Source organism: Cheilinus undulatus, linkage group 8 (genome assembly GCF_018320785.1).
Source record: "Cheilinus undulatus linkage group 8, ASM1832078v1, whole genome shotgun sequence".
NCBI classification, from domain to species: domain Eukaryota; kingdom Metazoa; phylum Chordata; class Actinopteri; order Labriformes; family Labridae; genus Cheilinus; species Cheilinus undulatus.
In genome coordinates, this window is record NC_054872.1 from 51938919 (window position 1) to 52067514 (window position 128596).

The 128596-nt window shown below is 40.0% G+C and overlaps 4 protein-coding genes across 8 annotated transcripts; 3 read left to right on the forward strand and 1 right to left on the reverse strand.

Annotated features, from left to right (window-relative positions):
- Nucleotides 1-2026: 2026 nt before the first annotated feature.
- Nucleotides 2027-70715, forward strand: LOC121513427 (DENN domain-containing protein 4B-like). Of its 3 annotated transcripts, XM_041793180.1 has the most exons (30): nucleotides 16030-16742; nucleotides 16954-16999; nucleotides 39536-39892; nucleotides 46237-46492; nucleotides 47094-47163; nucleotides 47310-47479; nucleotides 47980-48221; nucleotides 48381-48447; nucleotides 51363-51421; nucleotides 51689-51833; nucleotides 52212-52387; nucleotides 52551-52651; nucleotides 53080-53295; nucleotides 53400-53545; nucleotides 55192-55325; nucleotides 55410-55524; nucleotides 58583-58789; nucleotides 59395-59523; nucleotides 59791-59935; nucleotides 61607-61762; nucleotides 62160-62388; nucleotides 62777-63065; nucleotides 63368-63472; nucleotides 63557-63732; nucleotides 63909-64065; nucleotides 64145-64384; nucleotides 66229-66325; nucleotides 66718-66883; nucleotides 66969-67027; nucleotides 68859-70715. In XM_041793180.1, exons 1-30 carry the CDS (start codon nucleotides 16724-16726, stop codon nucleotides 69002-69004), a joined length of 4620 nt encoding a protein of 1539 aa, XP_041649114.1. In that variant the 5' UTR covers nucleotides 16030-16723; the 3' UTR covers nucleotides 69005-70715. The 3 variants fall into 3 exon arrangements, with proteins under 3 accessions (XP_041649115.1, XP_041649114.1, XP_041649117.1); XM_041793181.1 differs by lacking the exons at nucleotides 16030-16742; nucleotides 16954-16999 and adding an exon at nucleotides 2027-2138; XM_041793183.1 differs by lacking the exons at nucleotides 16030-16742; nucleotides 16954-16999 and adding an exon at nucleotides 29568-29585.
- Nucleotides 70716-75453: 4738 nt separating this feature from the next.
- kiaa0319 (KIAA0319 ortholog) lies at nucleotides 75454-94345 on the forward strand. Its single transcript, XM_041793134.1, has 16 exons — nucleotides 75454-75565; nucleotides 78074-78134; nucleotides 78250-78926; nucleotides 83827-83965; nucleotides 84287-84379; nucleotides 84653-84805; nucleotides 86309-86456; nucleotides 86534-86682; nucleotides 86766-86917; nucleotides 88233-88371; nucleotides 89076-89235; nucleotides 89829-89965; nucleotides 92450-92572; nucleotides 92687-92777; nucleotides 93304-93395; nucleotides 93618-94345. Exons 2-16 carry the CDS (start codon nucleotides 78086-78088, stop codon nucleotides 93767-93769), a joined length of 2454 nt encoding a protein of 817 aa, XP_041649068.1. The 5' UTR covers nucleotides 75454-75565; nucleotides 78074-78085; the 3' UTR covers nucleotides 93770-94345.
- An 85-nt stretch (nucleotides 94346-94430) lies between these two features.
- aldh5a1 (aldehyde dehydrogenase 5 family, member A1 (succinate-semialdehyde dehydrogenase)) lies at nucleotides 94431-112992 on the reverse strand. 3 transcript variants are annotated; one of them, XM_041793136.1, is made up of 11 exons: nucleotides 112568-112992; nucleotides 105785-105868; nucleotides 103277-103447; nucleotides 102984-103100; nucleotides 102758-102901; nucleotides 102482-102625; nucleotides 101243-101401; nucleotides 100744-100907; nucleotides 98705-98763; nucleotides 98308-98549; nucleotides 94431-96569 (listed from the first exon to the last, which is right to left on the reverse strand). In XM_041793136.1, exons 1-10 carry the CDS (start codon nucleotides 112862-112864, stop codon nucleotides 98338-98340), a joined length of 1551 nt encoding a protein of 516 aa, XP_041649070.1. In that variant the 5' UTR covers nucleotides 112865-112992; the 3' UTR covers nucleotides 94431-96569; nucleotides 98308-98337. The 3 variants fall into 3 exon arrangements, with proteins under 3 accessions (XP_041649070.1, XP_041649071.1, XP_041649069.1); XM_041793137.1 differs by lacking the exon at nucleotides 94431-96569 and having other exon boundaries at nucleotides 97190-98549; nucleotides 112568-112819; nucleotides 112906-112992; XM_041793135.1 differs by lacking the exon at nucleotides 94431-96569 and having other exon boundaries at nucleotides 97190-98549.
- Nucleotides 112993-115784: 2792 nt separating this feature from the next.
- On the forward strand, nucleotides 115785-127705 carry aste1a (asteroid homolog 1a). Its single transcript, XM_041794403.1, has 6 exons — nucleotides 115785-115958; nucleotides 120003-120826; nucleotides 120973-121269; nucleotides 123948-124152; nucleotides 124373-124517; nucleotides 124602-127705. Exons 1-6 carry the CDS (start codon nucleotides 115832-115834, stop codon nucleotides 124993-124995), a joined length of 1992 nt encoding a protein of 663 aa, XP_041650337.1. The 5' UTR covers nucleotides 115785-115831; the 3' UTR covers nucleotides 124996-127705.
- The last annotated feature ends 891 nt before the right edge of the window (nucleotides 127706-128596 follow it).

Sequence of the window (128596 nt, forward strand, 5' to 3'; positions counted from 1 at the left end):
TGACGTAATAACGCCGGAAATACTGATGCGACGGCTTCAAAATAAAGTAAAAAAAAATATGGTCACGTCATGGTTTCTACATTAGACACACTTTCAAGAATTAAGAACAATGATTAGCTGTAGCATCGTGTTATATTCAGTGGTAAATATAATTATTTAAAGTAATTGTCATCTTAAACTAAAGTAAGTATATTTATTTGTTCTTGTTTATTCTTTTTTCTATTTTTATGTTCTTTTTTGCATGCTTATGCTTATATCATTCCACTTTATATTTCAGAGATTGAGATTGTTGGTTGGATAAAATTCTTTCTCCTTCAAAAATCAATAAATCAATCAAACAATCAATGAAAGAAATGATCAGTCGGTGAGACAAGCAACAAATGTTGAGTCTTTTTTACAAAAATGCATTTCAATATATTTTTGAAACAAAATTTCCCCATTTGTGAGTAACATTTTTACTATGGCTAAATTAAATTTACTTGCAATATTTGGCAGCACTGGACTATACCATTTGGACATATTTAAGGGTGGAGAGGTATTAAAATTTATTCTATTTAATGCGGATTTCATTTAGTCCAGTGTTACTCAACCAAAGAGCCAAATTGTTGAAAATTGCATTTACAAGAGCCACAATCTAAGTGGTGAAAAGTGGCGATTAAGATAGGTTAAAGGTAAAAATGGGCTAGAAGCAGCAAACACTGAGAGAAAAAGTGGCAAAAATGGGAAGAAAAGTGGCATAAAAGGGCAGAAAGTGCCAAAAACGGGTGGGAAGTGACCAAAAAATGGGTTGACAGTGGCAAAAATGGTCCCAACATGACAAAACTTGGCAAAAAAAAATGAGTAAAAGGTGACTTAAATGGGCAAAAATCAGAAAAAAATGTGTGGGGAAAAATGGGCAAAAAGTGGCATTTAATTGCAAAAGGCAAGAAGAAGATAGGCAAGAAGTGGCAAAAAAAAGGCAAAAAGGGGAAAAAATTAGCGAAAAAATCTGGATAAAAGTGTCAAAAATGGGTGAGAAGTGACACAAAGAAGTGGCAAAAATGGTCTAGAAGCAGCAAACACTGGGAGGGAAATGGCAAGAAAGGGCAGAAAGTGGCAAAAACATGGCAAAAAAATGAGTGAAAAGTGACTAAACTGGGCAAATATCAGAAAAAAAGTGGGGAAAATGGGCAGAAAGCAGCAAACACTGAGAGAAAAAGTGGAAAATATGGGAAGAAAAAGGGGCATAAAAGGGCAGAAGGTGGCAAAAATGGGTAGGGTGACCAAAAAATGGGTTAACAGTGGCTAAAATGGTCCCAAAGTGGCAAAAAAAGAGTGAAAAGTGACTTAAATGGCCAAAACGCATCAAAGAGTGGCAAAACAGGAAATAAGTGGCATTTGCGCGTTCAGGATCACTGCTTCAGTCACTTTTGATTTAATAATGTCTCTAATTACTAAGAAAAAATCTATCAAAATACACTGCATGCTTCCCCAGGCCCCCTCCCTACTGTTGGCCCGGGTAATCAGTACCCTCTCCCCCCTGTGCTACACCCCTGTGCTCAATAATATAGCAGACTAACTAAACAAACCATCCTGACACTTCTTCCAGGCTTTTGTATAACTGGTGCTCTATTTCTAAAGCTGCCTTCCCTTGTCTATCATTTTGGTAAGGGAAATTGCCTGGTGAAAAAAGTCATATCGAAAAGTACCAGTTTGGTGTATATTTTCATTCTTTTTTTAACTTCTTGTACGGTACTTAGGTTTGGTAATCATTATTCACACATTTATAATAGGCCAAATATACTTGGTTAAAAAAGAAGTTTTGATCAGAATACAAGAGAAAAATAAATATATAGGAATGAAATAAAGTAGAAAACAATTTGAAATAAAATATTAGATTATAATCGTTAGAAGAATTTTTTTATTATTTTTGTAAATGTGCTTCGTTGTTACTCTTCATCTTAACGCAAATCGTTCTTTTGCTTCGACGTTCTTTTATTTTGAAGGTTGTAGCCGGAAGCAGTAGGAGTTGTAGTTTTAAACTTGACGCGCTGCCGCGGTTCCATAGAGCGACAGCAAACATGGACGTCACATGTGAGAGAATGACCTAAACATGATCCTTCCAGCTCTGTGTGGGAAAAACCAACAGCGACAACAAGGTAGGAACAAAACAGCGCACTCGAATATCGAGTTTATTCACGTTACGCGGACACACGGTGACGTTAACGTCTGAAATTAGCCGTCTGGTCAGCTAGCTAACGCGGGGAGCTAGCAGACGTTATAAGACATATCGTTTAACGGGAACCTCCGTGCGCCCATTATCGGACACGCCTCCCAGCGGAGCGGTTCTCCGTTCTCTCTCGGATATATTTTGCCGTCAAAGAGCAGCGTTAAATCCTTAGAGTCAGGCATAAATTTCTTTTTTTAAACTCGAGTACTAGCGGTGTTTCTGACTACACTTTGCTCTGTAAGGCAGAGTAAAATGAATTTCTTCCTCGTTGTTTTTAACAAAAAACGTACATGAAACGCGAACAGGCTGTCCCGGATGTTGAATCAAAATCAGTTTTTGGATTCTATAACAAAAATCCGGAAACAAACATGCAGAAGACACGAAGTACTAAGAGGGTCCAGGCGGGTCTGCGTCCGATAATGGAACCACATGGCTTCAGGCTCCGGGGGTTTAAATTGCGCTGCAGCTGCAGGCGACCATCGTCCGTCTGTCACAGCGTGGAAGGACGCAAAGCGCAGGAATACTCCTAGACATTCACAGTTTTAATTCAAAGCTGGATTTGATTTGATTTCATTACAGGAAGAAAGACGGTAAAGCTTTGAGCTTTGTCCGATAATGGAAACACGCTAGTGAAAGGGGGTTTGGGTTTAAATCTCCAGCAGCTGCTCGGGCCTGTTAGTGAAGCTCCATCCGTCAGCTCTGAAGGATTCCTGCAGACTGTGGAGGTTAACAGGAGGCTCTGGGTCTGTTTATTTACTCTGCTGTCTCCTGTTGTCTGCTGAGGGACCAGAATGTTTCACTTTGTTCTAATTCTAGTAAAAAAAAACTAATTATATCCATGCTTGTTTTGACGCTGTGGCAACTAGAATACAAGTCCTAGCGATCTGATATGGCTTTAACTATTATTTTCAGTTACCTAAAGTTGCTAAAGTGCACTGACATTTGTTTTTTTTCAATGCATGATAGTTCCTCTGATGTCTTGCCTTCACTTTGAAGGCTCAAAGGGGTACAGAGGATCCCCCCTCTTCTGTCTTTGGAGGTAATAACAGAGACATTACAGAGAAACAGGATCAGTGGGACCAGCAGGGAAGCACACCAGCTGTGCTGTGCTCTCTCATGCTTCCACAACCCCGTAATGCGATGTGAAACAGTCACTAGTACTACAGTGCTGCAGAACTGTTGCACTGTTGCAGAGCTCTGTGCTGCATCATGCTGCATCGCTCATGTCTGTCAGGACAAAATGCACAGGATGGTGCAGTAGAAATCAGATGAGGTTCACAGAACCTCGCTCTAGTAGGGTGTGGCTCGGACACGCCGTTAGACACCAGGATGGAGTAATGTCTATTTTTCAAGCAAAGTCCTGCACGCTGTCTAAACCAGGGGTTCTAAACCTTTTCAGGCCCCAAAAATAAAGGTGCCAGAGACCGGGGACCCCCACTGTACCTGAAGATGGCTGAACACAGCCAGGAACATTCAGGAATAGTCATGTTCAGACTCATTCTTGTGTGGTAGAAAGACTTCTGAAAATGGGTTCAAATCCCTTTTGTTAAAAACAGAACTAAAATGGGTTAAAATGGCTAGAATAGGTTAATAATGGCAAAAAAAAATGTAGAAAACATGGTGAAATTGGATTTTAAAAGTAGCAGAAATTGGTTAGAAGTGGCAAAAGTTTTATAAAATAGGGGCAATAATAGGTGTAATAGGTGTAAAGTGGCAAGACTTGGTTTAGAAGTGGCAAAAACAGGCAGAAAAAAGTGTTGGAAAGGGTTTGAAATGGGAAAAAAATGGGTGTTAAGTAGCTAAAATGTGTTAAAATTGGTGGGAAAAAGTCATAAAAATGGGTTAAAATTTAGCAAAATTGGTGTGAAATGGCAACAGTGTCATTTAAAAAACATTCATAGTTTTTTGGGGCATGTTGCAACCCCCTCTCAGTGTCTCACGACCCCCATGGGGGTCCCGACCCCAGTGTTGAGAACCGCGGGGTTAGAAAATGGCAAAAATTGGTTAAAGTGGCAAAACGTGGTAAAGTTGGTGAAATGGGATTTAAAAGTGGAAAAATGGTTTGAACTGGCAAAAATAGGTTACCTGGGACAGAAAAATATGCAAAATTTGGCAGAAATGGGTCAAACTGGCAAAAATAGCCATCACAGATAGTGAAAAGTGGTTAAAATGGGCGTTGAATGTGGTAAAAAGGGGCTAATAGTGCTAATATTAGGTCAACAGAAGCAACGATAGGCAAAAAATAGACAATAAAGTGTAAACAGTGTGTTAAAGTTGGTGGGAAAAAGGGAGAAAAACTGGTTAAAATCAGCCTAAACTGATGTCAAGTGGCAAAAAAGTTTCCAAATTGTGCAAAACTTGATGAAAGTTGTCAATGATAGTAGCAAAACTGGGTAGACAAAGTGGTTAAAAAGGGGCACAAATAGATATTTTCAATATAAAAGTTTAAAAAGCTCTTCAGCTTTAAATGAGGGAACAGTTATTCAGGATGCTAGCACCAAAGCTTCTGATAACCCGCTTTGTTTTTTATTTAACTCAGTTCATGCTCATATTTCATTAAATGGCTTAAATATACAGTTCGATATGATTAAAAAAATATTCTCTATTTTTGAAGGCATCTGGTGACCCCCTCTCAGTGTCTCACGACCTCCACGGGGGTCCCGACCCCAACGTTGAGAACCCCTGGTCCAAACTGCCAGTGTCACTACAAGCAGCATTTCAGTACTGAAACACTGGCTTCGTGTTTAGACGATGTGTGGTCATTTGTCGTTGGTTTTTGATGGGTTCATTCCCTTCTAACACATCCGTCTCAAATAAAAGATGATTTTCTATAAAGCTGAGTTAGCTACTGACGCGGAAATGCTGCCTTCCAGGTATTCTTGGAATTTCCAAGATGGCAGTTGGATATGTCGTCTGAATGTGGCGTGAACTTGGAATTCCTTCAGTACCCCGTCACCAGCCTGAACACAGAGAGCAGGATAAGACACGGGGAGGAAGTTGGCATGTTTTTGGATCATTTAGATCAGCGATACTCAACATGTGGCTCATTTGTGAATATTTATGGCTCTTTTATGGCTTCATTTTAAACATTGTTCCCCCAGAAAACCTTAAAAAGGGAAACTTTTTGCTATTTTCTCAATTTTTGCTGCTTTTCACCCATTTAAGCTACCTTTGCCATTAAACACCCCTTTTTTCTTGTTTTTCTGGCCATTTTGCAACTTCTTTTGAAGAAGAAGAAGAACTTTATTTATTGTCCCCAGTAAGGGCGATTCAGTGTGCAAAGTTTGCCACTTTTGTCCAATTTTTGCCACTTTTATCCAATTTTTGCCCTTTTTCACAATTTTTGTTGCCACTTTTTACCCATTTAAGCTACCTTTTGCCATTAAAAACCATTTTTTTTTCCCTATTTTTGCAACTTTTTTTTGCCCCTTTTTCCATTTGTTGCCACTTTTTGTCCAAACAAGCTACCTTTTGCCATTAAATACTACTGGTTTCCTTTTGTGCTAAATTTTTGCCCCTTTCTTTTTGCCACTTTTTTTCCCATTTTTGCATTTTTTCCCATTTTTTTGCCACTTTTTGCCCATTTTAGCTACCTTTTGCCATTGAATACCACTTGTTTCCTATTTTTTTTGCCACTCTTGACTGAATTTTGCCCATTTTAGTCACTTTTCACTCATTTTTTTGCCACATTCTTTTTTTTTTTAAGGTTTATTTTGGGCATTTTTGTGCCTTTATTTGACAGAGGAGGACAGTGGATAGAGTTGGAAACAGGGATGAGAGTGGGGGAGAGACATGCGGTAAAGGGCCTCAGGCCGGATTCGAACCCGGGCCGTCCACGTACATGGGGCGCGCCTTAACCACTTGGCCACCTGCGCCCCTTTTTGCCACATTTTTGACCATTTTTTGCCACCTGTAACTCTTTTTTCTTGCCCCTTCTTACTCAATTTTGCTACTTTCTGACATTCTTTTCACTTATCTCCCCATTTTCACCTCTTTTCACCTGTTTTTGCTGCTTTTTGACCATCTTTAACCACCTGTAACATATTTTTATTGCTACTTCAAGCTGTTTTTGACACTTTTCACCACTTAGATTGTGGCTCTTGCAAAGGTATTTTTCAACAGTTTGTCTCTTTGTTTGAGTAACGCTGATTTAAACCCAGAAGTGTTCTGTATTGGGTGTCTTGGACTTCTCTAGTTGTTCCTGCAGAATCAAAACAATATCATTTTGATTTTTCCCGAGAATCCTGTTAAAAGTTGGAGATCTGAAACCGACCCTATCATGATGTGAGTCGTGTTCCTGTTTGATTTTATTTAGATAGAAAAACTCAGCTATAGTTGGTTCCAGCTGGAGTCACAAGCAGAGATCTTCCAACTGCATTTTTCATCCCAAACTTACAAACAGCGACTTCTCGACGAGTGTGACGGTCAAACTGAGCGGTCTGATGATAAACTGTCTGGTTTCTGCATGTGTTAAAGGCCTGTGTGTGTGTTTCTGTGTCAGTGTGTTAAACTGACTGTAAAAATCAGTTTTCAGCCTCGTAGTTGTGCCGGATCAGCTGTTACTGATGGACCAGAGCACTTATGTAATCCTTCTTTTATCCCTGGGGAAGATTTCTAACGATGCTCTCTGCAAAAATAGACCATGTAGTAAATGTGCTGCACTTTAATTTTGTTAAAGATAATCGAGGCTGAGATTGTTGGGCCGTTTTTTGTTCAGTTTTCTCTGAAATGTTTCATTTTTTGTTTGGATAGCGATGTTTAATTTCCATGTTTAGCAGCAGTTGATTTTAAGGTGACATGCATGATGATATACAAGCTCAGATTTTAAAGCTGGGACTACAGGATTCAAAGCTGCTGAGCTATGCACGCAAGTGAAACTACTTTTTCTCTGTTTAGGTCTAAAAACTGTCTTCAAAAGTCTGAAAGTGTGCATCAGCCCTTTTATAAGAGAAGAGGAAAAAACCAAACATTCATTTACAGCAGAGCGTCGGTATTTGAGAGATTTGTTGGTCTTAAAGAAAACTACTGCTCTGTTTCCTTAACAACATGAATTAAAACCCTCCAGTCACTCTGCAGATCCTGATTCATGAACCCTGATGTTGGATACTGGTTGTGGTAAACGTTATTGATCATTGATGTGGGATGTCGCCATCTTCCCAGCAGTTTCCAGCTTTACCAGCCGTGAGGTCGGCAGCCGCGGTGTGTTGCCTCTATGAATTGTGGGATATGAGCGTGCAGTTTATTTTCCTCTGGGGGCTTTTAAACTGCAGGAGGAGTCAACTGCCTCACTTGCAGCGTTTAACGCATCAGACATCATGGAGAATATTTAAACAACAGCTGAACCTCTGTTCTCTCACAGCTGGATGGAGGATGCTCTTCATGCGTTGCTGCATGGATCGTCTTTATGGTGATTTTACCGCCAGCTTCGTGAGCGTGGGACTGCTCAGTTTTCCTACTTTAACAGAAACATTTCCTAAATCATTCTCATCTTCTGCTGATCATCTTTGATTCAACTTCCGCCCAGGCAGGAGACGTTTTTCTGTTCTGTTCTGTGGAAATAGTGATTTATGGCTATTTATGTCTTAATTTGAAATATTACTCCCCAAGAAAACCTTTAAAAAAAGAAACTTTTCTGCCCTTTTTCACCATTTTTTCCACTTTTTGCTTATTTTGTCACTTTTTTGCAACTTTTTACCTTTTTTCCACTTTTATCCAATTTTTGCTCTTTTTCACCCTTTTTCTCCCCTTTCCAACCATTTAAGCTAGCTTTTTTCATTAAATACCACTTTCTTCCTTGTTTTTGCCCATTTTAGCCACTTACTTTTGCCACTCTTATCCCATTTTTGCCCTTTGTCACCAATTTCTCTTCACTTTTCACCCATTTCATCTACCTTATGCCACTAAATTCCACTAAATTTTCCTATTTTTTTGCCCATTTTTGCCACTCTAGACTGATTTTGCCCATTTTAGTCACTTTTCACTCATTTTTTAGCCACTTCTTTGCCACTTTTGAACCATTTTTTGCCAGCTGTAACTAATTTTTTTGTCACTTCAAACTCATTTTTGCTACTTTCTGACCCTTTTTCCACTTTTCTTCCCTATTTTCACCCCTTTTCACCCAATATGTTACTTTTTGACAATTTTTGTCACCTTTAACTTATTTTTATTGCTACTTCAAGCTGTTTTTGCCACTTTTCACCTCTTAGATTGTGGCTCTAGCAAAGGTATTTTTCAATAATTTGGCTCTTTGGTTTAGCAGGGTTGAGTAACACTGATCTAGAGGTACAGTCAGGGGGGAAGAGAGTTTCCAGTCTGGGGAGTTCCATCCCTGCTGTTCGCAGATGATGTGGTTCTTTTGGCTTCCTTAGCTAGGACCTCCAGCAGGCGCTGGGACCTCCAGCAGGCGCTGGGACCTCCAGCAGGCGCTGGACCTCCAGCAGGCGCTGGGACCTCCAGCAGGCGCTGGGACGGTTTGCAGCTGAGTGCAAAGTGGCTGTGACTTACTTTTACGTGCGTTCTGGCCTGTTATAAAAATGCAAACAGGTTTTAAGTCACTGAAAATGCACTTTTAGGAAAAGTCCTTACAGCTTGAGCTCTGAAATTTAGGCTGTGATTGCTACCAGCAAAAAAAGTGCCATTAATAAACCCAGACCATTACAGACAACAAAAGAACTATTCGCATGGGATTAGTATTACCTGTGGACCTCTGATAATTTGTGAATTACCCCCTGATGTCAGTGTTTGTTGTGGTTATTTCACAGGGAGTAAGGGAAGTCTGTATTATAATCAAATTTACTGACATTTCTGCAGGAAAACATGGAGGTTCTGCAAGACAGTAAATGTTTATTTTTCCAATCCTTTACTAAACTACAGTGTTTTGCACATTGCATGTGGCAGGTGATGTTTCCTCCATGTAGCCTATCTTGCACAAACCAAAGTTTACCATTGATAACATGGGCTGAAGTGTTTTTTTGTGTTCTCCCATAAAGCTTCAAGGTCACGTCTGTCACCGGTAGGTACGTGCAGCTGATCAGACGGAGAAAAGAGGATGAAAGGAGCAATTTAAAGTCCAACCCGTTAATGTATGAGAGGGAGAGGTCTCGTAAACGCACGGACGGTATGGCTTACGATCAGGCACAGGTGAAGTGAAGCTGTAGAAGGCAGAGCACCTCTTCGTGTGGAGAGCAGAGGTGCACACATGCACTTGGAAAGTAGAGTTTAAATCAAACAAAATAAAGTCACTTTTTTCAATCAGAAAAAGCCAGACAAACTGCAAAAAACACAAATACCACCCTAAATTACAGAGATGCTGATTCGCACAGGATTAGTATCACCTGTGGACCTCTGTGTGTGCTGAAATATGGTCGGGAATTCACCCTGGAAGTTTTATTCTGCAGAGTACAGATATGGATCAGTTTACACATTACCAGAGGTCCTATAGGTAAAACTAATCCTGTGTGAATAGGGCTAAAGACTAGCTAATCCAGTGTAACTCAACCCTACTCAACCAAAGAGCCAAATTGTTGAAAAATACCTTTGCAAGAGCCACAATCTAAGAGGTGAAAAGTGGCAAAAACCACTTGTATAAATAAATTTGGATTTGGATTTGAAGTAGCAATAAAAATAAGTTAAAAGTGACAAAAATGGTCAAAAAGCAACAAAAATGGGTGAAAAGGGGAAAAATGGGGGCAAAAACTAGGAAAAAGGGTCAGGAAGTGGCAAAAATGGGTGAGAAGTGACAAAAAAAGTAGTCACAGGTGGCATAGAATGGTGCCAAAGTGGCAAAAACGTAGCAAAAAAAATGAGTGAAAAGTAACTAAAAAGGACAAAAAGCAGACAAGAATGGCAAAAATGGGCAAAAAATAGGAAACAAGTGATATTTAATGGAAAAAGGTAGCTTAAATGGGTGAAAAGGGATGACATAGGGCAAAAATGGGATAAGAGTGGCAAAAAGAAGTGGCAAAAACTGGCACAAAAAGAGGAAAGCAAAAAGTGAAAAACAAGTGGTATTTAGTGGTAAAATGTTGCTTAAATGAGCTAAAAGTGGCAAAAAAAAAATGGTGAAAAAGGGCAAAAATGGTATAAAATTGCCAAAAAGAAGTGGCTAAAATGGGTAAAAATGAGGAAGAAAGTGGTACTTAATGACAAAGGGCAGCCTAAATGATTTGAAATGGGGAGAAAAAATGATGAAAAAGGGCAAAAATGGGGTAGAAGTGTCAAAAATAGGGAAAAAAAATGGTGTTTAATGGCAAAGTGTAGCTTAAATGAATGAAAAGTGGCAAAAAAATGGTGAAAAAGGGCCAAATGTGGCTCCAGAGCCACATGTTGAGTATCACTGAGCTAATATCATACTTTACCCTGTCGATAATATTATGTGATGTTTATTTAAACCGCAGTACTTCTGCTGAAGTTAAGCGTTGCTGTGGTCAGAATGCCCTGGTTATTTGGGGATTGTTGTTCCTCTTCCTTTGTGATGATGCTGAAATATTTCCCTGATTCATTCGTGTGTGATGGACTGACTCAGGGAATAAAAGACGGCGTTTTCTCAGCCTGTAGATCATGAACATGTAAACTCTGTGTGTGCACACAGCAGATCCCTCAGATAGCAGGCGGACGTGTCGCCTCTTGTAAAGAATTTGTCGCTGCAGAGTGAGACTGTGATATCTGAGGATACTTCAGGGTCTGTAGGGAAATCTGAGCACTGAGGCAGGCAGAGAAACTGTTTGGCTTTAGTGTGATTCTCTTTAGAACAGGCCTTCTCCTCCAGAGGACTTGTTGAAACCACTGCAATAACCTCGACCAGGGTTTGGATAGTGTGAAAACATACAATTTTGATCCTTGAGTTAAGTGTGTGGATATTTGAAAATCATGCCCCATCCTTAGTTATGAATGTTTAAATACAAGGCTTGCTCTGTTATTTTTAAAAAAAATCCTATTTTTTAACTTTTATGGAAGTCTAAAGTTGAATTTTTTGTTTAATTTTTTTACACTGAATTTTTTTTCAATGTTGAATTTTTAAAAACGTAATATTTTTGAGACTTTGAATTTTTTTTTACACTGAATTTATTTTCGCATTGGATAAAAATTCAGTGGCAAAAAAAAATGGTGCTAATTTGATGGTTTTTCAAATTCAAAATCCAATTTTGGTGCTAAAAAAATTCAGTTTTAGAAATTCAAATTCAAACTCAGATGGCACTGATTTACTTCCATGACTTTTAAATAAGTGAAGAATCTGAATATGTGAGTAAATTTAGTCTGATTCTTGTGTTTTAAAATCTAGAAAAAAAACAAGTTTCCTCCTTCAGCTCTTCCTTGAATCATACAGAATCAGTACCAGATGGTTGTTTCCAGGGTCTCGGGGTCTGCAGCATGTCCCAGCATGCACTGGGACGGAGGCCTCACAGACAAACATGTTTCCAGTCCCATTCGTCTGCATGTCTGCGTTCAGTGAGAGGAAACAGCGACTGTAAAATCAACGTTTAAATCTACAGACTCGCTCCTCAACATTCCTGCTGCGATGCTTTCACTGACACAGATTTTTAGAGGATTACGCAACGTCAACGAGCAGCAGCGTGATCCATAGGACACGCGGGGGCGGGGGCGAGGGGTGTCCTCTGCTCTCTGAGGACCACAACACACCCTGTACACATTTCTCCTGTTTTATGTCATGAATATTTTCTGCAGGGCGTTCACAGTCAGACTCAGTTTCCTCTGCTTTCTTCTCTAAAGATGAAATGTTCTGTTTTAAAGGTTTATATTTAGCTTTGTTATACTGCAGTCATTTAAATCAGGCTGCTTTGAATTTGAGAGTCTTTGCCACCGTTGGATAGTTTTGCCTCCTCGTTAACAAAGGTCAAAGTTCACCGTCTCATTCATGGATGTCAACAATGCGCCACCATCTCCACCTCACAGAGCAAGCTAACAGGAAAATCTAGAAAATCTTTTTCTAAGACACTCCAAGCACAGTGGTGAGAGTACAATCACAGTTCCAAAAAAGCTGGGACACTGTGTGAATAAAACAGAGGTCAATGACTGAGACATTTTACCATTTCAGGAAAAATAAAAGCTCATTCTGAATTTAAGGCAGCAACACATCTCAATAAAGCAGAGACAGGGCCAGGTTTACCATTGTGTAGCATCCCCTCTTCTTTCCTGCAGTTTTGGGAGAGGAATGTTGTCCCATTCTTGTCTGATGTATGATTCTAGCTGGGTTTTCTTTGCTGGAATTTTCCTTTCCTGATGCTCCAAATGTTTTCTATCGGTGAAAGGTCTGGACTGCAAGCAGACCAGCTCAGGACCTAGACTCTTCTCCTGTGAAGCCATGCTGTTGTGATGGATGCAGCTGTATTTAATTCAGCCCCAAATGGCGCTAGTTTGGTGATAAAAACAGACTGTTCCTTTGGATTTTTGTTAAAATTGTTTGCAGGAAGTAAAAATCAATATAAAGTCAAATTTAGCAGTTTTATTTTGAAAAGGACTTTACTCAATCTTTTGCTAATAAATCAAAAATGTATAAATCATGAAATACTTGGTATTTTACAGCGTGTAGACAGTTCTGAAATGTTTTCTGTTATGTTTACTATTGATGATTATAAAATAATTATTTTCCTCATTGAGGGTGAAGCAAACCTACACAAAACTCACCAATTCTGCATGCAGTAAATGGTGAAAACCCTGCAGTCTAGTCCTTTTGTCCATTCAGGCTCACAGCTGTGATTACATTAGTCCGTTATCTGAGCTGATGAACGCTGGACCAGTTTCTGACAAGTTCATAACATGAAAGCGTCTTTAGACCTTATTCAATAAACTCTCCTGTGTGATCATGGGGGGATAAAGCTTGTCTGGAGGCAGGAACATTTTAACTCTGTGTTGTCGGTGTTTTGAACTGTTAGGCTGAGATAAGGCTCCGTTGTTGTGGAGAAGTGGATCACATCTGTCCTGTGCTGGGCCATCTTCTCTCTCACATGTACGACTCTGGCAGGGAGTTTTCAGCAAAATGCTCGCGCCCAGGCAAATCTTGTATTCTGGGTTAAGTGTCTTTTCAACAACACTGGACTCATGTCTTTAGTGACGTGTTGTGTTACTGCCGCCATTATCTCGGAGTCATCTTGTGGCGTATTTTAACAAATACCACGTGAGTTAGACCTCATCCTTTTCAAAGTTGAACGGCTGCTCAATGCTGCAGATCCAGCGTTTTCTCGTTGTCCGTCTCAAAAGGCAGCCAACTAGCCTAAAGCCTGGCTCGCCATGCTGCTCTGTTTACCTTTCTCTCCCATGCTTCTATCGCCGCTGATACAAAAACGTGCATGTGCAGGACTTTTCTGGATGGGCGGGGGAGAGGGAGAGCTCTCTGCTGTGAGAGATGCGTTCAGGGACAATGGGAGAAGTGAAACTCCAGCAAGAAATGCACACTGACGGCTCAAAATTTCCACAGAATTTATACTCGGATATTTGCGATATAGTCATTTTATACATCGTGGGTGGCAAAAGCCGGGATACATCAAGTATACTCGATGTATCGCCCAGCCCTACATGTGGTATGTGGTTTAGCATGTGCTGAAATAGTCAAGGCCTTCCCTGACAGAGACGTTGTCTGGATGGGAGCATATGTTGCTCTAAAAGTTCTCTCTACTTTTCAGCATTGATAGTTCCTTTTCAGATGTTAGAGCTGCCCACGCCATAGGCACTAATGCAACCCCATACCATCAGAGATGCAGGCTTTAGACCTGAGCCAGGAGAACAAGCTGGATGCTCCCTCTCCTCTTTAGTCCACAGGACATGGCGTCTGTGCTTTCCTCTGACCACAGAACAGTTTTCCATGTTTCCTCAGTCCATGTTAAATGAGCTTTGGTCCAGAGAAGACGGCGGTGTTTCTGGATCCTGTTCACATATGGCTTCTTCTCTCCATGATCCAGTTTAACTGTCATTGGTGGATGGCACGGCCAACTGTGTTGACAGACGATGATTTCTGGAATGTTCCTGAGCCCATGCAGTGATTTCACTACAGAATCATGCCTGTTTTTAATGCAGTGGCCCCTGAGGGCCCATTCAGCCTTGTCCCTTGCTCCCAGAGATTTCTCCACATTCTCTGAATCTGTTGATGATATTATGGACTGTAGATGGAGGGAGATTCAAAGATTGGTGAACCTCTGCCCATCTTTACTGCTGAGAGACACTACCTCTCTAAAATGCTCCTTTTATACCCAGTCATGTGACTGACCTGTTGCCAATTAACCTCATTAGTTGCAGCTGCTTTTCACTAGTACCACTTACTTTTCCAGCCTTTTGTTGCCCTGTCCCTACTTTTTTGAGATGTGTTACTGCCATTAAATTCAAAATGAGTCAATGTTCTTCATCAACTGTTAAAATGTCAAAGAAATTTTTGGTTTATGAGATTTGACAATCATTGACTCCTGTTTGTATTTACATTTTAAACAGCGCCCCAATTTTTCTGAAATGAGGGAAGCCTTACCGAAAAACTAGATCGAACTTTGACTTTGAAATTCATCCTGGAAGTGCAGCTCATACCTCACAGTCCCTCACTCATAACATGCAGATTTAACAGTTTCTGCAGATGGCCCCTAGTGGGCACGCAGGAAACTGCAGCTTTTTTGCATTTCTGCTTCATTTTTCAACATTGGAGGTTTCTGCCTGATTTTAACAGAAGCTGCTGAAAGGGAACAGGAGAGAAGACTTTCTAAACTGAACTAATACACTGGCTAATGTTTTAGTACAGAAGCCAGCGTGTTTGTGTTTAAAAATCTCATTTTTTCAGTATTTTTTTCCTGAGTTAGAAACTTCAAAAAGAGAACATAAACCCTCAGTTTGGATCCTCTGACCCTTGACCCATCCTGCCAGATTCCCGAGCTGTTGTTGATAAAACATTGTTGACGTCGACCTCATCACCTTGTCATCCTCACCGCGGATGATCTCATCTGCGAATTACCGTGAAAGTGAAAGCTGTGTGTGTCAGTAGCCCTCGGCCATGTTGGCGAGCAGCCGGCCTCCCCGCTCAGTCGCCATCTGTGTCAGAGAAAAGCTTGGCGTCTTCCTCCTGCTCTGCTGAAACACTCTCAAACAAAATGTCTTTTATTTTTACAACATAATCTGGAAGCTAAACTGCTTTTACAGCACACAAATACGGTCGTCTTTACAGAAATGTTGTGTCAGTTTGTTCTCAGTTGCACAAAAAAGACAGTTAAAAACATGAAACAGTCGAAAACTGATGCAGTTATAAAGCTACTGCTTTAAGATGGAGTTTAGATACAAATAAGGACCCTGCTGCTCTGATATGTTTATCCCTGCTAACGGTTAAACCTACTATCCCAACAAATTAAATGATTATATGTGACTATTGGTGCATAATATCCCAGAACACAAACAGGGCTCAGAATAGACTTGAATCCAGTCCAAACTGTCTGATCCAATGGCCCAGTATGAAAGACTAGAACCAGCATCTTTACTTGCAGCCAGCATGGTGAGCATTTGTGCAGAAACCAAGTGTCTGTGCAGGAAAAGGGATTCATCACTGAGAGGGAGAGAAAAGGTCCTGAACATGGCTGCATTTTAAAACTATCTCATGCAACATTATAACCGCCTACAGTTTGCTGAAACATCTTAGAATTGTGAACTAAATCAACTAAATACCATATTCTTTATATAGTTTCTTCTACATGACCATTCTAACGTGAAGTAATGCTCGGTCCGCCCTGCCGTCTTCTCTAATGTTCTATTGACGGTTTAATTCTCCACAAAGCTAAAGCTGATCGCCTTGTAGCTGACGTGACTCTAACGTCTGAGGCCTTTACCGTCTCCTCCCTCATGTTCCTGTGAATAATGTGTATTAAAGGTCTCTCTCAGAGTACACTTCCTGACCGTCACTCATCGTTTTCATCCTCTCTGCTCTCCGTCTCTCTGCATCAACCTCAGACTGACTGCTGAGCCTGCAAACACCATGCAGACACCATGCCCCGCATGCTGATGCAAACTCACTCTCTGAGATCCAGCTTTAGAACAGGATTAGATCTCTCTGCATTCACATGCATGCATCAGTCTTTGTGCATAACTCATCATTGGTTATGTTCTTTATATAGACGATATCTTTAAACATAAACTGTTGACTGTATTTACTCTGTTTGATCAGCATTATGGTGATGAAAATGTGATGTGCAACAAGAACAGAACCTGCATTTATTGATGGAATCTTTCCTCCATTCCTGATATAGTTATGATCACTAAGAATAGGTTGCCTTGTCTCTAATTATCTCTTATCCTGCAGGTTTCACCAGGGATTACTGCATTGAAATATTATTGTTATTAATTGCTATCAAATGTGCTGCATTTCAGTTTAATTTAGCTACAGTGCTGATGAGCTGTATGTCAACCCTGTGACTGAAGGGCGACCAGTCCAGGGACCAGTCCAGGGTGTACCCAGTGACAGCTGGGATTGGCCTCAGCACCTGTGATCTATAATGGGATAAGCTGCATAAATAATGACTGGATGGAATACGTCTTATGATACTTAGCAACAGAAGTATAAATACTGGATTATTTCTCACTTTTAAATATCAAAAAATTTAGGGCAAACTCCTGCACATTGTCTAATTTGCATTAAACAGCAACATGTTTCAGTATTAACATTGCAAGTGTTTTGGTGGCATTTAGGCAGTCTGCTGGAGTTTACAAACAATTTTTGACATTTCTCTCCTGTTGTTCCTTATTTTCCACATACTCCGTCTGCCCAGTGATCCACACGCAACATGCACAGCAGAGCACATTGCTCCCCCTTTAGTAAGTCTTTGCAATTACACCACATGCACTGGGAGGTAGGGATGTTCTAAGCATCTTTTTCCTCATTCGGTTAGACCACTGTTACTCAACCCTGCTCAACCAAAGAGCCAAATTGTCGAAAATCCTTTTGCGAGAGCCACAATCTAAGTGGTGAAGGGTGGCAAAAGTGGTCAAATAGCGGCAAAAATGGGTGAAGAGGGTCAAAATAGGCATAAAATGGTTGAAAACGGGATGAAAGTAGGCAAAAATTGGGAGAAGAAAGGGAAAAGTGTCAAAAATGAGTTACAGTTTGCATAAAATGGTCAAAAGTGGCAAAAACGTTGCACAAAATGATTGAAAAGTGACTAAAAAGGGCCAAAAATCAGCAAAGAGTGGCAAACTGTCAAAAAGTTAGCATTTAGTGGCAAAAGCAAAAGGCAGCCAAAGTGGGCAAAAGTGGCCAAAAAAAGAAATGGCCAGATCGGGGCAAAAATTGCAAAAAGCAAAAATCAGGATAAAAGTGGCAAAAATGGGCAGAAAAGTCATTAAAAAAAGGGCAGAAAGTGGCAAACCTGGGTGAGAAGTGACAAAAAAATGAGTTTTAGGTGGGAAAAATGGGTAAAAAGCAGCAAAAATAACCAAATAGGAGCAAAAAATAGCAAAAACTGGGTGAGAGTGGCAAAGAGAAGTGGCAAAATGAGCTTAAAGCAGAAAAAAAATGATTAAAAAAGGGGAAAAAGGGGCAAAAATGCAAATAAGGGCAATGGAAATATGCAGACTAAAAATAAAGGTTGACAGTTAAAGCATGCTGTCTAAGTGTGGAAACAAACTGATTAATGTGACACGCAATGGATAATTTCTGAGGTCAAAGTTTCCCTTTTTTAAGGTTTTCTGGGGAAATAATTTTTAACAACAAAACACAGAAGAGCCAGGCGTTGAGTATCACTGGGTTAGACACTCATTTAAATTCCATTTAACCGACTAGTCTGAAGAGAAGAAAATACTTAGAAAACAGTTAAATTCCCCACAGGAACATTGTGTTAGCGGGTGTAATGTTAGCCTGATGTACTGTGTAGAGCGTAGCTAACATTAGCAGCTAGCTCCGTCATCCTTCATTCCTAAGTAGTTATACGTGAGTTCAACCCTCGACACCATACATACCTCTTTATTTTATTTATTATTTTAAAAACCTGTCATACCACGCTGTTCCTGCTACACGCTAACTGCTAAGCTTCTCATGTTTACATATTGGGCTAACTCCCCACATGACATCATGAGGGGAAAATCTGAGAACGGCTTGTTTCAGCACACATTCTCTGAAAGGTGGAGAAAGAGAGAGGAGGAGGGAATGGATTTTTCTGGTATTTGAGGGGATTGTGGACAGGCCAGGGGCATAAATTTTTGTTAGAAAAGCCAGAAAAAGTGATTTTTGCATAATATGTCCCCTTTAATATGCATTATAGACCTGGATTTCCAACCCAGTTTATAAAAAAATTACAGGTAATTAGTTTAACTGACTTGTAAATCTAACACCAGCTAATTCAGTAGCTGAATTTAACCATTTAAACGCGGTTGTCTGTTGTTTGGCTGCTGCCAAAATCAATCCATGTAGAGCAGACCTGCCCAAACAGGAGGAGGAGCGTGGAAACATCCAGTCAGTCTCCAAATATGACACATAACATGGATAAAACATGGAGTCCTGATAGTAAAACTTCACTATATTAACATTATACGTTTCATCTTGTAGGTCATTGGGGGGTCAGTAGGTCACTATTGTTGAGAAAAAGCAGTAATGTCATGGAATAATGGATAAACAATCCACTGTTGACATACACCTCCTGCATAAACACGTGGCTCCTTCTTGATCTCTGCCCTTTTGTCTTAAGCTGATCAGGTCTGTGGGTGCTAAAGACACGCTTCCAGTGTGAGAGGCCTCTCGTCTTTGCTGCTGTGGAGTAGAGGTGGGCTGTAAACAGGTATTAAAACCTTCACCGGTAAAATTTTTGCCAGGGAATGGATTTCTGCAACACCGTCATCACCGGTTTTAATGCCTACGTTGTTCTGTGATGCATGCGCGAGGGATATCTGCTCCCACAGCTGGCGGAGAGAGTGATTTGTGACAGACAGCTCAGATTGAGTCCAGTCAATAGCACGTTTAGCGCTAGTATTACGTGTAGCCAGGTAACTAACGAATGTCACCCGCTCTTGCTGTTGAAAATAAGCACAGTTAGCAGGCAAACGTGTTTTTCCTCTCAAAGTTTGATGACTGTACCACAACAAAGTCAGTGTGCCTGGGACTTTAACACAAGCTAAGTGCTGCTTTGGCTGGTCTCAGTTTGCCGACAGCCCAGCGCTGCAGTAATGCATCTTACAACGGCTTAAACAACCGTTTAAAAGTCTATTTTAACTTTTGACTTTCTTTTCTAAGTCCACAGTAAGTCAAAGATCCAGGCTGCGATGCTAAATGAGGTCAGAAAAGCTGCTGTAAACTGCAAAAATTCTCCAGTATGGGAGCCAAAGCTAAGCTAACTCAAAGGTAAACACAATACTTCAGTCAAGCCCTTCACAATAAAAGTCCGCGGCTGTTATTGTTCTGAAGCGCTTTTATTGTGAAAGCCTTCACCAGGAAACGTGTTCAAGTCATTAGCAGCTCAACTTACCTCATCAGGTTAGAGATGAAATGTGAAACTTGGGGTGCAGTTAGACAGAAGTAAACCTAGAGAGACTTAAAAAAACAAAAACAATAACAAAAAGCATGTTTTCTGTGGTCCTATGCTTAGAGAGAAATTGAGTATGCCATCAAAAGCTTGTTTTACGGGGAGACTGGGGTTAATAACACTTGAATTTGGATTGAAAAACATTTTCTCCTATTAATTTTGTAATACCGTGATATAAAACTGTTACCGTCAAAGGCAAGAAAAATACTGTGATATAATTTTTAGGCTATATCACCCAGGCCTACTGTGGAGCATGGTGCAGTCGGAGTATGTGGAAATTAAGGGTAACTTTCACTAAAACATTTAAAATCAAAACTTTGTTAGCAGGGCTGTCAAGCACGTAAAATCTTTAAAGGTGTTTAATCCCCCAATTTATTTAAAATTCCACTCTTTTGTGTTTAAAATTGTTGATTGCATTATCTTCTATTTTGCTACTGGGTAACTGACTTCCTGTTTGGATACAGACCTGCTTTTATTTTCAAGGAAAATAGGAAACTTTGGTAGGCCGAAGATAGTGACGTGAACTTAACCACAGAAAAAGGAGGCTGTTAAGGATTAAACAGGAAAAAGACTGACAGTAAAAAGGTAAATATTTGATAACCCATGGTTCAGATGTGTTCTGACTCATCCTCTGAGCTGTCTGTGACTTTTTAAAGTGAAATGAGACATGAAGGAGCAGTAGAACTGATTTTACATCACTGTTGCTGCAGGGAGACGCTGACGTGACTTAAACTAAGCGTGCTGAAAGGAAGAATGAGGTATGAGATTAAAAAAAAAAAAATGCACAAATTTTGACCGTACTTAATTGCAATTCATGCTTTGAAGCCTACAGTCCTAGTTGCTGGTGCTTCGGTGCAGTTTAGACAGTGTGCAGGAGTTCGCCTGCAGTTTCTGACCCATTCCTTCCTCTCCTCGGTTCCTGTCTTAAGAAACAGATGCAGTTTTCTGTAGTTTTGGTATTCATGACATTATCAATCAGTAAAATAACTTTAATTTGTTTAACAGTTTTTATTTTCTTGCAGAAACAGCAGTGAAACGGTGCATACGAAGGCAGCTCCCAGCATTAAAAACTCTGGATTAGAACATGTTAAAGTCTGGTTAGATGTCAGGTGTTGGATCTATAAATGTCCCAGTGTTGGCCTGTTCATCTGCCTCTCTCGGCGTGTTGTCGTCTGTTTATTTCTCTGGTTGTTGTTGACATCATGCACGTTGCATCATCATGTATCTGTCTGTATTTTGGAGACGCTCTCCGTGTCCTCCCAGTCCTCCTGATGTTCATAAAGTGAGCCGGCGCTCTGTGGACGCTCTAAATTTAGACTCCAGATATTTAAATCTCCTTCAGGAGTCTGCAGCCGCCTCAGCTGCTCCTCTTTCAGCTCCTCTTTCTGTGTCTGTGTGGAATAATCCAGCTCTGTCCTCTGCCCGCTCGCTGCTCTGTGATAATTACTGTTTACTGCTCACACAGACCCAGCGGCTCGTCCACACGTTTGGGTTTCCACGATTCACAAACCGTCCCAGAGGTCTGAGGATGTTTTAAATAGCGAGACTTGAGTTTAGGAAAACCCCACAGCCTTTAGATATGGAAGAATAATCACCAGCAAACATGCTGCATTACTCTGCTATTTGTTTATTAGTGATAGTTTTTTTCCAAGGGTTATTACCATACTATATTCCACCAGTGCAACATCAATACTTTAATTGTAATTGTTAAAATTAAACATTAAATAAAAGGGAATGCATGGTGTGGAATTCCCCGGAGACAGTTATTGTCTTCATGCAACATGCAACAGCTCGCTGCGTTTCCTGCAGACATTTAACGCCTCGCCAAACACACATGTGGTGAGAGGAATCGAAAGTAAAAGATGTTAGCCTGGAGGAGGGTTTGTTCATACATTCCAGAGGTTTATTTTTCCCCTCAATTAGAGAATGATCAAATCAGCTAGGTTTATGATAACTCACCTGAGGTTTCCAGGAACAGCTGCAGCGTTAGGTTAGCCTGCTTATGAATGCATGGTATAAAAGCATGATTAATGCTGAAGGTTAACTCTCAGGGCCTTCCTTTCCTGGCTTTTCTCACACCTAATTTATCTGCCCTCCTGCTGACGTTTGCACAGGTTGACTGGCTCAGTAGGTAGAGTCTGTAGTCTCTCAGCTCAGCCGTAGTTTCAACTGACCCCCACACATGCCGACATCTAATGGCAGTCTAACCATTTTGTTTCTATGCTATGCGGTGTGCAGCGAGATGACGATCTCAGCTGTCTGATCCGAGCTGTCTCAGCGTGAATCAGGAAGTCGGAGGATGCTGCCTTTAAATCAGTTTATCAAGTCGCAGACAGCTGTTTTCAGAACGCTGCAAGCAGAGAAACAGGAAAATGGGGAAGAGAAATCTCATTTAAAAATAAGGAGGTACCAGTTTGGTTCAGTGCTTCACCAGTTGTTGGATTGGTTCCTGATCCTGGTGCAATTTGGTCCACGTCTTCCCTGCACACTCTTTAGCTGTCGTATCCAAAGAAAGGCAATAACTACAAAAATAATCTTTAAAAAGGCTTTAAAGGCCAAAAAAAAATTTGTTTAAAGTGGAACATTATGAAAAAACTGTTGTGGATAAAAAAAAATCTCAAAGAACTAGGGACAGGACAACAAAAGGCTGGAAAAGTAAGTGGTACTAATGAAAAACAGCTGGAGGAGCATTTTCAACTAATTAGGTCAATTAGCAATAGGTCAGTCACATGACTGGGTGTAAAAGGAGCATTTTAGAGAGGCAGAGTCTCTTAGAAGTAAAGATGGGAAGAGGTTCACCAATCTGAATCTAGAGAATCTGGAGAAATCTCTGAGAACAAGGGACAAGGCTGAATGGGCCCTCAGGGGCCACTGCATTAAAAAAAGGCATGATTCTGTAGTGAAATCACTGCATGGGCTCAGGAACATTCCAGAAATCATCGTCTGTCAACATAGTTGGACGTGCCATCCACCAATGACAGTTAAAGCTGGATCATGGAGAGAAGAAGCCATATGTGAACAGGATCCAGAAACACCGCCGTCTTCTCTGGACCAAACATGGACTTAACATGGACTGAGGAAACATGGAAAACTAACCCTAGTTCTAAAGCCTGCATCTCTGATGGTATGGGGTTGCATTAGTGCCTATGGCATGGGCAGCTCTAACATCTGGAAAGGAACTATCAATGCTAAAAAAAAGAAGAGAGAGCTTTTAGAGCAGCATTACTCAACCCTGTTCAACCAAAGAGCCAAATTGTTGAAAAATACCTTTGCAAGAGCCACAATCTAAGTGGTGAAAAATGGCAAAAACAGCTTGAAGTAACAATAAAAATAAGTTAAAGGTGGCAACAATGGTCAAAAAGCAACAAAAATGGGTGAAAAAGGGTCAGAAAGTAGCAAAAATGGGCAAGAAGTGACAATAAAGGAGTGAAAAGTTACTAAACTGGGCAAAAAGCAGTCAGGAGTGGCAAAAATGGGCAAAAAATAGGAAACAAGTGGTATTTAGCAAAAGTTGGCTGAAATGGATGAAAATTGGTGGAAATATGGTGGAAAGGGGCAAAAATGGGATAAAAGTGGCAAAAAGAAGTGGTAAAATTGGGAAAAAAGTAGGGAAAAAGTGGTATTTAATGGCAAAAGATAGCTTAAATAGATAAAAGGTGGAAAAAATGGTGAAAAAGAGCCACATTTTGAGTAACACTGTTTTAGAGCAACATATGCTCCCATCCAGGCAGCGTCTCTGTCAGGGAAGGCCTTGACTATTTCACCAAGACCATGCTAAACCACATACCACATCCATCACAACAGCATGGCTTCACAGGACGAGAGTCCGGGTCCTGAACTGGTCTGCCTGCAGTCCAGACCTTTCACCAACAGAAAACAAAGACGAGGAGATGCTACACCATGGCAAACATGTCCCTGTCCCTACTTTTTTGAGATGTGTTGCTGCCATCAGATTCAAAATGAGCTAATATTTTTCATCATTGACTCCTGTTTGTGTTTACATTCATGCAGCGACCCAGCTTTTTTGGAATTGGGTTTTATGCTCAGTCTCTATTGGTCAGCCACAGAGCAGAAGTTCGCACCTGAAATTAAAGATGTTGCAGAGCTGTTGTGTTGAGTCACATGACTTCATTCTGCTGCTCTGCCAACTTCTCTGCAGTGTAACGTGGTCATGTGACTCTCCTGGCAGTGACATCACTGATAATGTGCTCATTGAACGTGTTGAGACGATGTCAGTCAGAGACAAAGAGCCGTTGTGATCTCTCTGTACCAGCTCACACACAGCTCTGACACACTGATAACACACTCACACACATGCACACTCAGATAAACACACACTCTTCAGTGTCTCTGTGGTGGAGATGTCACCTCAGAAAAAAACCCTCTCTTCAAACCGCCGTCCTCTTCAGCGGCGTCTCTCTTCACTCGCTGACAAGCTGAAAATATGAACGCTCTTTTCTTCTTCTCCCTCCCAGCTCTGCTCACTTCCTGTGGCAGCCTTTCAAAATAACTGTCAAACCCAGACCTGGAGGCTCTGACAGCTGCAGCGCCGAGGCGGCGAGAGACAAGAGCAACAACACAAGAAGGGCCGTTTTTTGGAGAGGATGACGTGAAATAACAGAGGCGTCAGTGTGGAGGATTTAGAGAGCGATACTATCAGAATCAAGGACAAAAAAGCTCTCAAAACCATGATGTAAATAAATGACTTTAAAGCCTGACAAGAAATACAAAGCCTAGTTCCAGAAAAGCTGGGACGTTGTGTAAAATGTGAATAGGACAGAACACGGTGATTTGCAAATCCATTCACACCTTTTTCTGCGTAATACGGCACAAAGAGATAGACCTATTCAATGCTCAAAGTTAGCTAATGTATTGTTTGAGGAAATATGTACACATTCTAAATTTGTTGACTGCAAATTGTTCCAGAAAAGTTGGTACAGGAGCCTGTTTGTCAGTATTTTAAATCCTGGCTTTTGGTGATGTTACTGCTGCTTTAATCTTGTGGCACAATACTGTGTTTGTTCGACAGCTTCCTTTTGCCAGCTGTTTCTCCTAGTCCGTGTCTAAACACAGCTAACTCACCTTGGTGGCCTGTTTACTTCCTTCACTCTCCCATGCTTCTCTCTCCTCTGCTGATAGGAAAACACACATGCGTGGAGGAGAGTTTTCCAGATAGGCCCAGAGTGTGTGGTATGCCATGAAGGAGGTGTTAGGAGACGGTGGGAGAAGCAAAACTTCAGAGAGAATTGCACGCTAACGGCTTAAAACTTCCTCATAATTTCTACTTGATGATCACTATAAAGTCCTCTGGTCCATCTTACATGGCAAAAGCTGCAATACATCGAGTGTACTCCATAAATCGCCCCCAGCATAAAACCTGTACCTCAGTATCAATGGTGTCTTCACAGATGTGAAAGTTACTCATGCCATTGTCGCTGGTACACCCACACACCATCATAGATGCTGAATTGTGAACTTTAATAACAGTCAATCTACTTTAGGTCAGTCCAGCTCAGGTGAGCTTAAAGGGATACTTCAAAATTTTGGCAAATTTGCCCATTGCCATAATTCCTGTAGTCTTAGTAATAGGTTCGTTACCTTCAGTTGTCGGTGCAAGCTTTTTTTAGATCGCAGCTGCCGAGAGGGGACCTGCTGTGCCAACTCAATGTAAGCAGACGGTATTCCGGCTTTCCTTCATCAAACTCATCAAATACACAATCCAACAACTCCAAAACGCTCTCGTGGACAAGTTGTGACCTGCACATTCACCATGCTATGAAATAATCATGGAACATTACGAGACGGAGATGTTTAAAAGCTAAATGCAAAGTCGAAACTACACTCCAGACATGGCTGCTGCACTGTGTCACTCCGCCCAGTGGTTCACTCAAGAAATAGTTCCAGTATTTGCTTCATGTTTTGTAATGTTACATAATTATATGTTATTATTTCCTTTTGCAGTTAAATTCCACTTAATTCTCATTTTTCCACCTTTTTTTCAGATTTTTGCCAAGTTTAGTCACTTTTTACTAGTTTTTTGCCACCTGTAACTCATTTTTTTGCCATTTCTCTCCCATTTTTGCTATTTTCTTCCCTTTTTGCCACTTTACCCCCAGAGTTTGCCCCTTTTTGCCAATTTTTGCCACTTCTTGCCCATTCAAGATGCCTTTTGCAATTTAACACCACTTTTTTTTACCCATTTTCCAACCTTTTTTCAGATTTTTGCCAATTTGTGACATTTTTTTGCCACCTTCATCTTATTTTTGGTCACTTCCCACCCATTTTTGCCATTTTTCTCCTAGCATTTGCTACTTTTTGACCACTTTTGCCACCTTTAACTTATTTTAATTGCCACTTTTCACCACTTAGATTGTGACTATTGCAAGTTTATTTTTCAACAGTTTGGCTCTTTGGTTGAGCAGGGTTAAGTTACACTGCTCTTGATGATATTTCGGACTGTAGGTGGTCAAAGTTCCTTGCTGTGACATATCAAGGAAAGGTGTTCCTAGCTGTTTGAATATTGCCCATGCAGTCTTTTACAAGGTGGAGTATGTTAGACACATTTATGATATAAAATATAATACTGCTGCTGGGAGATGGCTAGTGTTGGAAGCATGACAAGAGCCAGGACTGACACCCAGCTGTATCGATATTCCACAGAAGCACCATGAAAGTAGGACTTCTGTACTGATACAGCGTCTTAGGATCTGGGGATGAACCCCACCCCAGTGACAGCTGTTTAATGGAAATCATGACAGTGTGTTGGGTTAGTAATGAGCTTTAAGGAGGTTATGTTTTGGTGGTTAAATGCTGCATCAACTGAAGAGTAATCTTGACCTTTTTGACAACAAGCTTTCAAAATCTTGAGGGAATTTCTTCCTTCTTGCTCACATTTTTCAGAGACATTTTTGGGAGATTTTTGCACTTTGACCTTCCTAAATTCTAAGGTCTCACAGATCTGATCCCCCCTTTAGGGCAGTGTTTCTAAAGGGTCAAAAGAACAGATCTTGTAGATAAAAATGCAGCTCTAGACTGTGCTTTTGTCTGAATTCATCCCTGCAGATGTGCTGGTTTTCATGCAGGCTGGTCAGAAGCTTTGGTTAGTTTTAATTAGGCTGCACCTGAACGTCTGCTGCCTCGTTTCCTTATTTAACTATGCGATGCAGTCACCCATGACCTTTATTGTATATGTATTATAGTGTTATTTTTTGAAGAAAGGTTCCAGCTGTGAAGGAACTTCTAATTCTCAGAGAAACCAAGCTGTGAGGCCGCAGAGATAGAAACTGAAACTTTAAAAAGCAGACATGCTTGAAGGGAAGCCGCAGCTTAAACCGGATGAGCTGCAGGTTTGAGCAGCTGTGCGCAGAATTAATAAATTCATTTGACAAAGTTTTGAAAGACTTCCTCTGTCAGGCCTCTTTCACTTCCTCTTTGTTTTAACAAAGGAACTACTTCAGTGCTTCTGCTCTTCTTTAGGTTCTATTTGAATAAAAAACTACCTGAAACCTCATGCAATTTCCCCCAGCAACACCCCAGTATATTTAAAAAGCTCTTATATGGAAATACACTGAGCACCGTGAGCATAGAGAGATGTTTCAGAGTTTAGCGAAATGAAAACACTCCTAAAAAGGACAAAAAACTTAAGTAGGAGTTAAAAGAGAGGCGTCATGACATCTTTAAAAAGTCTGTCTTATTATAACACTTCTGCAGATTTACATTTTTCAAATATTGTCAACATATTTGTGCAGTTGAGACATCCTAGTCTTGCCACTTCCTCCCACTTAACCACACCTTGTCAAGGCCTTTGCACAATTTATACCCCTTTCTCACTGGCTGAAAAAAACATTTAAACATGCCAACAGTCACTCCTGTCAGCAGTGGGAAAGGCTCTGATCGGCATTCAGACCTGCGTCGACTGACCCTGCAGTGGAAACGGGTTTTTATTGGCTCGCCTCCGATCAGCTCCAGCGGGAGCAACACACCCGGGTGAACGCGGGATGACTTTGGCGTAACGTGCCTACATCATAATATCGTGCATGTAACTTGGGGAAACAAAAGGATGCCGGCAGCTGAGGGACGAGCATTGTTGTTTTTTGACTCAGCGTGTGTTGCCATCTCAGCAACAAATTCCATCCGCCTTCGTATCATCAGCGCTCGAATGTCGTTCAGTCTGCACTGAGTTTGTATAAATTTTGAAAGAGGGACAAAAGTACAAAGTACCGAAAACAGTTGACCACCGTGTCCATGGCTTTCATGCCCCTTTCCGTTGTTTACCTAGCTGTGTGTCTGTGTGCTGATGATGATGTCATCAACGTGATGACATCAGCTTGATGCACCAGAGGAAAAAACAAACAGCCACGCAGCTCGTCTGCTGGCGATCAGATCCGGGTCTGCTGGCAATGGAAAAGGAGTCACTTGCCGATTGTTAGCAGGTTTAACCCCCCCCCCCCCACATTCACCCACCTCTCCACATGTTGCCAACATATTTGTGCAATATAAACATCCCAGCTCCGTGTCTGTTCCACTCACTTTTTCAAGTATTGTGAATTAATTCATGCAATTTTAGCGCCTCTTGCTCCAAAGTTTCTAAATGTTGCCAGTATTTCTCTGACTGTGCCACTTCTAATAACTTTTCCAAATGTTGTAAATGTATTTGTGCAATTTTGACCCATGCACTGGTTACCAGTTCCCACCCCTTTTCCAAATGTTATCAATGCACCTGTGCAGTATAATCTCCCCTGGGTCTCTGACATTTCCACCCACTTTTCCACATTTTGTGAACATGTTTTTGCCCCTGCAGTTTAGAAACTCTTTACTCCTTGTAACTTCTGGCCACTTTTACAGATGATGCATATTTTTACATATTGGTGCAATTTTGACACCCTTAGTTTCTTTCCACTTCTTCATATCTTGTCAACTAGGGCTGAGTAATTAATCGCATATTAGATTAAATTACAATTTGGCATGCTGCAATTTTCAGTGTCCAAACAACCAGTTTGATACAATCTTTTTATGCTTTACACATTATTCAAACATTCAAGTGCCTTTTTAATTTTAAAATTTTTTTTGACAAAAATCCTACTTTCCTTGCTCAGGTATTTATTTTTCTTCATCAAAATGAGAATAATATGAGAAATTATCATCCCTTCAATATTGCAATTGATATCAAATTGGCTATACGAGCCCGTACGGGACGATACTCACTTCCTCTTGGGTGAGAGCCATAACATTAATCAAAAGCCTGATAATTATTGTCATTATTAAGGCAGTGTTGGGTGTGTAGGGTGTCTAAGTTGTCATATCAGACAGGTTTCAGTGCGGTATAATGTTTACTAGAATAATATCAAAGATTAGCTAATATTCTGGTTCTGTGATCATCGTTTGTTTTGCATATTTCCATTCATCAGTAAAATATCAAGGTGTCATTTTTGGTCATTGTCGATCATCTCTAATTGTGGTTGAAGTGGTTTTAATTTTTTGGTTTTGTGTCCTTGATCACGTGAGTTTCAGGGCCTGATTGCAGCAGACCTGACTGATGTGTCACCACATTTCCTCCACTAAAAGCTGCACTTGAACTCACCACAAAGATAAGAGTGAAGAGACAGACGACGGGCAGATGAACAAGTTTACTCTGAAGGAAAGAAGTCTTCCTAAACAAGCCTCAGAGGCTCTGAATTCAAAAGTGAAACTAAAAAAACCCACAAAGAGTCTGACGTTACATCATGGCGGTTATCAGTGACGGCACAGCTCAGCGTCACATTTGAATTTCCCTTTCATTAAGAACCATGTTGTCTGACATGCTGTAGTAAGTCAGTAATAGTTATAATAGGTTTGAATTGTCAGACACATTAAGGTCTATCTGTGAGAAGAAGAAGGAGGAATCATCTCAGGTCTGTCTCTGAATACTCTCATACCAGCGTCTCTGTAATCAGTCATCTTTCAGTGTTGGATTATAGGTGTTTTTAGTCTTTTCGGGGGAATTTTTGCATCTCTTTGTTGTATGGAACAGTACATTTATTAGATAAACTGTTAGCCTGTTAACACTCCTGCCTCCTCTTCCTCAGCCTCACACGTAAGCAGGACACAGGGCGCTATCTAAGTTAATACATGAGGAATTCAAGGCTGTAGACGCTAGATTTGTCCATGGAAAGTTGAGTATTCTCAGCAGATATCTTAGTCAAAACAAGACCGAGCATTTCTGTGTTTACTTGAGCAAATCCCAGCTGGCATTGGGAGAGAGAAGTAGGGTACACCCTGGACTCGGCCAATCACAGGGCTGACATATAGAGAGAAACCAGGCATGCTCACACTCACACCTACGGGCAATTTAGAGTCACCAGTTAACCTAATGAGCAGTTTTTGGCGGTGGGAGGAAGACAAGGAACACGCAAACTTCACACAGAAAGGCCCTGACCAGGAACCGAACCAGGAACCTTCTTGCTGTGAGGCTAGCCTCTTAGCTCACGGCTAATTCACTCCCATTTATTTAGCACACCTAGCAGTTGGTATTGTGATGCTAATTCTCCAATTTTTTTGTCTACTTAGGTTTCATGTTCGAAAAAATCCACAGCCTAAGCTGAAGCGTAAAGGCTGAAGCGTGCTGGACGGCTTATTTCTCCATCCTGATGAGCATCTCCTGATGTTTTTGTCAAATCAAAGCCAGTAGTTGCAGAAAATAAACATTAAGAATAGAATTTTCTGCATAGAGAGGCATCTTCCTGTGCTTTTTAGACTGAAATATCAGTGGAAAATTAAATCATGCATGGACAATAGTGTTTGGTTTTTAGAGGGTTTTCTGTCCCTGTATGAATGGTCCTTTAATTCAGAGGAAGGCTGCTAAATAGAGAAGTACAGCATGTATTTTTGTGCTGTAGTTAACTCTATCAGTGAGGAAATCTGGTGCATTTCTGTGGACTTTCCATTATGTATTTAAAGCTGAGTGTGTGTGAGCTTTCCATTGTTGCTCCACTGAAAAGGGAAGTGATTGTGATGAAATCAGCTAGAATTTCTGTTGTTACTTTTAGTATGAGTGGACCCCTCCCTCTGCCTCAGACCAACGCTGTCACAGAAGCATTAGCAGCTAACGTTCACCGGCATAAATCAAGCTGATTGATACTCAGAGTGGAGGATCTGATGGTAACGTCCAGCATCTATAGAGTCTGTTCACTCTGTGAGGCTGTTTACTGTTAGAGGAGCTGAAACTTAACAGTGGAGGAAAAATTGCTTCATCAGACTTTTTCTGTCACATCAGCTGTCCTAGAAGAACAGCCGGGCGTTGATCTTTGACCTTCTTATTTTCAAACTTCACATGAAACTGAACTTTTATGCCATTTCATCCACTTTGAGTCACTTTGGACGGCAGCATCAGGAACAGAAACTTTATAAAGACATCTCACTGAGAAAACACGTGTATGCACAGTCTGGTACAGTAGGGGGGTAAGCCTGGGACTGCTTTACTGATGCACTGAGAAGAAGAAAGAATTAACATTTCTGTCCTGCTGCTATGGATGTTTTTGTTGTTTTAGACTCATTAACAGCCCTCCTCCTACTTCCACATCTACTCAGAGCATGAAATAGACTGTGCTGCTTGGATATGACGGTGTTTTAAAGACAGGAGGTTTGCCTTTATGACTCTTTATGTGTTCATTACTTGGTTTCATTCTCCTGACCCCTTATGAATCAATATAGGGAGTCTGAGAGGTCTATTTACTGCTTGATTCACATCAAACCGATAAGAATGGTGTAAATATGATGATGAATAGTAGATTAGACCCGTGGTTCTCAACATGGGGGTCGGGATGCCCTTTGGGGTTGCAAGACACTGAGAGGGGGTCAACAGATGCCTCTAAAAAAAACTAAGAATATTTTTAAAATTACACTGTATCAACTTTACACCAAATGTTAACAAATTTTCATCACATTTTAACACCAATTTTGCCAATTTAGCACATTTTTTGCCACTTAAAACACATTTTTGTCCATTTTAAACCCTTTCCATCACTTTTTACTTCCGCCAAGGAGGTTATGTGATTGGGTGGGTTTGTTCGTTGGTTAGTTAGTTTGTTTGTTAGTTTGTTAGTTTGTTAGCAATATAACTCAAAAGTTATAGACAGATTTTGATGAAATTTTTAGGAAATGTCAGAAATGGCATAAGAAAGGACTGATTAGATTTTGGGACTGATCCGGATCACCATCTGGATCCAGGAATTTTTCTAAGGATTCCGTACTATTGGGAGATAGGGCTAATGGTGGAGGTCTGCACTGTTACCACTTTACACCAGGAGATGGCGGACATGAGTAACTTCAATCCCAGCAGCATTTTTGGGTGTGTTTCTATTCAAAGATTTGGAGTTTATAGAGTTTGAAAGACGCACGCCCGGTCAAGGAGCCGAGTCAGAGCATAACAGAGAGAAAGACAGCGAATTATAGCAAGAATACTCACAATGCTGGGAGGAAGAGAGGAATATTCACCCTCTGACATGACTTCCAATCGTCTGGTGAGACCATGGGTGAGACTGTCAGTGCATCTGTTGGCACCATCAGGCAATGCTTCCACCATGACAGTTAGTGATGCATGATAAGTATATTTTTGAACCGATTACCGATAACCAATAATTTCCTACTCCTGATGGCCGATAACTGATAATAACTGATTTTTTTTTTCAATTGTTGATTTAACAAAAGAAGTTTATTTGATGTATTTATGCACATCTGGGGGTAAGCAGGGGTTAATATGTAGTGAGCAAAGATATTTATAACTAATTTGAACTAATATCACTCGTGTTTTTCAAAAAACAGAACTATTCTGACTTTATAACTGTTATCATAGTTCACTTTTTTAGTTAAACATTTGTGTACACAACTGACAGGTTTTCCCCCCATAAAACCAAATGATAACAGGCTGTTATGCTTAACAAATGGAGATATTTTATTATATATATATATATATATATATATATATCTCCTTGGTCTGTGGCACCTTTATTTCAGGGGTCCCGGTCTCTCCCACCTTTATTTTGGGGGTCCCCGGTCTCTGGCACCTTTGTTTTGGGGTCGTTGAGAACCCTTGGATTAGACTGAGCTTCAAACGTGCTGAGTTGTGTCTGTGGTGCAGAGATGATGTTGTGTTTTATCAGTGTGTCACCAGGAAGTCATCGACGAACAGGAAGCAGGCTGCCCGTCTTCTTCCTGTTTGCCATCAGACCTCTGATCTCCTTCTCTGTTTCCACTTCCTCCTCTTTGTCCTTTTTATCATTTTCTCTCACTTTCACCTTCTGGCGACCGTCCTCCCTCTGGATGAAATATCTCCTGTTTAAAGGAAGAGAGGGAAATTAAAAGTTTGACAAGAAAAAGTCCTCTTTTTAAAAGTTATCAACACCGGGAATATTCCTCGATGACTAATTTCACTTTAAAGACTGTTCAGATGAAGGAGCCTATGCAAAGTTAAGAAAACAATCAGGAAACAGTCAAAATTGGGCAAAAGTCCTAAAGTATGTGCTTTCAGTGGTCTTATTTTACTGCTGCTGATCCGTCTGATTCAGTCCCCCTTCACTGTTCTCAGTTCTTCTGCTACAGCCTGATGATTCAGTCAGAAATTCATTTTTATTCTCATTAATCTACACTCAGTACCCCATCAGGACAAGGGGAAACAGCATTTTGGAAATTTTTGCATATTTAAAGTGACATTTTTTTAGAATAGTTTGCAAAAATAATCCTACTCTCTTCATTTGTGCACATTTTTCTTATTTAGCATGAGAATGACAGAAAATGTATCACTCCTTCAACACAACAATTCATATTCAATTTGCAATATGGGTCAAAATCATCGCAATTAGATATTTTTTCAAAATTCTTTAATCTAATCCTGTCCTGGTTGTAGTAAAGAATGATTTATAGATTGTGTTTCTTGGAAAATACATAAGATGAGGAACTTAGGGAGTAATTTCATATTAAATTGGAATATTGGGGGAACTGCAATTCGATTATTTTCCCAAATGGTTCAGCCCTAGTCCCTAATCCACTCCTGTGTAGTCCTGACTCTGGTCTTAGGGTCATTGTCATGATAGAAGGTGAACCTTCGGTCCAGTCTGAGGTCCTGTAGAACCAGTTTTCATTGAGGATATCTCTGCGGTTGCTCTGTTCAGCTTTCCCTCAACCCTGACCAGTCTGCCAGTCCCTAGTGCTGAGAAACACCCCCACAGCATGATGCTGCCACCACCATGATTCACTGTTGGGATTGCATTGGACAGGTAATGAGTGGTGCTTGGTTTCCTCCAGATGCTCCTTCAGGTGCTTTTTCGCAAATTCCGAGTGGGATTCCCACTGAGGAGAAGCTTCCGTCTCTAAGTCACTAATAAGCAAACTGTGGTCCAGATCTGGACACAAGTGCTGTCTTATGTGGACTTGTGCATACCCCAGAGTCACTTATAAGCAAACCGTGGTCCAGATCTGGACCCAAGTGCTGTCTTATGTGGACTTGTGCATACCCCAGAGTCACTTATAAGCAAACTGTGGTCTGGATCTGGACCCAAGTACTGTCTTATGTGGACTTGTGCGTACCCCAGAGTCACTTATAAGCAAACCATGGTCCAGATCTGGACACAAGTGCTGTCTTATGTGGACTTGTGCGTACCCCAGAGTCACTTATAAGCAAACCATGGTCCAGATCTGGACACAAGTGCTGTCTTATGTGGACTTGTGCATACCTGTAATATTCTGACAAGCGCTTCTATCACCACCTGTGTATTTACGGTGATTTATCTTGACCAGGTTCTCTTGTCTTAATGGTAGCGATGTGTGACACTATTCAGCCAATTTCAGCTCAGATTTAAACTTTAAAGTTCACAGTTTTATTTAATTTTTCTAAAATCAGACCTTTTTATTTGAATCAAGTCATTTTCATGAGCTGTCAGGTTACCTAAAGCTGATTTTAACTGCAAGGTAAAAATATCTTTAATCAGTATTTTCATTATGATTATATGATCACCTCCTGTTCATGAACTATTGTTGTTTTCAGTGTCTTTAATGAACTACTCACTTATTTTGTGGAACCAGACCTCTGAGACCTTTAATTGCTGACCTCTGGTCTAACCACTCTGCCTTAAAGTCCAAAAAGCCCCTTTTTTATTATTTATTCATTTTTATTAAGAACAGAGCCGGAACATTCCTCATCAAAACTTGGCCACAAGACTTCCTGTTCCTTTTTTTTTTTTTTTTTTCAGAAAAACAAAACAAAAAAGGATGTATACAACATAATAATAATAATAATAATAGTAATGATAAATAAATAAATAATAAATAATCAGATCCAAGTCGTCAACCCTATTTTTGAAACCCTTTTTCACATATAGCACACCAAATAAAGATATATATTAAAAAATAAAATATAATAATGATAATAAAAATATAAAAAATAAATATGTACAAAAAAAAATTTAATTCAGAAAGCCCTTTTTTTAAAACCTTTTCAATACTTGTATCATTGAAATAATAAAGATTGTATAATTTTTAGACATGTGGTAAAGAGAAATATGAAAGTATTAAAATTTAGAGGTCATATTTTGTGCAGGATGGCCTCAGATTTTGTGATTTTTGCATCCTCTCCTCTCTACCCTTCTCTCTCTCTCTCTTTCTCTCTATCTCTCTATCTCTCTCTCTCTTGCTCTTGCTCTCGCTCTCTCTCTCTCTCTCTCTCTCTCTCTCTTTCTCTCTCTCTCTCTCTCTCCCTCTCCCTCTCGCTCGCTCTCTCTCTCTCTCTCTCTCTCCCTCTCTCTCTCCCTCTCCCTCTCCCTCTCCCTCTCCCTCTCCCTCTCTCTCTCTCTCTCTGGTCGTGTTTCCCCCTCGGCCTCGGTGTTTGAGGATGGAGGGTGAGAGAGGGCAAGGGACACTCACGCTTACATAAGAGCGCTTTCAGCATCTCCCAGCATCCTATTTTTGTAACACACGCTGCAAACACAACTCGGCTCACTCACACCGCGGCGTCCTCTCAGAGTTTAATCACATATTGATTTTTGTAAATAGACTCCACCACGACCGCTCTATCCCCATGTGACTTTATTCATCCCTCTGTGGTTTCTCCCTCACAATACGATTTTTTTAAGCAGCGAAATCAGCAGGAACACGACTTTTGAGGAAGCTTAATTTAGAGAGAACATTTCCAAACTGGACAACAAGAAATGCAGGATTTTGAAATAGAACAGGTATTTGAAGCTCTAAATGCAGTGGCAAAAACCATAAAGGAGTGTCGAACTAAAACAGAAAAACGTGATGTTTCTGCTTTTCTCTTTCGCTGACAAGATTCCGAGCTCTGACTCATCCGTCCCACCCTCTGGGGTCTCTGCATGTGTGGATCTTTCTGGAACCATCAGTATGTCTCCTCTCCTTTATCTGCATGAAACCGGCTATTATGACAAGAAGATTAGGGAATGTAACGCCATGTTCTGTGCGTTAAAATGTATAAGATGCTCTGTTAATACCTGTTTCAGTGACTGACAGGCATGTTGATGCAGCATCAGCAGTATTACATCTGTTATAGTGGAGCGTTAGCTGAGCTGCAGGGCAAAGCTTTCAGTATTTGTCCCAGCCCTCACCTGTCATCATGAGCTCTGGGACTTCAAAGTCCCACAAAAGACACCAGTGGTTGAAATGAACCCCCCACAGGATATCTAGGCTCAGCTATAGAGGTGAGATGAGCAGTTCAGACATCTGGGGGGATCTCAGGTGATCTGCAGGTGCATCTATAAAAATATGCGCATCAATAATATCATGTAAAAGTTTTTTTTTTTTTTCCGTGCGATTTACTTCAGAAAGTTAAATTTTCACATATTCAAGATTCACCTCATGCAAAGTGACATATTTATTTTTCTTTATCTTGATAATTACAGTTTCCAGCTCATTAAAATAATTTTTAAAAATCCACTATCTCAAAATATGACGATATTGAGAAAAAGTTAGAGATGCATGATATTATCTGTCTGGTATCAATTTCAGCAGATATCAAAATTTCTACCGATATTTACATCAGATATTTTGCCTGTTTATTTCAGGATATACTGACTGTAAATTTTGTCCATATATACAAACAAATTCATGGAGTTTTAGGCTGAACCAACTAGGGCTGGGCAATTAATCCAAAATTAGTTAAAATCCCAATATGGCCTGCTGCAGTTTTCAAAGTGCAGTATTTCCTTGACCTAAAATTTGTGTCCAAATACCAGTTTTAAACTTTTTTTTTTTTTTTTTTGCAACAGAGATGTTGAGCATGACGTATGCAGTCAGACAGGTACCGTTTTTTAAAATAGTCTACAAAAAGACCTACTTTCTTCATTTTTTAAAACTTTTTTCTTAATAAATATGAGAATGACAAAAACCCTTCAATGCAATAATTCATATCCAATTTGCAATACAAGTCAAAATCATCAGAATTTGACACTTTTAAAGAATTGTTCAGTCCTTGTTTGGGAATAAAAGAGAGTTAAAGAATAATCGCATTTCAAATCGCAATATTGGGGTAAAAAAATCGCAATTGTATTATTTTCCAAAATCGTTCAGCCCTAGAACTAACAGACCTGTCAGTTGAGATGTTTCATTATTTATCCACATTCTTTAAACTTTAAAGTTGGTTTCTGTGGTCATCCTCAAACCTTGAAGTGTGTCCTAAAGGACTGAAATTCATTTCTTTTTCTAAAAATATGGCACTTGATTGACTGCATATGCATATGTAATGCATAATATCTCTGCTGCAAAAAAGGGTTTTAAACTGGTATATTGACACGAATTTCAGGTTAAAGAAATTTTGCACCTTCTGTGATTTGAAAGTTGCAGCAGGCCATGTTGCGATTTAATCTAATTTGTGAGGAATTGCCCAGCCCTATTTTTAGCTAGAGCTAATTTGCAATGCCCGTCCCTAGCTGAGCTTTTCCCAAATGCACACAAAACAAATGCAACATTACAAAGACAAAATGCAGAATAATAAAATACATCATCACACAATGGCAGAGAGTTAGAAAGGAAGTGCACGATCACCCATGACTACTAGACTGCCTATGGAAAAACAGCACAGTAATCTGGGAACCTTGATGGTGCTGTTTTCATGAGAATCGAAGACAAAGTTGATGTTGAAACTGAATAAACTGCCCTGCACTAGTGCACACACCTACTCCGTAAATACTTTCAGAGATGATGCTGCTGCTGGGTCGGTCTGTTTCTCAGCTGCAGGCTAAAACATCTCCTGGACCGGCTCCAAAACTTTCTGATGCTGTTTGATATTTTAAACCTGTGTGTTGTGAAAGTTGCTTCAAGTCAGACAAGTTTTCAGAAAAGGCAAAGGGTATTTTCCCTTTGTCATAAACAGTGTTCAAGGACAGTGTTGCTCTGCTTCACTTGGTGATGCATGTGTTGCTTACTTTCACTTTTATTCTGAGTAAAACCAAATAATCATGCAGCAGGTTAGCCTCCTGTCTCCATCAGCCTGTGTCTGATATTACAGGTTGTGCAGGTATTTGTTTGTTGAGTCTCATTTGTTTAAGGCAGAAGTTTCTAACAAACAGGCCCAGTTACCAGAATCAGTTAGTTGGGATTTCTGCAGGATTTCGCTCCTTTTATTTCTATCTAAATGCCATGTAGGATGTGCAGATTTTACTTTCTGTGAGCAGTATGAAAATCAGTCTGTAACCCAGTGTTAGCCCTGCTCAACCAAAGAGACAAACTGTTGAAAAACAACTTTTGCAAGAGCCGCAATCTAAGTGGTGAAAAGTGGCAAAAATGGGAAAGAAGTGACAAAAAAATAAGCTACAGGTGGCAAAAACGTGGCAAAAAATTAATGAAAAGTGACTAAAATGGGCAAAAAACAGTCTAGAGTGGCAAAAAAATGGGATAAAAGTGGCGAAAAAAGGGAAAAAGTGTCAAAATGAAGTTGCAAAAAGGGGCAAAAAAGGGGTGTTTAATGGCAAATGATAGCTTAAATGGGTGAAAAGTGGCAAAAAAAATGATAAAGGGCAAAAATGGGATAAAAATGGCAACAAGGGGAAAAAGTTTCAAAAAGAAAGTGCAAAATGGCCAAAAAAATAAGAAAAATGGGTGTTTCATGGCAGTTGATAGCTTATTTGGATAAAAAGTGGCAAAATGGGGAAAAAGTGGCAAAAGGAAGTTGCAAAATAGCCAAAAAATAAGAAAAAATGGGTGTTTAATGGCAAATGAAAGCTTATTTTGACAAAAAGTGGCAAAAAAGGGCAAAAATGGGATGAAAGTGGCAAAAAAAGCGAACAAGTGTCAAAAGAAGTTGCAAAATGGCCAAAACCATAAGAAAAAAATGGATGTTTATTATCAATTGAAAGCTTAAATGGGATAAAGGTGGCAAAAAAATGGTTAAAAAAAAACAAAGGGGGCAAAAATTGGAAAAGGGGGAAAAAGGGTGTCTATGGCAAAAGGTAGCTTAAATGGGTGAAAAGTGGCAAAAAAAATAGTGAAAATGGAAGTTTCCCCTTTAATGTTTTGTGGGGGAATAATATTTAAAATGAAGACATAAAAGATCCACATGTGGCTGTAGAGCCACACGTTGAGTATCACTGCTGTAACCTTTAAAGTCCCTCATCCTTTGGCCCACATTTTGATCCTCTTTCTTCTCCTTCATTGTTTTAAATGAGCCAAAGTTGTTGCATTGCTGCCTTCTGCTGGATTTGAAATAAACTTTTCTTACTACTTCATCTTAGAAAATAAAAAAACAAATACTGGCATCCTTCCCTGTTCCTCATCCATCCCCATCCGTACTTCTCTGTGTATTTATTTACATGTGACCTTTAGAGAATTAACCCCACCTCTCTCTCTGTTTTTTTCCCTGCAGTGGAGGGCAGACAGGCGGCATGACAGAGGAGAAATGTCCCCAGCTGGTGGACTACTTTGTAGTGGCAGGTCTGGACCCTGCTGGGCCCTGGAGGCCCCTGGACGAGGATGGAAAGACCTCCACCACCTCCTCTTCGTCCTCCTCCTCCTCGTCATCGTCTGGCCGGGCGGTGGAGTCGGTGACAGACCTGGCGGTGATTGCCCGGGGCCTCGGAGAGGAGGTGCCGGAGGGCTTCACCTGCATCGAGAGGACGCTGGGCGGGCACTCGGCCGAGCTGAGCGCCGGACTCATCAACAACCCTCACCTGTATCTGTGCTACCGCCGAGGACGGGACAAGCCGCCCATACTGGACCTGGGGTGAGAAGGACTGTTCACTCTCACAGCTGCTGCTCATTTTCATTGCTGCTTTGCATGCTGGGAGCAGGAAGTCTGCACACGAAGAAAGGTGTTTACAAAAGAGAGAAGGCCTGATGTAGCTTTTCAGGTCCATCCACTTACTAGAAGTTTGCTTTTTAAGAGTGGTGTTTGCAGAATCAGGTGTAAATTGATCCACATAAGCAGTAAAATGTGCATCATCACATTTAATTTGCTGATAATGTTTTGTTTTTTGTTGAAGTTTGTTACCGGTCCCAGGTCTGTTTGTTTAGAGAGGAGCAGATGTTTCTGGATAATCTGGCTGCTATTGAAAGATTTTTTGAATGACCACCAGAGAATCTGCACCTAAAAAGGCTGAACACTTTGTTCACCCAAAATTAGCTCAATTTGAATAGCTGATTTTTATTATAAACCCCCTTTTTTGTTGATTTACACTTTTGATAATCAAGGCCATAATGAAGTAAGTTCTATTACCTGGTCTGTTTTTCCCCTGTAGTCCTCTATGACATAGGTTATCAGAAAAGCTTTTTACAGCCTATTTTTTTTTAGCTTTGGTGCAAGTGTGCACATCAGATAGGTCTCAATTTATTACAGTAAATATAAAGAGTTTTTTTTTTCACTCAGTATATGTATATAATGAATGAAGCCACAGCATTTTCATGCAGTCAGATTCAACTGAGGTTAGTGACACTATGTGGATTTGTTGCAGATTAAGTAGAGAAAAATGCTTGATTTAAAGGTCACTATTATGCAAAGAACACTTTTTCAGGCTTTTCTAGCAGAAATATGTGCCCCTGTCCTGTCCACAATCCCCCCAAGAACCAGAAAAATCCCCCTCCCACCCCCTCTCTTTCTCCACCTTTCAGAAAATGTGTGCTGAAACAAGCCGTTCTCAGATTTTCCCCTCATGATGTCATGTGGCGAGTTAGCCCCGCCCCCAGGTCTGGTTGGTGCTCCCCGCTTAGAAGAAAGTTCGCCCTCCTCTCCTGATCCTCTTCGCACCTGAGGTTTAGGAGAGCCACATCCTTTTCCTGAGAGGGGCGGAGTCAGACATTTAAAGCCGCAGACACAGAAACAGCTCGTTCTGAGCAGGGCTAAAACAGAGGGGTTTACAGACATGGAGAAATCAATACTGGAGTGTTTTTTCAGCAACAAACTTCACAGACATGTTTCAGGGACCTCTGAGACCAAAATAAACCTGTCTTAAAGGGGGTAAAATATGTCCCCTTTAAGAAGGATTCATAAGAAACGTGTGTAATAGCTTGTGTAATAATGCAAATGTGCTTTAAATACTAGAAAGCCCATCCAGCAATGCATTATAAGGTTTTTATCTTTAACTCTAATAAAATAACTCAAACAAGAAAAGGTTAAAAAAAAAAAAAAAAAAAAAAAAAAGTTTTAGTAAACTGAGCCTTGGCGTAAAAATGAGGCTTTGCTAGTGTCACAGCATTCTGGGTTTAGGTCGAACCTGAGGGCCTAACAGGGTCAACATTTAACCAGAAACTGTCAACCTCATTTTTACCAGTTATAAAATATGAAGAAAAAAACAGCACTGATGATAAATGATTTGGAAATTCAAAAAAAATTAAAAATGATAAGTTTAAAGGCTCAAATCTGAGATAAAAATTCCAATTTATTAGTTCAAAAGATCAGAACACGATATTAAAAACAGAAACGTATTGTTTTTAAAGAGCAAATATATGAGGAGAAAGTTGAAATAAAATGTTTGAAAGGTATGAGATCAAATTTGAAATCATGAGTTTAAAAGTCAAAATATGTCTTATAATTGTAAATTGTGAGTCTGATAGGTCAAAATATGGGACTAAAAAGCCAAAAATTAGGAGTTGAAGATGTAAAAATCTGTGCTAGAATTAAAAATCATGACTAAAAAAGTAAAAAACTTGACTTATAATTTTAAATTGTGAGTCTGATAGGTCAAAATATTGGACTAAAAAGCCAAAAATTAGGAGTTGAAGATGTAAAAATATGAGCTAGAATTCAAAATGATGACTGAAAATTTAAAAATATGACTTATAATTTAAAATTGGGAGTCTAAAAGTTCAAAATATGATATAAATGTAAACATAATTAATTCAAAATGTCAAAATATGAGAAAAAAATTGAAATCTTGAGTTTAAAAGTCAAATGGGATTAAAAGCCAACGTAAGGAGTTGAAAAGGTCAAAATATGACTTGAAATTTAAAATTGTGAATCTAAAAGATAAAAATGTGATATACAAAGTCCAAATTATGAGTTGAAAAGGTCAAAGAATGAAATGAAAAGGCAACATCATTAGTTTGAGATGCAAAACTGAAAATATGAAATAATAACACAAATTGATTTTTGTCCCCACATTCTTGACTTTTATGAAATCTTTCTTACTCTTTACTTTTTCAGAGTTCTTTGGTTTAACAAGAATATTTAACATAATCAAGTTGAAATATACACATTTTTTTACTGGAGGAAATCTGGTGGGCCAGTTAGAATACAGATATGATATGATCTTGTGGACCGGACATAGTCGATCCACGGGCCGGATTTGGCCCCTGGGCCTTGAGTTTGACACCCCTGCTGTATAGACTGATATGTCCTTATTGGTTTCTCCAGGCATGGCAAGTCACATTTTTGATACGCTTGTTCTTTGCAGGAGTTAGAAATGGATTCTTGTCTTAAACAATATTTAACTATTTTTAAAGAAAAAAGGTAAAATCCTGCAGAGTCTCTTTGGTCTGCAGTCTCAGCTCTGAGTCTGTGTGGATAGGTCTCAATCAGGCTCAACATCTGGACTCTGGAATTTTACTCCATTCTTCTTTGATAAACTGCTCAAGCTCTGTCAGGATGTACAGGGATCAGGTTTGAACAGCCCTTTTCAGGTCCAGCTATAAACTCTTTATTGGATTAAGGCCTGGGCTTTGACTCAGTCACTCCCAAACATTCTCCTTGGTGTCTTTAAACCATTTCTGTGTAGCTTTCTCTGGATGCTTCGGCTCATTGTCTGACTGGAAAATTAATCTCCAGCCAAGCAGTAGTCATCCTCCAGGATTTTTTCTATCTTGTGCAACATTCATTTTCCCCTCTACCTTCACAAGCCTTCCAGGGCTGGCTGCTGAGAAGCATCACCACAGCATGATGTTGCCACCACCGTGCTCCACAGTGGAGATGGTGTGTTTGTGGTGATGTCCGTGTTTGGCGTCTTGACCATGGAGTCTCCCACATGTCTTTTGGTGAACTCTAGTCCAGATTGAATCTGAGTTTTCTTCAACAGTGTCTTTCTCTTTGCCACTCTCGCCAGCAGTTGTTGTCTGCAGAGTCTCTCCCGTCTCAGCTGCTGAAGCTTGGAACTCCTTCAGAGTAGTCATAGGTGTCTTGGTGGCCTCTCTCACTAGTCTCCTTCTTGCACGCCCACTCAGCCCACGCCCACAATCTGATCTAGGCAGATTTACACATGTGACATATTCCTTCATTTATTCAGGATGGATTTAACTGAACTCTGGGGGATGTTCAGACTTGGAAATGTTTTTGTCTCCATCCTCTGAATTATACATTTCAATAACCTTTTCTCTGAGTTGCTTGGAGTGTTCTTTTGTCTTTCTGGTGCAATGGTAGCCAGGAATACTGGTGAACCAGTGACTCTAAAGTTTAAAATCCCCCTATGTTGATACTTATTTTAAAGGAATGCTCCCATTATCTAAGTAGATATCAACATTAAGGAAGCTGGAACCACTGAAACAAATTTTTGGATGTTTTTAAAAGTTAAGATTCAGTTGCATGGGTACAAATGCGTCTTTAACAGAGCTGGCTGTGCAGATCTGCAGAGGAGTGAACTCAGACAGCAGAGGCTCAGTGTCTGACATTCAGCCTTTAACTTGGCCGATGTGACGATGATGTGATGCTCCGAGAATAATCCTCCTCCCTCTGTCTCCACCCTCGCCGTCTGCTGCAGAAATTAAAGCAGAAATAGGAGTTTGAAACGTTACCAATAGTTGAGATTTTTGAACGTGAATATAAAGACTGAACATCTCCGGCCTGCTGCCTGTCGCTCATGTGGAGTGTATTAAAGCTTTAATCTTATATAATACAGAGGATTATGTAACGCTGTCAGTGGTGGGCAGACTGTGTCGTGTTTTGGACTCTCATCACACATATTTCTCTTCTTTTGTCTCTTTATATTCACACGTTTAATTACTCTGGATTACGCTCCGGTTAGCCGATAATGAGGCAAATCCTCTTAGAGCAGCAGACATCAGATTACATCCTTTTTTTCTGTCGTTTTAGGAGAGTCGCTGACAGGAGGAGAGCAGGTAGAGAGGCACACAATGGGTTTCCTGAGGGCAGTTTAACAAGACCGGAGTCTAAATGTCTGATTGGGTTCGTCATAGTTCATCCTTCAGGGTCAGGAGAGAGAGGGAGATGTGCGGAAGGAGTCCGGAAAAACCTGCAGCACCGAAACAGCAAAAACCCAGCAGAGGTTTGATAGTGATGTCATTTAAACTGCAAACAGGACAAAGAGTTTGGCCCAGAGAGCTCCACAGTTTCTGTTATAACAGTCTCATTACTGTGGGTGTCAAACATGAGAGTTTTGCCTGTTTTCTACACTTTTACAAGCCCAATTCCAAAAAAGTTGGGACACCGACTCATCTTATAAACCCATATTTATTCACAACAGAACATAAACAGCATATCAGATGTTAAACTAAGACATTTGACCATTTTATGAAAAAAAAATGCTCATTTTGAATTTGATGGCAGCAACACATCTCAGAAGAGTAGGGGCAGGGAAACAAAAGGCTGGAAAAGTAAGTGGTAGTATCGAAAAAACAGGTGGAGGGGCATTTTGCAAATAATTAGCCTAATTATCAACAGGTGAGTCACATGACTGGGTATGAAAGGAGCATTTTAGAGAGGCAGAGTCTCTCAGAAGTAAAGATGGGCAGAGGTTCACCAATCTGTGAAAAGCAGAGTCTAAAGTTTATGGAACAATTTCAGAAAGACTTTGAGTCTCCCTCCATCTATAGTCCATAATATCATCAACAGATTCAGAGAATCTGGAGAAATCTCTGAGAGAAGGGACAAGGCTGAAGGGGCCCTCAGGGGCCACTGCATCAAAAACAGGCATGATTCTGTACTGAAATCACTGCATGGGCTCAGGAACATTCCAGAAATCATCGTCTGTCAACACAGTTGGCCGTGCCATCCACCAATGACAGTTGGACAGCTGGATCATGGAGAGAAGAAGCCATATGTGAACAGGATCCAGAAACACCATGGTCCGTCTTCTCTGGACCAAAGCTCATTTAACATGGACTGAGGAAACATGGACAACTGTTCTGTGGTCAGAGGAAACCACAGACGCCATGTCCTGTGGACTAAAGAGGAGAGTATTCAGTTTGTTCTCCTGGTTCAGTTCTAAAGCCTACATCTCTGATGGTATGGAACCACATCCATCACAACAGCATGGCTTCACAGGGGAAGAGTCCAGGTCCTGAACTGGTCTTCCTGTGGTCCAGAACTTTAACCGATAGAAAACAGAAGACCCAGGACTGTTGAGTAGCTAGAATCATACATCAGACAAGAGAGGGGAAGCTACACACTTGTAAACATGGTCCTGTTCCTACTTTTTTGAGATGTGTTGCTGCCATCAAATTCAAAATGCGCTAATATTTTTCCAGAAATGGTAAAATGTCTCAGTTTCAACGTCTGATATGTTATTTATGTCCTATTGTGAATAAATCTGGGTTTATGAGATTTGACAGTCATTGACTTCTGTTTTCTTTACATTTTACACAGCATTCAAACTTTTTTGGAATTGTGGTAGAATTTAATGTTATTTCACATAACTACAGAGACCATAAAGTGTCTTCAGTTGTGGAATAAACTTTGTATGACAGCGATTATTGGAAGGTAGATGTGGAGTTAAAGAATGACGTAAAAGGCCGACAAAGCAGCTAATGAGAGTATTTTCCTTTTTTCCTCTTTATTTTTAAAGTTTACTTTTTGGCTTTTTATGCTTTTTTCAGAGGAGAGGGTTAGAGTCAGAAATGCGGTCAGTTAGAGAAGGAGGGTAATGAGACTGTCACAGGCCAGATCTGAACCTCAAGGACAACATCCTCTGCCTGTCTGGTCCAAGGATATGACCACTGAGCCTCTGCCAGCTTGGCTCCTCCCTCCCTCTCTCACTTTCTCTGGGGCAAATACTTCACCTGACAGTGATTTTTGTCTTTATTCCTGTATTTCTCTCAGCTTTATTCTGTGTAATAACAGTAAGATAAACCAGATTTTCCTTCAGGATCAGTACAGCATTGATAATCATGATTCTGTCCCTGCAGGGTTCTGTATGAGGGGAAGGAGCAGCTGAAGCAGGGATGGTACGTCATCGAGACGACGCCGTACAGCCGCTCGGCCAGCCTCAGCTCGGGCGGCGCTCCCACGGCTCACCGGGTGTTTCTGACGTACCGGAGGGCTCTGGACTCTCAGGGCCTCCACACGCTGGGCGTCACTGACATTGCCCTGCTGCTGCCGAGTAAAGGAGAGGTGGCACCTCACACCTTCTGCAGGGTGGACAAGAACCTCAACACAGGGATGGTGAGGACACAGGGGTGTTTGATTTTAGTCGTGGGTTTTCCTGAACAATGAAACGGAGAGAATCTGGGGCATTTTAGATCATTTATCCCAGCACTTACATTTAACAGATCAAAATCTGGAGCATCCTTTAAGCTCAGTCTGTTCTTGCAAAATTAGTTAACCTAAGATGATTGTTTTATAAACCACATTCTGCAGCTTTTCCTGTTTATTTTTGCATTAAATGTCTTTGTGTGTAATAAAAGGAGTCAAGCAGGATTTTAAATCAACAACAATGAGTAAACAAGATTTTATCTTAGAGAACAGAGACATAAAAACATGAAAGCTTCTTTAAAATTCAAACATTTTGCCAAAGGAGTGCATTTGAATATCGACAAGTGAGTTTTCATAATTGTGCCAGTTTTTTTTTTTTAAGTGTAAAGATGTAGAGATTTCTGTTAGAGAGAACATGACAAGATTCCTTTCTTCATCTCCGTTCTTTCTTTGCAGTTATATAACTTTGTTCTTCTAAGGAAACAAACCTATACAGTATGGTATTATCTTTATTATTGGCAGGATCTGCAGATCAGGTCCTAACAGTTGTTGTGTGTTTGTTTTTCTGCAGTGGGGTCCAGCTCTGTATGTTTGCTACAAGAGAGCCGTGGCTAAAGCGAACGCTCTCGTATACAAGGCCGGTGAGTGTCCCTTATTCTCCTGCAAACACTCAAATATATCTGAACCCGATGAGAAGGACAAAAATATAGAGATATACTATAAATGTATGCATAGATAGATAAATTATACAATCAAGATTAATCAGACGGTGCGTTTCATGCTGCAGGTCTGCTGAGTCGGTACCCAGAGGAGGACCTGGAGGCGTTTCCTCTGCCAGAGTCGGTGCCGGTCTTCTGTCTGCCGATGGGCGTCACCGTGGAGAGCTGGCCTCTGAACGCAAAATACCAACTGCCCGTCTTCTCCACCTTCGTCCTCACCTCTGCCTCAGGGGATAAGGTAGGAGAACATAAACACAGATGTCTTCTTCAGTAAAGAGAGAGAATTCATTTGCCTTATATCATAATTAGTGTGGTACAGAATTACAAAACGACATCATGGGAATTACTGTCCAGACAGTTAAATGTTAAAAGCATTTCTAAATGTTTCATGCTTCTTTAAAAAACAGGAGCTCTTTTCATCCTCTGAGCTGCAGTAGATGTTAAAGTAGGAAGAGAGTCTTTACTGGCATCTCAGAAATAATCAAAACAGCCAAAGTTGCAGGATGGACTCCACTGTCTGGAAAAATGTCAATGCAAGTGCACGCCATAGACGTCCTGTTTGATATGCACACAGCTACATGCATACTGCCACCTGCTGCAGCACTGAATGGGACAAGGCTGTCTGTTATATATTTTGTGTCAGCAGTGATGCAAAACAGCTAAAAAAAAGCTAGAACAGGATGTTTCACGTTTGAGTCAAAGGTAAAACTTCTCTGGTTGTGAATTCTCTCCCTGCAGGTTTACGGAGCAGCCATCCAGTTCTACGAGTCGTTCCCTCGGGAGCTGCTGTCGGAGCGGCAGAGCGTGAGGCTCGGCCTGCTCAGTGTGGTCGACCGGCGGCCAATCACAAACCGAAGCCTGCAGGTGAAGAAGAGCATCTGCGTCCTCTCCCACTGGCCTTTCTTCACCGTCTTTCAAAAGTTCCTCACCTTCGTCTACAGATACTCCATCTCTGGACCCCACGTCCTGCCGCTTGAAAAGTCAGTGCAGCGCTTTTACCCTCCGTCTGTCATTTAAGGGCTTTATTTCAGAGCTGAAGGTGTCTGATGGTTTTATCACCAGACTTCTTTATTTGCATGTTTTTGAACCTTCATGGACAGTTTTTTGATTCTGTATTTGTTTGGTGTTTCTCTCTGCAGACACATCTCCAGCTTCATGCACAATGTCCCTTTCCCCTCCCCGCAGCGACCTCGCATCCTTGTCCAGGTAAAACCAGACTTAAACCAGCAGAAGGTGATACCTGATGTTGGTCAGATCATCATATATAGCTTAGGAATTGGGTAGGAGGCTAATTAGGAGGAAAAGGAGTACTTTAGCTTATATGTAATGTTACAACCAGGTGTTCAACCTGTAGGTGCATTTGGCTTCTGAAGTTTCCAGGTCTTGTTTGCATGGAGCAAAAAAGTCAGTGCTAATTACAGGATCCCAGCGGTAGTGCAGGGGTGTACATCATCCACTTCTGCACAGGAGCTTGGAGGTTTGAACCCTGGTCATTTTTGCCCAATCAGAAACAATCATTTTATTAATCAATAGGAAGTGAATCCATTGACATAATTCTTCCAGTGGTAAATAAATGATTGATGATCCTAAGAGTTCAAATGTGATTTCACTGAGCTGCATGCAGGCAGATTTTATCACCACAGATTGGGGAGGAGTTAAGCAGGAAATTTATGTTTCTGCAAGTTAATGTCACAGCACTGCTTTCAAAATATGTTGGCATGAAGTGTAAAATTTGCAGGTAACTTTCGGAATGATTGCATATATTAACAAAACAAGTATTACATTTTGAAAGGTATGTGTCTTTTTTTGAAAACATCAAAAAAAGACACGTCTTTTTTTGACTTTGTGCATTCTCAACTGAATGCATGCTTACAAGGAGGAATGTGTGTGTGTTATTCACATTTTGAATGGAATCACAACATTTTATGGTAAATCTAAAAATTCCTGATATTTTATGCATTCTGGACATCATTTAGGTCTGATAAAACAAGATTTTACTCACCTACCAAGGGTTTAAAACAACCCTTCTTTATGCTCTGAAGTCTCCTGGCCTTCACTTCCATGTTTTTGATGCACAGCTGTTAACCTCCTCAGTTTAAAAGTCCTGCGCTGTTTTTTTGTGGTAAACTTAATTTGCTGTGGGATCCTTTTCTCGGCCCTGTTGCTTTTAGTTGTTTTAACGTTGGTATAACTCCGTGAAATTTGGTATTAAAAAGTCTGCAGTGGCTCTGAATGCATAGAAATGTGTGCAGCACTAAAATACATCAGAAAATAGATGTCTTACCATCAGATCACTCTCAAATTCAGAAATTTTAATCAAATATCAAACCAATTTTACAAATGGAAACATTCCAGCTAAACTATCAGCCATGACATTTAACATTTGATAGATTTATTTTAATGGAAAGCAGACTTGAAACCTTCAACTCCCTGAGAAGTGGTTTGTCTCATCTGTAGATTTGAATAAAAGGAAAGATAGACTTCTGGTGTTTGACACCCTGTTTAAACCCTTAGAGCTCACACAGCGTGGATCCAGAACTCCTTATATGGACATCCTGGGGGCGTGTGTTTATAGGTCACATTTTAAGGCTTTGCAAAATGCATTTTTTTGTCGTCTTATGTGTTACTGAGTCAACACATTGTCGTACACGGCATGAAGCGACACGTGTTATTTGAAGTAAAATAACTTTTGAGCCATAAATTGTGGGCACTTACTTGTTTTTCCTCTGAAAGCTCTCTATTGTGCTGTTCTAATGACGTGTTTGCAGCTCTTACAGAACGTTTTCTAGCAAGCCTGGAACTTGTCTAACTTTCTGGGGCTTTTATAGATTAACCCCTTAAAGCCTGTTGTATCATATTTGATACATACTTTTATGATACCTCTATGTAATCAATATGATCACTAAAGTACTAAAAAAACATTCTGTATACAATCTGATGAATGATAAAAATGCCCTCAAGTGGATTATCAGTTACCAAAAACACCTAATGTATCAATTCAGATACAAGAAATATATATATATGTCAAATGTTATGGAAATTTGTTTTTTTTTTAATTATTATTATTATTTCGGTAGAAAATGAAATATACATTTCAGTTCCAAAAAATGGAGAACTTTCTGGCTATAATTTGTGTTTTCAGGCTTTAATGGGTTAAATCCACAGCAGTAACCCCAATATTGGACATCTTTTAACCATTTACAATTCATTTTTCTGTCGTTCCTGCAGTTAGGCGGTTAACCCACCGCCAGATTGTCTGTTTATATCCCAGAATGCATTGCAACTGGGCTGTGACAACCAATGGCAGGCTGATCCGTTGTCACATCACACTTTGCTGAACAGCGCATGTGCAGACTGGAGAAGAGAGCCTGAATAACTCATAATAGAGAGAAAATGACATAGAGAGGCCGAGTACAGAGTTTCTTTACTTAAAATAAAGATGAGAATTTCTAAAAGCACAAGGACTTTTTTTGTGAAAATGTGAATATTTTGATAACTTTTCATCACAGAATGATTATTTTTTAATTGGTTGATCCCAAAGAGATGATAGAACAAGTGTGCAAACAAACCCTATGCCATTAATGTTAACTGTTTTAATTTCCCATTAGTTTTTTCTTTTGTCTTTATAGTACCAATTTTTTTTTTTAATTCAAGTGGTCTTGCTGCAGCACACATGTTCTTAAAAACCAGGTTGTCCTGAAGAGAAGAGTGTTAGAGTGTGACTGTGCACCACAGGATTGATGTTTTACAGGCTTTTAAAACCAAAAGTCCAGGAGAGACTCAGGTTAAGTAATAGCTGTGAGCTCTGAGGATGAAGTGATAAATTTGTTACAAGATTTGGAGCAAGTAAACATGAAAGTTTTGGAGGTGGAGGCCAGGGTGAGTGAACTGGAAGATGAAAAACACCAGAAAACATCAGCAGCAGCTGCATCGCAGAAACAGGAGATCAGGTAGACTGTTTAGAAAATAAATCTAAGTCTCAAGTCTGGACTTGGTAAGTAAAATGGTGTCATAACTGAATGAGAGCAAGTAGTAAATTTCCTCTGAATCATTAGAAGGTTAAAAAACAGACCCTAACCTTGTACCTTTATTCTGAATAACACTGTGTCTTTATCCTGCAGCTCTCTCCGTACGATAACCTGCTGCTCTGCCAGCCCGTCTCCTCTCCACTCCCACTCAGGTCAGTTCATGTCTGCTGCAAACAACAGAACATGTCTGATCATATTTTGGCTCCAAGTGAGTCACTATGAAAACAATCAACCCCTAAAGGAAGCACATCATGTTTCAGCTGTTAAACATTCATATTCCCTTAAATATTAAAAAGAGTGCTGCAGACCATTTTGATTTACAGAACTGGATGATAGCAGTTTTTTCTGTACATGTGTTGAATTTTAGCCTCCCTATGTTCAGCCTGTGTAATGTGTGTGTTTGTGTGTTTGTGTGACAGTGGTGCAAGCTTCCTGAAGCTGCTGCAGAACCTCGGTCCAGAGAACGCCTGCACGCTGCTGCTTGCCGTCCTCACCGAACACAAACTGCTGCTGCACTCGCTCCGCCCCGACGTCCTCACCTCCGTCAGCGAAGCCCTCGTCTCTGTAAGATATAAAACATCCAGACAGCATCATGGTTAAAACCATGGTTAACTAAATTAGACAGTTTGCAGGATGACTCTATGGATGATTAATGAGCCTCTCATCTAGATGTGTCTGCCTTTAAAGATGGCGTTTATTTAAACTGATTTTATTTTCTTCTAATGTAAATTTTCAGCTATAAAGGACTTAAACTGAGGAAAATGTAGTGCAGCTAAAAGTACATGCTTTATCTAAAATAAAGGGGATAATATGTGTCTAAATGTTAAGTTTAAAGCAATGTAAGATGGAAACTCTCCACAGAACCTCAGGAAAATATTCCTGACCAGAGACCTTCACGTGCTAAGCCCCCAGTATAATCACGCCTTGTCTGTGTGTCTACAGATGAGCTTCCCGCTGCGCTGGCTCTGCCCCTACATCCCTCTGTGTCCGCTGCAGATGGCCGACGTGCTGCTGGCACCGATGCCGTTCATTGTTGGCGTCCACTCCAGCTACTTTGACCTCTACGACCCTCCCACCGACGTGGTGTGTGTCGACCTGGACACAAACACCATCTTTCAGTGAGTCAAGCACTACAGTACGCGTCCTGCTCTTCTCTTCTCCTGACCGGCTTCAGCAAGAGTTTGATTTATTTATGAAGAGAAGGAAAGACTTTAAAAACAAGTATGACCTTAAAACAACTTACATCTGTTTGTTCTGAGTGTTTTTTGTTTAATTTTTCAGGTCGGAGGACAAGAAGCCTCTGTCTTGGAGATCTTTACCCAGGAAGCAGGGGAAGATGCTTTTCAACACGCTCACCAACCTCCACAAGACCCTCGAAAAGAGTGAGGCAGCTGATATGAGCTATTAAGTCTTAAAAATTTCCCCCCTTATTCTGGCATTTAGCAAATATAAACAATTTAGACGATCTTAACTGAGCTAAAACAGGAGAAGAAATGTAGGATGTGCTGAGGGGTTGTGAGTTTGTCAGAGGGTGTTTATGTATATGTAGACATTGTTATGGAATAGCTGCATTAACTGGCTGTGTTATTATGTTTTATCGTTTTTATTTATATAGTTTTATTCTTCATTTAACCACAGTGTAGAGTCCATGACACATTTCCCTCCTGGGCATAAAGTTGATCTTATCTTACCCGATATAAATCTTTGATTCTTGGTCAACACCACTTTTCTCTTTGCAGAGCATGTTATGAGATGATTCAGATCAATAGGCCTCATCTATATTCTTCCATTTTCCTGCTTGTTGCTGCAGTTTGCACTCCAGGCCAGGAGGAGGCAACGTTGGAGTTCCTACTGACCGACTACGATCAGATCTACCGGAGTCAGAAACAGCTGGAGCTGGAGATCCAGGAAGCGTTTCTCCGCTTCATGAGCTGCCTGCTGAAAGGCTACAGAGCTTTTCTACTGCCCATCACACAGGCTCCATCAGACACCACCACAGACTGCAGCTCTCTCTTCAACCTGCTGGGTGAGCACCACTGAGGGTTTTACTCTACAAACGTATTTATTCACATGCTTTCTGCTGTGATTTAGGGTAAAGGAGGTTGCCTTAATGGCACACTCTTCCTGCAGGTTTCCTAAAGTCTCGGGATCGAACGCAGCAGAAGTTTTACAGCCAGCTGACGAGGACTCAGATGTTCACCCAGTTCATCGAGGAGTGTTCCTTCGTCAGCGACCGCCACGCCTGCCTCGAGTTCTTCGACGAGTGCGTCCAGAAGGTAAAGAAATACAGCTGACAGTAACTATCAGATCTTTCATTCATGCAGTTTTCTACAACTTAAATCTTTTAGATATGATGTAGCTTAAAATAAGAGTTTAGGTAAGTAGCATCCATGGAAAAACATGCAGTTAGCTCCACTTCATCTGCTCTGTGTGTATTTGAAATGAGATGTTTGAATAATGATGAAGACTTTTTATTTAATGAAACTTCCTAAGAAATGTTTTCTTCCTGCGACGGCATATTTAAGACACCACAGCTATTAAAGTTGCATATTTCGCTTTGCCTGGTTATCAGTATGACTGCTAAAGGAACAACAATTACCAGAACTCTGCAGGGAAAACTGTAATTTACAGCCTGTGATAGATTCAGTAGGATGTTTTGGATGTTTGCTCAATTGAGGATATATTCCTTTCAAAAGCAACCACCGTTGCTGGTTAGCCACTGTGGTTAGCCACTGGGAGAAATGCGTTTTATTTCCTTCTGCTGTATCACCAGAATTCCCACAAATCATCCGATCTACAGTAGAGCCCCCAATAATAAGGTGAATATCTTTGAATCAGATAAATGAAGCTGTAAGCAAACTGAAATATCCATTTGCATTTGATAAGATTTGAGGTTTTGTGGTGTTGAATATTTTTGCTCCAAATGAAAGATTTATGTCACATGATTTCCAGCTGGGGATGTTTATATTAAAACATTTTTAGGTTTTCCATAAGGTTCCCTGTAGGGTATCATCATTGAGGGGTGAAACGTGATGGAATTCACTCTTTTGTGCCCTCCTAATAGGTCAAATTTATTGACTTCTAAGATGCCCTCTAGGGGAGCAAAATTTGATAAAGTGCCCTCTTTGGTTCCTCTAAATGAAAAAATGAAAAAATAATATAAAAAAATAAAACCCTTTCATTGGATAAAAGTGACAAAGTACCATCAAGATCTTTTTAGTGGGCAAAATGTGACAAAGTATCATTAATGATCCTCTCAAAGTGGGCGAAATTTGACAAAATATAATTAAGGATCGCTTCTTAGTGGGCAAAATGTGACAAAGTACCCTTCTTGGTACCGTTTAGTTGGACAAAATTTAATTCCTTGCTATTTAGGTTCTATTTAAAATGACCACATTTGACAATTTTTATCCCTTTGCAGCCTTTAAAAAGGCAAAATTTGACAGTGCTCCCTTAGTGGATATAACCTGACAGTGCCACCTAGAGGCCGCATATGCAATAGTGGAGAAAATGCTATTTAATGCCATGAAGTTCGTTTTCAGTGTCATCCCCTCCTTTTCATCTTTATGAAATAAAGAGTAAAATAGTTCATAACCTCTGACCTTTATATTTTAGAGGAATTGTGGATATAATAATAAATCATTTTAATCTAAAGCAGGATGTCTGACTTTTTAATAACATTTTTGTAACACTGGTGCTCCACCACCTAAAACAGGTTTCCTTTTATTATTTTCACCCCCACCCCTCAGACATCCTGAGAATCACACTAACTTTTTCTTTTTAGCAGAAATAAAGAAATCATTCTGAGTGTCTCTATCGAGTCGAGCTGGAGCAAAGAAAAAAAACAGAGCCTTTATTAACATAAAGGAGAAACACATTTTAATGATGTTTGATGGGTGAATTTATTGTTTTTGGTGACCAGGTGGACGTGGAGAAGCCTGAGGAGGTGCGACTAGTCGATCTAGACGAGACTCACAGCGGAGAGCACACCGTCTTCATCATGCCTCCTGAAGAACCGCAGGAACCAGACGGCTCTGAGTGTCCCGCCCCCTACAGGTGAAGTCAGAAACATAACACAGTACTTTATAATTGATCTGACTGTAAAGCGTGCTAATTACATGTTCACTTTTATATTCTAAGTTATGAAACGTTCCCCACGCTGAAGCCCGAGCTCTTTGACAGACCTCAGGACCAACTCAGAGTCCCGACTAAAGGGAGTGCCCCCAGTAGCCCCGCCCCCCGACGCACAAAACAGGTACAACATCACACACATAAACAGTGTTCTCTCTTTGTGATTGGAGGCAGTCTGGAGCCTTTCATGAAACTCTCATGACAGTTTTAGAGTAAAAAGCCCCCTCTCCTCTCCTCATCTTTGATGCGATGCACCGTGCAGAGTGAAGCTGCAAACCGCTCCTCTCCACATTCAGACACAAACAAGAGCAAACTGCATGCAGCAACGAAACTCTCTGGATGGGCTTCTGCCTTAGAGTAATTAGAGCTATTGCACCTTCAGATGGAGCAGACGGTGGAACCAAACAATGTGAGATTTCTGTAGCTGACTCTTAATGAATCAAACCCTGAGGTTTTTAGTATGAAGCATTTCCACTCCTCCCTCTGTCTCTGTGGTTTTACTCTCTGACCCAGTTTTCGCTGAATGAAAAGCCTTGTTAACAGTCTTACTGTGTAAAATCATTTTATTTTAATGATGCTTTATTAATATTTCACTGCTCATCTAATATTCAGAAGACAGACTGTAAGAGAGTGAGAGTGTTTGGGCTCAGAACGTCACGAGTTAAATTCAAATCTACAGAACCGTGGTCATTCTGGCAGCTATTCTCGATTGAATTTTAGTCTTTAGATTAAAAAGCCTTTTAGCTTTAGTCACATCTTAATGTTTTCTGTATTTGAGTAAACTAATAAGGACACATGTGGCTCTTTTATGTCTAAATTTGAAATATTATTCCCTTTGGAAAACCATTGAAAAGGGAAACTTTGACCTCAGAAGTATCTGTTGCAATTTGTTTCCACACTTACACAGTAGGCTTTGATTGTCAGACTTAATTTTCAACCTTTATTTTTTAGTCTGTATATTTCCATTGCCCTTATTTGCATTTTTTTGCCTTTTTTTTTTACCCTTTCTGCCACTTTTATCCTGCTTTTCCCAAATTGCATTTTTTTCCATTTTTGCCACTTTTTGCCCATTTAAAGTGCCGCTTGCCATCACATGTCACTTTTTCCCATTTCTTGCACCTTTTTGCTGCTTTTTGCCAATTTTAGTTATCTTTCACTCATTTTCCCCATCTTTATACTGCCTTTTGCCAATATCAGTCACTTTTCACACATTTTTTTTGCCACATTTTTGCCGCTTTTAACCATTGTTGCTAGCTTTTAGTTATTTTTTAGTTATTGCCACATCTCGTCCATTTCTGCCACTTTTCTCCACATTTTTTGTCACTTTTCATCCAGTTTTAGCCATATTCTCCTATTGTCCACCCATTTTTGGCCACTTTTTTGTAACTTTTTCACCTATTTTGCAAGCTATAACTTATGTTTGTTGCCACTTTCGCCCACTTTTCACCACTTAGATTGTGGCTCTTTCAACAGTTTGGTGCTTTGGTTGAGTAGCAGAGGATGGAGAAAAGGAAACTGGCACTCAAACAGGAGCTAGCTACTGTGGCTCACATTAAAGAGCCGTTTAGTAGAAGAGGATCGTTCGTAATCGGCTCATCAACACTGTCTCTTATCCTACAAAGTTTAATCTGTTGGTAGAACATCACTGTTTCAGTCAAAAGTATGGTTGTGGAAAAATGAGGATTTTTTTTATGTTACGGGTAGGGATGCACGGTATAGGATTTTTGTCAATATCTGATATTTACAGATTAATTTTTGCTGATACCGATATTGGTACTGATATTGATATCAATATTTAAATATTCTTTTGGGGCAACAAATGTCAGTCCTTTTGGACACTTTAAGGTTTAACAAACTATAGTCCTTAAAAAACACTTTCAAGTTTAAAGAATGAGGATAAAGAAAGAAAAAGACCTGACCTGGCATAGGTCTGTTGGTTCAGATTAAAACTCCATTAATTTATTAGTATATATGGACAGAATTTACAGTCGATATATGCTGAAATACACAGGTAAAATATCTGTTTAAATATCGGCAGAAATTTTGATATCTGCCAATACCAGACCGATAATATCGTGCATCCCTAGTTACGTGGGCTGGCCTCTTAGCTTAGGACTAGACTCCTCTGTAGACTCTTTTCTCCTTTCATCTGGATGACACTAGGAGGTCTGCAGGACTGACTAACTTGTGATACTGATCACCTCCACACCAGGTAAATCTGTTAAACAGTGGTAAAAAAAAAACACTTTTTTGTAAAGTTTAAGGACCGACTCAGTGTATGTGGAATGTTTCTGATGATAATCGCAGCGTAGAGGTCTAACCTTTTTCTGTTTCCAGCACGCATACCTTTCACTGCATCATCTTCTCTCTCCTTTATGATTTTCACACATTGTGTCATCTTCATCACCTGTCACGTTACAGTAACAGTGACTGCAGGTGCATAGTGCCGCACAAATAACCGTCTATGCAAAACACAACACGCCATGTGACACACATTTAATTACAGCTCTAGGCAGATACTTCTCTGTACGGAATTTTTGTAATCAGATTACTCCAGTTGCTTGAGGAATCACTCCAGCCCTTCTTAAAATTTAGTCACAGCAAAGATTTTCTATGGTGAGAGAAGGGGTTAGAAATGGGTTAAATTTGGTGAAAAAGTGGCCAAGATTTGTTAAAATTGGGTTAAAATGGGTAGATATGGTGATAAAAGGGCTTAGAAATGAGTTAAATTTGGTGAAAAGGTAGCCAAGATTTGTTAAAATTGGTAGATATGGTGAGAAAATGGGTTAGAAATGGCTTAAATTTGGTGAAAAAGTGGCCATGATTTGTTAAATTTTGGTTAAAATGGGTAGATATGGTGAGAAAGGGGTTAGAAATTGGTGGTGGTGGTTCTAGCTTTACATTATTTTCGAGAGAGAATGTTTAGAAAAGACAGCATGTAAGAGCTTGACTGCATTTTTGCAATTAAAAAACAAGAAATTGCCCAGTATTGGATTCCTGGTATTTAGTTTTGTTTTCATGGTACCATTACAAGTATAAATGCAGTTTAGTTTTCACTACAGTCATCTTGAAGTTTAAAGGTGGTCGTCCTCCTAGTGTACTTTTAAAAGATCATGACATCCACTAAGAGAGGTGAAGGTTATGAAACCTCCAGTATCTGATGTGATGTTTCTGTCTCTCAGGAGATCAAGTTGGCCCAGAAAAAGGCTCAGAAGTACTCAGCGGTTCCTGACATGTGGTCCAAGTGTCTGCTGGGTCATTGTTACGGCCTCTGGTTTATCTACCTGCCCACCTTCGTACGAGCAGAGAGCGCAAAGGTCCGAACGCTGCACACAGCGTACGACGTCCTCAAACACATGGAGAACCGCAAAGTGGTGCTGCCAGACGAGGTGAGAGGAAGACCTGGTCTGAGATTACTTTTTTGGAGTTTGCCTTTATTTGATAGGACAGCTGAGAGACAGAAAATATGAGGAGAGAGAGTGGGGTAAGGACATTCACGGGATGGGAATCGACCCTAGAACAAGTGCGCTGAGGACTGCAGCCTTAGTATTTGGGTGCCTGTAGAACCAATGTAGAACCATAGTGACCTAAAGAAAGGTTTGTTGTCTTTAAGCAATAAACAGTTGTTGAGTTCTGGGGCAGTCATTCTCAACTGGTTGGACATCAGGACCCATCACTTCCTCCTTATCAGAGAGCAACACAGATTTTTAAAAAATTCCAACCACTCAAATTTAACCTTAAGTGGAACAAAACACGAATCATTGTTGCTGTATTTTTACATTGCAAACATTACAGATGTATGTTCTGATTTCTGCATTTATAAAAAGATGACAGTGGTGCTACCCTTATGCCAAAGCCGGCCCATATGAGCGGAGAAACGCACGCATGCAGTTAAACTCTGACATGAAATAAAGATTAGAGAGCTGCACAGAGGTAAGAGAGAGAGACCACAGAACCGTAGTGTGAAAGTGTGTTGTTGTGGTGTGTGTTTCAGGTGTGTTACAGGATCCTGATGCAGCTGTGCGGTCAGTACGGTCAGCCTGTCCTCGCCGTTCGAGTCCTGCTGGAGATGAAGAAGGCGGGAATAACGCCAAACACCATCACCTATGGATACTACAACAAGGTAGACACCAGAAACACCAGACCAGACCCTGACCTAGACTAAAACTACCAGAACAATAATGTTTTAATATCATTACACCCTACAAGAATAAAACTGAAATATTCTGTAATGAAGTAGAAGCTAATAATGAAGTTAAATTTTTACCAGACATATAGTAGAGTAAATGTGATACAGCACAGGTGTTTTGATGTTGTAGCTCGTTGAAAAATACCACCTGAGAGACATAGAGGTATCGTTGGGCTTTAAGTGTGTGTTTTCTGTCCCCAGGCCGTCCTGGAGAGCAAGTGGCCGTCCACGAGTCAAGGTGGGCGTCTCCGCTGGGCCAAACTGAGGAACGTCCTGCTGGCTGTGGCTCAGTTCAGACAGCCAATCAAACGGCGGCAGAAGAGCGGCTCCTTAGGCTCGCGGGGAGGTCAGAAAATATTCACCCGTGTTTTTACTGCACCATAAATACCCGTCTTTCAGTGCTTCACATACATGTTTCTGATGAGACGTATTCACTTTTATGAAGCTTTTAAACTCTCACATGCATTTGACTGTTTTTTTTTTTACTTTAAGTATTTTACTGTGAAAACCCTCTGAGGTCTGAGCACTCGCCAACTTGTTTTTTTTTTTCTCTGTTTTTATTTATATCTTTGTCATTTTACATCGTAGAAATGCGGTTCAAACACTTCCATGAACAGGAGAATCTCATCTTTCACTTCCGTCCTCTCTTTCCATCCCACATGATTCACAGCCAGAGTTACAGGGCCAATAAGAGAGCTATGGCACATATCACCTCACTGCAAAAAAGGGGGGTTTAATATAAGATTAAAACACTAAATCTGAAAAGAAAGGTACTCAAAACTAGTGAAATGATCTGTCCATGCAGCAAGATAGTTTGACTTAATAAGATATCTTGAAATAAGATTGTTAAATTTAGAAATAAGTAAGTCAGCAGAACCTTTCATAAGGATTCATATAAGCAAAAAATGCTGGTTTTAAGCTGAGATTGCTTAAACTCAACTTCCTACAGCCTAAAAACAAGTGAACTATACTAAATATGAGCAAATTAATTTTTTTAATTTCTTGCTTTTAGAAAATTAAGCTGAAAAATTATGTTAATATAATAAAATATCAAATTTAGTTGAAAAAATACTTAATTTTAGTAAAGTATGATTAAGCTGTGTTTTAAAATAAGTTGGTTCATCTTGAAATAAGTCTAAATCCTGTTAAACCTAAACCATAAAACTTAAACCACTCCATATTTTTAGACCATACATCTTAATGTTTTTACTGAAATCAGGCTATATCATTTCTTTCCAACCTTGTTTTAACGTGTTTGAAGTCAGAAGTATTCTGCTAAATAAATTGCATTTTTTTATTGATGCTTTTTGTCTGATTCTTAAATCAAGCAGCTTGAGTTTGTTGCTGAATCTTGAAACCAGATCTATTTTGATGCGACTGTGGGTGAGAGAACTAATGAAGCTTATTTTAACGGTTATTTACTTAACTTAAGGACTTCCTGAATAATCGGGACAAAAAAGATATGATCAAGCTTGATTTAAGATTATACTTTAAAGTTACACGCTAAAAATAAGAAATTAACTTTTAAAACAAGATAGATTATCTAACACTTCTTAATCTAAGTTTCTTTTTTTTTAAGATTTATTTTTGGGCCTTTCATGCCTTTATGTCAAAAATAAACATAAACTTTAATCGTTCCACTGATAGAACCCTCAAAAAGGTCAATGCATGCTTTTCTTATCCAAAGATCTCTGTATGAACTATTTAATAGCTGCTTTATCATGGTTTTAGTCAATATTTGCAAAACTAAATCACCCCATCGTAGCTCTTTGGCGCCCTCCTGTGGGTTCCTGGACCCTGGGTTGGACAAAAATGGGCTGCAGTACCAATAAAGCTGAGACTGTCCTGAACATTTTAATATAAACCCTTGGGTATTGTGTTATCTGCAAGTACCTTAAAAAGCTGAATTTAAAATCAGGTAAAAATGGAGGAAATTCCCTCAGACCCCAGAGTCAGGGTCCTTCAGAGTTATTGATTTTCCTAATTGAGTTTTTTGTCTAATTTTTCTTGTTCACAGAAACATCCATCGACCCTGACCAGAGGCTCCGCCCCCAGTCTGCTCTGATTCGTCAGTCTAGTTGGAGCGGTCTCTCTGAGAGCTCCAGTCACGAGTCTCTGACGGGTTCGATGGTGAAGAGCAACAGTCTGAGCAGCATGAAGATGCCCAACGACAGTAAGACACAGATCTACTTAGATTCTCGCCTCACTCACACTCAAACTGGGGTAGATGGGGAGACACGAGGGGGAGACACGGTGGCCATGAGGGACAGAGTTGGTCAAAAGTAAGTCGAGGTTATAATAACTCAAGGCCAGCTTAGGATGGGCTGCGACTTTGCACCAGGTCCAAAATCTGTCTGAATTTGTGCAGCCTGAGCTGGCCTTAAGGCCAAGTTATGATGCTGATTTTGATTATATTCATGAGGGGTTCTCTCCAGCTTCCTCCCACAGTCCAACAACATGCTCGGTTTATTAGGAGATCTGGCATGTGAATCCTAGCGTTCTTTACTAGTTTAGAAACTGTCCAGTGATTGTTTTTTAATTCTGTCTTGTTTCTTCTTTCTGTCCCACAGAGGTCAAGCTCTGCAAGAAGACAATTCTCCGAAACACGGGTACGAACGGCTGCACCGACGCCCGTAAACCTCCGATGGGCCGCAGAGACACCTCCACACCTCCTCCGGCGCCCTCCAGTGGTGTCGTGGTTCGTCGAAGTCAGGTCTGCCTCTCCACCTTCTACAAAGACTGTGCAGAGACGGCCGACTCTGAACCGGATTGCTGCCAGCCTGCAGAGAGAGACGGCAGGTCAGGAGGGACAAAAATCCCAGCAGAATGAGATCTGCCTCTCATGCTTTTATATTTAACCCTTTTGTTTAAGATTTTTACCTTTATTCTGCTTTTTGATGAGCTGATTTCTCTGATTTTAAAGTCAGCTTTAGCTTTGAAAAGATTTTAGTCACTCTTTTTATGCATTCGTTCATCTCTGGAAGGTTAAAAGTATAAAAACAACGGATTTCTTCCTACACAGATGAAGGATATTATGTAAAAAAGTCTATGATAGAATCCTCAAGTGAATACTTTTTATAATATTTAGGTAAAATTGGTAACCTAATTGATAAATTGACTCCAGTCTTCATCCTCCTCTTAGCTTACAGCGCTCACTTTTTCTCACTTTTTTCACTTTGACCTGCAGACCTGCCGGGACTCGAGACTCAGCCGGCAGAAACAAAGCTGTCGATGAGAACTCCAACAACGTCTCGTCCCCGAGCAGAGGAGGTCTGGCAGGAAAACTCCAGCAGCTCTTAACTCCAACGAGACATCGAGTGCAGGTCAGACGAGCCGCCAGCGTGGACGACAGGAGGCCAGGAGGAGGAGGAGGAGGAGTGGGACGAAGAGTGGCCGAGCAGAGGCAGTCGAGGAAAGCTCAAGTGGCTGAAACGCTGCTGAAGGCCAAGGAGAGACTGGTCAGCGCTACCTCAGAGGTTTGAGTCTTTGTGACTTTTACAAAAAAGGGATTTTTATCACAGAATTACCTCTGAAGAAAGTCAAAATGAATTAAAAAAAACATCCTGTTTTTAGAAACCTCCACCTTCATCTGGACAAAGACATCGACCACAATGTTTAAACTATTTCTTTGGTTAAAAAATGGCTGAATTACCCTTTAATGGACAAAACTGGAGATTTTCTCTCCCTAAGCCCTGGCATTTGTAGGATAAATTATGCCTATTAATGTTGTAATGTGATGATGTTTTGCTTAGTCTGGCTCTGTCATGTGTCTTCTCAGAGTTCCTTGTCGGTAGGAAGTGACCTGGACCTGACGGATACGCCGAGTCCAGCCTATCCTCTACGGAGGTCCTGGGACGCCAACCAAGAGGGGGCAGGACTGGAGGTACTGAAGGAGTCATTGTTATAGAAACTTAAGTGCCTTCTTTGGTGCCTTTATTGTTGATGTTGTTTACCCTCACCTGCCCAGGTGTTGATGTCCAGCTGCTCTCTGTGTCGGAGCTGTAACTCGCTCGTTTACGACGAGGAGATCATGGCGGGCTGGACGTCAGACGACTCTAACCTGAACTCATCCTGTCCGTTCTGCAACGCGTCCTTTGTCCCTTTCCTAAACGCAGAGATCTGTGACCCTGGACCCCTCAACAGGTAGACATTCATGACCATTAAAACGCTTCCAGGCTGTGATATATGGAGCTATTTTTGTCACAAAACTGTTTTTCTAAACTCTTTAGAAAAGCATTCATAGATCATCAAATGTGAATTTATGGCTGTATTTTCAGATAAGTTCTGTTCTGTCATTGCTCTTTGTCTTCTTCTCTCAGTGCGGAGCGCTGTAACTGGAACGTGGAGGACGAGGTTGAGAGCGCAGTGAGGCCCCCTAGTGTTCACGAACCCTCGGTGCGACATCAGTGTAACGGCCTGAGTGACGACTCGAGTTCAGAGACGAGCAGCTACTCAGAGAACAGCAGAACCACCACGGTAGATAATAAATTCTTCTAAATGTTTGGTTGTTTTTCCTCTTCTCTCACTGATGGTCTCTCTCCTCCTCATCCTTCAGGGCTCCTCAGTGGGCGGGACCCCCCAGGTGACGGTGGCGTACCTGAGCCCCCTCGTCCTGAGGAAGGAGCTGGAGAGTCTACTGGAGAATGAAGGCGAGTCGGTCCTGGCTCAGCACCAGTTCCTGGAGAACCACTCCATCATTTTCTGGAACCTGGTCTGGTACTTCCAGCGTCTCGGTCTGCCCAGTAACCTGCTGCAGCTGGTCCGGACATCACCACTGGTCAGCCAGCTCACACAGGTAACAGAGAGGCGCTTTTTAACACCTGAGGAGGGTTTAAAGAGGACATCAAGCCGTCTCTGTCTCTGCAGAGTTAAGGCCTTAAAGGCCGATGCAAATAAAAAGCACAAAAATGCAAATCAAATGGGGGGGGGGGGTATTTTGATGCACCTCTTCACATCAGAAGCAAGCATCTTAAAGTTATGAGAAATATACCAGGTGTGAAAATCAGGACTAATTTGCTTTTCCTGAATACATGAAGGCAGTACAGAAAATCTGTTGCATTGAGTCAGAGGTGTCAAACTCAAGGTCCGCGGGACAAATCTGGCCCGCGGTACAGTTATAACTGGCCCGCAAGATCATACTTTCATTATAACTGGCCCACCAGTATTAGGTCTGCAGATTTCCTCCAGTGTAAAGACTAAAATGTTTCCTTGATAATTTAAAATATCCTTGTTAAGTCAGAAAAGTCAGAAAACATAAAGGGTAAAATATTTAGATATTAGTCAGCAATGTGGGAAAGAAATTAATTTGGGTTTTTATTTCATATATTTAATTTTACATCTCACCATTACAACTTAAACTCATAATTATGACTTTTTATTTCATATCTTGACCTTTTAGTTTCACAGTTTAAATACTAATTCTTATTTTGACCTATAAAACTCATGATTTCACTATTTTTTCCTATTTTTTTTACCTTTAAACTCATGAATTTTATCCAATATTTTGACCTTTAAAACTCATGATTTTGATTTTTACCACCAATTTTGACCTTTTAGACCCATAATTTAAAATTTGATGACATATTTCAGCCATCTTAATTGATGATTTTGAATTTTTTTTCTTCACATTTTGACCTTTAAAACTCAGTATTTCATAATTTTACCTTTTAAATTCATAATTTTGACTTTTTATTTCTCATTTTGACCTTATAGATTCACAGTTTAAATACTTATACCTATTTTGACCTATAAAACTCATTATTTGAATTTTTTTTCTGATTTTTTTTTACCTTTAAACTCATGAATTTTATCACATATTTTGACCTTTAAAACTCAATTTTTCATATTTTGACCTTTGAAACTCATGATTTTGATTTTTTTAATTACAAATTTTGACCTTTCAGACACATAATTTAAAATTCGATCACATATTTCGACCATCTTAATTCATGATTTTGAATTTTTTCTTACATTTTTACCTTTAAAACTCAATCTTTTATAATTTTACCTTTTAAATTCATCATATTGACTTTGTATTTCATATTTTGACCTTTCAGATTATCCATTTAAAATTTTGATTTATATTTTGACCTTTAAACTCAAACCTTTGACTTTTAATCCCTAACTTTTTACACTCATAAAAGAAAAATGTATCTCATATTTTGTCTTTTAAATTCACAATTTGACTTCTGACATTTTAAACTCCTAACCTTGACTTTTTATCCCTTATTTTGAACTTTGAGAATTATAATTTAACATTTTATCTCATATTTATAACTTTAACTCATGGTTTCAGATTTTATCTCATATTTTGACCTGTAAAAAGGAAGATTTCATATTTTGACCTATATTTTTTACTTTCTATCTCATATATCTGCCTTTTGAAAGCATAATTTCATCAGATTTTGAGCCTTTGAACTGATCATTTGACTGTTTTAATTCACAACATCATGTATCATCAGTGCTGAGTGTTTTTTTCCCATAATTCATCTGTGGTGAAAATGAGGTTTACAGTTTAATGTTGACCCTGTTAGGCTCTCAGGTAAGGCCTAAAATCAGATTCTGGCTCTGCTGTGATTGAGTTTGACACCGCTGCATTGAGTCCTCATACATTGATCCACATTCTGTCTCTGGATCCAGTCGGAGAACTCAGCGGTGAGGGTCCGGCTTCTTTGGGACACGCTGGCCCCAGACATAGACCAGTGGCCCCCCCTCTACGTCCTCTGGAGGATCCACAGTAAGAGAAAAGCTCTCTCAAACTCTCAGCTATTATACATTTGCTGTAGGGTTGTTAAGATACCAGAATTTAAACTCTGATGATGTTCTAGTAAAAATAAAAAAAACATGTTGATTTCTCATACTGGGCCATTTCTTGTTTGTAGTTATCAAATAGTGCATGCAAACTCCTGCACACTGTCTTTAAAGCATTATAACCTTGGAAACTTGTCAGTGATTTGCTTTCTATTGATTGACCCTGTCCGCCTTCTCTCATGGCAGCTTTTGCTTAATACTCTGACTGTCATCTGTAGTTTTTCAAAAGTTTTGTCTTCTTGAATGCAATCACACATCGTAAATTTTAAAAGAATTCAACAATTCTAAGTTAAAACCCCTCTTCTATCCGTCCACCAGGTGGCGTCCCGATGAGGAGCTACAGCTGGCGGAGACACAACCACCCGTTCTCGCTCTCCTTCCTGGAGGAGGTGCTGCGCTGGGTCGGCATGAATGAGGTGCACAAAGCTGTCACGCTGTTTCTCGACACGCTCGCCAAGCAGCCCGGCACGGCCTGGACGCAGAGGTGGGAGGGGCGTAATTATTTCTATGGTTTATACGTGCATGTTATCCCGGTGACGCTGACTCTGATTTTGTTTTGTGTTTGTCAGGAGTTTGTACAGAGAGTTCCTCTTCCTCACTCTGGCAGCTATGGGCAAAGACCACGTCGGTAAGAATCACTCAGTCAGGGATGCACGCTGTTCGAATTTTGCAGAAATCTCCAAATTTACTTTTTCTGACACCAATGTATGCACACATTTTTCTATTGTATGAAAACACAAAGTGTCTCCTGTCCTAGAATGTGTCTGTTCCTCTTATTGTGAAAGTCTGCTTGTTTTAGAAACAGACAAAAAACAAGAAAAACAATATTTTTATTTTACTATAAATGAGTGATGCATTTTTTAAATGCATTTTTAAAATAGTAATTTCTTAGGATTTCATGTGCATTATATTTAAAATTATTTTTAGCATCCTGCATAGGAGGCTAGGCCAGTTGAGATTTAAAGCATTATTTTTGGTCTGAATTATGCCATCTTCAACAATAGCTTGCTTTACATTAAAAGAATTAAGGCAGGGGTGTCAAACACAAGGTCCGTGGGACAAATCCGGCCCGCGGTGCAGTTATAACTGGCCCGCAAGATTATATCATACTTTTATCATCACCGGCCCACCAGTATGAGGTCTGCAGATTTCCTCCAGTGTAAAAATGAAAATTTAACCTTGATAATTTAAAATATCAGTAAGTCAGAAAAATCAGAAAACATAAAGGGTAAAAATATTTAGATATTAGTCAGCAATATGGGAAAGAAATTAATATGTGATTTTATTTTATATTCAATTTTGCATCTCACAATTACGACTTAAACTCATAATTATGACTTTTAATGTCATATTTTCGCCTTTTAGTTTCACAGTTTTAAATCTTAATTCCTATTTTGACTTCAAAAACTCATGATTTCTAATTTTATCAGATTTTTTTTACCTTTAAATTCATGAATTTTATCCCATATTTTGACTTTTACAAATCAATATTTCATATTTTGACCTTTAAAACTCATGAATTTGATTTTTATCACCAGTTTTTACCTTTTTGACTCATAATTTAAAATTTGATCCCATATTTCGACCATCTTAATTCATGATTTTGAATTTTATTCTCACATTTGGACTTTTAAAACTCAATATTTCATAATTTTACCTTTCAGATTATCAATTTTAAAATCTCTAACTGTTTACACTCAGAAAAATGTATCTAATATTTTGTCCTTTATATTCATAATTTTGAATTTAATGACAAATTTAAAGCTTTTAAACTCATTATTTCATATTTTATTTTATATTTTCACCTTTTAAAGTCAAAATTTGAATACAAATTTATATTCTGACATTTTAAACTCCTAACCTTGACTTTTTATCCCTTATTTTAAGCTTTTAGAATTATAATTTAACATTGTATCTTGTATTTTGACATTTGAAATGCAAGAGCTCATATTTTGACAGATATTTTTAACTTTCTGTCTCATATATCTGCCTTTGGAAAGCATAATTTCGTCAGATTTTGAGGCTTTAAACTGATCATTTGACCTTTTTAATTCACGACATCATGTATCATCAGTGCTTAGTGTTTTTTTCCCATAATTCATCTGTGGTGAAAATGAATTTACGGTTTAATTACGGTTTAATGTTGACCCCGTTAGGCTCTCAGGTAAGGCCTAAAATCAGATTCTGGCTCTGCTGTGATTGAGTTTGACACCGCTGGGTTAAAAAGTTGGTGGAAAGATCATTAAAACATCCATGCATAAATGTGCTTCTTGAGGGTTTGTCTGATAAAAGGAGGTGGATTTTTGCAGGAATTCTGTGCCTGGAGTTCTTGTAATTGTTTCCTTTGTTTCCACTGAAAAGAAAAGCTTTTTCAGAGCTTTGATTGACGTAAATGATAGAGAACAACAGGGACAAATTCAGACAATAGATAATCATCGTCTTTCTCTTTCTTTCTGCAGCTGCGTTCGATAAGAAGTACAAGGCGGCGTACTCTCGCCTCAGTGGCACTCTAGGTCGAGAGGAGCTCCGTAAGAAACGAGCTCAGCCTCCCAGCCCCAAAGCCGTCGACTGCAGACGCAGCTTCCACCCGCCGCTCGAGTGCTGATGATCAAGGAGACAAACTCCTGCAGCTTCGTCCCTCTAAGAGGAGGAGCAGAAACATGGGATCGCTGCTGCCTCCGCCTGCTTGTATTCTTCACCTCTCTGCAGCCTCCTGGTGGATGTGGGAGTGACGCGCTCCCTCCTGTCCTCTGTTCCTCTGTCCGCCTCGTCGATTGATGTGAATCCAGCAGCTTTATGTCTCCTTTAAGTCGATCCGGCTGCAGCAGAGACAGACTGAAGAGACTTTTTTACTCCACGAGGTAAAAAAACTGAGCCGAGATGTCTGCATCAGAGCGTAAGGAGGAGTCGAGCATCGTCTGAAGGAAAGGAAAGTGAAAGGAAACTTGAGATTCCTGCATGTCCAGAGCCATCAGATGTGTCTGTTTTCACTTACATTTTTCTGTTTGTAAAATACACACCTAGATGTTTGGAACTGGATCTGAAAGGCACTGCAAAAGCTCATCTGAGCGCTTCTAAAGGACTGAAAGTGTGTGAATGTTTTAACCATAGAGGCAGATTTTAGTTCTCACAGTACAACCAAGGTGGATTTAATACTTAAAATGTGAAATAAAGACAACGCAGCAGGTCAAACGAGGGTCGTCACATTGCTAGAACTTTTAAACTCGTAATAAACGAACAATATCAATACAACAGCAACAAAAATACAAGTCCTAGACTCCCAGAATTGGGTGACTGTTCTCTTTATCATTGCTCAAAACTGTAGGAAACACCTCCATATGTTCTAAAATGGATTGGGAGCATATCAGACCATGCACTATTTCTACAGTTCTTGCTCTCTTTTAGTAAATTATGTGACTGAAGATCCGTAGATTTACAAGGCTTCAGTATTTCTTGGTACCATAGAGCTTCTGTTCTCCTCTGATCCATCCTCAGGACCCGCTACCACCTCCTCCATGAGAAGTCATGACCATAAATCACTGGAACTTATTTAGTTACAAAGTTCTTCATAACCACGTGATGGATTGGCTAGATTCCATGTCTGCTATTCATGTTACAAAGCTACTAGCTGATTCGCTCGTTCCTGGTTGGAGAATAACCAGACCAATCAGCATCATTTGATAATAAAGAGGTGGTAACTAGAGGCATGGTTTAGTTGAAGTGATTGCAAGCCTGTAAACAATGGTGGCCGTTTAAGATTTTAGCATGGATGCAGATGTAGCAGCAGTTTGATCAGAAATGGACATTTCTTCAAGAGAAGAGTAAAGAACCACACTCAAAGATTTTTATCGGAGGAAAAGATGTTTTTGCTCGTTCCGTTTACTCCCCAGAACGCACGCCTCCCACACAATATGCTTTGTTGCTCTGATTGGCCCGTAAAGACTGACAGTCAACCTCTGAGTGTTTTTTTTTGAGGTTCTGCCCTTCCCAAACATTATCTATGGCAGTGATACTCAACGTGTGGCTCTAGAGCCACATGTGGCTCTTTTATGTCTTAATTTTAAATATTATTTCCCTAGAAAACCTTACAAAACAAAAACTTTTGACCTCAGAAATGATCCATGGAAAGTCACATTAATCAGTTTGTATAACACACTGTTACTGTAGGCTTCAACTGTGAACCTTTAGTTTTGTCTATATATTTCCATTGCCCTTATTTGCCATTTTTTGCCCCTTTATTCCATTTTTGCCACTTTTAGTCCATTTTTCTGCTTTAAGCCCACTTTTTCCACTTGTTTTTGTAACTTTTTGCCCATTTTTGCCACTTTTATCCAGTTTTTGACTCTTTTATTCTTTTTGCTATTTTTGCCACTTTTCACCCATTTAAGCCACCTTTAAATGACACCTTTTCCCAATTTTTGCCACTCTGCTTTTTGCCCATTCTGCCTAACCTTGCAAAGCAGATGGATGCACCCGTTTCCGTGTTTCTCACTGGTGAATCCATCTGTCCAAGCTCCGGTCTGAACCGTTTGGGCCCGGTTAGAAAGTCAGAGGACCAATCAATGTCGAGGGGCAGTACTTTTGGGCGCGGCTGGGTCATGACGTAAGCAAGTAGCAACAAGAGATGACGACATTTCTTCATTAAAAGAAGAACACAGAACAGCAGTGAGTTGTTTTCTTTTCAAAAACAACAAAAGTCGTGTACTGACATGTCTACAGTCGCCATGGTTCGCGTTATTCCTCGGTAGCTGCGCATGCGCACCTTGGTTGCGGCTATGTTTAGGCTATGTTTTGTTGCTCTGTTTGGCCCGCAAAGAAGCAACGACAGAATGTTCATCCAATCACCCTCCGAGTTTTTTCAAATCCTCTGCCTTTTCCCAAACATTGTGTATTGAAGGTTTTCCATCTGGTGTGTCAGGTTACACTCTACCACCTTTTGCTGCCTTTTGCCCATTTTAGTCTCAGTCTTGGGGTTCACCTCTAGAATGAGATGAGGATTCCATCATTTTAAACCACGCATTACTGATTAAGTACCAAACATTTTGATTGAGAGGCGTCAGACATCTGCGGGACCTCTAATTGTCCCTCTACGTCTTTTGAGTGCTGCAGCTCAGTCAGGCAAAGGGAAATATTACAATTGAAATATGATGTAGTCATGGAAATAACCAAACAGGAGACAGACAAGTTTTAAATGCATCCCAGCTATTTTGAAAAAGTATTAAAGTCACATCCATATGTCTTTTGCAGTTTCAGGAAACTCAGCTTGCAGAGATTCTTACACTCCCTTCAGGTCATGTTCGTCTCCCGCAGTAGAAAGACTCCTGACAGTTTGGATGCAAAGATATAACAAAAGTTTAAGTTTTTTTAATTGTGCCCATGGTGGCTTTTCTGTTTTCCCACTTTTTAAAGACACCTTGGTTAATCCTCAGATCAGGAAACACCCAAACATGTAGCATCATCAGGCTTCTTCCTGCTGAATTTGAACTCTCTGAGTTGTCAAGGATGTCAGCTGTGGAGCAGTAATAACTCCATTTTCCTACAAGATCATAAACCCTGTCATTGTGATGTTCTATGGATGGTTGATCTGAATCTCCTCCCATGTGTCCGAGCTCTGCTGTCGGCTTAATTGATGGCTGTCAGGCTCCATCAGAGCGCTGTAGGCGTGACGAAGACAAATCCTTTCAAAGTGCCAGAGCCGTGAAACAGAGAGACGGAGATCTGTCTGCAGCCAAGAAATTTAGAAAAAAGAATAATTAGCCTGCCCAGGATTTCCCTCCAGAAGCTCACTGATTGGTCAGCTTCTTCTGATTTAATTGCCCACTTTTGCTTTTTACTGTGCATTTGTCTTGCACGCTTTTATTTTGAAAAAACAAACCAGTAAGGGCAGAGTTAGGCTCACTAATCCAACATTTCCGTCTCTGCCCTGACTCTGTATCATCTCTGTGCTTCCAGTATAGCTCAGAGGATTCCTCCCAGTATCTCAATAGGAAATTAAAATGTCAGTCAGCTGAAGAAATCAAGAGGTAGAAACTGTACAGGGATTTTAAAGCAAAGAAAAATGATCAGATATTCTCTCCTGGATCAAAAACAAACATCCAGAATAAAGCTTAAGAAGTGAAACTTTACTCTTAAAAATGTTAAAGTAGAGATTACGAGGGTTAAAGGTCGTGAATGAAGCTGTTCTGTTCCCTCATGTCACAGAGATGAAACATGCACTGTATATTTTAATGCACCGGACTGCAGTTTATTCAGAGGTAAACCTAAAGGGACATTGACTTGACTTTATGTTGACGATGTTTTATTAAAATAATTACAGTAAGCTCAGTGCAGAGGAGTGTATTTAAAATAGAAACGTTGTGTTTGCTGTTTGTTGTAATTTATATCTGGCTGTGATTTCAGTTGTAAATGTTTGTTTTTATAAGATAAGACAAAAATAAAAGGCCGGGATGAGCCTGAAACGTCTCAATTGTGTTGATTCATTCTTTATGAATTACATCTTTACATGGTATTTTACTATTTTTTACCATTAAAGGATAAATCTTCAGCAACAACAAAGACTATCAATGCTGAAAAGCAGAGAGAGCTTTTCGAGCAACATATGCTCCCATCCAGACAACGTCTCTGTCAGGAACAATGCTAAACCACATACCACATCCATCACAACAGCATGGCTTCACGGAATAAGAGTCCAGGTCCTGAACTGGTCTTCCTGCAGTCAAGACCTTTCACTAATAGAAAACATTTGGAGCATCAGAAAAGAAGACCCAGGACTGTTGAGTAGTTAGAATCCTACATCAGACAAGAATGGGACAACATTCCTCTCCCAAAACTCCATCAGCTTGTCTCCTCACTTCCCAGAGGAAGAGGGGATGCTGCACAATGGCCCTGTCCCTTCTTTTTTGAGAAGTGTTGCTGCCATCAAATTGAAAATGAGCTGATATTTTTAATGAAATGATAACATTTCTCAGTTTCATCATCTGATATGTTGTTTATGTTCCATTGTGAAAAAAAAATATGGGTTTATGAAATTTGCAGATGATTACGTTCAGTTTTATCAACGTTTTTCACAGCGCCCCAACTTTTTTGGAATTTAGGTTGTAGTTCTAGTTAACTGATGAGACTCAAAAGCGCTAAATTCTTACTGTTAAGTTTAAATGAGTCACAACTAACTAAAGGAGGTGAATGGAAAGCAATTATTGCATTCTGTATTTAATACTATGAAAACAATAAAAGGCTAGGCCATTAGTGATATTAGTTATTGAAGATAAACAAGATACAGATTAAGAAATATCCAAACCAGAATTGGCTAGTTGTTTAGTAAGTTTCATCTCCAGTTACAATTAAATTAGTGGGCAAATACAAACATTGATTTATGGCAGTGATCCTCAACATGTGGCTCTGGAGCCACATGCGGCTCTTTAGTGATGATTTGTGGCTCTTTTATGTCTTAATTTGAAATATTATTCCCAAGAAAACCTTTAAAATGGGAAAACTTTTTTCACCAGTTTTTGCCCCCTTTACCCATTAAAGCTACCTTTTGCCATTAAAAAACACTTTTTTCCTACTTTTTTCCCCATGTTGACACTTTTGTTGTAACTTTTTACCCATTTTTTTGCCACTTTTATCCCATTTTTGCCCCTTTTTACCATTTTTCTTCCAATTTTCACCAATTTAAGCCACCTTTTTTCATTAAATACCAAATTTTTTCTAGTTTTTGCCCATTTTAACCATGTCTTTTACCACTTTTATCCAATTTTTCTCTTTTTCACAATTTTTTTTTGCCACTTTTCACCCATTTAAGCTACCCTTTGCCACTAATACCACTTGTTTCCTTTTTTTTCCCGTTTTTGCCACTTCTTTTTGCCACTTTATCCCATTTTTGCCTTTTTTCACCAGTTTTTGCCACTTTTCACCCATTTAAGTTATCTTTTGCCAGTAAATACCACTTTTTCCGACTTTTAAACCTATTTTGACACTTTTTTGCAACTATTTACCCTTTTTTGCCCCCTTTCACCATTTTTCACCACTTTTCACCCATTTAAGCTACCTTTCGTCATTAAATACTACTTTTTTCCTAGTTTTTGCCCATTTTAGCCACTACCTTTTGCCATTTTCATCCCATTTAGCCCTTTTTCACCATTTTTTGAAACTTTTCACCCACTTTTCACCCAAATTTTTGTTACTTTCTGTCCCTTTTTCCACTTTTCCCCTCCATTCTCACCCCTTTTCGCCCATTTATTTTGCCTTTTGACCATTTTTGCCACCTTTAACTTTTTTTTTATTGCTTCCTCAAGCTGTTTTTGCTTCACCACTTGGAATGTGGCTCTTGCAAAGGTATTTTTCAACAGTTTTGCTCTTTGGTTGAGCAGGGTTGAGTAACACTGCTCTAGAGCCACATGTGGCTCTTAAGTGTTGATTTGTGGCTCTTTTATGTCTTAATTTAAAATATTATTCTTTTAAACTTTGATTTAGACTTTGATTTTAATTTATCATTGCAAGTAACATTAACCAGTTTGTTTCCCACACTTATACAGTAGGTTTTTAATGGTCAAACTTAATTGTCAACTTTTATTTTTTCCCATTTTTACATTTTTCCCCCCACTTTTAATCAATTTCTGCTGCTTTTAGCCCATTTTCACCACTTCTTTTAGCAACTTTTCAATCATTTTTTTGCCAAATTTATTCTATTTTTGCCTGTTTTCATCAGTTTTAGCCACTTTTATCCTGCTCCTTTGCAATTTTTCGCCCTTTTCAGCTGCCTTTTGTAATTAAATGCAATTTTCACCAATTTTTCCCAGCTTTTTAGCCAATCTTAGTCACTTATCACCACTTAGATTGTGGCTCTTGCGATGGCATTTTTCAACAATTTGGCTCTTTGATTGAGCAGGCTTGAGTAAAACTGATTTATGATGTTATTGTGATTTATGATGTTATTGTGTACCAGTAAGGGTCTTATTTTGAAGGTGAAGACCGGATGTGGTGCATCTGTGTTACGCGCGGAATCGTCACTTTTCGGGATTTTTCGGCCGCTGTTTCAGCACCAGCGTGAAACCAATTAACCCCACCCAGTGAGCTTCCAGTATGGGACCTGCAGGGATAACTGGATCCACTGAGGAGCACCAGTGAGGACATACTGGGAGAACTGGGGCTAACGGGCCACAACCAGGTGGGTTAAATTTAGCTAGCGCGAGCCTTCAGGCGTTTGTAGCGGTTAAAGAGAATGACAGCGCGTGCAGGGAAGGAGGCGGTTTAGGATGCTGACACGTCGTCACCTTTCGGGATCACATTAGACAAAGAGGTACAGCATTATGGCGACGTTTGTTGATGTTGATTAGCTTGTTGTCTCTTCAGCTGTTAGCCTGTGTCACATTCACCAAACTCCATCTGCAAATAGACCAGTTTAACGTCTACTTGACTGTTAAAGATACCGAGTAGAAAAAACAATACACTAGGATTTTAAAAAACATTAGTTGGCGCCTTTTAGCGCCGAATATAACGATATCTAAAACATTAAAAGGCTGGATCTGATTTAAACTAAAAACAGAATAAAAACAGTATACACTGTTGATATTATCAACGAGGAAGGCCAGTCGACAGTGCCATATTTTTACATGAAAAAGTACGAAATTTAAGTCAAAATGGTGTTAGAGACTGCTTTGAATTAAAGCCGGAGTTTAAATCACTAATTATAGACTCAGAAACCGTTTAGGTTGATTTCTTTTCTCAATAAAACTGCGTTAAAATAGCCAATAAAGTTTTAATTTTCATATTTGTTAATGGAGTTTGGTGTAAATTTCTCAAAACCAAAATATATTTGCCATTTTTGGGGCATATCTGACATTAAAGCATTGATTATTTACTTTCCTTGTAAACTAATAAATACTAGCAGTAAATTGATGATTTTTTTACGATGTCAGAGGGATAAAGGTGCGTTTATTTTCGGTCACTGAGCAGCGGGTTGTTTCCTGCTGGGCGGGGTTTGTGGTGGCGCTGTCCGGCAACGTGGTGCTGAAACTGTTCCGGAACCAAAATACAAGAAACAAGGTGTACTTTAAATGCCTGTAACTTTTAAAAAATAGTATGTTGCTTTTATTTTACTGGATTTTTTCCACTATGAGCATATTTCAGCACCACCTGGACATTATATTATGTAAAATTCTCACGCACGTCATCTCTATTTTTTCTGTGAACGCATCTTTATTATTTAAATCTCCTTTAATTCTTTAAATGCTTAATGTGCTTTAATTTTTAAAGTGCTTTTCAAATCTTCTGACTGCTTAAAGTGCTTTTACACCGCAGATCATACTATCTGTTCACAGTGGAAGCTGCTGTGTAAAGGGTCATGGGCTAATCCCAGTCACAGCCACTTCCACAGCAGTGGGAGCAATTCAGGGTTCAGTGTTTTGGCTGAGTTACACAGTTAATGAACAGAGTAGTCACATTATGAGGCCTATTCAACAGGCTTAACAGTGCAAATACCGGTAGTCTAGTCTCTGGCCCTTTCCATTCATAGGCCCGTAGTTTTGAGAGACGGCTGTTTTTACAACTTCTACAGGTGAACACCAAGAATATAATGAAAAGGTTTTCTTTCCTGTGACTTCATTCAAAAAATGAAAATACTATACGTTTAATATATTCCTGATCCACCATTCCAAGCTTATATATTTTAAAACTTTCTCTGGTTTAATCTTGATGATTACTGCTTACAGCTCACACAAATTTAAAATCCACCGTCTCTAAATATTGGAATATCACAAAACATCAGTCCAAAAGAAGGATTGATCCGACAGAAATGTTGACCTTCTGTAAAATTCTGCACATTTATGCCCTCAATGATAAGTTGGAGCTCCTTTTGCACAAATGACTGCGTATGTGCAATGTGTCATGGAGCCAATCAGGTTCAGCCAATCAGGGTTCAGGTCTGACTAATTGGCTGGCCAATCAAACACAGTGATCCCATGGTCAGTGAAACAGTTTCTGTAAGTTTTAGCTTCACTGGCAGGTGAAAAAGAAATCAGTATTTCCATAAAGCTTCTCAGCAGATGGAAGCATGAAGGGCTCTAAAATCTCTACCGTGGAGACCCTACTAGACTTCAAGACCTGAAGGATTCTGAACCTCTCTGGTCTTCTTCCAGACTCTGGGATTTTGATTTACTAATGAAATTCTAAATTTATATCCATCTAGAAACAGAACTTCAGACCACTGAGACCACAACAGTCTAGTTCTTTTTCTCCTTAGCCCAGGTGAGATTGATGATGTCTGTGGTTCAGGAGTGGCTCGACACTAGGAATACTACACTTGTATTTCATTTCCTGGACGTTTCTGTTTAAGAGAATATCACATCATCAGTAAAAGATCAGAAAAGTCCCAGTCAGAACTTAGCTTACAGCTGTAGGAAGCTGTCCCACGTCTTTCTTGGTGCATTACTTCCATGGTGCCAACAGTTTGACCACAAAAACAAATCAGATTTTGTCCTGAATGTGAGTTCTTTTGCCCAGTAAAAAATTTTTATTTGATTTATCAGCTGAATCAGCTGGACACAGCAGATAAACATGGCTACTGAGATCTGTTCGTGCGACAGGGCTGTTACCATCCAGTCCTAAAGTTAAACTGGTGAATCTGTCTACCTCTAAAGTCTACAGTAAATATCTGTGCTGCTTCTTTCTATTTTAGATCTCAGGCTGAATGACAATGTGGGAGAGAACGTTCCTGTTGCTGCTTTATGGTGTGGAAGGTACAGCATTCATGTTTCTTTTGTTAGTTTGTTTTGTGATTAAAGCTAGAGATGCATCAGACTGGATTTTTGATTCCCATTGCTGGAGTTAACTCTCTGTATTTTGCTGTTCCAGTTGTTGTAGCATCCCAATGCTGGCAGGGGGCGACCTTCTCCGAGGCCGTGGTGTCTCCAGCTGTAGAGACCAGCGGTATTTTGCGTGTTCCAGGCGTGACTTCTCTGTCCCAGTGCGTGGCGGCGTGCTGCGACCTACCAGGCTATGACCTGGCGTGGCTGTTTGAGGGTCGCTGCTACGTCCTGAGCTGCCAGCAGAGGGAGAACTGCTCGCCCAGAGAGAGACCAGGGGCCGACTCTGTCCTCGCCTTCCTGCGCAGAGCGTCACCTCAAACGCTGGTGCTGCAGTCCCTGGTGAGAGGAGAGCCGTATGGAGGTCGCTGGAGGCCCCCGTCACGGTCCTCTGAGGCCCCGGGAGACATTGAGGCCCTGAAGGATCTTGCTTTGTTTGACGGGGTCCGGAGGGACTTTTCCGACCCTGGGATGCTGGATTTTGAGTATCCAGAGGGGAGCCAGGAGGAGAGGGGAGCGCCAGGCTCAGAGGTGGAGACGAGGACAGAAGAGACGGCCTTAAAGGGACAAGAAGGGTTAAACCAATCAGAGACGGAGGATGGAGCAGGGAGGGGGGTGACTGACAGCAACGGAGCTCAAAATAGAGCCTCCTCTGAGGGGGAGACGAGGAGAGGAGAGGAGGACAGAACCAGGAGACCAACTGAGTCAGCTGCTGAGGAGAAAAGAGTGAGTGACCGAGTTAATCAGGTTAAAGAGGGTTTCAACATTTCACACCAAAACCTCAGCAGTATAAGGGTAGACCTCTTTTTTAATTATTAAGCACCTTTGTAACCAGAGACAGACATCACGTTGCTCTTTTCAAAGCCTTCAAAGACAAAAACAGTACATTTCTCTTGTAGAAAACAGGACTTATTAGTCATCCTCTCCCATGGTTAATTATTTGATGTTATTGTGTAAGAAAAAAAGCTTATTTCAGCCACCACTGAGTGTGTTTACATGGACTATTTCAGGTTTAGCACGGTTCAATAATGCAGATGTGGTGTATCCATAGAGAGGACTCTGAAAATTTCGGTCCTAATGAATACATTTCAATAATTTAGACACATTACACACTCTTAATTTTTCAGGCTGTTGTCATATCTGTTCAGAAGTTATTAGGGTTGTTATACAGAAACTTATTTACTTTTTAAAAAGTACGCACATCTAATAACACAGGTGAGAAAGGCAGATAGGTAAAGAGTGAGAGGGCGGCCTCAAGGTAGTTTATAAAACTAAATTTTTTCATTATTAGGTTTTCGTTACCCCCGCCAAGGAGGTTATGTGATTGGCAGGGTTTATTAGTTTGTCTGTTAGTTTGTTAGCAACATCACTCAAAAAGTTATGGATGGATTTTGATGAAATTGTCAGGAAATGTCAGAAATGGCATAAGGAAGAACTGATTACATTTTGGGACTGATCCGGATCACCGTCTGGATCCAGGAATTTTTAAAGGATTCTTTACTATTGGGAATTAGGGCTAATGGCAGAGGTCTGCTCTCTCCTTGTGCTTTTCTAGTTTTTATTAATGCTATTGAGCTAAAATTGCCATAAATTATTAGGAACATCATTTAGGGATCCAGGAGGAGCTTAACACACTTGCAAAGGACTTTATTCACTGAATAACTGTTCCAGAAACAATTTCAAAGTTAAAGCATTTTGTGAACTTGTGGGTAGCTTATTGTAGCAGAAAAGAGTAAGCTTTTATTTTGAAAAGACTACTGGAAATGCTTTTGTATTTGCATTTCAGGCTTGAAAAGTAGGGATGCAGGATTTTGAATTTTTGTCCATATCTGATATGTTGAGACTAGAGCTGAATGATTTAAGAAATGAACTAATTGTTATTTTTACCCATTATTATGATTGTGGTTTAATATCAGTTTATTTTTAAGTTCCTTTACTTGTGTATTTTCAACAAACACAAGGGGGCTGGGTGATTCTGAAAGAAAGAACATATTTACTGTAGGGATGCACGATATTATCGGCAGATATTAGCAAAAATGACAAATATCAGTATCAGCAGATATCAAAATTTTTGCAGATATTTACATCTGATATTTTGGCCATGCATATCAGCAGATATCAACTGTTAAATTTGGTCATATACAGTCACTAGAAAAAGTATGTGAACCCTTTGAGATTTCTTGGATTTCTGCATCAATTGGTCATCAAATGTGCTCCAATCTTCATCTAATTCACAACAATAGACAAACACAGTCTGCTTAAACTAATACTGCACAAAAATGATATGTTTTCATGTTTTTATTGAACAAAACATGTAAACATTCACAGTGCAGGGTGGAAAAAGTATGTGAACCCTTAGGCTAATGACTTCTCCAAGAGCTAATTGGAGCCAGGAGTCATCCAACCTGGAGTCCAATCAATGTGATGAGATTGGACGTGTTGGCTAAAGCTGCCCTGCCCTTTAAAAAACACACACCAGTTTTGAATTTGCTGTTCTCAAGAAGCATTGCCTGATGTGAACCATGCCTGGCACAAAAGAGCTCTCAGAAGACCTACGATCAAGAATTGTTGACTTGCATTTGGCTGGAAAGGGTTACAAAAGTATCTCTAAAAGCCTTGATGTTCATGTGTCCACGGTAAGACAGACTGTCTACAAATGGAGAAGGTTCAGCACTGTTGCTACTCTCCTTAGGCGTGGTCGTCCTGTAAAGATGACTGCAAGAGCACAGCGCAGAATGCTCAATGAGGTGAAGAAGAATCCTAGAGTGTCAGCTAAAGACTTACAGAAATCTCTGGCACATGCCAACATTTGTGTTGACAAATCTACAATAAGTAAAACATTAAACAAGAATGGAGTTCATGGGAGGACACCACGGAGGAAGCCACTGCTGTCCAAAAAAAACATTGCTGCAGGTTTTAAGTTTACAAAAGAGCACCTGGATGTTCCACAGCACTACTGGAAAAATATTCTGTCCATAGATGAAACCAAAATTGAGTTGTTTGGAAGGAACACACAACGCTATGTGTGGAGAAAAAAAGGCACAGCACACCAACATCAAAACTTCATCCCAACTGTGAAATATGGTGGAGGGGCCATCATGGTTTGGGGCTTTTTTGCTGCCTCAGGGCCTGGATGGATTGCTGTCATTGATGGAAAAATGAATTTTATCGAGACATTTTACAGGAAAACTTAAGACCATCTGTCCACCAACTGAAGCTCAACAGAGGATGGGTGATGCAACAGGATGACCCAAAGCATAGAAGTAAATCAACAGAATGGCTTCAACAGAAGAAAATACGCCTTCTGGAGTGGTCCAGTCAGAGTCCTGACCTCAACTCGATTGAGATGCTGTGGCATGACCTCAAGAGAGCGATGCACACCAGACATCCCAAGAATATTGCTGAACTGAAACAGTTTTGTAAAGAGGAATGGTCCAAAATTCCTCCTGACCGCTGTGCAGGTCTGATCTGCAACTACAGGAAACGTTTGGTTGAGGTTATTGCTGCCAAAGGAGGGTCAACCAGTTATTAGCCTAGGGGTTCACATACTTTTTCCACCCTGCACTGTGAATGTTTACATGTTTTGTTCAATAAAAACATGAAAATATATCATTTTTTGTGCAGTATTAGTTTAAGCAGACTGTGCTTGTCTATTGTTGTGAATTAGATGAAGATCGGAGCACATTTGATGACCAATTGATGCAGAAATCCAAGAAATCTCAAAGGGTTCACATACTTTTTCTAGCGACTGTATACTAATATTTTTTATTCATTCTCATTCTTTAAACTTTAAAGTGTTTTAAGAAAAATGTTTGTTGCTTTTTTCATCCTCAAACCTAAAATTGTGTTCAATGGACTCAATTTTTAGTTATGTGAGACATATCTAAATATTGGTATCGATATCGGCTAAAATGAATCTGTAAATATCGGCACATCAGATATCGGCAATTATGCAATATCGTGCATCCCTAATTTTTTGTGTTATAGGGAATGATCTTTTTTTCAGACTATTCTAAAAAAATTTACTCTTTAATGTTTGCACGATGTGTAGCGCATAACATCTCTGCTGGGGAAAAATGTATTAAACTGGAATTTTTACACATTTCAGGTTAAAGAAATATTGGACCTAATTTAATTTGAAAATTAAAGTAGGACATCGCATTTTAATCTAAATTTTGATGAACTGCCCAGCCCTAGCTGATACCGATATTAAAATGTTAGGTTAGTCCTAAAACTTTGGTCATTAAAATTCACTATTTAAAGGTAGAGGACGAACAAATTCACACATTTCAGTCCTTAAAAGTGTTAAGAATGATTAAGAATAAAGAAAAGACTTCAGCTGATGTAGGTCTGGTGGTCCAGCCTAAATTCCACTAGCTTCCTCCACTAACTTATTTGTTCATACAGCTGATTTAGGCAGATTTGTAAAGCTAAAATATTAGCAGAAATTCTGATATCTGCAGATACTGATAATTCATTTTAAGCTAATATCTGTTGATTATATATTAGATATCATGCTGATAATATAGTGCAAAAGTCTGACAGATGTAGTAGGATACTGACTGAGTGCCGTCTCTCTGACACACAGATCTCTGAAATCTTGGTGACTCATAGTGTGACCGGTCATTCTATATTTCCAGGGTCAACTGTGCTCATGTTTCCTTCATGACTTGAAACTGATCTGTTCATCCTGACCTGTATTCAAAATCTGAGTGCTTTTAGGCACAACAAATCTCACACAGGCGGCTCTGTTGCAGACACAGCAGCTTTGGACAGGGAGGACTAGCTGTCCCTCCTCCAGACATCCAAACATTTCAAAGTGAAATTAACATGAAATCAAAGCCATGCCTGTGCAGGTAGTCTGAAATCAGGATAAGGTGTTTACATGCCACAGTATTCCATTTGCATTCTGGAAGGAAAAAAAAACAGAGAAATATACTAAAATATACTGAAGTCCATCTAAACCCAGTCCAGCCAAGTCCTATTTGCAGTGTAGTCAGATATTAGCATTACAGGACTTACAGGTCAAATGTCCTTTTCTGTTTGCCATAGACCTCTGTAATGCTGTCATTTGTTAGCGCGTAACATCCTGAAAGAGCGCCAGATCGTCTGTTGAGTCTCAGCTTAACAGTACACACATAGTATAAAGCCCACATATATATAAAAAAATCTTATTTACTTGTAGTTAGCAGTGATTAAAGTGGCCAGAAAAACACATCATGATGCAAATTTATTGGAGTCAAGCTTCAGTGGGGTCTGTCCTCAAGAGGAGGAGAAAACTATTTTTAAAAATCTCTGCACTCAATCCTGCAGCTCACCCTGAGAATTTTAGGATTTATTTGGGAGGTTTGTCAATGTGTAAACTGGGTTTTGGATTAACAGTCTGCAACCTTTAATGATAAAAACAACTTTTAGTGGATGTACAGTGATCCATCAAGGGTTGCAGCCTGCTTCACTGCTGCAGGATGGAGAAAACCAGTGGAGCAATTAGAAGATGTTTTTGTTTGACATTTAGACTAAAATGTTTAAAAATGGAGCATAGAAGCTGATTATTCTGTGACAATAAAAATTAGTCCGACTGCACACTAATAAAAATGTCTGCTAATCAACAGTCTTGTATTTACAGGCTAATACAGAAAGCATCACCGCTTCATCAGCGCCTTCAGAGAAACCAACAACTGACTCCTCCCAAAATGACCATATAAGGACTTCCCTTCCCACAGCTGGCTCACCTCAACAGCATATCAGCACGTCTGCACAGCCAGGTAAAACTAAGAACATTCATTTTTGAACAACTGCATCCAAAACTTTAACAATTCTGTTTTTTTAATGTTCTGAATCCTTGGCTCAGTTTTACTCCAAATAAGTAAAATCATGAAAAACAGATAACCCTGCCTGCATGGCTGAATTACCTCGCTGCTGTTATTCTTCTCTGGCTTGTCTCGAGGAGAGCATCCCTTGTGGTTCATGTACTTATGTATGAATATATATGTATATACTTGTGTATATGAATCAACATGAGAATGCTTATCTAAACCAAATAAATCCAGCGTTTTATAGATCATTTTAACCTTCTTTTTTGGCAGATCAGCCCCTGACTGCGTCCAGTGAAAACCCTGTCATTCAGACGTTGCTGCCCACTGTTAAATCTGATGCTTCAGTTTCCCCTCTGCCCACTGGTAAGACATACACAGATAAGGTTTAATTCAGAACATGATTATTTAAATGACAAGTTGGGCGTTTCTTGTTTATTGCCTCTGTTTCTTTAATATTTTGTCATGGTACTGATGTATTTCTTTAATGGAATCTTGTGTTCAAAGTGAAATTTAGAACTTTGAGTGAAAGTCTAAAACAGAGATGAGACCTGAGCTTGTACTTCATCCTTGCTAGAAGATCCTTTATGAGTTACTGAAGTAGTAAAGACACTCCCTGTCATTTTTGATGCTCAACAGACTTGTTGAAGTTGCTCCAGTCAGCAGCTTCAGTTCCATCGACTTCCACTCGACCCTCAGCCAGAGCCTTAACGTCGGAGCCCACCACCACCTCACCTCCCAGTACCCACCCTCCAACCGTCACCACATCCTCTGCTACAACTGCAGAGTCCGGTAAGATCTGATATAGCACGGTAAAAGGCTGGTAAATGTTTGAGAGTCCCTGATTATCCATTCAGAGTCGGAGTAAAGGACCTAAATATTGTATGTGGCTGTGTCTGAAATAATTAGAACAGACAGAAGAAAATGTGCCTAATAATAAATGAACACAGATTACACTGGGAGATCACACACCACTGATCATTTGACTAAGCCTCTTCTAACAACAGTCTGTAAACGTCTGGGAAGTAAGGAGACCAGCTGATGGAGTTTTGGGTGAGGAATGTTGTCCCATTCTTGTCTAATGTAGGATTCTAGCGGGGTCTTCTTTGCTGTATTTTTCCTTTTCTGATGCTCCAAATGTTTTCTATCGGTGATTGATGCTGTTGTGATGGATGTGGTATGTGGTTTAGCATGGTCTTGCTGACAGAGACGTTGTCTGGATGGGAGCATATGTTGCTCTAAAAGCTCTCTCTACTTTTCAGCATTGATAGTTCCTTTCTATATGTTAGAGCTGCCCACGCCATAGGCACTAATGCAACCCCATACCATCAGAGATGCAGGCTTTAGACCTGAGCCAGGAGAACAAGCTGGATGCTCCCTCTCCTCTTTAGTCCACAGGACATGGCGTCTGTGCTTTCCTCTGACCACAGAACAGTTTTCCATGTTTCCTCAGTCCATGTTAAATGAGCTTTGGTCCAGAGAAGACGGCGGTGTTTCTGGATCCTGTTCACATATGGCTTCTTCTCTCCATGATCCAGCTTTAACTGTCATTTGTGGATGGCATGGCCAACTGCGTTGACAGATGATGATTTCTGGAATGTTCCTGAGCCCATGCAGTGATTTCACTACAGAATCATGCCTGTTTTAATGCAGTGGCCCCTGAAGGCCCCTTCAGCCTTGTCCCTTGTTCAAAAAGGTTTCTCCAGATTCTCTGAATCTGTTGATGATATTATGGACTGTAGATGGAGGAGAGTCTTTCTGAAATTGTTCAAAATTTTTAGTCAGTTTTTCACAGATTGGTGAACCTCTGCACATCTTTACTTCTGAGAGACTCTGCCCATCTAAAATGCTCCTTTTATACCCAGCCATGTGACTGACCTGTTGCCAATTAACCTAATTTGTTGCAAAATTCTACTCCTACTGTTTTTCATTAGTACCACTTACTTTTCCAGCCTTTTGGTGCCCTGTCCTTACTTTCTGATGTTTTAGTTTCAACATCTGATATGTTGTTTATGTTCTCTTGTGAATTAAATCTGGGTTTATGAGATTTGACAATCATTGATTCTGTTTTTTATTTACAGTTTACACAGTGTCCCAACTTTTTTGGAATGCAGGCTGTACTTAATGCTATAAAATATTTTAATGTGTATTGTGAACAGCAGAGGGGGCTAAAGGGACGTAACATCTGCTGTAACAACCTCAAAACCCTCCAGCTGTGGCAGAAGCGCTGCAGTAATTTTGTTTTACTAACAAACCATGATCCCTCTTTTCTGGTTCCCTCTCCTCTTCCTCCAGTCTCATCAGTCGGGGGGTCAAACTGTGGTCCAGTGGCCATAGTGGGTCAAGACAGGACATTGTCTCTCCCTGTGAGCAGCCTGACACTCGATGGCAGGGCAAGCACAGACGACCATGGCATCGTCAGCTATCACTGGGACGCTGTGAGGTAGGGAAGGTTTGATGGATGATTTATTTCTCGTTCTTAAAGACCTTTTCCTCACACTTGTTATCTTTCTGTCTCAGTGGTCCTCCAGGGTTAAAGCTGGAGGGAGGAGACGAGGCTGTAGCCACGGTAACGGGCCTCCGGGTGGGACGCTACACCTTCAGACTGACGGTCTCTGACCAGGAGGGGGCAACAGACAGCGCTTCACTCACCGTCAGAGTTCAGGAAGGTCTGTCGGTGTGATTCATACCTGATGAGAGAACTCCATAAAGTTTCAGCAGCTTGATTTCATCATCTTTTCTTCTCCTGCAGCCAGAAGTCTTCCTCCAGTCGCTCACGCCAGCGGCAGCCACACTCTCACGCTCCCCAACAACTCCCTGATCCTGAGAGGATCTGTGACTGACGGTGACCAGAGCGAGGTCCACTTCCTGTGGGTCAGAGACAGCCAGAGTCCTGCTGCTGGGGTCAGTACACAACACTGATACAAGAGACTTGAGCCCAGTGATACTCGCGTGGCTCTTTGATGTCTTCATTTTCAATATTATTCCCCCAGAAAATCTTTTTGCCCTATTTTCACCATTTTTTGCCACTTTTCACCCACTAAAGCTACCTTTTTTCATTAAACACCATCTTTTTCTTACTTCTTTACCCATTTTGACAATTTTTTTTGCAACTTTTAACCCATTTTTTGCCTCTTTTATACCATTTTTACCCCCAGTTTTCACCTATTTAAGATACCTTTTGTCATTAAATACCACTTTTTTTTCTACTTTTTGCCCATTTTAGCCACTTCTTGTTCCAATTTTTACCCCTTTTTTCCCCTTTTCACCATTTTTGTTGCCATTTTTCACCCATTTGAGCTACCTGTTGCCATTAAATACCACTTGCTTCCTCTTTTTTTGCCCGTTTTTGCCACTTCTTTTTGCCACTATATCCCATTTTTGCCCTTTTTCACCATTTTTCACCCATTTTAGCTACCTTTTGCTACTAAATACCACTTGCTTCCTATTTTTTGCCCATTTTTGCCACTCTTGTCTGCTTTTTGCCCATTTTAGTCACTTTTCACTAATTTTTTGCCACATTTGGACCATTTTGTCACCTATAACTCATTTTTTGTCTCTTCTCACCTATTTTTTTGCTACTTTCTGACCCCTTTTCCACTTTTCCTCCCCATTCTCACCCCTTTTCACCCATTACTGTTGCTTTTTGACCATTTTTGCCACCTTTAACTTTTTGTTATTGCTACTTCAAGCTGTTTTGCTACTTTTCACCACTTAGATTGTGGCTCTTGCAAAGGTATTTTTCAACAATTTGGCTATTTGGTTGAGCAGGATTGAGTAAAACTGCTTTAGAAATTTGTACAAATGTTTGTCTTTGCGTATACCTGATTAAGTTTGAACAATTTTTCTATAGAGATATTTGTAGGAGGACTGAGCAGTTTCTGATTTTTAATACTTTTACACCTTCCTCAGATATACAGGGGTATACATTATTATCACCATGTGATAAAAAATAAAGAACTTACTGGCATTTGTAAACCTCTACACATGTTCCATTCAAACCTTTAGCTCAGATGGTAGAGCATGCTCCCAGATACTGAGGCTAAAGATCAAATCCCAGGTGCTGTTTGGTGCATGTCTTCCCCATTTTCTCTCTCTGTATATCTACTATCTCTCTTCAGCTGTCCTATTTACATAAAGGCAAAAAACAAATCTATTATATTTAGAAATTTAAACATTCCAACATGAATCCTCTGCTGATGAACTCATGTTGATTCAGGACGTCCTGTACGGCTCAGACACTCAGGCCTCCCTCTACCTGGCCAACCTGGTTGAAGGTACCTACCTGTTCCAGCTGAGGGTGACCGACGCTCAGGGACGATCCTGTGCTGCCATGGCGACTGTGGAGGTCCGACCAGGTAAGACAAGGACAGAACTTATTCCTGAAAGAGATCTGAGATTTGATTTGGCAAAAATGAATGCTTTTAAAAAGTCTAAATTCAAGCTCAAAGGGTCTTGATTTTTTACATTCGTCACTAGACACTGTGGGCTGGTTTTTCTACTTTTGTTTTTACATTCAGTTCTCAGATTCTGATGGAACTCCACCACATCTGCCTTCAGTCTGCACAGTTGTTTCTGTTCTGGCCCATTAAACAATCAATGCATCCATAAAGCTTTGCTGTCTCCCTAGCAAGTCAACTATGTGATGTAGTGATGTGTGTCAGCTCGTTTTAGGCTCTGGTTTAATTTACGTGGCATTTTGGTTATAATCCACCTTGTGGGAAGAATAAATATATAACAGTCTGACCACTCTGGATAAAAAGAAGCCCCTATTTTTCTTATTTCAAAGCTCAGCGTCTTGTCTCTCTTTCAGCTCGGTTCTTCAGTGTGTATTTAAAACTTTCCTGATTGGTTTGTAGTGTCACATGTAGCTACCGTAAAAGCAAAGGCTGCACAGGTCAGAACTGAAGCACCAATCAGAATGTGCACAGGTGTGCACAGTTCCAGACAGGATGGCACCTGAGTCCACAAACATATACAGAATTTTCATGTCTGCTGATATAGATAATACTGTGTGTCTCTGTTTAATACAGTGAATTATGTTCCTGCTGTGTCTCCGTAGAGCCTGGTGGGGGTGAGGAGGTGGAGCTGGAGATGTTGGTGTCGGTGTCTCAGGTGAGCGTGTCTCAGAGGGACACGGTGGTCCGACAGCTCGCCGCTCTGCTGCACGTCCTTGACGGAGACATTCAGGTCCGAGCGCTGCAGGGACACTCCCACCTCAGGTAACACGGCTGCTGGCCGGCTGTTTATTTACTGAGTGGTTCAGTCTAAGCAGACGTACAGCTGTCACACAGATCATCTCGAGTTCTTTACATTTTAATGCCTCTGCACTGGCGACAGACATTAGCTCAGTTCAAATACACCCCTTGTCCCGGCCATGTAGCCTTACGTTTTGTACATTTACTTCTAGGGGTAGGGTGGACACTGGTCGTCTTGTTTCATAGCGGAAGATTTCCATGTACCCCTCTGTAATTCTGTTTTTAAAAAAGAATAGGGCCACTTGAAATTGACGGGAAGGTTTAATAATTAGAAATGAGCAGGAGGTCTGAACATCTGTTGATCTGTCTGCTCGTCTTGTGAACACAAAATAAAGACAGCTGAGAGGGACTTTTCCAAACTTTGCACAAATATCTTCTCTGACTAAAGGATGAACTGATCACTTTTGGAGGTTAAAAGTCACGGTCCAGGACTTCATTTTCATCCCTTTTCTTAAAGATTTCGAAAAGTCAGACTACCGCCTCCCTCACCACTGTACTGTTCCAGTTTATTCTGTGCATAAACAGTGTTGTTATTTTTATATCTGTTTGTTTTGCAGCACCGTGTTGCGGTTCTCTGTGCTGGGCCCCTCGGGGCCGCTCTCTGGCTCCAGGATCGTGAGTTTGCTGAGAAGCCAGCTACTGAGAGAGAAGAGCGACTACCTGCTGTTCAGAGTGCTGAGAGTCGACACAGTCTGTGAGTACAAACACTGCAGAGATTAGAAGGTTAGATTTATGAAGCTGTGTGCTGCTAACAACTGAAAATGATTGATAAAAGACAAAAAAACGTGGATGCATTGTGCATTTTATAAAACATACGTGTTAAAATGCAAACAGATGTTTTTCTTGGCATTTCTACAGCCTCTTCCTGCCTTATGTCTGCATACGCTTTGTGGTTTCAGGAGGATTCTGACCTGATTTTAGAGGCACAAAACTTATTTTCAAGTCAGAATTTCTGATGCCCAATCATGGCCGGATCAGTGAATCCCACCTGATCAGATGAATATCTGGCATGTTTAAGATTATAGTTGTTGTGCTGCTTAAACTTGTACAATCAAAGCAGGATCACCAGCTGATTCTGCAGCTTGGGCTTTGTTTCTTGATTGCACCTGTTAATATCAGTCGTGTCAAAGGCACTGAAATGTTGCCAATGTTCAGTGCCATTTAGACATTGAACAGGAGTTCGCCTGAAATTTTTGGTTATAAAAAACAAGAAATTGTTCCATAATGGTTGCCATGGCATTTTTTTTCTTTTGCCATTTTATAAAAAAATGTGATTTTGTTTTATATTTATGTTACGGCCTCAGGACTGACACAACCCAGGTGGTTCTCTAGATGTCCTTGCATATTATCAGGGGGATGGGAAAATAATTTGTTGAAAAAAATCAAGGCCTCACCTTTAGGGTGGAGTAAAAGGTGGATGTAGCAAGTAAGCACAACCTCGGATATCGTCTAGGCCAGGGGTGTCCAGACTTTTTCCGCTGAGGGCCACATACTGACATGTATAAGAACAGTGGGGCCACTTTCATATACTTCAGATTATTAAAGTTATAAACCAGTCTAATGTAGATTAAGATATTCTTAGTGATTGGGTGTGATTGGGCTAGTTAGTGGTTGGCAAGGCAAATAGCTGGTCAATTGAAGGATTTTGGGGAGGCCAGTCTGACCTGGTTGACCCTGGCTACACACCTAGAACACGATTGGTGCTGCTATTGTGGGTTTATTATGTTATCTGTCCTCACATAGCCTTTGACTTCTGTTCTGGAAAAGGATACTGAAACAATGCTGAGAAGACAGATGCCTAGTGATTCGTGTGATAACCTGGGAGAAGTAACCTTAGACTGATTTTAGGACATTCCAGTAAGTGTTTTGATAGGTACCAAGAAATGTGTGTGTGGTGAACATTCAGAAGTGTGTAGTTAGGTGCACGTGGACACGTATGTGCACACGTGGACTGAGAGTCGGGGTCTCACTCTTATGCTTGTGTAACTCTGCATATATGTGCTTATTGAAAAGATCACCTGAGGTTGCATTTAACTTGTTTGTCTCCTGACATGTCTTTTTGTATAACTTCTGTGCATTAGCTCAAGCCACGACATATTTGACGCGCAACGTGGGGCAATTAGTGGGGTTATTAACTAGGTTGTTATAAATCAAGGTAACGTTGGTACTGTGGTTGCCAATATGTTTACCATTTACAGTGTCATCTTAGAGTGGTCACAAATAAATAGAAACATCAATAAAATCTTCTTGTCAAAATATTTGTTTACAGAATTAGATGTTAGCATGCCTTGTGCTGAAACTCAGAAGAACAATACAGTCAAGAAAAAGTTTCACGTTCTAATGTGGGCCATATTTCATTTTATTTTTCAAATTTGCTGCGGGCCAATCAAAAGTGGTCCACGGGCCACATTTGGCCCCCAATAGGGCTGGGCAGTAAATCAAAAATTAGATAAAATCGCAATATGGCCTGCTGCAATTTTCAAATCGCAAAAGGTGCAATATTTCTTTGACCTGAAATTTGCAGCAGAGATGTTCTGCATGACATATGCAGTCATTCAGGTGCCATTTATTTTAGAATAGTCTAGAAAATTTTAAAAAATATAAGAATGACAAAAATCCTTCAATGCAACAATTCATATCAAATTTGCAATACGAGTCAAATCATAAGAATTAGACACTTAAAAAATTGTTCAGCCCTTGTTTAGGAATAAAATAAAGTTAAGAAATAATTGCATATCAAATCACAATTGCAATATTGGGGACAAAAATTTCAATTAGATTATTTTCTCAAATCATTCAGCCCTTGCCCCCAGGCCATTATTTGGACACCCTTGGTCTAGGCAGTAGGTTGGGGTTGCTGCAAGCCCCTAGTCGTGCTGTGCTGCAGTCTCCAGGTGTATTTCCAGGGGAGAAAAAGCCCAGACACATGGGTCCAGCTTGACAACAGTGATAAATATCCTTGAAAAGCAGTCAACTGGCCAAAAAACATCTTTGGCATCTAGTAGGCTCTGGTGGTTCAGCACTGGACAGCTTCCTGACTTCCTTAAAAGTCTGTTACCATGACGACAACATGAGTTACAGTCCTACCTTTATTCTGCATTTAGTGATCATTTGTATGTTTTGTCAGAGATGCTTTTAGTGTCATTTTTAACTTCCTGTCTTCTTATTTTCCTGTCAGTGTGTCAGCTTCACTGCTCGGGGCGTGGCCAGTGTGATCCAATCACAAAGGAGTGCTTATGCGACCCCTTCTGGACGGAGAACCTGGTTCGTCGTTACCTCGGCGATGGAGAGAGCAACTGTGGTGAGTTTCAAATCAAATATACTGATGAATTTCTTTCTGAAAATTTCTGCTTACTATCATGCTGGTTGATCTTAGAGTCATTGCTTGATTCTACTTCCTGTTTCTTGCCGCCAGAGTGGAGAGTCCTCTATGTCATCCTGACCAGCTTCATGCTCATGATCATCATCCTGACAGTCAGCTGGACCTTCATCTGCTGCTGCAAGAGGTCAGACCTGTACCCCACTGTTTTTCACTTTAAAGGTCACATATTTGACCCCTTTGACCCCTGACGAGTTTATATCGGTCTCAGAGGTCACCAAAATATGCCTGCGAAGTTTGTTGCTGTGAAAACGCTCCAGTATAGGATTTCTGCATGTCTAAAAACCCCTTTGTTTCAGAACGAGCTGTTTCTGTGTCTGTGGCTTTAAACGTTAAAGAGCTGTCTGACTCCGCCCCTGACCACGCCTCTTTCAGGAAATGGACGTGGCTCTCCTGATCCTCCTCTCAGCTGAGAAGAGGATCAGTAGAGGAGGGCAGAACTTTCTTCCAAGCAGGGAGGGCCAACCAAACCTGGGGGTGGAGCTAACTCCCAACATGACATCATGAGGGGAAACTATGAGAACGGCTTGTTTCAGCACACATTTTCTGAAATGTGGAGAAAGAGAGAGCGGGAAGGGAATGGAGGTGGAATATGTGACCTTTAAATTTGACACATTATCATTTAAATCTCTGTGTTTGTGTACGGTATGCAGGAGGAGACAAACCAAAGTGAGGAAGAAAACTAAATACACCATCCTGGACAACATGGACGAGCAGGAGAGGGTGGAGCTCAGACCCAAATTCAGTAAGTCAGAGATAATAAGCCTAATGAAAACCCACTGAACTAGTGACTACACCCTAAAATGTTCTCATTGTGTAAAGAAAGGGCTGAAAGTTTTATTCCCAATGTGGAGACAGAACCACAAAGCAAACCTGGTTGGTGTTAAATACCCAGCATTAGAGAGATGAAGAATTTTACGTTCGTCGCAGTAAAGCAGCGGATATAAAGGATGTTTCCTGTGTCCAGGTATCAAACACCGCAGCACAGAGCACAACTCCAGCCTGATGATGTCGGAGTCGGAGCTTGACAGCGACCAGGACACCATCTTCAGCCGGGACCGACCCGTCCGCAGCAGGAACCGGCTCCAGAATGCACGCAATGGAAACGCCTTTGGCTGACGGGACGGTCGGCTTCGTGGGGCACTCCAGGACTCGTCTCCGGGATGTTTGCGCTCTGAAAGCCTCTCTGTTGCTGTGAGAGACTTTACTTCTTATGATGATGGACTTTTATTGCTCAGAAATCCAACGCTGTGAGGTCAAGCCTTCAACAGATGTGGGGGTTTACCACCAGGAGGACAAACCTGCTAAACCTGACTGGATTATGTGGATTTGAATGATGAAATGTGGAGAAAAGGAACTATTTTATATCGCAGAACCTCCTTGGATCGTGTTGGCACTTTAGGACTTTACAACGGGGATGTCACTGGGAGAATTTCAAGAAGAGTCAGACCTTTTAGGGAGAAAATCCTCCCTACTTGCACTGAGAGATCCAGGAAGAAGTTAAGCTCAAAGACTGGACACATGGGAAGCTGCTAGCCTTGCTTCAACAACAAGAAGGAGCAAAAACATCCTGTTTTAACAATTTTAGGTACAGTTTGTTGTAATTTTGTTAAGCTTAGAAGCTAACTTATTTATCCATCAACCCTAAAAAAAGCAGAATAAATCCCAAAACAACTCTAAACTGGGAAAGATGAAGCAGAAATGTCAGTCATCAGTTATTCTCCTTAAAAAAGATCACTCCACAAGATGTGATATTACAATTTAAATTTATTCTCAGTTTATATCTCTAGACAGTCATAGAAAAGTTATTCTCTTTAAATTCTAACTACAACAGTATTTTACAATTAGGACAGATTTCACTTCATATTAGAAACACAACGAGCTGTACAATCATGGAAACAGAAATAGCTCCATAACACCTGGTTATTATCATTCAACAATAATAAAACATCTTCAGATTAATTTTATTAAACTGTTTCAACATTATCAGGATTTAGGGGGAGGAATTTAATCTCTAGTGATTGCAGAAATAGCTGAACGTGGTTCTAACCACCAGAGGGCAGCAAAGATGAGAGTTTCAGCTCATGTCAAACACCAAAAAATAAAAAAGGACTATTCTGTTATGAAAAATTGCTTTAAAAAATAATTATATGGCACATCTGCAAGCCTTCTTTTACTTTTATGGTGGCTCAGATGAAAAGCTTCCTGTTTTAACTGCATAAGGAATCCACACTAACACTGTTTTTAAAGGACATCTGTTTATGGTGGCTGTTTGAATCCACATGAATCTGAATTTGAATTTCCTCTTTCAGTATTCATAAGTCAAGCAAAAGTGATTATTTTGTCTGATTTTCATGCTCAGATCAAAGAAGAGGAATTAAACAAACTGGTATCGGCAGATTTTCTGCTGATATTTACAGCCGATAAACCAGCTGTAAATATTGAATCATAATATTATTTTCCAAAAGCTGTAGTTTGGAAGTATCTAGCGATGAAAACCCCTGACCCATAAACAAACTGCTGATATCAGATATGCTGATATTTATATTTTACTTTTAGCTGACACTAATATTTAAATGTTCAGACCTTAAAACATCAGCCTTTAAAAGCGTAAGGAATGACAATGAATAAAAAGAAGACTTCTGCTGTTGTAGGACTGTTGGTCCAGACTAAAACTAACGGCCAATATTTACTTCTGATAAAGGCCGGTTTTTATAGACAAAATATTGGTTGTAAATATTGGCAAAAATTTAAACAAATGCTCATGTGATAACTCATTTTTTCAGCTAATATCTGCCTATACAGATATACCAATAATATCTAACATCTTTAAAAGTATCGTCATATCAGATAAAATCTAATAAAAAAGGAGGCAATGTGTTTATAAAGTAGTCATTTGTCATCATTGATGAACCCTCAGAAAGGAGATTTATACATATTACTGTTGTTCAGATTCCTAAACTACTATCAGAAATGTCAGATTCTGCTGCAAATGTTGGTTTTGGTATCGGCGAGTACACGTGACCATAAATCATAGCTTCTTACTTTTTCTCCCTCTTGAAGCTGATGTGCCGTTTGATTGATGCTATCCATGGCATGGGACTCTCCAGAGACTTAAATACACTCTGGTAGATCTGATACAGAATGTATTTTTGTCATTTTTTGAACCCTTTTCAATCATTTATTGCTGCTAGCTTGAATGCTAAGGGCCATATTTTTTTCCCATAATGCTTTTTGAGAGGCTGCCTGTTGCTACCCGATCCGTCCCGGAAACCGGGAAACATGCGTCTACATCTGCTTTAGGTTAGGTTTAGCATTTAAATTCCACTGGTTAGGGTTAGAATTAATTTATTGTATGGATCGATGGGGCGTGTTTTGTAGCGGCTGCAGCTAGACCATTCTCTGCCGAGCGGATGAAAACGCGTTTGCGCATGCGCAGTACGAATTGGGTTTCCGAGACGGATCAGGTAGCGACACTGTCAACCAATGGCAGACTGTATTACAATCATGTCAAACTGCACATGCTTTAGGTCGGATCAGACTACAGGAATTCAGCCAGATTTTGGCCTGACTGCAACGTCACAACTCATCATCAAACGTCACACCAGATTACGAGCGCTGGGAATGAAATAGTTTTGTAGTGCACCATAATTAATGATGCATCCAAGACGTGCCACGACCACGATTCAACAACACGACTAGCAAGACTTTTTCTCCCTGAGGGGGTTACAGTGTCCATACAGTGCTTTTCTTGACATTCTAACACATCTGTACCTCAAGTTCTATTTGAAGTAGAGCAAATCCATACTGTCGTCCTCTCTTTGCCTCCCCCACCTCACCCTGAGCTGTGAACTCGCAGAGACAGAGGTGTCATCAGCACACGATGAGCAGTCGGGATCTCTCTCATAGAGCGGCCAGGCTGTCGACCAAGACGGGACAAGATTTTAGTTGCATAGTTTGACATGGCGCCGCCAAGAACAACCAAAATAATCATGAAGTCTGAGCCGCCCATAAACACGCAGATCATTATGGAGGTGGCCTGAATAGAGAGAGAATAGAGAGCCTGTGATGTGACCCTCTGTGTTACTGTTATGCTAATATTTATCAGTCAAACATCTTGAAGTGTCACAGAGAGGCTGGACATTTCAGCTCAGTATCAGCATAAGGAAGAAAAAATAGCATTGGAACGTCTCTAGATTACAGATTTGTCCCTGAAGCCACATTACAAGAGCGATGTGTGCATCATCAACGTACATGTGATTACTAGAGCATTTCTCTGCAACAACACTTACATTTCCCCTTTATTGATCTGAGCATTAAATCATCATAACAGTCTGTTTTTAGTCATTTTGTTGTTAATGGATAAGTTTTATTTTTGTTTACCATTTTTGCATTCTCTGTTGAAACTGAAAGAGCAGATGCTGCACAGACGGGTCTGATTCTTTTTCTCTATACAGAAAAATACTGAGAGGGTTCTTCCAAGAATTAGGGGCATGCAAACATTCATGTTTACATCAGGCATGTTATGCTACATCAATATTTGTTTATGTATTTATTAACAGTCATACTGATCTCTAACGTGTTCACTGAAACGAGTCCAACATTACACTACGTTCTGCAGAAATGGCACAAGCCTTCAGTTATTAATGGGACATCTGCTCTGGTGTTCAGTATTTTTAGACCCACTGTGAACACGCCTAACAGCATTCAGTAATTTAATTTTCACATTACCATTGGACATTAACAAAGGACATCAGGATATCAACACAAACAAGGAATTTATAAAAATCTAGAAAAGTTTACGTGCATTTTTTTAAGGTTCATTTAATCAGAGATCTCCCTTCTTCACCTCTTCATTGTGTGCGTTTTTAAGCTTCTTTTTGTGCTCCAGGATTCATTTATTTGAGTATTCTTCTGATGTGTGATGGATAATTTCAGGTGTTTTTTAAAGTAATTTTTGCATAATGCATCAGTTTAATGTAAATTATTCTGCAGCAGTTCAAACTTTACTGTAAATTCTGCCAAATAAACGGAGAGAAAAATCCACACCCAGGTCTTATCTGTGTGGAACACAACACTGGGTGTAACCGCCCTTTAATTTCAGAATAAAAGATCCTGATGAGTTAATAATGCTCCTGTTTAACTCGAAAGCTCCTGTGAGTTTTTAGACCATTATTAAACAGACTTGAATCCACACTGAAGCTTCACTTACAAAAGCAAGAACTCCAAAACGACAAAGAAAAGACGGCCTTTGTTTACATTTTCACAGGAAGTGATATGACTGACATTAAAATACTGTATGGATTCATTATTTTTGGACAAATATGTTCTATTTCCTGTTTCAGAACTTGATTTAAACGAAGACTGACGCCATCAAACATGCAGTTATTGCCTGAATAGTTGTATTTTTCTCCATTCTATTGTTAGATAATAAAAGGCAGAGTAAAGAAAAGGACCCTGTTTCATCAGTGCTGGCAGCTCAAGCCAAATATCAATATCACATTATCAAATTACTTTACTAGTTTTCTGAGTGACCTCCCACAAAGTCAGCTTTTTTAATTTTGATTTTATGTGTTTTTAAGACGAGTCAACCTCTAAATTAAACGCCTCCAGCGTGAGCTCCTTTAGTAATTACTGCATCTATGTGGGTATAGTACCACTGGATCTGTGGCGTCGCTCCGTCCTCTTCAGGGTTTCAGACCTCCAAAGCACATGTACTTCACCTCCAGGTACTCGTCGATGCCGTACTTGGAGCCTTCCCGGCCCAATCCGGACTGTTTGACCCCCCCAAACGTGGCCTCCGGGGTGGACAGGAGACCTTCGTTTACTCCGACGATGCCCACCTCCAACGCCTCGGCCACCCGCCAGATCTGACTCACGTCCTGGGAGTACATGTAGCCTAGAAATAACAATAGAAAGATGAATGGTTTCAGAGCTTATTTCTCAGGTTATGCAACCTATAAAGATCCAATTAAAAACAACCTGAACGGTTTAAGAGGAAAGAAAAAGAAAAGGGAAGGTTTTACCAGCAGGAGTGAAAAAGGATGAACTCACCTGCCAGCCCAACATTCGATGCGTTAGCGATAGCCAGAGCCTCCTCCTCCGTGTTAAACCTGCAGAACAGAAACAAAAGTCTTCAGTAAAACCAGCTGACTCATAACGTTCATCTTATTTCCACAGTTTCTGATGTAAAAATCCTCTTTCTTTAGTTTACATTTTCTATAAGGAATATTCTTAGAGGAATTTCTATACCAGCAAATCTCATCTGTCTTGAGAAACTGATGCAGATTTTAAAAAGTTTCGGCACATTTCAACAAACTCTATAATTAAAATATGATATTATATCATTTTACACATGTTGAATCTAAAAGTATTAAAATATTAATATTAAAAGTATTCCAATTGTTACATTTGAACATTTTAACATGCTTAGAACCCAATAGAACATGGAATTGTGAGGAGGGCTGAATGATTTGCAAAAATAATTGATTTGCGATTTTTTTTTTCTAAGTATTGCGATTAGCTTAAGTTCTTTGTTGTGTGAATTTTTCAACAAATTCAAGCAATAAATCCTTCTGTATTACAACCTACATTTAGTCAGGAACATGCTTATCATACATTTAACCATTTTATTGCAAAATGAATATACAGTTTTACTCAAAAAGGCTCTGCTCAGAGATGGTCCCTGGGTTAGTCAGCAGCTGCTTTGACTTTCCAGGGAATGCATGGCTAGAAACCCCCATATGGATAGATGCATTTATGACAATGTACACTCTAAAACAATGGAATTATTTAGACCCAATGAATCCATAGTAGCATGAATCTGAAGAGGAGGGAGAAACAAGCTTTAGTCTATAGAGGAGGAGGCTGGGGTGGAGGAGGTGAAGCTTTAGTCTATAAAGGGGGAGGCTGGGGTGGAGGAGGTGAAGCTTTAGTCTATAAAGGAGGAGGCTGGGGTGGAGGAGGTGAAGCTTTATGTTATAAAGGAAGAGGCTGGGGTGGAGGAGGTGAAGCTTTGCAGGGAGCAGGGATTAGTGACAGGTACATCATCTTTGAATGGACCGCTGTGTTGAGAGAAAGAGCTGTGATTGGCTGTGGGAGCTGGGAGGAACCTGTCTATCAGCCAATCCAGGCTAGGGGTGTCACTTACGTGAACTAATGCTAAGCTTCATCAACATTAGACAGAATGAACTAGGGTAGAACGATTAAAAAAATATATTTAATTACAATAATTGTTGCTCAAATTGCAAATTTGATATCAATAACATTATTTAATAGGATTATTGGTTTTATTTCACTCGGTTTAATTAAGAAAAATGTACATAAAACATGAAAAGGACAAACTTTGTAAACCATTTTTAAAAAAAAAAGCACTTGAATGTTTGCAAAATGTGCATAAAATCTCTGCTGCTGCTTAAAATGAATGTATTAAACAGGTATTTTGACATTTTTCAAGTCAAAGCAATACTGCAACATCTGAAAATTGTAAATTGCAGCGTGCCATGTTGCGATTTAAAGGGACAATGTGTAGAATTTGGCATTTTAGCGACATCTAGCATTCAGATTTCAGAATGAGCCGATCTGTTACCAAAACGTCACATCACTAGGCGACGAGAGCATGTGAAGACCAAAAAGGATCGTGAGCCGGACATCATTTACAGCAGTGACGAGGTGAGGGTTTATTCATTAATTTTTGTAACCATTATTTTAATAGATTATAGGTCAGTCTTCTTCTCCACCTGCCTTCCAGGTAGCTTTCAGGACCGGCGGGCAGGTTTGTATTTAAAAATCGCGTTTCGCTCTTTCTGTCCCCAAAACGTTGCTGTAGACAACATGGCGGTTCAATATGGCAGCCTCCGTGGGGGCGACCCGCGGTAATGTAAATTTATAAAGCTTTTTTCTAATTTTGTAAAAAGAAAACGAAAGTTTAAAGGGGATGATTGTGCACTTATTTTAACATACTTCACATAGATATATAAACATTATATCCCATGTACACCGTTTCTGTTTGGCGAAATGCAGCCAAATTCTACACATTGTACCTTTAACCTGAAGTGGGATTAACTTCCCAGTCCTAGTTGTGATGTACCGACCTGATGACGGGCAGCAGTGGGCCGAACGTCTCCTCTCTCGTACACAGCATGTCTGTGGTGACGTCGGCCAGCAGGGTTGGCTCCATGAAGGAACCTTCCAGACGATTCCCGCCCTTCAACACCTTCGCTCCTCTGGACACAGCGTCTGAAACCTGATGAGCAACCTGGGAGACAGAGGGAGTGTTGAATTCATTTTACTCAGCAGACTGACACCAATCCATTTATATTATAACAAAATCATGTGAATTCCTTCACATAGTTTAAGATCTTTTCACTCTACCAGGAGCTAAAAACATCTACACGGTTTCTAAAGGTTATGTTTCTACTACCTATGGTTTATTAGAGGTGTTCTAATGGCAAATGTCCCTGAATGCACACGAGCCCGCTGGATAAATAAATGCATATGATTTTTTTGCACATTCTACATTTTATTCATAGAACAGAATCTAGGATGTTTTCTATCCTCTCCTGATAAATGTGACCCCCAAAGGTGGTTTACCTTCTCTGCAGCTCTGGTGTTGATGAGCGGGCCCTGTGTGGTGTTGGGCTCCAAGCCGTGTCCCAGGCGGAGCTCAGCGTCCATCGCCTGACCAAGCTTCTCCATGAAACGATCGTGAATGCCGCTCTGAACCAGGAAGCGGTTCGAACACACGCACGTCTGCAAGAGAAGACAACAAGGAGGATGATTAGGAGGAACCAGAAAAAGGAAGTAGAGAAGGAGGAGAAGAAAGAATTAGAAGAAAGAGGCAGCAGCAGAAGAGGAAAGGAGGAAGTGGATGATTACAGAAGAAGAGGAAGTGGAGAAGAAGTAGAGGAAGAAGAAGAAAAACAGGAGAGGGAAAAAGAAGAGGAGACAAAAGAAGGAGAACAGGAAGAAGAAGATGGAGAGGAGGGAAAAGAAAAGGAAGCAGAAGAAGAGGAGGTGGAAGAAAAAGAGGAGAAAGGGAATTAGGAGGAAGAAGCAGAGAAGGAAAAGGAGGAAGAGGATGAATGCAGAAGAAGAGGAAGTGGAGAAGAGGTAGAGGAAGAAGAACAAGAGAGGGAAGAAGAAGAGAAGACAAAAGAAGCAGAAGAGGATGAGGAGGAAGATTAAGAAGACTAGAGGAAAGAAGAAGAGGAGAAAAGAAGATGAAGAGGGAAAAGAATAGGAAGCAGAAGAAGGGGAGGTGAAAGAAAAAGAGGACGAAGAGGAGGAAGATGGTGGAAAAGAGGAGGAGGAAAAGAAGAGGAAAAAGATGTAGAGGGAGAAGAAGAGGGAAAAGAGGAAGAAGAGACAGAACAAGAAGATGTATATGAAGAAGAGGAAGAAGAGGAGTTGGAAAGAAAGGAGAACGAAGAGGAGGAGGGAGGAAAAGGAGGTGCAAGACGTAGTGGAAGAGGAGGAGGAAGCAGAAGCAAAAGGGAGGAGAAGAAGACGAAGTGGTAAACAAAGAGAAAGAAGAGGAAGAGGAGAAAGAAGAAGCAGAAGAGGAAGATGAGGAAGAAGTAGAGGAGGAGAAAAAGGAGAAGAGAAGAGTGAACAGAGGCAGGTGAAGTGGAAAACAAAAAGGAAGATGAGGAGATGGAGAAGAGGAAGACTAGGAAGACGTAGAAGAAGGGGGATGAGACAGAAGAAGCAGAAGAGATAGAAATATAGGAATAAGGAGGAAAAGGAAAAGAAATTTGTGGGAAGAAGAAAGAAAGAAAGAAGAAATGAAGAAGGGATGTTTATTTACTTTAATTTAGTTGTTCATCTCACCTGTCCAGAGTTCCTGAATTTGGACCCCATGGCTCCGCCCACCGCCTTGTCCACATCAGCGCTGTCGAACACTATGAAGGGGGCGTGGCCTCCCAGCTCCATGGATGCCTTCTTCACAGTGTCAGCAGCCATTCTGAGCAGCACCTGACAGGAAATGCACCGTTTCACTGCATATTCTTAGTACAATATCAACCATGATGATGTTCTAACATAATCCATAATAACTAGAGTAGGGTCCAGCAGGGGGTGCTGCAGACCGTCTGATCAGGACCTAACTTTTCCAGTGGCAGTGGAGCCGGTGAAGGAGATTTTAGCTACCAGCGGGTCGGTGCAGAGAACCTCCCCGACTGAGGGAGTCTTCTCCCTGGAGCACGGGACCACGTTAAAGACCCCCGCCGGGATCCCTGCCTGCTCCGCCAGCTGTAGAACAACGAGAGAAAGAAATTTAGAGGAAACAGAAACTCACAGAAGGATAAATCTACTGTGGATTTAATTCTCTGACCTCAGCTAGAGCGAGCGCTGACAGGGGCGTGTCCTCGGCGGGTTTCACCACCACCGTGCAGCCGACAGCCAGAGCAGCTCCGACCTTCCTGGTGATCATCGCGCTCGGGAAGTTCCACTTTGGAAAAAAATGTCTGTTAACTGCAGAGTTTAACACTTTCAGCTCTTCCCTCTCTCCAAACTAAAGCACACACTTTCTGGTATCGACTATACAGACAGTCATGTTTTACTGACAGCACGTGGGAATTTCTGCAAGCATCTCTGGGGCAAACAAGCCTGTTATTGGCTGCTTACTGGTGTGATGATAGAGGCCACGCCCACAGGCTGTTTGAGGAGAAGGATCTTTCTGTCTTTGGCGGGCGACGGGACGATGTCGCCGTAAACTCGGCGAGCCTCCTCAGAGAACCACTCCAGGAAGGAGGCAGAGTACGCGATCTCGCCAAGAGACTCCTTCAGGGGCTTACCCTGAAACACACAAAATCACACATGAACTTCCAGGAAGAGGACGTTTGATTTTTTTAGAGGAGAAAGTGACAGACAAGGACATGGAACTGATTCTAATGATGGGAAATGTACACTTACAAGGGAAGAAATGGATGGACCCTAAATCCAGTCTCACATCCATCTGAGAAACCTTCCACTGAAAGTGTTTGGGAGAGGCAGAACCTGAGAATAACCTCAGTGGGTGACTGAATGAAAATCCTGTCAGTCTCAGTCATTACAGGCCAATCAGGGCGACAAAGCAGATGATGCAGTGGGCATGGTCCGCTCTGGAGTGAACTCACCACAGTAGCTTACAAATGCTGGCTGGTCCGGTCTGCTCTTAAATTCAGAATTGACAAGATGGATCTGCTTAAGGACAGACATGGAATCTGGACAGCCCACCAGCTTTGCAAGGTGCTACCCTACCTGAGAACACATAAGACACACCAAAGACCTCCTCTTTAAATGGGCTAGGGCAGAACCCCAAAATAAAGGTGAAATGTGATTAAAGTGGCAAAACTGGCTGGAAAATTTGGTGAAACTGGATTTTAGAGCGGGAGAAAAAGCGTTTAAATGAACAAAAATGGGTTAACTGAGGCAGAAACATGCCCAGAAATGGGCAGAAATGGGTTAAATTGCCAAGGAAAGGTGTAACAAATAGTGAAAGGGATGCACAATATTATCAGCCAGATATCCGTAATAGCAGATATCAAAATTTTTGCCGATATTTACATCCCATATTTTGGCCATGCATATCAGCAGTTATCAACTATAACATTTGTCCATTTAAACTAATAAAATAGGAGTTTTAGGCTGGACCAACAGACCTATGTCAGCTGAGATCTTTTCTTTATTCATCCTCATTCTTTAAACTTAAAAGTATGTTTTAAGAAAAAGTTTTCTCTCCGTTTCTTTTTTCATCCTCAAGCATTAAAATTGCATTCAAAGGACTGAAATTTAGTTATGGAAAACATATTTAAATATCGGTATTGATATCGCTATCGGCTAAAATGAATCTGTCAATATTGGCAAAAATCCGATACTGTGCATCTCTAGTTAAAACGGGCGTAAGATGGTGTTCATAGTGGCAATAATGGGTCAACAGAGGCATCAATAGGTGGAGAGTGGAAAGAATTGGTTTAGAAACAGAAAAACAGGCAGAAAAAAGTGGTGGGAAGGGTTTATAAAGGACAAAAAAATGTCCTAAAATGGAAGAAATGGACAGTAGAGGTGGTTAAATTGGATTAAAGTGGAAAAAAATGTGTTAAAGTGTCAAAAAAAGTGAGAAAAAAATGTGTGAAAACACGTTACAATTTGGCAAAATTAGTATAATGTGGCAAAAATGGCCACAAATAATTCAAAATTGGTGAAAACTGTAAAAAAAAAAAATGCAGAATTGGGTGGGAATAGTGATAAAAAAAATGGCACAAATAAATATTTTAAACATTGGACAAACTTTTCAGCTCCAAATGACGAAATTGTTATTCAGGATGCTCAATAAATAATTAATAAATCCCAGCTAGGCAGGACCCATTCTCTGGTTTATCGGGGGTCCATTCTCTGGTTTATCGGGGGTCCATTCTCTGGTTTATCGGGGGTCCATTCTCTGGTTTATCGGGGGTCCATTCTCTGGTTTATCAGGGGTCCATTCTCTGGTTTATCATGGGGTCCATTCTCTGGTTTATCGGGGGTCCATTTTCTGGTTTATCAGGGGTCCATTCTCTGGTTTATCAGGGGTCCATTCTCTGGTTTATCAGGGGTCCATTCTCTGGTTTATCGGGGGTCCATTCTCTGGTTTATCGGGGGTCCATTCTCTGGTTTATCAGGGGTCCAGCCAAATCCGTGTATAGACTTACTTTTCACAGCTTTTCTGATTACGCTGATTTCAGTATAAATTTTACTAAATGACCATGTTTTTATTTTACATTTAACTAATTTCATGCACATATCTTCTTGAAAATGGGTAAAATATACAATCCAGAATCATTAAAAAAAATTATCTTAGCTTGTTAAAGACATCTGGCGACCCCAAAGGGGGTCCCGACCCCCACATCAAGAGTTCCTGGACCAGGGTATGGTACTCTGGTATGGCGTTCACACTGATCAGATGAACCAGGCTCTGGGGTCAGGAGTACTCAGACTCAGGTTAAGCCAGGGTCTCTACTGCTACACCATCCTAAGATTTACAAACTTCCTGTCCTCCCTCCAGGTTTTAACCCTCTTCAAACTGTTACTGCTGTTTAAACTTAAGACATCATAGTCCAGAAACACACTCTGCAGTCAGCATCACACCTCATGTGTTTACTCCGTCATACTCACGCTCTCAAAGGTGATCAGCTTGGCCAGGTCTTCTTTGTGCAGCGTCACCAGGTCAAACCACTTCCTCAGGAGGATGCTCCTTTCCTGCAGAACAACCAATCAGATCATTTCAGGACACAAACCAAGGCTCTTACAACGTTTACTGATCATTGCTGTTTTTATTCAGAGTTAATCTTTGGGCAAATCTTGGCATGAAGCAGCAGCAGCTTCCTGTGAACAGTGATAGATTATGGTGAAGGCTCTGGAAAACATTAGTGACATCTCCAGCTGCAAACAGAGGGTCTTTTGGGGTCATATTCAGCCATGGCAGCAAACCAGGGATTCATGAGAACATACAAAGTACGGCGCAATGCCAAATCTGTCATATAATATTTAAATGAAAAACAAATTAAACTGATACACCAACAAAAACAGAAGCCCTAGACACTCAGAATTAGTTAAAATCTTGCAGGTAAACTCCTGCAAACTGTCTAAAAAGTCCAAATCCATTCCCAACGTTTAGGTGCTGACATGTTACAGATATATTTTTGATGGATTCATTCCTCTTCAGAGCACCTGCCTTGTGAAATAGATGTCTTTTTTAAGATTATTTTGGTAGATTTAGCCTTTATTTTGACAGGACAGCTGAAGAGAGACAGGAAATGTGGGGAGAGAGTGGGGGAAGACAAGCACTAAACAGCGCTGAAATTAGGACTCGATAGAGTGACCAGTGGGTTAATCGCCCTAGCCTCTGTGTCTGGGTGCTATGAGGTTCAGCTTTATCAAACGGAGGTAAACCAGAGCCCAGACATCACCTTACTACTATAATTGGTGGCGTGTGTGTGTCTGTCTCGATTTGCACGCCACACTGTTGCACCAACTGCCCTCGATCCCTCTCAGAAGACATCTCAGGTATACTGGTTCTAAACTCGTACATATGTACACATTTTCTATAGATCCCCAAACGTTGAGCCGAGTCATCATTCAGAGATTTCAGCTGGAGCTGGGAATGGCGTCACATCCAAGCTGAATGTGTTCCATTTTCTATGAGCTTAAAGAGTGAGTGACAGAGCCGGAAAACACCTGGACTTTGTTGAAATACGCCCACAAGGAAACATATCTGGATGTTATGACACCTGCTGCAAAGTAAGCTCTCTCTAAAGCACACCTCTGAGCTCATATTAAACCAAATCACACAGGAGATGCATCACCGAGGGTGTTAGAAATCACAGTTTAATTGCTGTTTTCAGCTGCAGTCACTGGTGCTGAGTAAGCATGTTTGAATCTGGGTCTATCTCCATGTTGCCAGCATCACATCACATCACATCACATCAGGAGGGCTGTGTGATGCTTTTTTAAAGCTCCACAAAGAAGTATGTGCACTAAAACTTTGTGAATCAGTCTAAAGGCACAGCTCTAATGTTCCTCTTATTGTGTTGTTGGCCTATTTCGCACCTGCGTACAGAGACGCTGAGCCATTATACAGTTATTCTGGGAAAAACAGCCCTTTCCATGCAAACTGGCCTTATTGCATTAAGCATCAATGATGAGGATGGTAACGGCAGGCATGATGATGAATGATAAGGTTGGGAAATATGACTTTGACATTGCTAAACCATAAGCAGCAGTTAAATCAGTCTGAGACCCCCTGCTGCATCACCGTTAGCATGAGCAGGACGTAGTTAAAGTTTCCTTCATGCAGAGGAAACTTTATCTAAGTGGCCATATCAATATCACCTTTATTCAAACAGACTGCTATTCTGAAAATGGATTGTCAGAATCTGTACAGGATGCAGGTGGGAGATTAGACACACCTGTTGCAGGTGTAGGTGGGAGTGGACGGCACACGCTGCAGGAGTGGGCGGTAACGGGCAGAAATCCAGCTGGAGCAGGATCAAGAAAAGGTCCCGCACAAGGCTCTAGGTTTTTTTTCTTTAAAGCTTCTTTGCTGTTTTATATCAGTGCTTCTCAGCTCTGTAATAACGAATGACAACCCAAATTTCTCACTTTTTTAACCATTAAAATGCATTTTATGAAAAACGTTGCAGTTGCAAACAAAACATCAGAACTACGCAAAGAAACAGGACCAAATAAAAAGCACATCACTGATGGAGCATCATGAATACTGGAATAAATATGATATTTTAGTCTGCTAAAGCAGTAATTAATACTGAGCAGAAGCCCTAGATAGACATGCAAGCTTGAGTTAGACTTTACAACACAACATGTGCATTTAGGATATTTTCTAGAGCTCTAGATCGTCAGAGAACAGCGTTTATTAGTCGAACAATGCAATGACACTATTGGGATGTGACCTCTGACCAAATAAAACACAGAGTGCTCTGCACAAATAATCTAATCACAATCGTAGTATTGTCAGGCTGTGCAATTATATAACCCCATAAAAGGCTGCAATCTTTTTCTATTCAGTTATACTTTTAAGGTTTACAAAAGCGCCTGCAGAGAGAGCTTTAAGTTTACAATAATGCCACTGTGACACTTCATAGAAGAAGCTTTCATAATCAAAAAACATGCTAACCTTTTATTTTTGTTATTCTGAAAGCAGTACTGTAAAAACTTGATATGTTTTTATTCTGCTTAATATTTGTATGACTCTTATGCCATCTTACCAGCTTAAATAACTGAAGGCTTCTTAAGGACCTGTGGGAACCCTAAAAAAAACTTTTTTTTTTTTGAGAAGTCACTGAAGTCTGACGGTAGTAAACAAGATGATTATTCCAAACAAAGTTGGACTTTATCTGTAGTGAATGAAAAATTAACCCATGAGTGTGCTGATGTTGAACAGGACGGATTATAATCACTAAACACAAGCTTTAAGGTCAAACTCACACATTTGTGCAGCAGCAAATACTTCATCTCTACATGATGGGTTAATGTTTTAGACTACACACTCTTTATTCTGCTCTCCTTATATCTTTTTTGTTCACTCACACATCCTGCAGAAATGCTTTTCATGCTGCATCAGGTTACTCTGGCTTGCAGGGCTTAACAAATTTATTAGACCACCCTAACCCTAACCAAAGTAAGGTTTATGCCACATCTGTCCTAAATTAACAGCATTGGTAATTACCAAACTCATTTTTTTATGGTTCTGCAATGGTTAATACACTAATATGTAGAAGCTCTTTAAACCCAAATGATATTTTTAATGCTAAAATAGAATTATCATTGCTATCCATGAATTTTCAAATTTACTGATTTACAAAAAAACTGAAAAAATAGTAAAGCACATTAATATTTCTTGATGAATTTGTCAAATTATAGTTATTTACTGTCTTTCCTGAACAGAAAAATGAGTTTTAGTGGTTGAATGTTATGCTTGATTCATTTCTGACTTCTCAGAGAAGCCCAGTGAGCCGGCTCAAATTTGGGTATAAAAAGGTGAATTTAGTTTGAAATTCCTTATTCCTGTTCAAAATGGTAAAACGTGGAGAGCTGACTGAAAATGAAAAAGTCCGCATTAAAGCACTTCATGATGCTGGATGGTCTCTGAGACAAATATGACAGGTGGTCTAATACATTTGTTAAGCACTGTATGTATTAGAGCTTATATCTGAAGCTTTTTCATTTAGGGCCATAAAAATACCAGAATTTTACATTCCCATATTATTTTAGACAAAATAAAACAGAAGAACAAGGCCCCCAATATTCAGGGTATATACTAGGGCTGATCAATTAATCACAAATCAGATTAAATTGCAATATGGCCTGGTGCAATTTTCAAATCGCAGAAGTTGCAATATTCCTTTTACCTGAAATTTTTGTCAAAATACCAATTTAAATTTTTTTTTTGCAGTACAGATGTTATAAATTACTTATAATGCAATCATCCAAGTGGCAGTTTTTTAGAATAGTCAACAAATATCCTGTTTTTTGTATGCTTTTCTTATTAAATATGAGAATGACATAAAAATTATGACTCTCTTCAACACAACAATTCCTATCCAATTTGCAATAAGAGTCAATATCATCACAATTAGATATGTTTCAAAAATTTTCAGCCCTAGTTTTATCTTTTTTTTAATGCTATATTTTTGGGTCTTTATTAGACAGAGGAGGACAGTGGATAGACTTGGAAACAGGGAAGAGAGTGGGGGAGACATGTGGTAAAGGGCCACAGGCCGGATTCGAGCCCAGGCCGCCCGCGTACACGGTGTGCACCTTAAACCACTCGACTATCTGCACGCCCCAACCCTAGTTTTATCCAATATTGTGTTGATTATAATATAGAATGATTTATTACTTGTGTTTGTTGCAAAAAACATAAGATTAGGAACAGAGAAAAAAACTGCATATCGCAATTGCAATTGCAATATTAGGGAAACAAATTGCAATTAGATTTTTTTCCCAAAACGTTCAGTCCTAGTATATACAGAAACCCGACATAAAATGTAATACATATTAAGACCTTTTCAAGACCCTCTCGATAACTTTTAAGACCCCACTGCAGCTTCAATTTCTCACCATTTAGGTGCAGATTTTGAGTAAACTGTAAGATAAACTTTGACCACACAGTCAAGAAAATGCGTAAGTTATTTGTTGTACACACGTAAAACTTTCTTTGAGATCCAGACTGTGCTAATATCACACGAGGTAAAATCTTCACTGCAAAGCTGCTTTTGATTTGCAGAATCCTGTGAAACGTTAACACGTATCGGCTCTAGCCTCAGCTCCAACACCTTCTCTTCCAGCCACTTATCAGAAAACCTGCATTGATCTATTGATCCTATCTGTTATATGCACACGTCACTAGATAACAGTGAACTCACCAGCTGAGGACACAGTGGAGCTTCAAGGATGCACCGATAGCTCCACATAGACACATGTACTGATGCAGGATCTGGTGAGGTTCCATCAGAATCTCACTTGCTTAAAAAAAGCAGAAAAACGAACCTACAGCCTGGGACTTCTGACCTGAGGGTCTTACAATTCAGACATTATAATACTTTTATAAGCCTTATTGTTTCTTTGATTGCCTGATCAACTGTTAACACTTTCGAATAGGGCTGGCCGGGCAATTAATCGAAAACTAGATTAAATTGCAATATGACTTGCTGCATTTTTCAAATCGCAAAAGATGCAATATTTCTTTGACCTGAAATTTGTGTCAAAATACCAGTTCAGAACTTTTTATGGTATGCATCACATATCATGCAATCATTCAGGTGCCATTTTTTTAGAATAATCTAGAAAAAATCCTAGCTTCTTCATTTTTGTACTTTTTTCTTAATACAAGAATGACAAAAGCCCTCCAATGCAAAAATTCATATCCAATTTGCAGTACGAGACAAAATAATCAGAATGAGACACTTTTAAAGAATATTCAGCCCTTGTTTAGGAATAAAATAGAGTTATGGAATAATCCCAATTGCAATATTGGGGAAAAATATCGCAATTAGTTTTTTTAAGCTAACATCTGCCAGGATCACTATCATGACAATTATATTGTTAATCCCGTATACAAATGTTCACCTGTCCAATGAAGTCCATATTCTACATCACAGCACGTTTTTAATACTATGAATCAGTAAAATAATTGTGATTGCATAATCCAAAGAAGTGAAACATACTGAAGTATCATCATTTTGATCCTCTCAGTGTTTAACAGACTTTAATGTGAACTTAATGGCTATGGAACAAAATGAGAATAAAGCCAGAGAGGGCACAGTGGTGTAGAATTATATATTTATTTATGTTGGGTTTTCTTACATGTCAACTATTAAACTATATGCATCATTAAAGTGGGTCCAAAATATTATTTCAAAAGTAAAACTGCATTGCTAGCAATTAATCTTGCTGTGACTGAAAAGACTGTGTTCTTGCATTAAGATGCAGCCCTGACATAGATCGTCATAACACTGAAACAATAATGGTTTTGTTTCCTTCATGATTATACCTGGTTGGATATTTATTTTAATGAATAAGTTGCACATTTTACATCTCAAGGCAGGACTGTTACTCTCCAGTTGCATCACTGTTCAGTAAGAATTCAAGCTTCACAGTGCATTGTTTTATTTTTATCATTTGCTGCACACATTATCATTTATTTGCAATGCAAAGGGAAAACTATTGAAACTGTTCTCTTCTTATACAAATAGTGCTGATTTACATTGGATTCATTAGTTTTTTTTTAAGTCAATTTACATCAAGTAAATGTACATTAACAACGTAGAACTGGTCTTGCTCGTTTGCTTAATATACGCCTGATCATTACAATCTAAATAACTAATATATAAGTAGTAAAATAAATGGTTATTGACGGGTTTAGACTAAGTATGCTTAGTGTTAATCAGTCTAGACAAACAGTTAATTAGCTACACTGATGCACCTGCCACTCACAAATGAGAACATACTCTCACGCCAAACCCCATTCAAATAATCTGCGATTTCTCTATTTACTGTTTGTTTGCTTATGTTCATGTTTTCTGAATGCATTAGGTTATCTATTTGCTAATTTGCCATTCGTTGTTTTCTTCGGCATACATAACGATCTTACACTCGACCATTTTTAGCATTTTAACAGTTTCATTAAGGATCGATTTCGCCCTTGCTCATGCTTCTCCCTGACCCGCTGGAGGGAACGAAATTTTACGTGAAACTTTGAATTTCATATTTAAACTGAGTTGGCAGACAAATTATTCAAACGCCGAATTAAAGTCAAGTTCCTATTTGATAAGAAAGCGTCATTTGTTTTGTGTTTTCTTGCTCTCAGGATTGATAATCAACGTTTATGTTTAGTTCGTAGTTTTTCAGACGGAGTTCAGTGTATGACAGCGGAAGTACCTTGGCCGTGTACTGTTTCCACGAGTGAAACGCCTTATACGCGGCGTCCACAGCCTGCTTGGCCTCGGCAGGTCCACAGTCCGACACTCGGGCTATCTCCTTCCCCGTGGCTGGGTCCAGGACGGGGAACACCGAGGCTGCAGGGACCCAGCGGCCGTTCACGTAGCTGTCAGTCCGCAGCAGAGGAGCGGCGACGTCCAGGCTGTAGTGTTTGTGCATGGTGGAAACAGCGGCGGGCAGGCTGGGGAAGACCTGCCGGAGGAAGCAGCGAGTCCTCAGCACACAGAGAGTGGACATACCGGGGTCAAAGTCAGGAGCTAGTGAGGTGAAGGGCTCACTGTGAGGCGGCTGAAGGCTGTCTGTCTCCCTGCTGGTCGACTCGGTGGCAGAACTCCAGCAGCTTTCTGTCGGTTTCAACCAGTATGGAGGGGGACGCGCTGATGACGTCACCACGCACGGAAAAAAAACTAAGGCACCTCAGCGTCCCCTTCTTCTTAACCAGTGATGCGTTCATTATACATGACAAAGAAGGCCACTTTCTACGAAATAAAAGAAAATATGGGTCAAAAATATGGATTAAAATACATTCAACTTATTATCATTATTACTGCTATAATATTATTATTATTATTATTATTATTATTATTATTATTATTATTATTATTGTTGTTGTTGTTGTTGTGGCACAGCAAATGCTAAAAATACATACGGCCCATATCAGAACATGATATTTGTGCTTGACTGTATTGACACTAGGGGCCGCTGTTGTGTTGATTTGATAAACGAACATTGTGACAAAAGAATTCAAGTCTACTCAAAACAACTAAGTGTACTTGTAATATGTCCTACATTTTGGAAAGACTAAGGGTCTACATTCAGTTTATTTATTCTATTTACTCTCTTTAAGCTCTGAATAGATTCAAAGGGATATGAGTAGAAATAAAAGAATGTAAAAAAGGTAGGCGCAATAAGCAGTGTCTTCACCTGACATATTTTCAGTCCTCCAGCGTCTTTTGTTGTTTATCTTGTGGAATTAAAGCTGAAATATTATTCACTCAATATTTATGTAAGACATTTAAACAGTGTAACTGAGTTTTGCTAATGATTGGAATAGCTGCCTCAGAATTCTGACTTTAATCTCAGAATTCTGACTTTAATCTCAAAATTCTGACTTTAATCTCAGAATTCTGACTTTAATCTCAGAATTCTCACTTTAATCTCAGAATTCTGACTTTAATCTCAGAATTCTGACTTTAATCTCAGAATTCTCACTTTAATCTCAGAATTCTGACTTTAATCTCAGAATTCTGACTTTAATCTCAGAATTCTGACTTTAATCTCAGAATTCTGACTTTAATCTCAGAATTCTGACTTTAATCTCAGAATTCTGACTTTAATCTCAGAATTCTGACTTTAATCTCAGAATTCTGACTTTAATCTCAGAATTCTGACTTTAATCTCAGAATTCTCACTTTAATCTCAGAATTCTGACTTTAATCTGAGAAATCTGTTTTGATCTCTGAATTTTGACTTGGATAACAGAAGTCTGATTTTGATCTCTGAATTTTTGGCTTTGATCTCAGGATTCAGACCTCACTGTCAGAATTCCAAAGTTAAGACTTTGATCTCAGAATTCCGATTTAATCTCAGAATTTTTACTTTAATCTCAGAATTCTGACTTTAGTCTGAGAAATCTGTTCTGATCTCTAAATTTTATCTTTAATTCCAGAATTCTGATTTTAATCTCTGAATTTTTATCTTTGATCTCAGAATTCAACATTACTCTCAGAATTCCAGAAATCTGACTTTTCTTTCAGACTTCCAGAGTTAGGACTTTGATCTCACAATTCTGACTATAATCTCAGAATACTGACTTTAATCTGAGAAATCAGATTTGATCTCAGAATTTTGGCTTTAACATAAGAATTCCAGAAATTTGACTTTACTCTCAGAATTCCAAAAATCTGACTTTACACTCACAATTCCAAAAATTTGACTTTACTCTCACAATTCCAAAAATTTGACTTTACTCTCAGAATTCCAAAAATCTGACTTTACTCTCAGAGTTCGAGAATGAAGACTTTAATCTCAGAATTTTGGCTTTAGTCTCAGACTTCCAGAATTCTGACTTTAACATCAGAATTCCAGTTATGATTTCAGTCTCAGAAAACGGGAATGCTGACTGTTTTCTGCTTGTTTTTTGTTTTTAATTTGAAAAACTGTATGTCTCAGGAACAAATAAAATAAAATAAAAATTAGAGGCTCTTATCTTGACCAGGGTTGGACCCAGTCTTAACCAAAGTAGACCAGGGCCCCTAAAACCTGATTAGATAGATTACCCCAAAGTCCCTAACAGCTATTAACACGTTAATGTTTGCTGGATTATCCTCTTCAAACCCTAAAGATAAGGTCAATCAAATGGCCCCTGTCATCTTTATATTTGTGTTGCTCTCAGTGATAAAAACTGAGACACGCCTACTTTAAACTGCATCAGTATTCATGTTCCTAATCTTCTTTTTCCATTCATCAGCGTTGTTTTCAGTCTTCCAGCTCTCTGATAATAAACTGGGCTTTACTGTGTTGTAAAAGTGTTGAAATGTTGCAGAAACCTTCCTGGTGATCCCTCCTTCACTCTCCTGTTTCCAGAGTTTTCTAGAGCTCTAGTTTCATGGTTCCCTCTGCAGCTCCTCTAAGTTTCATTTTCGTTTCCCCCACTAAAGTCTGACAAACCAGATAAGCTCTTAGCAACTTTATTACATCAGAAAAACCATCAGGACTTTCACCATGATAGAATTTCAGACCAAGGTTTCCGTCTGGTCAGTATCAGAAATCTGAAATACTTGGTTGCACCCCCATATATGTCTGAATAGATGGACAGGAGTCATTATAAGAAGAGTAGCTATCATGGCTATACTGTAGTTATTGTAGCTTTGCCTTTACTCAGAGTGTGTGAAGAGTTATTAGGGAGAGAGAAGAGCAGGTCTGAGCTGATGGAATCTCTCTCTAACAAATCCCCATCCAGGCCCAGCTACTCATTTCTGCACAAATATATTTTCATAACAGCCCGCAGCTATAAAAAGCTTAAGAATGTTACAGGAGGAGTTGTAAAAGTTGCACTAGCTGGACTTGTTCAGGCTAATGTCGTCTTGGATGAGATCTAGTCATGCTGCTATGATGTCAGGAAAGTGAAACTTAAGGAAGCCGGGAGTGTTCAGAGGTATAAAGAAGCTCCGATGAGAGGGAAGGGACACAAACAGACTCAGGATGGGAGTCCAAGGCCTGGCCTCACTGGTCGGGGCTCACACCAAGATTTACCGGGACGTCAAGTTCAGCAAAAGACGGCTGGTGGTCGACGGCTGCAACCTCCTCTACCTGCTTTACTTCGACTCAGGTAAAAACTACAGCTGTTGTTGATGTCAGCTTTACTGAAGGACAGGCAAACAAAATCTACTGTGTCGATATTTCTCTGCTGAATGATGAAACAAGACACAGATGGGCTGTTTTTCCTGTAAATCAATGATACATGGTTGTCACAGTACCAAAATACTAAACTTCAATATGACTAATAAAAAGAAAACAATATTTATTACTCTTTAAAGAAAAACAAATAGAAACTCTGGACTCCAAATATTGGAGCCATTGCAGGTCAAACCGTCTCTTACTGTCGAAACTGAACAAAAACATTGGAAACATTTCTGTTTGTTAGGGTTGTCGACATGTATCCATGTGGCAACTGTTTCAAAATAAAATCTCCATTATTGGGTTGATTAAACAAAAAGAAAACTACCGATTTTTAACCAAAAGACAGCAAACACTCGCTGAAATGTGCAAATTTGTTGACAACATTTGGTAAAGTGGGTGGACCCAGCGTAGAGTGTGTGAATTACGTAAATACTTTGAGAACAAGTAGTTTTTACTCACAGGAGTTAGGGGTGTCCAAATTTAGCAAATAAGTTGGCAAGATTTTGAAACTTGGAGAAAGTTGCAACAAGTTAGAATGCACAAGTTGCGCCAAACTACATTATTGATGAGCTGGTAGGGGTGTCCAAACTGCCAAAATATGGTGTCAACGTTTGAAAAAGTGGATGGTTGTTAAGGAGTAAGGCGTGTACAAATTGCAAAAATATGTTGGAAACATATGAAAGGGTGGGTCAAACTGTTAAGAAGCTAGGGGTGTGCAATTTGCAAAAACATGTTGGCAACATTTGGAAAAGTGTGTGAAACTATTTATGAGCTAGGGGTGTGCAGATTATGTATGTTGACATATGTTGCAAATAATTTGGCAACTTTTTGGAATTTGGAGAAAGTTGCAAGGAGCTAGAATGCATAAGTTGTGCAAAAATACATTATTGACAAGCTGCTAGGGGTGTCCAAACTGCCAAAACAGGCTGTCAACATTTGAAAAAGTGGATGGTAGTGTTAAGGAGCTAGGGGTGTCAAAACTGCAAAAATATGTTGGAAGCATTTTGGAAATGTGGATGGTAGTATTTATGAGCTAGGGGTGTACAAAGTGAAAAAATATGCTGTCAACATCAGTATAAGATGGTTGAACTGTTAAGGAGCTAGGGGAGTGCAATTTACAAAACATGTTGGCAACATTTGGAAAAGTGTGTGAAATTATTTATGAGCTAGGGGTGTGCAATTATGTATGTTGACAACATTTGGAAAGTGGGTGGGACTGTTTTAGAGCTAGGGTTGTGAAGAATTCAAAAAAATAAGTGGGCAACATTTGGAAAGGGGGTGGAACCAGTGTAGAGTGTGTGAATTATGTAAATACTTTGAGAACAAGTGGTTTTTACTCACAGGAGTTGGGGGTGTCCAAATTTAGCAAATAAGTTGGCAAGATTTTGAAACTTGGAGAGAGTTGCAACAAGTTAGAATGCACAAGTTGCGCCAAACTACATTATTGAAGAGCTGGTAGGGGTGTCCACACTGCCAAAATATGGTGTCAAGATTTGGAAAAGTGGATGGTAGTTTTTTTTTTTTTTTTTTCATTTAACCTTTATGTAACCAGATGAGGAGCTAGAATGCACAATTTGCACAAAAATGACGAGCTGCTAGGTGTGTCCAAACTGCCAAAATAGGCTGTCAACATTTGGGAAAAGTGGATGGTAGTGTTAAGGAGCTAGGCGTGTCCAAATTGTGAAAATATGTTGGCAGCATGTGAAAGAGTGGGTCAAACTGTTAAGGAGCTAGGGCTGTGCAATTCGCAAAAACATGTTAGCAGCATCTGGAAAAGAGTGTAAAACATTTTATGAGCTAGGGGTGTACAAAGTGAAAAGGATATGCTATCAACATCAGAATAATAAAGTTGAATTGGTTAGGAGCGAGGGATGTCCAATAAGTGAAAATTTGTTGGCAACATCAGGAGAAGTCAGTGGAACTGCGTGAAAGCAAGGGCTGTCCATATTTCAAAAACACACTGGCAACATTTGGAAAAATAGAGAGAACTGGCAAATAGTGAGGAGTATTTAAATTGCACAAATATGTTGTCAACACTAGGAAAAGTGGGTCGAAATAGACAGTTGCCAGAATGTCTAAATTGCATAAATTTGCTGGTAAAATTTGGGAAAAATGAGGACAACTAGAGATGCAAATACATCAGCAATATTTGGAAAAGCAAACCTGTACTCTGTTGATATAACCGGTACTGTCTTGAAATAAAACTGATATATTTCTAAAGATCAACATATTTCCCAGCCCTAGCAGACAGCACTAAAAGCCTTTCAGTATACAGATCATTAACCTAATGCACAGCCAGCAGCAGACTCGTTTTGCATACATTTCCATTCAAATTTCCTGTTTGAACATTTAGTTCAAAGTCTTGTTTGTGTTTAGTCGCTGTTACATGAGGGTGTTGAAGTCGAACAGCTCTTATCAGCAGGGTGTTGGTGTAATTCAGTCTGTAAATTTGGGTTTTGATGCTGATTAAGTATCGACAGCCTCATAATACATGCATGTAAACTCTAACATCAACAGTTTATTTGATCAGGGTTTTCTGCTCAAACTAAATGTTCATAGTTTTCTAACCAGACAGAGCAGAGCACATGCTCCAAACATGATATTATTGTGTTTGTTAGTACGCACTACAAGGGAAGAAGCTGTGAACTATGTCAGACCATTCAAACAGTCGTAACTCTGTACATTATAAATGTGTTTTATGTTATAAGGCACTGAAATTTCATCTTGACCGGGCAAAAATAAGTCATCAGCTCACCAGACAGTCTTATTAGTGCTTTATTAGAAAGCAAATCATCACTGACTGTGGAAACTTCACACTGGACTTCAAGCAACGTGGATTCTGTGCCTCTCTACTCTTCCTCCAGACTCTGGGACCTAGAAGAGTGGAGAGGCACAGAATCCACGTTGCTTGAAGTCCAGTGTGAAGTCTCCACAGTCAGTGATGATGTGGGCTGCCATGGCATCTGCTGGTGTTGGTCCACTGTGTCCAAGAAATCCCAAAGGGTTTGCATAAAACTCACTTGATATCTGCATTTTGGCATGTTGGCAGTGTGACGTCACAGTGCAAAATTTTAAATTGTGAGTCTAAAAGGTCAAACAATGGGATTATGAAGTCAAGATCTGGAGTTGAAAATATGAGATAAATACAAAATAATTGGTGAAAAAGGTCAAAATATGAATTAAAATTGTAGAATTATGAATCTTAAAGCCCAAAATATTTTACGGGAAGATGAAATTGTGAGTTTAAATGATCAAATGATATCTTAAATCATCAAGGATACGTTCACATTTTTATACCTTTATATTTTTATACTTAATTTTTATACTGAGGAAATCTGCAGACCTCAGACTGATGGGCCAGTTAGAACAGAAATATGAGATCATCTTGCAGGCCGGATTTATCTGTTCTGGATTTGGCCCCCAGGCTTTGAGTTTGACACCTCTGGTTTAAGGTAATCAATGACATCCTTTTAACAAACATTATGAAAATAAACACTTCATAGAAGAAGCTGTATGAATTATAGACGTTAATAAACCCTCATGACAGCAGGTAGTACCTAAATTAACCACATGATGGTGCCAGAGGAAAGGCAGAGGGTCACTAAAGTTAGTGGAAAGATTAAAACACGTGTCTGTAAATGCTCGGATCGATCCGTCTGATGGTTTCTGATCATTTCAGTTTGGTCCAGAATCCTGCAGAGTCAGTGTGGGGGCAGCAGGGCTAAAAATACTCAGGAATCAGGACCATGGTAGTGAAACGTGATCCGGATCAGTGAATAAGTCCATGTGTGCTGCTGAGTCTGAGACATCTGAATGCTTCTGAGGATTGTTGTCTGCTGTATGAAACCAAATATTCATGAGTTTCATCAAACTTTGTATATTCCTTTTTTAGTGAGGGTTTATTGATTTGGGGCTGTTTCCTGGACTTGCTAAAGGAGGAAGACTCAAATTCTCTTTTTTTCTGTGGTTGCAGGTTTGGAGCTGATCCGTGGTGGGGAATATGCTGCGTTTGAGGACCTCGTTGAGAGGTTTGCTAAGAGCCTCAAAGACTGCGGCGTGTCCGCGTACGTGGTGCTGGATGGCGGCATGGATCTAACTGGCAAGAAGGATGAAACTCTTGTATTGAGAACTAAGGACAAGATTAAGAGAGCCACTCAGGCAGCAGAGGAAACCAGGCAGGAGAAGGTCCTGCCACAGATGGCCAGCCTCGTCTTCAGACAGACGCTGGCCCGGATGGGGGTCCCAGTGGCTCAGTGCTACGCTGAGGCTGACCAGGAGATTGCTGCGCTAGCCAGGGAGTGGCAGTGCCCTGTTCTGTCCAACGACAGTGATTTCTACATCTTCGACCTCACGGGGGGGCTGCTGCCCATCACTTACTTCCACTGGGAGGCAGGGGACAAGAATGGCATCCCCTGTAAGATCTACTACTCCTCCTGTTTCTGCATCGTCTTTGAGATCCAGCCTCAGATCCTGCCAGCTTTCGCTGCCTTGGCTGGAAACGACTACGTGAAGCTGCAATGGATGGATGCGTCCATCAGTTGGTCGGATTTTGCTCCAGCGGCCAACAGGAGACCGCCGCACTACCTGGAGGGGCTGCTCTGCTGGCTGAAGGACTTCAGTCAACCAAAGGATGCCTTTAAGGCAGCACTGGGGCTGATGGGAGAGCTGAGCAAAGAGCAAAAGAAGAAGGTGATAATGGGGTTGATGCTCGGGATGAAAGAGTACCAGCTTCCTCCAAGCTCACTCATGAAGTTCTTCATCCATGGGGTGGCGCCGCCATATCCAGAAGTGGAAGAGGTAATGGAAAAGACATTACATTCCAAATTTTTAGGAGTGCATTTTCTTTATTATTTTTTTATAGTATTTAAAACCTCAGACCTGTCCAGAATAACGCTGAAGAACAGTTAAAAACAGCTGACTGATTACGGTTTTCTGTCCTCCAGGAGAACGCCAGCTGGATTTTGGCGCCAGTGATGCAGGGTCGGCTGACCTCAGATGTCCTTGACGTGCTGCTATTGAACTCCATGAGCCTCAGCTGTTTTGTGGACAGGGCAGACTTTCCCAGCGCTCACCTGACCTCCAGGTCGATCCGGCAGGTGATGTACCGGCTGCTGCTGGGCAAAGACGAGAAGGGACCGATTTATGAGGTCGACAGAGAGGGCAATGTGGTGAAAGGTTTCCCAGTTAAGCCTGCAGCCAGCGGCGTCCCCGATGAGCTGGAGATCGAATCACTGAACAAGGTGAGCATGTCGATCCTCCTAGGGCTGTTATTCATCATGTAAAATGAGGAAAAACAGGACTCAGAGATGCTTCTGCTTTCTAACAGCAGGTGGCGCTTTAGCAAAAAAATGCAACACACATTTAAATATGTAGGGTGCAGACCCTAATTATGTGAGTTTTAATGCAAATCAGAAGTTACATATGAGTTACAGTGACTTCCTGTGAAATGGCGTGATAACGAATTGCTCACCAATACAGAAATGGTCCAGTTGTGTCTCTTCCTGTTGCCAGCAGGGGGCGCTACATCAAAATGATGAAGTTGTACCATAAAGTTGAATATGTAGAGGGGCAGACCTTGGTCCTACATGTGAAATCTGAAGGCAGTTTGTTTGGTATGAGATACTTCCTGTCAAACTGGCGAGATATTGAAACGCTCGCCATTGCCAGTGAGGCATCCACTAATGGAACATGTCTGTGTTGTGGCCAATCATTGAGGCCTTTCTTTCAAAACCAGAGCTCAATAGGTTAAGCACAGTAAGAGGAATGAAGATAGGATCTAGTTGTGTCACTTCCTGCTGCCAGTAGGGGGCGCTATGATGATGTTTGCATGTGTGTGCTCAGTGTCAAGAAAGAGAAGAAGATCACAGAATATTGTGTACCAAAGTTATGATAGGTTTAAGTCATTTGGCACCATTAAAAAGGCCTTATTTTGAAACAGAAATGAAGCTGCTGGACTTCCTGTTGTGATTTGGGCATGGGTCCTAGAGGCATTTTTGTAGGTCTGATGATGACACATACACACACAAAAATCAGAAGCCTAGGCTGGATGGTGTGTGGGGGCTGATTATTTAAAGGGAAAATTTAAAAAATCAGAGACGGAAATGTTGAAATTTAAATTCACTGCTAAAAAATGAACAAAAAAGTAGTTGAAGTTTGGGCTCTGTTCACAACCCCACCCTAGGGTGAAAACTCACAGTTCATCCAACTTTAGAGCTCCAGGTTGTCTAGTATGACCCAAAAAATTCTGAAGTCAATCGGATGAAATCTCTTGGACAAGTTCGTTCAAATATGAAACTTGTGAATCGTTAAGAAACCCCAAAGTTTGACATTTACCTGACTGTAGTGCGCCTCCTGTACATTCAAGAGGATGGCCCCAAGAGACTTTTTTTCCCCTCTAATCATGATACATATATGTGCAGATTTTCATGCACATGGCTCTTTCACAGCCGTCTATCACACGTTAGAGGCCCCTGTTTGATGGACCTGCACGATTCCCCAAAAATTTCTACTAGTGGGCAATTTTTTTGTACGGTTTAGAGAGTTTTTGAGCATGTTAAATCCCCAAATTAACGATTCTTCTGACAGAAATGATGCATACAGATATCATAGGGTCCTCGCTGACACTAGATCACTCTAGACCAGTGTTACTCAATCCTGCTCAACCAAAGAGCCAAGAGCCATAATTTAAGTGGTAATAAATGGCAAATAGGGTTAAAGTGGCAATAAAAATGAGTTAAAGGTAACAAAAATGGTCAAAAAGTGGCAGAAATGGGTGATAAAGGGCAAAATTGGCATAAAATGGAAAACAACTTGGCAAAAAGTGGCAAAAATTGGGTATGAAATGACATAAAATGAGTTATAGGTGGCAAAAATGGCCAAAAAGCAGCAAACATATAGCCAAAATGAGTGAAAAGTGACTAAAATGGACAGAAAGTGACAAGATGGGCAAAACTGGGCAAAAAAGTGGCACAATTTATAATAAAAAATGGCAAAAAAATTGGTGAAAAGTGGCAAAAATGGGTGAGAAGTGACAAAAAATGATTAACAAGTGGCAAAAATGTTTTAAAAGCAGTGACAACATAGCAAAAATTGAGTGAGAAGTGACTGTAATGGCCAAAAAGCAGCAATTGTGGCAAAAGTTGTTGAAAAGGGGCAAAATTGGAATAGAACAGCAAAAACAATGGGTGATAAGTGGCTAAAATGGGGAGAAAGTGGCAAAAAAAATGGGTGAGAAGTGACATAAATGAGTTAGGGGTGGCACAAATGGCCAAAAAGTGGCCAAAAAGTTGCAAAATAGGTGAAAAGTGGATAAAATAGCATAAAATGGCAAGCAACTTGGTGTAGAGTGGCAAAAATTGGGAAAAAAATGGCAAAAAATGAGTTACATGTGGCAGAAATGTATAAAAAGTGGCTAAAAAGTAGGAACAAAGGGTGGCAAAATTGGCACAGAAAAGGCAAAAAAAAAAAAAAAAACTGGGTGAAAAGTAGTAAAAATGGGTTAGAAGTCATAAAGAATGATTTAGAGGTGGCAAAAATGGTCAAAAAGTGGCAAAACCTTGTGAAAGGGGCAAAATTGGCATAAAATGGCAAAAAAAAAAAACAAAAACGGGTGAAAAGTGGCCAAAAATGACTTACAGGTAACAGAAATGGGCAAAAAGTGGCTTAAAAGTGGGAACAGTGGTTGAAAAGTGTCAAAATTGGCAGAGAATAGGCAAAACAGTTGGTGAGAAGTAGCAAAAATGGTTGAGAAGTGCTAAAAATATGAGTTTAAGGTGTCAAAAATGGTCAGTAACACTGCTCTGGACGTCAATGTTCATAGCCTAAGTTAGATTCGGTTTTCACCTCTGTTAACATTTGCAGCATCTGTTTCGGTGTACATATAAAATTTTCACCCCGTCATTCCACCTTGAATCCCCAGGTGGAGCCCTCTGTGCGCCTGCAGGTGCTGTTGGAGACTCTGGGAGTGTCTGAAGCCTCTCTGATGGGACTGCAGCCTCACCTGCGCCTCCTGGTGGCCATCACCTGCTACTGGCTGAAGAAAGCTGAGCCTAAACCAGACGAGACCATGCTGAAGGCGCTGCTGCTGGGAATAAGTCACGGAGACTCGCTGAGGCAAAGAGCAGGTACGAAACACCAGCGTGACCTGAAGTTTGACCTTCAAAGCAGCTAGCAGGTCAGCTACAGCGAGCTAGGTGTGAGATTTCAGGTGACCTCTGTTTAAACGATCTCAGCTTGTGAGATCGTGGTGGCCGTGTTTGAAACCCTCTTAACTGAACCAGCTCATGGACTTTTCATTAGTGCACAAGAATAAAACCTGACAATGACGCGACTTTTGCGTTTCAGCTTTAAGGAAAGAGAAGACGCTCCTCAAACTCCAGCTGGACGCAGACGTCCTCCACGCCTTCAACCAATGGCAGGGCTGCCTGAGGCAAAGCATCCACCTGAACCAGCTGCTGGGCTTCCCCTTACCTGAACCTCAGATAGCACGGTGAGTTTAGAGATGCAGATTCACGCCACGCTCAGCCAGGTGACGTCTGTTTAACCTCCATCTGGTCCTCCTGATGTTCTCCAGGTGTTACGAGGGGACGCTGGTCCACAGGCTGGTCCAGATGATGAGGACGGACCAAAAACTGAAGAAATTCCTGAGGAGCAGTAGAACTGATGCCAAGGAGTACCACAGCATGCTCGCCGTCATCCAAAAGTTTCACTCAGAGGAGGGGTCGGCGCTGACGAGAGCGCCGCAGCGGGAAGTGGAGCCTCTAAAGGACCTGACCGCCACCCTGAAGGACCTGTTCTATCTGTTTGAAGAAGACGAGGTCAGCAGCGCCGTCAGGGTCCACGAGGAGCTCTACATGGATGACATGCTGTTGGTAAGAACCCGGTACAGGTCCAAGGAGAGGAGCGGCCGCTGCCACAGTCTGGTACTGGCCCGGAAACAGGAGTGCAGGGGCTGGGACATCCTCTGACCTGGACTCAAGGACTTACTGACCGTCTTTGGACGGATTTTTCAATACTCCAACTTCTGCTTTAACAAAAAAGGTTTCAAGTCAATTTCCAACAACATAGACGCTACATTCCTCTGTTTTCACCAGCGCCTGATTATAATACAGCACAGCTGTAGAACATCTGACAGCAGACTTGTCCAATCACAGCTAAGGTGCTAACAAACTAGCTTCCTCTCTTAACTCAGGAAACATTTACTGATCATATTCTATGTAATGGATGGATAAATGATCAGTTTATCTTGGTATTTCTAGAAAAATAAATCCTTTTATCCCAAAGCAATCTGTGAGCCTTTTCACAGTGATAGACATTAAGTGTTTAAAAAAGGCAAAAAAGTGTTAAAAAATACTACGAAAATAGGTAAAAATGGGTTGAAAATGGCAAAAGTTGACTTAAACAAGGAGAAAGTATCCAAAAACAAATGGGTTATAGGTGGCTTCAATAAGTTAAGAATTGCAAAAAGGTTCAAAATATGAAAAAGCGGTGAAAATGGGTAAAAACTGGGGAAAGTGGCTGAAATGTGGTAAAAACAATCAATGGGTAAAAGGTGTCAAAAAGTGGGTTTAAACTAGCTAAAAAGGGTTAAAAGTTAAAAAAGTGGTGAAAATGGGACAAAAGTGACATAAAATACGGGGGAAATGTCTTAAATGTGGCAAAAATTGGTTTAAAGTGGCAAAAAACATTTTTTTTCATCTTAGTATTTTTATATTTGGATCATAATCGGAAAATCAAAGAACAGATCTCTGGTGGAGTCAAACTTTTTTTTTAACCATTTGTGAAAAAAAGAATGTTACGTCGCCAGCGTTCCATTCTTTGACGCTCCTTTTATTTTATCCAAACATAAAAATGATAAAAAAATGAAAAAATATTAGTTTTTTTTTCCTTTTTGGAAACAGAACAGAGAAACAGAAAATGAAAACTTCTTTTTAGTTTCTTTATTCTGTATTATTATTTTTGTTATTAATTGTTTTTTTTTCCTAAAATTTTTTACAAAGTGTATCAGCTTGTTCTTTATTTTATTATTTTTATTTTCTAATTAAAAACTAAAAGTCAGTTCGCTGTAAACTAGAGTCTGTGTGTTTTACTGCCAACTGATTTTTAATTTCTAATGAGAAATCCAAAATGAAGAAACGAGCCGTTTCCTGATTTGTGTTAAAAATAGAATATATTAGATACAGAAGTTTAAAAAAGCAAACAAAAAAGGAATATTTATTCATTTCCTGTTTCTTATTTTTCTTCCTCTAAAGAGACAAAAAAAAGTTTTAAATGGTTTGATTTTTTTTCTTATTGTTTTTTCTGTGTCCGATCAGAAAAGAAAGCTTAAAGGAGGGAATACTTGTGATGTAACATTCCTTTATTCCCATATTTAGATCTTTTCCAGGCATTAGGAGGAAAGGAATGTTACATCACCACTGTTCTGTTCCCTTATTTGATCAGAACACTAAAAATAATAAGATGAAAAAAAAAAACTGTTTATATTTATTTTTGGAAATCAAAAAAATAAAAATGGAAAATAAATAACTTTTTTTTTTTTTTTTTTCCAGTTTTTGATTCCTAGTTAATTGAACTGGTAGATTCTATTCCATGATTTTTTTTCCTTTTTTCAAACAGTAATTAGATAAATTTAGATTTCTACTCTGAAATGAAAAATCCTCTGGGTGTAAATACACTGAGCAATAACATTGACCCACAGCGCCCCCTAGCTCTCTGCTGAACCCAGAGCCCCGCGTTATTTCATGTATGATATTTCCTTTTATATTGAGCACTTTTATACTTTTAAGGAACAGAAGATTTTAGATTTCCAATGCTGAAGATTTTTGGGTATTTTTGTGTCAAAAGTTTTTAAATATTCCTACTTGAAGAGTTGAAACAACCACAGGTTTTATTTTATTATTAATGCCATTCTGATGCTTCATGCTGGATGAAAACGTTTAAATAAGGGAAATGTAGAGTAAAAAGTTTAAATTGAAGGTTTGATTTAAGCTGCTATTGTTCTTATGTGACTATTTTATTTTATTATGTTATAAAATCAGCTTTATTTAAAGCAGAACTTTTGACTTTTAAGTTCTCTCCTGATGAGATGCAATTTGTCTTTTGTTTGTAAAATTTCTTTGCACTTGCTGAAATATGAATGTACGAATATAAATGAGGAAATGTTAAATGCTGTATTTTTCTGTTGTAATAAACTTTGTAAAATCCTGCTGTAAATGTGTTTGCACATAAAAAAGGGCAAGGTCTCATTAGTATTTCAAACATTTTAATATGCATTTTATTCTCACACAGTGCCGTGGCACAAGCCAAAATTCTGGGGGCCCGAGTTAGAGTGGGGGTCCTTCCTGGAAAAAGGGAAAAATAAAGTTTTCTGCACTTTGAGACATGCAGAGGTTTTATTTCTCCACCAGTATAAAAGTTTTCAGAAAGCCTGAGTTAAAAACCCTGTAATTCCATAGTCAAAGTGACTATGTCTGATTCAGTTAGAATGAAAGCAACAGCTGTTATCATTATTAGGCCTCCATGTTTACCTGCCTGTAGACATCCTGTCACATTCTCCTCTGATTGGTCTGAAATGTTAATAACAAAGCTGTAAAAAGGAACAAGTTAAAAATGCTCAAACAGTGATAGAGAGCAGCTAAGAGGTAGTAACGTAATGTGCAGAGGAACATTAGTCAGTTAATAATACAGAATATATATAAAAATACATTTTAAAACACTTTGATTCTACATGATTACTTCTGCTAAGCAGATTATTTTGGTTGAATGCAAATTTCTGATCAATCACATGTTGACTGGGCTTTTACTTGAAGTAAAATATCAGGGTCCTGGGGCACAGTTGGCCTCATAGGGCCATGCCCTGTGTTGGTGGGCAGCCTGGGTTTTAGACCGGCCTGTGGCTCCTGTCCCACGTCTCTCTCTTCCCTGTTTCAGCTCTATCATCCTCCTCTATCAATAAAACACCGAAAAACCCAGTTAGCTGCCAAATTTCTGACTGTCCTTAGCTCTGAATGCCTTCACCAATACTTAATAGGATGCTAAATTTTAGGTCTGATAATGTGAGGTTAGAGGGAGAATACACTATATGGACAAAAGTATTTGGACACACCTGTTAATTACTGAATTCAGGTGTTTCAATCAGACCCACAGATGAATACAATCCTCACCTATCCATGCAGTCTCAAACATCAGTGATCCTAAACGGGCCGTTCTGAAGAGCTCAGACTTCAAGCGTGGTCCTAGGGATGGGAACCGAGAACCAGCTCCAGTCGGTTCATCATTTACATTTAATCTTAATGATGCCTTGAAGAACACGGTCTCACGAGAGGAAGTCAGCAGGAGTAAGAACAGAGACATCGAGGAAGTAAACACCATGGACAATCACTGAAGCAGTCAGAAGTTTGGCAGTCTACTTTTTCAAAAAGAAAATTCACAGAAGGAATCAATATGAAGAATTAATAATGGCAACGTTGTCAATAAAATCATATTAATTCCCATCCCTATGTGGTTCTGTGATGGTGCCACCTTTACAAGAAGATGGTTGGTGAAATTTCATCCCAGCTGGATGTTCCA

What these genes read in the sequence shown, in the direction of transcription:
- aste1a (XM_041794403.1), top strand. Translation starts at nt 115,832, where the DNA reads ATGGGAGTCCAAGGCCTGGCCTCACTGGTCGGGGCTCACACCAAGATT. An exon ending in CTCGCTGAGGCAAAGAGCAG is followed by an intron (nt 124,153 to 124,372) that starts GTACGAAACACC and finishes TTTGCGTTTCAG; the next exon opens with CTTTAAGGAAAGAGAAGACG. An exon ending in CCTGAACCTCAGATAGCACG is followed by an intron (nt 124,518 to 124,601) that starts GTGAGTTTAGAG and finishes GATGTTCTCCAG; the next exon opens with GTGTTACGAGGGGACGCTGG.
- aldh5a1 (XM_041793136.1), bottom strand. Translation starts at nt 112,864, where the DNA reads ATGTCCACTCTCTGTGTGCTGAGGACTCGCTGCTTCCTCCGGCAGGTC. An exon ending in AGCTGATCACCTTTGAGAGC is followed by an intron (nt 103,448 to 105,784) that starts GTGAGTATGACG and finishes TGTGTGTTTCAG; the next exon opens with GGTAAGCCCCTGAAGGAGTC. An exon ending in CAGCGCTCGCTCTAGCTGAG is followed by an intron (nt 102,902 to 102,983) that starts GTCAGAGAATTA and finishes GTTGTTCTACAG; the next exon opens with CTGGCGGAGCAGGCAGGGAT.
- kiaa0319 (XM_041793134.1), top strand. Translation starts at nt 78,086, where the DNA reads ATGACAATGTGGGAGAGAACGTTCCTGTTGCTGCTTTATGGTGTGGAA. An exon ending in GCTGCTTTATGGTGTGGAAG is followed by an intron (nt 78,135 to 78,249) that starts GTACAGCATTCA and finishes TTGCTGTTCCAG; the next exon opens with TTGTTGTAGCATCCCAATGC. An exon ending in GACTGTGGAGGTCCGACCAG is followed by an intron (nt 88,372 to 89,075) that starts GTAAGACAAGGA and finishes GTGTCTCCGTAG; the next exon opens with AGCCTGGTGGGGGTGAGGAG.
- LOC121513427 (XM_041793180.1), top strand. An exon ending in CCGCCCATACTGGACCTGGG is followed by an intron (nt 39,893 to 46,236) that starts GTGAGAAGGACT and finishes CTGTCCCTGCAG; the next exon opens with GGTTCTGTATGAGGGGAAGG. An exon ending in AAGTGGTGCTGCCAGACGAG is followed by an intron (nt 58,790 to 59,394) that starts GTGAGAGGAAGA and finishes TGTGTGTTTCAG; the next exon opens with GTGTGTTACAGGATCCTGAT.